Source organism: Engystomops pustulosus, chromosome 8, assembly GCF_040894005.1.
Source record: "Engystomops pustulosus chromosome 8, aEngPut4.maternal, whole genome shotgun sequence".
NCBI classification, from domain to species: Eukaryota; Metazoa; Chordata; class Amphibia; order Anura; family Leptodactylidae; genus Engystomops; species Engystomops pustulosus.
Window position 1 is genome coordinate 18,878,667 of NC_092418.1, and position 135,951 is coordinate 19,014,617.

A 135,951-nucleotide genomic window follows, 5' to 3' on the forward strand; every position below is an offset into this window, starting at 1 on the left:
CTGTGCCCCCTACTCCCTCATGCCTAGGCCCCAGGGTCTGCTGTCTCACTGCCACCCGGCACTTACATTTCTGCATACGCCGGCCCTAGATCTCTTACAGGGCTAATAAAAGCGCAGAGCCATAAATCTCGCCCATCTCCAGGCATGTGCTTACAAGACATTAAGTATTGATGAATAAATAGAGCTTGTGTTCAGATGTGGCCACTGCTGAGCCCAGCAGAAGCTTCTTCCACCTCCGGAAAGTTGAACCTTACGAAACCAAATCGCCAAATTTTAAGATGCTGCAAGTCATTAGGCCAGAGGTGGGGAATAGGCTGCGGAGGAAAATCCAAGAGAACCTTAAAGGGATCCTGTCAGCAGGTGTCACCATGCAGACTGCAGCCAGTGTTATGTATTATCCCTGGAGAGATGTGTAATCACACCTTTGTGTATGTTGTTAGTAGCAGCAGGACAGTGAAATATGGAGTTATATTTCATGATGATAGCTATAGGGGAATGTCCTTACACTGCTGTGCTCTCGCCAGCCAGTGTTAGGTATAAATCATTGAGAGATTTGTAATCAGACCTTTGTGTATGTTTTAATAGCAGCAGGACTGTGATATATGCATATATATTCTAGTATTGTAGTTTACCCAAGTGCTGTTGGGTGTGTCCTCACACAGCTGTGCTTTTTGTAGGTATTGTCCCAGGAGATGTGTAATCATACATTTGTATATGCTATTAGTAGCTGCAGGACTGTGAGATATGAATCTATATACTGTGGTTATAGCTATGAGGGGAATGTCCTCACACTTCTGTGCTCTTTGCAGGCAGTGTTAGGTATTGTCATTGGAGTAATGTGTAATCAGACCTTTGTGTATGTTGTTAGTAGCAGCAGGACTGTGAAATCTGGATTTATTTTCTAGTGCACTGGGGGTATGTCCTCACACTGCTGTGCTCTTACTTTTGTACTACTGCACAGCCCCTCCCTCTGCTCTAAGTAAAAGCTGTGACAGGCTTCTGATTGATTGCATCTGGTTATCCTTACAGACCATAGATTAATCCAGACAAGATATTAGCGAGTCGTATTATGATGGCTCCACGGCTATAATGTCACATTGCAGACAGACATTAGATGTTCCTGCTATCAGTACGTATCCATAATCCACCAAATCCTAATCCGAAAGTTATGAGGCATCTGCTGGGTTTGTCTTTCCTAATCCTGCTGTAAACCTCGGGGGGCTCGTGGCTGTCCGTGGTCCTGAAGTGTCAGTGACGCAGATAGAGGCCAGAGACAAGTCATGGCTGCCCCCGGAGCTCAAGGCCAATATGTGACAACCAGAATGATATGTCCCCTACATGATGCTATTACTCTAGTATCCATCCTGGTTGTCATCCTGCTTTCCACTGACTCTGAATGATATGTCCCCTACATGATGCTATAACTCTAGTATCCATCCTGGTTGTCATCCTGCTTTCCACTGACTCTGAATGGCACAGAAACCTGCATCGATCTATAAATCCAAGCTCTCACATATCTGTATCTTACTGCTTCCCTCTGTCAGTCTTCACTGTTCTCCTCTTATTCTATTTTAGGTACCTGAAATCAGAATTTCTGTCATACACCCTCACATTATACACGAAGCTGCCCACACACAATCCGTGGTCTCTTTACAGTAAATAATGTCACCATACAGTGTGGATGGGTCTTCTACATAAATAATGCCACAATGCAGTATATATTATCCTGCCTTACTGTACACATAAGTAATAGCTATATACAGTATGAATCTTCCTTCCATATTGTGCACATAACATTGTATTTTAACCCCTCCATACTGTACAGATAACACATGCTGCCATACTATAGACAGTTACAGTATAAATCATCCATGCACACTGTCCACATAACTTCTGTACAGAACTAATACCACCATATTGTACAAATAAAAATTATGCCCTTATTTTGTGAATAAACGGCCATTCTGTACACAAAGCTAAACCCTCCATACAGTACACAATACGCTACCATATTGTACAGATAATTATTGCCACCATACAGTGCAGATAAGCTTGTCATTCTGTACCCATAACTAATGCTGCCATGCTATACACAAGACAAATGCTGCCATACTGTACACAGAAGTTATGCTGCAATACTATACACAGAACAAATGCTGCCATACTGTACTCAGAAGTAATGCTGCAATACTATATACAGAACAAATGCTGCCATACTGTACACAGAAATAATACTGCCATGCTATACACAGAACAAATGCTGCCATACATTACACAGGAGAAATGCAGCAATACTATACACAAAACAAATGCTGCCATGCTATTCACAGAAGTAATGCTGCAATACTATACACAGAACAAATGCTGCCATGCTATTCACAGAAGTAATGCTGCAATATTATACACAAAACAAATGCTGTCATACTGTGCACAGAGCAGATGCTTCCATACTATATCCTGAAGAAATGCTGCCATCCTGTACACAGAAGAAATTATGCCTTACTAAAACCAAATTAATGCTGCCATACTGTAACAGTAGAAAAACCCCTTTCATCATATAATTTTTTGCTGCTCACTGCCACCACTAGAGGGAGCTCTCTGCATTTGCATTCACCCATTGAAATCAATTCTCTCCCTGGTGGTGGTTAATAATTCAGAGCATTGAATAATCTGGTATCTACCCCTTTTTAGTATAGCTGGATATTTCTGTATATATTTTAGCCTGCATGTGTATACCAGTGTCATCCGGATTATTTTTAGGCATACCCCCCTCCTGCGCGGCAGTGGACTGCTCTCCAGCTCAGTGCAATGCAGCATTTGTCAGTAGCAGGCGGTGGATAATCTCCCGGGATGCTGAGGATTTATCCGCAGGCGTCTCTCCCAACGTGCTGATCCTCGAAGAGCAGGAAACTTGGAATAAACTCCGGCTACAAGGCTGTGATCTAGTAACACACAGCAGCCGACACATTGTAACGCCACAGCCAATAGAGACAGGAGCAGGGGATGTGCATCTGCAGAGCAATTAGTCTGAGCTTCATCCTCTCGCCATCCAATGGCACTGAGCTCCTGTCTCCTCCGCCAGTATACTGCTTCTCCCTGCAGGACTTAGAGGGGGTGTTATATTTTGGGAGCCAGTCCTCCGGTAGCACCCGCTGTGTGTGAGAGGAGGGCTGCACAGACCCCTGCATTGCCTGTACACTTGGCGCCGTCTGCAGAGATGCTAAGGCTTCCTCACCTGTCTACAGGGGTACAGCCCAGGATCCCCCCAAATTAGGACCATTCCCAGCAGGTAAGTACTTCTGATGCATTGCACTATTCATTATGGGGGTCTTAGAGGGCACCTTCCTATATAAGCCTATCCTATACCCCCTATGCCCCGCTGTATGTCGCAGTCAGGTACCCGGGCACATACCACTGCAGCTGCCTATAGCACACAGCTGGTCACCTGTGCTGGTACTGACCAGATCCAGATCCATACCTGTAGGACGGAGATGGCGACTGATTTGTGTGTTGATATAGAGAGAAAGTTGAGTGTGTGATGTAGCTGTGCTGAGTTTGTCATCTGTGCCCCAGGACTGCAGGTAAATGTAAGATCTCAGTGGCAGTAACTCGTTCAGCTCTGCTACATCCATTGGGATGTGTTGATGCTGAGCTGTGGGCATCTATTCTGCATCACTGCAGCTACAGAGTATGGGATAGGTGCAGGACCAGGGGGCTGGGAGCCCAAAGGGAATCTCAGTCCATTTCTTGAAGATGATCGATAGGATTTATCTTCAATTCGAAGATTGAAAAAATATTGATTGGTGCAGTCACTGAATGATGACACTACATCCTGAGGTTAAAGGGACACTAACCCTAAACTCAGAGGCTCCTAATAGTGCAGCAGGGTTATAGGAGGGGCGGCTGATATCTGGGGGAAGGGATTATATGGGCCTACTGCTTCCTATGGCTGATAACAGAGAACAGAAGATTGTATTACACTGGGACCTACCAATGTTATGTCTGTTTAGTACCCCCAAAAGAAATATGAGAGTTATACAGCTATAAAGCCCAATTAATTATAATACATAGATAGATAGATAGATAGATAGATAGATAGATAGATAGATAGGAGATAGATAGATAGATAGATAGATAGATAGATAGATAGATAGATAGGAGATAGATAGATATATAGATAGATAGATATGACATAGATATGAGATAGATAGATGGATAGATATGAGAGATAGATACATATGAGATAGATAGATAGATAGATAGATAGATAGATAGATAGATAGATCAATATGAAATAGATAGATAGGAGATAGATAGATATGAGATAGATAGGAGATAGATAGATAGATAGATAGGAGATAGATAGATAGATAGATAGATAGATAGATAGATAGATAGATAGATAGATGTGATAGATCATATATATAGTAATAGTATATATATATATATATTACATCCTCCTTCTTGGATGTGAGATCTTAGTCTGCCAGATGTTTGTCTTTCCTTTATCTGGGCTTATTAATCTGTCTGAACCCCCCTGGCTGGGAGAAGCTTTTCCAAGTTCCCCTGGATCCTGTCACTATAAATTAGGTCATTTATATATCTGCAAATCCATGCAACACTATAGACGGGGAGTAACAAAAGACAAACATAAAAAGTATAACTATTGGCAATGTACTGTCTATATATTTCCCTACTACCACTGCTTATCACAGGTTAAACATACCTTCTACATCCAAAAAGAGGGACAATTGTACATAGGGGCAGTATTATAGTAGTTATATCCTTGTACATAGGGGACAGTATTATAGTAGTTATATTCTTGTACATAGGGGGCAGTATTATAGTAGTTATATTCTTGTACATAGGGGGCAGTATTATAGTAGTTATATTCCTGTACATAGGGGGCAGTATTATAGTAGTTATATTCTTGTACATAGGGGGCAGTATTATAGTAGTTATATTCTTGTACATAGGGGGCAGTATTATAGTAGTTATATTCCTGTACATAGGAGGCAGTATTATAGTAGTTATATTCCTGTACATAGGGGCAGTATTATAGTAGTTATATTCTTGTACATAGGGGGCAGTATTATAGTAGTTATATTCTTGTACATAGGGGACAGTATTATAGTAGTTATATTCTTGTACATAGGGGGCAGTATTATAGTAGTTATATTCTTGTACATAAGGGACAGTATTATAGTAGTTATATTCTTGTACATAGGGGGCAGTATTATAGTGGTTATATTCTTGTACCTAGGGGGCAGTATTATAGTAGTTATATTCTTGTACATAGGGGACAGTATTATAGTAGTTATATTCTTGTACATAGGAGGCAGTATTATAGTAGTTATATTCTTGTACATAAGGGACAGTATTATAGTAGTTATATTCTTGTACATAGGGGACAGTATTATAGTAGTTATATTCTTGTACATAGGAGGCAGTATTATAGTAGTTATATTCTTGTGCATAGGGAGCAGTATTATAGTAGTTATATTCCTGTACATAGGGGGCAGTATTATAGTAGTTATATTCTTGTACATAGGGGGCAGTATTATAGTAGTTATATTCTTGTACATAGGGGGCAGTATTATAGTAGTTATATTCCTGTACATAGGGGCAGTATTATAGTAGTTATATTCTTGTACACAGGGGGCAGTATTATAGTAGTTATATTCTTGTACATAGGGGACAGTATTATAGTAATTATATTCTTGTACATAGGAGGCAGTATTATAGTAGTTATATTCTTGTACATAGGAGGCAGTATTATAGTAGTTATATTCTTGTACATAGGGGGCAGTATTATAGTAGTTATATTCTTGTACATAGGGGGCAGCATTATAGTAGTTATATTCTTGTACATAGGGGGCAGTATTATAGGAGTTATATTCCTGTACATAGGGGGCAGTATTATAGTAGTTATATTCTTGTACATAGGGGGCAGTATTATAGTAGTTATATTCTTGTACATAGGGGACAGTATTATAGTAGTTATATTCTTGTACATAGGAGGCAGTATTATAGTAGTTATATTCTTGTACATAGGGGGCAGTATTATAGTAGTTATATTCTTGTACATAGGGGGCAGTAGTATAGTAGTTATATTCTTGTACATAGGGGGCAGTATTATAGTAGTTATATTCCTGTACATAGGGGCAGTATTATAGTAGTTATATTCGTGTACATAGGGGGCAGTATTATAGTAGTTATATTCCTGTACATAGGGAGCAGTATTATAGTAGTTATATTCTTGTACATAGGGGGCAGTATTATAGTAGTTATATTCTTGTACATAGGAGGCAGTATTATAGTAGTTATATTCTTGTACATAGGGGGCAGTATTATAGTAGTTATATTCTTGTACATAGGGGGCAGTAGTATAGTAGTTATATTCTTGTACATAGGGGGCAGTATTATAGTAGTTATATTCCTGTACATAGGGAGCAGTATTATAGTAGTTATATTCTTGTACATAGGGGACAGTATTATAGTAGTTATATTCTTGTACATAGGGGACAGTATTATAGTAGTTATATTCTTGTACATAGGGGGCAGTATTATAGTAGTTATATTCCTGTACATAGGGGCAGTATTATAGTAGTTATATTCGTGTACATAGGGGGCAGTATTATAGTAGTTATATTCCTGTACATAGGGAGCAGTATTATAGTAGTTATATTCTTGTACATAGGGGGCAGTATTATAGTAGTTATATTCTTGTACATAGGAGGCAGTATTATAGTAGTTATATTCTTGTACATAGGGGGCAGTATTATAGTAGTTATATTCTTGTACATAGGGGGCAGTAGTATAGTAGTTATATTCTTGTACATAGGGGGCAGTATTATAGTAGTTATATTCCTGTACATAGGGAGCAGTATTATAGTAGTTATATTCTTGTACATAGGGGACAGTATTATAGTAGTTATATTCTTGTACATAGGGGACAGTATTATAGTAGTTATATTCTTGTACATAGGGGGCAGTATTATAGTAGTTATATTCCTGTACATAGGGGGCAGTATTATAGTAGTTATATTCCTGTACATAGGGGGCAGTATTATAGTAGTTATATTCCTGTACATAGGGGGCAGTATTATAGTAGTTATATTCCTGTACATAGGGGGCAGTATTATAGTAGTTATATTCCTGTACATAGGGGGCAGTATTATAGTAGTTATATTCCTGTACATAGGGGGCAGTATTATAGTAGTTATATTCCTGTACATAGGGGGCAGTATTATAGTAGTTATATTCTTGTACATAGGGGGCAGTATTATAGTAGTTATATTCCTGTACATAGGGGGCAGTATTATAGTAGTTATATTCTTGTACATAGGGGGCAGTATTATAGTAGTTATATTCTTGTACATAGGGAGCAATATTATAGTAGTTATATTCTTGTACCCATATGAACCTGACAGTGGGTCTTAGTCTTGACACTGAATGATCAGGGCAAGACACTAACTACAACCTGCTGACTGACAGATCAGAGAAACAGAACTTTAAAGGGAATAAGAAATGTCACCAGTAGTCAGGAAAAGTCAGTGGGATCCTGTGTGATGTGGATGGAGATGAGCAGGACCTTATCCAGTATTTCTGTTCATCATGTCAGTATCTCTGACTTCAAGCTAGGCAACAATCACACGACCATATAGGTGTTGTATGTACAGCCGCAAGCTATAGACAGCCATAGACGGTGCAGCATACATACAGCACCATACCACTCTGTACATTGGAAAAAGATAGGACATGTCCGATCTTTCTCTTTTTGAACGGCCCATACTCCATACATTTCTACGGAGAGGGGAGGGGTAAATTTTTTAAGTCATATTTACTTATATGACACCATGTTTTCTGATTTTTCCAGATTGACAAGCCATGCAGTGAAGAATGTCTGATTCCGCCAAAGTTAGTCCTGTGCCGTCTGATTCCTCAACACTTGACCATTCTTTAGCATGTCGGAAGCAAGAAATAGTTTCTCAAAAGACCCCACAAGGAATAACCATCCAGTTAACAAAAGTGCATAGTGAAGACAACTGGGAGGACTTGGATGAGAGTGACCTTATCTTCACTTTGGACCAGGATGATGAAGAAGCAATGGCCTCCACCATAGCAGCTAGAGCAGCGTGTCCATTGTATGGGCAATCAAAAGCACAAGATGGGACTGTTATCGATGAGTTAGCCCTGGCTGCCTATGAGTGTGCAGGGGATGTGCTGCTGTCTAATGAGACCCCAAAACATAGCTGCCCCCTCTTGCCAAGTTCACCCACTTCTAAACCTCTCATCAATCTGGTCAAATCTGTCTCCACAGAAATTGACGTCAAAGACCCCACTCTTCATAAACCTCATCCCTTTGTTAACTTGGTCAAGTCCATTTCCACCGAGATCTCTAGACTGGAACCAGAAGTGACACAATCTAAGTCAGACTCTAAACTCAATGTCCATCTTTGGAGGCAAATAACACAACCCAAAGGGAAAAATGGAGACTCTAGGACCGCTCCATCCTCCCCGAGCACATCACCTTCGGAAAGCAAAGGAATGTTCTTCAATGTCCAAGACGTGGAAGCCAAACTAGAAGACACTAAGAGGAGATTGTCTGAAGCTATGCAAGAACCATTGAGCATGCTCAGTAAGATTATAGGAGATGAAACCACAAGCCCGAACCCCAAATACAGAACTATGTCCCCACTGTTCTTGAACCAGGAATTCCCATCCAGTCAATTAAAAGAACAAGGAATTTTTGAATCTAAGAACACGTTTACCAACTGCGGAAGATTAGAAGAAGGAGAAATCATGGACTTTGCTGAGAGAGAGGCACAACAGAACCACTGCAAATATAAGATCTGTTCGTATGGAGACATCATCCAGGTGGTAGAACTTACCAGTGAGGATGCAGAAGATCAAGGACTACCTTCCCCCATGGACGACTGCCAACCTCCATCCCACAACAACGACGTGCCATGCAGTGCCCTGGTCTGTGTAGCTATCCTAGCCTATAACTTCTTCATATGGCCACTTCCTGCTTACATCTCGGGTCTTTTCATGGGCATTGCTAGTGGATTTATTTTAGGATTTTTTCTAGTATTATTGTTGGTGCCCAAGCAGCCCTGCTCCAGGAGACACAGGCGTTACCTGCAAGATTGTGCAACCTTTCCTTTAACCATGCCTAACCTCCAGGAAAGCAATCTGCTGCAGGTAAGACATCCCTACTATGCCACGTGTCATCTAGTGATGTGACCTTATTGTAATAGGGTCTAAACTGGAGGCCTGCAAATGACATTGTTATGGGGGTCCTGCAGCGGAGAATCATATAAGGAGGCTGTGGTTTTCACTGTTCGTGTGAATAGTGTCCTGTAGTTAAGATTGTTATGGAGCTGCTATATCTGTGTAGTTATAGGGATTTTGCAAATACTACTGTTATGGGGGTCCTGTCTGTTGTAATGTGAGATGGGAGCTCTGATTGTTACTGTTCTGACTGTTATGAGGGTCCCTTGGGTGGTCCCTTGCAGTTGAGAATTTTGAGGGGGTTGAGACTGTTGAGGGGGTTGTGCAGTTGTTTGTGATGGTGATGCTGAGGCCTTCGCTGTTATAGGGGTTCTGTTTTTGGCACAGTTATAGGGGTCCTGTGGCTGGAATTGTTGTTTGGATTTAGAGGTCCTTTCCCACTCATAGAGACCAGGACAATATTACATTTATTATACTAAGGGACCTGGTACATGGATGCCACATCCACAGTGCTGATCCTCTACTTCTTTCCTTTGACTACTAGGGGCCACGTACAGATTTTGCATCAGCATCAAGTTATGGTTGGCATTATGGGGGCACTTGGCAGAATTATTGGACCATGTTCACATAACACATGACTGCTTTCTCCATGAATCTCTGTTAGATTCTGTATTGTACATAAAACGCTGTGGATTTCCTCTCATGCACATTGCTCTCCAGCTTTGTCTTGGTGACATATCATGCCAGCCTCTGGGCGCATGAAGGATTCCCTGGCATGGAGTAATTGTCGGCATGACTGCACACTTTCCATCACTTCACACTCTTTCTCAGAAATGTAATTTAGCAATTGATATAATCTGTGTATTAGGCGCATCCGGAGCAGCTGCAGCAGCGGGGGCCATCACTATGGGCACTGCAGATAACATTGATGGGTGACATCCTCAGCGGGCAGCACACATTGCCGATACAGATCCAACATTGTCACATTAGAAGATTTCATAGACTCTGACAAGTATTTGGTTCAAGGCCCAGAGCTGAGGCAACTGTGGAGAAAACATGCACATGAATTAGGCAAAATGACTCAAGATGTGATTTAATGTCATCATAGATCGACACTTGCTGTCTGTGAATGGAAATCCTGTCCTGGCGATGCCGTACAGAGAATATATGAGGCCTAGCAAGACTCGTATGGATAGGACCAGACAGAGGCTTGAGCATAAGGGGGCCAAAAGACCAGAGTAGGCCCCAATCCATCTAGAGGTGGTGTTTGGTAGTTGCTGCAATGTGTCATATAATCTTCGAGATATCCACCGTCTTATTTTTGCTTTTTAGGGCTGGATGAACGAGCTGTTTTCTTACGATCCTGAGATCTATCACCCGGCTCTCACCCACTCCGTGTTTGTGACTCTGGAAGGGACAACTTTAAAACGCTCCTATCCCAAAAACAGCCTTCCCCGGCGGTCTATCTATGGGGAGGAGATACCAGAAACAGGGTTTGTCAGTCATATAACCAACAACTTGGTCAATGCCCAGGTAAGGAAGGGGTAAATTGTCCACCATATGGTAAGCCTACAATGCCAAATTCTTTAGCAATTTGAAGAGTTAACTTTATGGTTCTTGATTGTGTTACAGAGGGGTTAGCATAGTCCATATAGGTCTTCAGAAATGCATTATTGACCCAAGTAACGTGCACATCTAAGCCAAGGCTTGTGGTCCTCTATTGCTACTGATCATAATGGTGGTGATTGTTTTAGGTATTCCTGTATCCCAACGGACTGGCAAACAAGAGACTTTGGAATAAAAAATATCCAATCTGCATCCAGTTATGTGATCCTGAAGATCCTGTTGTTGAGAACGTTGAATCAGCAGACAAGGAAACTGAGAGTGGAGGGTCTCCAAGACGGGATCCAGACAACCCAAGTGCGGAGTGTAAGGCGGGGACATTGTATCTGTTCGGAAGGACGGGAAGAGACAAGGAAGAGTGGTATCAACACCTGGTGAGGGCATCTCAAAGCTCCATGCCTACAAAACAAGATGCCAACAGAAGTGAAAGCAAGACAGGTAAGTCATGGTTGACAATTTAGTGTCTCTTGTTGTTTTTGATACCCACTGACTTCGACTCCATCTTATTTAGGGTCACTACCTAACCCCCTCTCCAGTCCTTCCAGTTGGGGGGGCACAAGTAACAGTAGCGTGGAGAGTATGGAGGACGGATCCAATACCTGTAAATCTAAAGACTTAATAGGGAACATAAGACAAAAAATCCTCTTGGACTATGCCACCTACATGTCCAAGTATATCTCAACAGAAACAGGCAGTCCAACCCTGAGCCCTCAAGAGAGCGCTGCCAGTAGCCCCATCCCACCGAAGAAGGTGAGTTGTTTCCTCTTTGTTCCGCTTTGTTCGTATCTGCCTCTGCATAAGTGACACATCCCTAATTCAATGTCTCTTATTTCACCCAGCACATTATTGAACAGCAGTCCATCTCCAGTAACCCCAATGTGTGCTGGGTCAATGCCTTCATTGGACGTATATTCTGGGATTTCTTGCGGGAAAAGTATTGGGAAGATGTAGTGGCGAATAAAATCCAGAAAAAGTTGACCAAAATCAAGGTAGGATTGTGAGTAAACATGTTTATATGACTTGAAAGCTTTGTAAATAAGGATATTATATTCGGGGCGAGAGGCGGGTACAGAAGGCAGCTGCCTAAGGGCTGTGGTGGGTTCGCAGTATAATCCTTGATAAAAAATGAGGGTCTCCAAGTGTCATCACAAATATGCGGGATTGAGGCAAAGAGGGGGCAGACTATTCTGCTGGGACTGCTGTGAAATTGTTTAATATATGGTATAAAACATCAATGTGGTAGTGTGACACCATGTAATTCACTCTGTGCAATTGTTTCACCCAGCTGCCAAATTTTATGGATGAGCTGACACTAACAGGCTTGGATATGGGAACATCACTTCCCCAGGTTCTCTCCATCTCCTCACCAAGCTTGAATGAAAGAGGTGAGTGTTTTCTAGGTAAGTGCACTGGGGCCATGACCTCACACTGCTGTTCTCTTAGCAGTGTGTTCCTCCACGGCCCCTCCCCTCTGCTCTTTGTAACTTCTGTAGTAGTCAACTAATGCAACATAGTGCAGAAGGGAGGGGTTGTGGAGATGTTTAAAGGGAACCTGTCACCAGGTATGTCATTTTTAGCTGGTGACAGAATAGTCTATGCTGTGTGGATTTTAAAAATGCCCTTGTCAGCATTTTGATTAATTTCAGTAGTTTATATAAGTTTAAATCACATTACCTGGCTCCTTGCCAGCAGCATGTGGTGAGTCCCGGGGCGAAGGGGGGTGAAAGCCTCTGTGTGCCTGTGTCAGTCTCCTGCAGCTCTCTCCCCCCTCCATGGCAGGGAAGGGGGATGGTGTGGTGGACAATTTGTACCCCTTTGCCCATCCCTTTGGCACTACTGCTGCTTAGTAGGAATGTGCCCGATCTCATTAAAATACTGACTAATAAGATGCTGACATCCGAGGCACAAAAAGCAGATCAAGGCATCTATTTATAATGTACGCAGCTCCGCGGCGAGCGCATTACATCCTCATTAGACTCATCATCTACAGAACAATGGAAGAGGAGGCATTTCATGCATCATTAGATGCTGTTCCCCAAAGACAATCCTAAAATATGGGTTATATAGTGCTTTGCTATCCCATAGTATAGCGACGATTTCATTATACAGTTCTAGATATAGATATATCCCATTAGATTCCATAACATCTTGTAATACGGTACACTATATGGCAGTATTTTTGGTTCCTAGTACATCAGAGTTGTGGATATACATGTGGTGTATTTAGCTCCATTATTTAAGGATGAAGGTGGTATTTTTAATCTCTCCCAGTTACTGCCAAGTCGCTGTCACTCCGTCCCCACTGACATCGTCCTATGTACATCATAAAAATGACCGTCCTGGACTGTGATGAAATAAACAGCCCATTCCATCAGATGTCCGCGCTGTTCCCTTCTCCCATTCCAGGGATTAGTCCAGAGCAGCTGTTGCCATTGGCAAGGGATTGGGCCACGTGCTCAATATTAACCACAGCCATTAATCACCATTATGAGAAAACAAGTCGCTTTAAGGAGAGCACCGCTGAGTACAAGAGGAAGACTAAGCTTGGGATTACTGGCGTCTACTGTCAAGCACGCTTAACCCCTGCTTAGAGTTTACATGTCACACATGTCAGGACGGCACATAGAAAGGGGCTATAAAGAAAAACTTTTGAAAAATATGTCCCAATGTAATGTGGTTGGCTAAATAACTGCAGTACCAGTTGTGGCCAGCAGAGAGGATATAGCGCTTTTTCATTCCTTAAAAAGCAGAAATTTGGCTGCTTGTCAGGACATTTTTATGAAATATGTTTCATTTTATCTTCTCAGGGTTATGGGTAGACATGGATGTTACGTACAGCGGATCTTTACAAGTGACATTAGAGACAAAGATGAATCTATCTAGACTGGGAAAGGAGACAACAGAGGAAGAGGGCAGATCGTTTGATAATAGAAGACACAGGTGAGGTGCTAAGATTCTATATCTTGTCTCATAAACCTTTCCTGTATAACCAGAATAAATTGATTAAATTGATTATATCATCTCCAACAATGTGTACCCAATGGGGGTCATTTACTAAGGGCCCAATTCGCGTTTTCCCGACGTGTTACCCGAATATTTCCGATTTGCACCGATTGTACCTGAATAGCCCCGGGTTTTTGGCGCACGCGATCGGAATTTGGCACATCGGCGCCGGTATGCACGCGACGGAAATCGGGGGGCGTGGCCGAACGAAAACCCGACGTATTCGGAAAAACCGCCGCATTTAAAAAAAATTGTGTCGCGAAAATTTCACTCACCTTCATCCTGGATAGGTCGGTGTATTTTGAGGCATTCCAGCGGACTTCAGCGCAGCAGCGCCACCTGGTGGACGTCGGAGGAACTGCTTTGATGAATCCCGGCCGGACCCGAATCCAGTGCAGAGAACGCGCCGCTGGATCGCGAACGGACCGGGTAAGTAAATCTGCCCCATTGTCTTATTCATCACACAATATGGGGCACATTTACTTACTTATTTTATTTTTTTTAAATGCGGCGGTTTTTCCGAATCCGTCGGGTTACCGTTCGGCCACGGCCCCCGATTTCCGTCGCGTGCATGCCAGCGCCGATGCGCCACAAACCGATCCTGTGCGCCAAAATCCCGGGGCAATTCAGGGACAATCGACGCAAATCGGAAATATTCGGTTAACACGTCGGGAAAACGCGAATCGGGCCCTTAGTAAATGACCCCCATTCCCTCTGATACACAGCCCTACAGATACACAGTCCTACAGATACACAGTCCTACAGATACACAGTCCTACAGATACACAGTCCCTCTGATACACAGTCCCTCTGATACACAGTCCTACAGATACACAGTCCTACAGATACACAGTCCTACAGATACACAGTCCCTCTGATACACAGTCCTACAGATACACAGTCCCCCTGATACACAGTCTCTCTGGTACACAGTCCCCCTGGTACACAGTCCCTCTGGTTCACAGTCCCCCTGGTACACAGTCCCTCTGATACACAGTCCCCCTGGTACACAGTCCCCCTGTTACACAGTCCCCCTTGTTACACAGTCCCTCTGGTACACAGTCCCTCTAGTACACAGTCCCTCTGGTACACAGTCCCTCTGGTACACAGTCCCCCTGTTACACAGTCCCTCTGATACACAGTCCCTCTAGTACACAGTCCCTCTAGTACACAGTCTCTCTGGTACACAGTCCCCCTGTTACACAGTCCCCCTGTTACACAGTCCCCCTGTTACACAGTCCCTCTGATACACAGTCCCTCTGGTACACAGTCCCCCTGTTACACAGTCCCTCTGGTACACAGTCCCCCTTGTTACACAGTCCCTCTAGTACACAGTCCCTCTGGTACACAGTCCCTCTAGTACACAGTCCCTCTGGTACACAGTCCCCCTGTTACACAGTCCCTCTGGTACACAGTCCCCCTGTTACACAGTCCCTCTGGTACACAGTGCCTCTAGTACACAGTCTCTCTGGTACACAGTCCCCCTGTTACACAGTCCCTCTGATACAAAGTCCCTCTGGTACACAGTCCCTCTGGTACACAGTCCCCCTGTTACACAGTCCCTCTGGTACACAGTCCCCCTGTTACACAGTCCCCCTGGTACACAGTCCCCCTGGTACACAGTCCCTCTGATACACAGTCTCTCTGGTACACAGTCCCCCTGGTACACAGTCCCTCTGGTACACAGTCCCCCTGATACACAGTCCCCCTGGTACACAGTCCCCCTGTTACACAGTCCCCCTGGTGCACAGTCCCCCTGGTGCACAGTCCCCCTGGTGCACAGTCCCCCTGGTACACAGTCCCCCTGGTAAACAGTCCCCCTGTTACACAGTCCCCCTGGTACACAGTCCCCCTGATACACAGTCCCCCTGGTACACAGTCCCCCTGATACACAGTCCCCCTGGTACACAGTCCCCCTGATACACAGTCCCCCTGATGCACAGTCCCCCTGGTACACAGTCCCCCTGTTACACAGTCCCCCTGGTACACAGTCCCCCTGGTACACAGTCCCCCTGATACACAGTCCCCCTGGTACACAGTCCCCCTGGTACACAGTCCCCCTGGTACACAGTCCCCCTGATACACAGTCCCCCTGGTACACAGTACCCCTGGTACACAGTCCCCCTGATGCACAGTCCCTCTGGTGCACAGTCCCCCTGATACACAGTCCCCCTGGTACACAGTCCCCCTGGTACACAGTCCCTCTGGTACACAGTCCCTCGGGTACACAGTGCTAGTGTTGCGTTGCATTCAGTTTTTCAGATGCAGTTTTTGATGTCCAAACCAGGAGTGGAGTGAAAATAGAGGAGCAGCTTCTCTCGATGATAAGTCCTCCCCCATTATCATCCACACCTGCTTTTGGCTGCAAAAACTGCATATGAAAAACTGAACGTGTGAATGCATCCTAAGAGTTAACCTAGCAGTGAATATGTGTGTGGGGTGTAATGCCCCCCCCTGCTATTAGCATTGTATACTGTGCCAGAGGGTGTTAATTGGGGAGACTGTAAAGACAGGGAAGAGGCAGCGCTGTCAGGGGGAGGACAATGCGCAGAGCCGAGGATCCACCCAATTCTGGTGGAAACGGATAATTAAGAGAAGTGCTGGAACGTGCGTTACCCTGTGACCTTCATACACCTCCGGGAGGGGGTGCGCCTGTCACATGAGGCGACCAAATATAGCAACATGTGCAAAAGAGATTCATGTATAACATCTCCGGCACAGCCCAGAGTGTGCAAATGTAGCAGAGCTGGGTTTGTCATTCAATAATCAGAGCACCCCATTGCGCTAACAGCCCCCCCATGTCCCGCTCATTAGATGCTCTATGTGGGGGCAGGACTGTGAGGAACCGCTAGCACAATGGGGGGAGCGTATAAATTAAAATACAAGTTGCTCTGAGGCTGCGGTCACACGTTACGCTAGCAGTCCGTTCATAACGCGACGCACAGTGCACAGGGGGCGGGCCTCGGCCCGATTGCATATGCAGCTCAATCTTCTCTTTTGAGATTTGCCTCAGGTGAAATCAGGAAGTGGCGGCCATTGCAACCAATATTGGCACCGATATGTCCAGGTTTTGTAGTAACATAGAGACGAGGAAATATCAATTCAAAATTTATGAGAAGCCTCAGGGGAGGGGCTCTGCAGCAGCTCCATGCACAGAGCTAAGAGCACAGCAGTGTGAGGACACACCCCCAAGGAGAATATAAATCCATTTTCACAGTCCTAAAAACTGGAAATGACTTTGCATTACATAAATATGTCAGAAGGAACCCTTTAAGCTTATTAGATTGTAATTAGTATTGGAGTATTATATATATTTATATGAGAAAATTGCGTTACAGTCCTACTGCTCAGTATTAGGCCACTATTCAGTTGGTTAATGAACTAGTTTTTCCCCGAGCACGTTCTGTACAATACAAATAATGGGCCGTGTTATGGATGTCAGTAATCTCATGTTATCGATATTGACCGCAAACTCCACTGCAGAAACAAAATATACATTTCTAGTTAAAAAATTCTTTTGTTTTAGATATAATTTTTAATGGTATAAATATTTACCACTGGCGTCATACAATTTTCAGCCTCTAGGTGGCGATTGAAAGCAAAATTAGGAATTTAATAATAATCTTTATTTATATAGTGCCATCATATTCCCAGCACTTTGAAAATCATAGGGGACATATACATGAGGAAGAAGGGGTGACACAAGAGCTTACAGTCTATGAGGATGAGGGGGTGACACTAGAGCTTACAGTCTATGAGGATGAGGGGTGACACAAGAGCTTACAGTCTATGAGGATGAGGGGGGACACAGGAGCTTACAGTCTATGAGGATGAGGGGGGGGACACAGGAGCTTACAGTCTATGAGGATGAGGGGGTGACACAAGAGCTTACAGTCTATGAGGATGAGGGGGGGACACAGGAGCTTACAGTCTATGAGGATGAGGGGGTGACACAAGAGCTTACAGTCTATGAGGATGAGGGGGTGACACAAGAGCTTACAGTCTATGAGGATGAGGGTGTGACACAAGAGCTTACAGTCTATGAGGATGAGGGGGGACACAAGAGGTATAAGAGCTTGTATAATGGTCCAGCCATTATTTATAATGGAACAGAAGAAAATAATTTAATAAATAAAAATGCTGCTGTGTGAACCAGTCATCAGCCACATCTTATATACAGAGACCAGGATGAATGTGACTGTGGAGAAGCCTGCAGCTTGGGGTCTGGTGTTCGCCGGATAACAGGTGGGAGGAGGACACAGGACGGATTAGTAAAGAGAGAGTTGGGATTTCATGCAGTTAGGGAGTGTTATAGGCTGCCTAAAAAGACAGGTTTTAAGAGATCGTTTGAAGCTTTGGAGGTTGGGTATTAGTCTGAGAGTCCAGGGAGAGTGTAACACCAAAATTCCATTTATGAATATTCCAGAGCGAAAATTCCGAGATGTCGGATCTTTACAGACAGCGACGAGGAGTCCTCTAGTGCCGGATCATCAGAAGATGAGGAAATCACAATCACAGAGACGCTGGGAAACCTGGGAGACAGAGCCAACCTGAACAATGCCGAAAGGTGGGACCTAAAGCTGCTGGGCCCAAGTGCCACAGCTTCTATGTGCAACTTATAACACAGTCTGGATGTGACTGCTACTTCTGTACCCCTTACCCCATAACTACACCCCTAGGCACATAAAAGTATAAAAGGGTCACATCCCATCACACCTATAAACATAAGAGCTTTAGTCGTTCTTCTCAAAATAAATGTAAACTCTATGTTTCTGTTAAAGCTGCTTGCTGCATATCTATACAGACTTGCCTTTCAGGAGTATAGTAATGCTGAATACTACGGTCATATTGGTTGCCCCTCGGCCTTCCAAGAAATAGAACCAAATTTCTGAGCAGTTACACTTCTGTTTTATTGGTGCAAAAGAGAGATTTGTGATCCCTGATTTTCCTGTACAGTTTTTCAGGAGGGAACAGCACCAGTCGGCGGATCCTGCGCTTTGTAGATAAAATCGCCAAATCTCGCTATTTCCAGAGAGCCACAGAGAACGAGTACATCAAGAGAAAGATAGAAGAGGTGTCTAACACCCCCCTGCTGCTGACCGTGGAGCTGCAGGAGCTGGAGGGTACGCTGGCTGTGAACATCCCCCCACCACCAACTGACCGCATATGGTAAATGCTCAATCAATATAAAAATTGGAACTTAAGGGGGTCCTGTCACCAAGTACAAAATGCTGATTGTTGAACCTTACGTGTTAGTCAAGGGGGTGGTAATAATTTATTTCTTATACAGCATTAAGACATGGCCCACAGAAAATAAAAAGTTACCGCCTTCTTGGCTAAGAAGAGAAACAAACAGTAAGTCAATCAGGGGCACAGCGCCAATCACATGAGGTATGCTGACCATCAGTTTGTACTTGGTGACTGCTCCTCTTTAAAGGGAATTTCCTCCTAAAAACCAAATATTCAATCAATTTCTCAACACAGACATATCCTTTTGATATAGCAACATGCAAACTTGGGTAACATGCAAAAGCTGGATTTATTTAATTTTACCAAAAGGATAATGTTTCCTGATGGTTATTTTGGAGGTAACTATGATGACAGTGTGGTTGACCCCGTGTTTTAGGTACAGTTTCCGGGCACCACCACAGGTGGAGATGAAGGTTCGACCAAAGTTGGGAGAGAGGGAAGTGACATTTATACATGTGACGGAGTGGATCGAAAAGAAGCTACAGGATGAGTTTCAGGTACTTGAGTATATAAAATGCCTATGACTACCCACAATCCACCATGTCCCTCTCCATCAGGGTTTACAATGAAACCCTTAAAAACTCAGGCACCTTTTTGGATGAAGATGTCAACTCACCTTTAAAATCTGGAAACAAATCCATGTTACATATTTCCGTGCTGACCTCTCTGCATGGTGTGAAGGAGCACTTAAGCTGCACACATAAGGACATTGCCTTGAAGAGATACAAATACAATAAATATACATTCTCCCACATTCAGTCTTCCCTGTATTCTCTGAAAAGTGAAGCTGCTACAAGTCCTGAAGATGTGGTACTTCATAACTTGTAATGTCTGTCTTAAAGGGGATTTCTAGGAATTACTATTCAGGGCCGATCCTCAGTATAGACCGTTAATAGTAATTCCTGGAAAACCCCTTTAAGAAAAGAGACGCACAGCAGCCATCACTATTTCTCTTAAAGTTCTGTCTGAGAGCCAGATGCAGCCAACAAAAGAGCCATATCTGGCTCTTGAGCCATAGGTTCCCTACCCCTGCTCTAGAGGGGCCTGGATGCCTTTCTGGAGAGCAATAATATCACATCGTATGGAAATAACATTTTTTGGAAATAATTTCTATAGATTTAGGGAGTTATTCTGACCACCATATTAGGTATTAGGGGTTCTTCTTTGGGTCAATTGGCATCAGCCATGCAGAGCTTTCACCTTCCTCTGGATCAACACTGTAAAATGTATAAATAATTTGGACTTGGTGGACTGATGGACCTTATTTACTGTGGTACTATGAATCATAATACTTATCTTTCTTTTTTTTTCACAGAAAATTTTAGTAATGCCAAACATGGACGACTTATTATTTCCAATCATGCAGTCAGGACTTGATGTACCCAGACAGCCACAAAGCGACCAGTCCGTGCCAGTCCCATTGTGAATACATAGGATACAAGAACCTGCATGGTCCTCCGGTCCAATAATACCAACTGGACAGAATTGAAATGCATGACCTACTGTAGGCCCCACACCAGGAGGTCCAATTGTACATAGAACTTTCTCCTCATCGGAGTAGAAAAGATCCTCTTGACCTGATCTGTATGGCGCTGCATTGGACATTGTGTGGCTATGACTGTGTTGGCAGCCATTTTGAGTTCAGATTTCATTGAGGCTATTTCTAGAATAATTGTGTCAGCAATTTCCCTAAATTGTCAATTCCTCCATAGATTGAGCAGTAAGGATCACATTCAGCTATAGAAATAACCATATAATTAGGGCTATGGATCTGTCTGGTTGTTCTGTTTTTATTTTGGTCCTTCTGACATAATGGCTACCTCCTTTGCGCATAATGGTAATACTTCAGGGTTAGCTTGGTTCTGAAAATATGACTAGTAGGGAGCTCAAGCAATAAAATATCATTGTGTCCAATGGGATGAATGTGTCATGTGTAATGCCATAGTAGATGCCATTTTGGTGGGAAACCTCTGGTCACTTTGGAATAAAAACCATAAATTAAGCTTGGGCAAGTTATTATTTTGTCTCTCAGTATCAGTCTGTATGTATGTACTAGATTTAAACAACTATATCTTGGAGGGACAATGCAGATTTACTATACTGTGATTGGGGTAATAGATGATCTATGAGAAATCCTGTTAGAAAAACAGTCCAATTGCCCTGCAGCACCACTACAGGTGAACTGAAGTATTACACCACCCCCATTCATATCAATAGGTTGTCTGTGTAATGCAGGCCAGAGCAGGTCCTCCAGAGTGAGAGACTCTCTTTGTAGCGACTATCCACTTTGGATCCTGCTGATCCTGGACAAAAGACCTCATCTTATAGCTCAAAATTCTCTAATAAAATATGAAAATGTTTTTTTATAACTTGGAAGACCCATTTAAAGGGCTGCAGTCCAAATAAATGGATGGTTACTAGCGGTGCAGGAAATCAGTGTAAAAAGTAAGACAATCCCCGTCTTGGTTTTGATAATTGGATACATTTTGGGCATCAAGGTGTGGAGCTTAATGACCCTACCTGTAAACAACAAACCCGTAAAACACAAAAAGTATGAAGGCATCATAAGAGCATTTTATTCTCCAGTTCTTCACCAATAAAACATATAATGGCACATAACCTAGAGCTCCTCGGCTGTTTCCTGCTTGTCCTTTATCAGATGCTTCTTCTGGGGTCCCTGTAGGGGGCAACAGGAAGGTGATTTGTCAAATGATGACATCATTCATCTGAAACGACTCAGTGCCGTTTCCCTCTAATGACTGAACAAGAACATCCAACTTTCTTCCACATTAACAGTGAATATCTTCCACCTCCTTGGATCATTCATTCGATGGACCCCAAACAATTAAACATATGAAAAAATAAACCTAAAGACCTACCATGAAAGCTCTCTTCTCTTGGTGTGTCTGGAAGCATCCGTGGCCAAACTTCGAAGTTGTGTCAATAAATTTCAAATCAATGGACTCCAAGGCTTTACGGCTTGTGTGAACCAGCAGAGACTGTGAGAGAAAAATCCAGTACTGAATATACAATCTAAGATCTCTACCAAGGACAGTCTGGCATTGAGATGTTGTAGATCTTTAAAATTTACCTCAGATACACAAAATGTTTGTCAATGATCATATTGGTGTGAATGTCAATCTATGTCCATGTTATATTATCTTCTACCACCTTACCTTCCTGAGGGTGAGGACTCGCTTCTTGGTTCCTACAACGCATCCCTTCACCATGACAAAGTCGTTATTTACTTGACCGTAATGTGGGAAACCTCCCTGGTGAACAAATGGCAGTAATTAAAAGAAAAATACTGTTTTCTTGGATTGCCCCCCTTACTGATTTACCTACCAGTGGTGTAATAGACTTGTCAGTGATGTCATACTGCGTGGCTGCATTGTTCTTCACAATCTTTCCATCCTGGAGGTGGATGCCTCTGCCGATACGATAAATCTTTAGGAAAAATACAAACAAGTCTAGTTTATGGACTAGAAATGCGGAACTTGGTGTGGTCCTCATAAGGCAGTAAGGTTTCGATACACTTAATCCAGCAACTTCTCCATATATGGGAATCTTTAGTTCATTATACCCATAAAAAGTCTTCAGACAGGAAATTCCTATATCTATCCCATCCCTTCCATGAAAAAGTATTTTTGCCTTTCGAGTGCCAGCTACCCAGGCATACCTTTTTATTGAGTTCTGTACGATGATTATAGCCCTTCTGCCCAGCTCGGGCTATGGTGTAGGCAACACGAGCAGGGTGCCAGGCTCCAATGCAGGCAACTTTACGTAAACCCTTGTGTGTTTTTCGGGGTAACTTCTTGGTATGCCAACGTGAAGTTACACCTAGAACAAAAAACAATGTATATCAACATCATCCATATTATATCCAAGTTCCTTGGTATCTTGGGGTGATACACATTACCCAGCAGCCTTTTTTTTGGATAAATAGACCCAACAAGGAGATATATTTTAGGGTAACTGGTGGACAAACTATATTAGGTCACCTTTCATTCCCTTTCCCTTGGTGACACCAATGACATCGATCATCTCATCCTGGCCAAAAACAGTGTTCACTGGAACTTGCTTTTCTAGTTTCTCAAGGGCCCAGTCAACCTTCTCAGAGACGGTTCCACCATTAAGCTGGATCTCCATAACATGGGATTTCTTTTGCCTAAAAGGCAGTAGTTTCATCTGTAGAAAAGAAGAGTGAATTTGTCACAATTCTTGGATGCTCCTCATGTTATTGGTCAGGTAGGTGGAACAGTAGGACCGTCATCTCTAGAAATCAACTGAAATCTCTCACCTACTTGACCAAAAACCTGAATTAGAAACCTTTCAGTCTAATACTCTACATCCATGAGTAGCCTTACCTGAGTATGCACAATAACCCGAATGACCTTGCAGTACTTCTTCATGGCATCTAAGTCCTTCTCAAGCTGTTTCTTGCCTAGTTCATCTGTCCATTTCTTACAATACTTAGTGAAAGCCTTTTTCTTGCTCTTACACCTAATGGACAACAATGTTTGTGAAAGATTCTAGATAATTTTACATAACTATCCCCGGAAGTCTTGCCAATCTTTGTAGTGTCTAGAGAATTCTTCTTTGCCATCACTTACCAATTCTTGTAAAAGCGTCTCTTGCACTCGTCACTGATGTGTTCAGCAAATATGGTCTTCAAGCCTCTTAAACCTCGAGGAGTCTCCACATATCCTACTATCCCCACCACAATCATTGGAGGAGTTTCTATGATGGTCACTGCTTCCACTTCCTCTCGTTTAGAGACCTCTAATATAATATAAGATACTGTGAGAATAGATCTTTTTAAGGAAGCATCGGTATAAAGCGAAGTCCTAGGTGAAGACAAGGCTCAATTTTACTCATAGCCCTACTTTTAACTAATTTGCTCTTGGATAAACCTTTTGACAAAGACTAGACTCTAAAATAAGTGTCAGTCCGACTTTTTAATAAGGCTTTGTTGTCTAGTAAAAGGCTCTTCCATACTACTTTTGTGTATGTTTTCTTACTTTTTTCCTACTCTAGAACAAGGCTTAGTCCCACTTAAAATCCTTTCCCAGGGTCTACGAAGGCCATTCCTTCTTTAGGATAAGGCTCTTCTTTATGCTAGGTCAGTGATGGCGAACCTTTTAATGGCAGAGTGCCCACAAAAAAAAACAAAAAAAACCCCTTATTTATCGCAAGGTGCCAACCAAAAATTAAAGCAGTAACTTATTGCTCCCTGTTCTTCAACAACTTTCAATCATATTGGCCTCCTGAGTACAGGAACACAGTAGCAAGATGGAACATTTACACCATTTTAGCTTCTTTCCAGTTTCCCTCTGTACACAGAGAATCGTGGGGCCAACAGGAGGTCCTCCAAAGGTAATTCGGCACTGTCTATACATTCTCCCTCTTCCTACAGTCCCAAGTAGCGAAATATCAAAATATGACTGAAAGCAGCATCTTTTAAGTTGCCTGGAACTGCAGGAAGATTCTTTGAGTCCTGTCTGGGGTGCTGGGGCGGTGGCCTGGGTGCCCACAGAAAGGGCTCTGATTGCCGCCTCTGGCACCCGTGCCATAGGTTCGCCACCACTGTGCTAGGTTATACTTTGCTATAAAGCCAAATCCTACATTTTGAAAGGCTCTTCTCTACACTAAGATAAAGCTCAGTCTTACCTTCAAATGAACTAGATTAAGTTCTACTTTTGGATAAAGCTTAAAGTCATACAAGACTTTGGTATAAGACTCTTCGCTACCCTAGCTAATGACTTAGTTCAACTTCAGAGGTGAAGTCCATTCTTACTTTAGGATAAATCTCTAACCTTGTCTATGAAAAAGATTGGTGCTTCTTGCCTCAGTTTTACATACAGAAAAAACTCTTCTAAGATAGAAATTCAGTCCTAATCTTGAATAAGGCTTTTCCTTAGTCTAGAATAAGGGTTTGTCTTGGACAAGGCTCTTTCATACTCTTGAACAAAATTTAGCCCTACAAGACTTAGTATAAATTATAACAAATATAACAGGGCTGCTTTAAAATAGAACTCAATACGACAAGCTTTGATCCTACTTTAGAGGACTGTTTAAATTTAGGATAAGGGTACTTCCTTTTAAATAAATCTGTGCTCACCTCTGGAAAGTGCAGTCTTACTCTAGGATAAGATTCTTGCTTATTCTAGGATACGGCTAAGTCCTACTTTGAATTAATTCTAAAATAAAGTGCCATCCTCATTTTGGATAAGGCTCATCCTTACATTAAGATCTCATTCATCCATTACAGATATAATAAAGGTCTCTCCTAGCAGCTTTCTTAATTTGTGCAGAAGATAGATGTTGGTTGATAAAGTATCATGTTTTGCTTCACATACTGAGTGCCGTTCTGTGAACTTCTCGCAAGGTGTGAGTCATCCCAGCTTTGTAGCCAAGGAAGGCTGTAAGATGAACAGGTTTGCTTGGGTCATCTTTTGGCCAAGTCTTCACTTTACCCCGATGACGTTTACTACGCTTATGGGGGAGGAACCCAAGATGTCCATGACGGGGAGCTGAGAACTTGCGATGAGACTACAAAGGATAGAAAATTTTGGAATTAAGACCGTGGAGAGCAAAAAAAAGGATGATCTAATAATAATAATATTAAACTTTATTATCCCAGAGGGAATTTAAAGTGTTACATCCGCAATGTACAGACCATAGAAACCAAGACAAATAAAAACAGATACAAAAGTAAAACATACCAATAGGGTAAGACAAACATATATAAAATAGGTACACATTACACATCTAAAGTCCTAAAAAACAGTCCTGACTTGTTCTGCACTTTCTCAGAGCATTTGACATTTCAAGAGCAGCGGGTATGAATGTTTTCTTAAATCTCTCAGACCTACACCGCGATCAATATTATCTATAATTTTATCCAATTTCTTCAATATATTCAATAATGATTTTATCCAACCTTTGACGGTCCCCAATAGACACAATTAACCCGATGATCATGTATTGGAGGATTGGGATATAAGACAAGAAGAGCCCCCATGAACATTGGTAGCTCTTACACAGGCTGAGCAGATTTGTAAAATGATCCATCTGTCCATGGGTGAAGATCATTCTGTAAATATGTCATCGGATATCTAATGACTGCACATACGCGGAGCGGGAAACCCTTGGAATATAATCTCATAATAACTAGTAAAGGAGCCCGGGATAGATAACATTATGTGGAAGTCTCGTCTTTAGAGTTACACTTACTTAATTTATGTTTCTACTTTCCTTCCATCATCTATCTAATCTATTATCTTCTTTTCCCCTACTCTTCCATATTGTCAAAATGCTCCCTCTCCCCTTTCCTCCAAGTACTTAGCAGTTCCAGAAACTTGGACAATAAAAACATTTCCGGACTTATTGACTAGAGTGGGAGAATGTAGTGGGCGTGCTCTGTAAGATAATAATAATAATCTTTATTTATATAGAAAATTCTAATGTGCAGAGATGGCTGTGCAAGGAGAGAGAAGAGAAGCTAAATTCTCTATATTATCCATGCTGTGAGATTATGTTGTCCGCCTTCAGCTTTATAATATCACTTTACATTGTAAAACTTGTATACCCCACCTATATTGGTGGGGGGAGGTCCAACATTCAGACACATTGATCAACTGTGGGGGTCCGACAGTCGACCATGTCCGATACCCACTGTAATCAGTTGTTCCAGCAACCTTCTAGGAAACTGCAGCACAACTCCTAGTCAACAGGGGCATCCAGATCAGCTGATTAGTGTGGTCCTGGGTGTCAGAACCCTACCAATCACATATGAGAGGTCTTCAATATGGAAAACCACATAATGCCAAAGTAATGGTATAAGTGGCTTGGAGGGGACAGAACATTTGTTCATCTTGCTGAAAAAACTTCCCATAGTTGTCCAAAATACAATATTCCCAATCCACCAATTTTAGTTGATTAGTTGTCATTTCAATCAAAATCACTGTAACCTTTCTGAACTGGGTCCTTGTGAGATAATTTCACTTATAGCAGCATTTGATACAAAATAAATTTCAGAAACTATGTAATATAATGGCTCCTTATAGAATCCATATCGAATTTAGCAGTTAGACTTCATGACAACTATTGGAGAGCCCATGTCTACACTATCACCACACATTGCAAAACAGTATATTTTTCACAATGCAAAAAGAATCAAAAAGACAATTCCACACCAGTGAGCTATAAAATATAACAGTCCTGCAATTTCTGAAAAACAATCATGTCACCATATCCTCTGCCAGCCATACCACCTCTAAGCAGATAAGCCCAGGGTTTTACATCCTTGTGTTGACACACACTAGGTGGCCCTTCCGACCCTGACTTACAAATGAGTAGAAATAAATCATAATACAAAATTTCCCCCAAAATAAGTGGCATAGAAAGGCACCAGGCCAAGTAGTTGATCCCACTTAATTCTGCTATCTCTACTTAGGGGTTAATATTAATTAGCCAAGCAGGAATAGAGACATACAGACCATAGGACTTGTCCCGGAGCTGCTGCTTGAGGAAAGAGGCCAGTGCCAAGTGCTGATCCAACCGTGATACTTAAGAAGTTGGTGGCACAAATTTAGCTTCAGGCTTCATAAGCTTCTATATTCATTTCAGAGGCCAGGGGGATGCTGGGAACCCATGATATTAATCTGGAGCGTCCTATGGGGGAAGGTCACTTGTTACAGGAGTGAGATCCCAGGGGAACATTAACCTAGAAAAGTGGCACCATGTGCACAGAGCTCGGTATTGTGAGAGGTCCGCTGGCGTCTCATCGCCTGCTCCCTTATGAATGAACCAGGACATGGACTTTTTTGTACTGAGTAACATGAAAGTTCCTTTTTTGTGATGTAGATAGTAAAATAGACAGTTCAGAAGATGCATAAACAAACCAATACTATGGTACTTCCCTTTCCCATCATATTAAATGGGAAAGGAAAAATGTAATTGTTTGATAACATTATGCAATAAGTGTATTGTCCTGACAGAAAACACTGATCAGTGACTCCAGTCTAGCTGCATTGTATACTGGAGTCTGAAGTATTCATTCTAGCCATAGGGCTCTTTCACATTGGCGTTGAGGTTCAGCTTCAGTTGCGCATACGTTCTGTTCTGTTTCCGTTGAACTGAAGGTTAAACATTGCAGTGAAAACATCACACCTGGTTTTTCTGCCTCATCAGTGAAAAAAGTGGATGTTTCTTCCATAGACTTCTATTGCCTTTCGTGATCCGCATCAATAAAAATATAGGATAATTCATAATTTTTTCAACGGACAGCGGATCAGTGAAAATACAAGCCAATGTGAAAACACCCATAGAAATCAATGGCTTTATGAGGCATCCGTGGAAATCACTGAACCACGGACATGAAAAACAGCGCCAATGTGAAAGAGCCCTGCACTTCAGCTCTACTTGTTAACAATGGCTGCCTGAATAAGTAAAAGCTCATTTGGAAGTTGGTTTGATCATTTTCATGTCATTAAGGGAGACCAGGCTGGACAATGGGTAGCGTCACCTAACTATAGATGTCAAATGCTCATTTCTGCAGCAGCTATTCCCTCCAATACCCCCCGTACATGCATGTTTGGCCAAGCACACATAAGTTCTCAATAAAGAGAAGGGGACTAAATCCCTACAAGACGACTCCCATAGTTGTGTATACCCCTGAAATAGAAAGAATCAGACATGTCTAAGAGTCCCCAGCCCATGTATATGAGCATAGTGTGTACGAGCCCATATACATGAGTATAGGGTGTACCAGCACTGCTGAAAGTGGCGGCTTTGGCCGACAATAATCTAATGTAATGTGTAATGTATGTACAGGCAGTCCGGACAGGGTTACGGACAGGATAGGTTCCATAGGTTTGTATGTAAGTCGAAACTCTATATTTTATAATTGTAGATCCAGACATAATTCTTTTTTGCCCCAGTGACAATTGGAGTTTCACATTTTTTTGCTGTAATGGGAACAAGGATTATCAATAAAGCTTCATTACAGACTCCTCACAGTTGATCATTGCAGTCTGGGGCTATAGTAAAGCATTCTGAGAGCTTCACCAGAGGTCACAGAGGGCAGAGGGGTCCGTCTTTAACTAGGGGTCATCTGTAAGTCAGGTGTCCTTATGTAGGGGGCCACCTGTACATGGAAAATTGGGGAAAATTTATCAAATCCAGAGCAGAGATGAAAAAGCTTCATAACAGCCTATCACAAAGCTGCTTTCATTTTACAACTGTCCTGAGACTTAAAAGTGAAATGTGATTGGTTGCTGTGGCTCTTCCATTAATCTCGGCTCTTATATATCTTAATGTATGGATCTTCAAATAATCAGAGCAGATGATTTCACATGACAGGCAATCACTGCTCTATCATTATATGTATAACACTTAGAGGTCCCCCAGCCGGTGACCAATGACACAACAAACTACAGAGCGGAATTGAGAGGAGAAAGTGAAAGCGAGGCTTGAAACGCAAACCAGGACGTGATTAGTTGTCGGCTGGCACGTGACCTGGATAGCTGCCCGCGGCGCCTGTTCTGTGCATGTGATATTAGTTCTGTACATATGACACCATGTAAGAAGTGGAAGTCACCTCAGCGAGGATTGGGAATTAGCTAAAAATCATTTTCTGTAACCATTGGTTTGTAGTAGAATGAAGTATGACACCGGGCGGCAGGGGCGGGGTCCTGCGGCCGCCATATTCCTTGCGGCAGGGGTCGGGGTGACCTGAGAGATGCCGGAATCCGTGGATAAAGATGTGTACCCGGAGCCTCCGCGCCAGACCCCGGCACCGAACCGGCAGTCCACTGTGCCGGACCCGGTACCGCTAGTGATCGGCCTGTTCAGCTACGTGGTAGATAAACCGGTCACTGCCTTCCATGGTGAGCAGGGGCACGACAGCAGAGGGCATGGGGCACTGCTGGGACGTGTAGTCCGCATTGGATGGGGCTGCAAAACCCCTCAAAGATCTAATCCCTTCTGCAACTGAGAGTTTATTACAGTTATGTCCTGTCCTATGAGATAAAGATGCACATCTTTCCAGAGCTGAAGGTTTGTCACAATGTATCAGTGCAGGTGGCATGTATCACTCTCAAGACTTTCCTCATACCTTCAATAGACTGAATGTCACTGCAGCATAACCTCAGCTCTGAGAAGAATTACATCTGTACAAGTCTTATTCACAGCAAGGGTTTGTTACAGTTGTATCCAGCCTAGACAATAAGCTAAACACATCAGCAATACAAACCTGATACCTTCCCATATTGTTTGTTACCATGTATCAGGCTGGGTGCGTAAGAGATTTGGAGAGTGCATGAAACTGTAACAAACCACAAGCTTTGAGAAGTATTTTATGGATAAAGGCACTGGGATGACAATAATATATGTCCCAGTTCATTGAAAGCAAGCAGAGATCCTTGACCATGGTTTGAAAGTGAAATAACTTCAACCCAACTTCAAAGTTCAATACTACAAAGTGTAAAAGTTGCAGAACTTTTTAATAAACAGTAGAAAGGTTTATTTATATGCAGGTAGGTGTCTCCTCCAGACAGTAGAAGGGGGGTCTCGGTGTGAATGGAGTAGAGGTTTTACACTCATGGATGGCACCCACCCCTAGGGGAAAGTCAGCACATGGTTTTTGTCGGCTTATAAGGGATTCCCCCTGCCCACACTACAGGGGTCATAGATCTGCATGCTGAAGCTCTTACTGTTGGGAGCCACCGAATGGCGCCTGTGAATGTTAATGGAGAGGTGATCACATGTGTTCACCAGGGCTCAATTTATACAAGGCATTTCAGCGCTGGCTGCTCTAGTGATCTATGTCCAACCCTTGAGACTCCAACCTGTTACAAGTCTTGTTTCCTCTAATTGATGGAATAGACGAGCGTGTGTCCTGCCACTCTATTGACCTACAGAACAGAGACCATGTGCTCTCAACAACCGTCCGTAGAAAGCAATGAAGTGACCGGGTGCACTGCACGCTAACCTATTCATTCAGAGGGAACCTTTAATTTGTTAAGGTGGGGGGATAAGTCTTAAGACATCACCTTTAATGGTGACCCCTCAATGTTTTCAGACACTAATGGTTATATAATCTCTTCTAGACTGGATGGAAAGGCAGCGAGCCAAGAGAAGGATTCACTATTATCACCGCGAGTTCAGGCGTGTCCCTGACCTGACCCAATGTATGGAGGATGACGTTTTGTGCCACTATGAAGCAAACATGCAGTGGAAGAGAGATCAGTGAGTACAATGTACTTAGTAGAGCTTAGTCCTACTGGACCAGCGCGACCCATAGGTACATATAAGACCAAGATTGGTTTAGTGCAATGTTTTTGAAGCAGAGACATGCATTCTGTGTTTCTCCGGAAATAAGATGGGGCGAATGTCAAACATAATTTTCACCAGCATTGCACCTAGAAACACTATTTTATTTGTCTTTTTCAAGATAAGAATCTCCCCTTTAAAGCGAAACTGTCACCAGGGACGTCATCCCATTACAGCTGCATTGAGTAGATGACTTTCTGCTTTCTCTAAGCATTTGCATTATAATGTATTAGTGTGTTATAACTTACCGTGCACCCTGACAGAATAGTCTGTGTAGTCCCATGGGTTGGGCTTTGGTTTAGATGCATTTAAAAAAAAAAGTCACTTGTCTGTGCTGCAGACTCCTCAGCTCTCAGCCCCCCACCTGTGTGTTCCTGTATAGTCCTCCTTCCTGCTTGTACCCTGTCATGTACATGTGGGAGAGGGAAGAGCGGTACACAAAGGTGGGGGCCAAGAGCTGAGCATTCTGCAGCACAGACAAATCACATGTTGTTTTTTAGAATGCATCAAAACAAAAGCAAAACCCCTGGGACTACACAGAGGATTCTGTCGGGATGCAAGGTAAGTTATAACACACAATTATATTTGTAATACAAATGCTCAATGCAAGTGGGATGGGCTTCTGTAACGTGTCTATAGTGAAAATAAGGTCCCTGGTGACGGGTTCTTTTTAATATTGCATAAGGAATGTGTTTCTAGGTGCCACACTGAGGTATCCACAATTAAAGTTACAGTTGGGAGTGGGAGCTGTATATGAAAATTACACTAATATTCATAGCGATGGGAAAGGGCAGATGTTCCTCTTTAAAATTACACCAGAACTGTGTTTATAGGTGCCACGGTTCAAAATATACATAATAGCCATTTGTAACATTGGTTTATTTCCAGAAAAGCAATGTAGTTTCCTGTAAAAAAAAAAAAAAAAAACCCTGAGCCATCAATAAGCTTATTTTTAACACTCACTTTTCACAATTCTGGTGCAGAAAACATGCCAAAAACGTTACATTTGATTTGCTAGCCACCAGCATTGGTAGTCATGTGCCACCGCGATGGCTAATAACAGGCTAATCTTGTACATATACAATGTATATAGCCGGACGTCCCTGAGAACTCCCAATGGAACCACGCGGAGCCCTCAGGAGAATATAGGGATTTACCTATTTGATGAAACTTCATATTAGATGACTGGCCAGTGCATTATGGGGAATCTCATTATACACCCCAGCACTATGGCCCTGTATCTCCTTATGACCTCTTCCCTTTCTGTCTTCCAGCCTTGTAGATCAAGAAATTGTGAAAATCATGCGGCAACGTGTTGCAGCCTGCAGGACCAGAGAAGGGGAAAGCGCTGACCAGAACTGTGCACCACTGATAAAACAGTACGCCGAAGTGTGCAAGGCCTTTAAAGCCAGATGTAAGGGTCTCCTCCGCTGCTTATATCTAGTCATATTGAGGTGTATTCACATTGGTCCATTAGCTGAGGGCATTCCCCAGACCACCCACAGCTATGTAAATGATAGGACTCCCTAATGCTACCTTTCCAGTCCTAAATGAGTCCTATCAGTGGTGATGGCTCTGTACTCATCACACAGGCTGTGTACATAGCCCACATCCCATCGTCCTCCATCACTGCACTAATGTGATACTTTTCCTTCTCAGATGAGGACCTCGGATATTATGGTGGAGCCCGGACCTGCCTCATGAAGCAGAAAGAGAGGATGATGGAGGAGAGGAAAGCAGCGGCTGAGGGAAAGGTGGAATAGATCAATCCTGTACATTTCTCATTATCAGTCTTGTGTTTCAAAATGGAACAATTAAAACTAAATACTATAATAAAAGATCTGGAGATGAGTATTGTGGTGTCTGTCCATCAGCTGTGCTCATAGGGGGCTGTTTCTATACAAAATGTGAGCTGGTGACTGGATGGCAGACAGTGAATGAGTCTGTAGCTGCAGGAGCCTTTCATGATCAATGAATTCTGTGTAAGAGGGGAAGTAGTGCTGAATACTGTGTTACCACCCATACCTCATTGTACCATCCATTACAAAGGAGAGAGGTGCTCTACTGATTACTGAAGCTAAATCCTCTGCCCTGTCCCCATCACATCCATAAATAAGGACCATATGACAACCTGCCCCGGACCGCCCTCCTCATTCCACAGGCCGATGGTGACTGCTGAGCATCATGCGGCAGTCACAGCCCCTAATTCTGCCCCTTCATAAATACGCCGGAGCGCTTTGAGAGCGGTGCGGCGTTTCCAGTGTACATCGCAGCAGTGTTTGCCAGCGTTAGCGGAGGTTTCTGATAGGGTGCCAGGTAAGTTATAACCCATGTTACCTATATGTAATGCAAATGCTTAAAAAAAGGCAGAGATATCTGCACTGCAGGTGTGATGGGCTTCTGCAACCTGTCTTTAGCAGCCTTTAAAGGGAACCTACCACCACAAATCTACCTATAAAGGTAGATCGGGTGGTAGGTGGATCAATAGGACGTGAGGATAGCCCTGTTAAGGGCTAATCCTCATGTCCCCGCAATGTTTTGAAAAGTTTTATTGCCCCAATATTCAAATTTCCTTATGCGGCTACTGGGGCGTGGAGTAGCCGCATCTGAAGTTACACGAGGCGGCTACTCCACGCCCCGGTAGCCTCTTTTCTCCTCCTACCGAAAATCTTCGGTGCGCAGCTATGAGGAGCTGCGCGCCCTCGTCCGACGAATCTGCTGTCTGCGCATGCGCAGAACAGCAGGCCCGTGCAACTCCGGCTTCAGAGCAGTGACCGCACAGGCGCAGGCCTGCTGTTCTGCGCATGCGCAGACAGCAGATTCGTCGGATGAGGGCGCGCAGCTACGAGGAAAAAGATTTTCGGTAGGAGGAGAAATTAGGCTACCGGGGCGTGGAGTAGCCGCCCCGTGTAACCTCAGATGCGGCTACTCCACGCCCCAGTAGCCGCATAAGGAAATTTGAATATTGGGGCAATAACTTTTCCAAACATTGCAGGGGCGTGAGGATTAGCCCTTAAAAGGGCTATCCTCACGTCCTATTGATCCACCTACCACCCGATCTACCTTTATAGGTAGATTTGTGGTAGTAGGTTCCCTTTAACACCTATGGAGGCTGGAGCCCCTCAGGCTCATTTGTATACAGTCCTTCATCCTGGTGGTAGAAGCCCTTTAACCCCTTAAGATGCAGCCAGTTTGCACATTAAGGTTCAGCCTGTTCTTTTGAATCTGATCAGTGTATCTTCGTGTTGTAACACTAACTTAACGGATTTTGAGATTTTGCTGATTGGTTGGGTTTTTTGGAGAGTTAAAAATCAACGTTTTAGGAAAACTATAAATATATACAATTTTATAGCTTTCAAATGTTCTATTTTTTTACAAAATCATACCACATTTTTGGTGTAGAACTTTGTTTTTATTTTTTTTTACTATTTAAGGTTTATAGTTTTAGTAGCAAATTCTCAAAATTGTGTGCACCACCTCCACACACAGCATGCTGTACTCCTATCAAGGCACTTACAAGTGCAGTTGGGAGAGGGGGGCCTGACAATAGGGGGCATAGCACAAGGAAAACCAGACAGAGGTAGGAATAACAAGGAAAAAGATGATTGGGGTGGGGGGCCTCGAGGACAACAAAACAGTTAAAAGGACAAATTTGGACTAATGTTGTAGCATCTTGCCATGTTCCCCCTTGACAGGAAGAAAGGTGGGGCCTAGAGGAGCTCTTTAGAAGATTAGATAACCTGTCCCTTTCCACATGTTCTTCCTCTTCCTGCAGTTCCAAGCAATCAAGAATGTGTTGCTTTAAAATAGCACTGAGAGCGGGACTGCAGGGTGATTCTTTGAGTTCTGCAATGAGTGCTATGTTGATAGTTTCGACTAATGGATCCAACATTCTTGGTTTGTGGAATCAGACTAGGAAAGAATCAGTGGGACAGGCTCAGTCTATGGAGATCTAGATTTTGTTTGATTCTTCATTGGAGTGAATGGATTCTACAATATGCTGCAACAGCCAATATGCTATGGATGCTTTGTGTTCCTGGTGCAGTTTATATTGAAGCAACTCCCCCACAACAGATGTGTCATTAATAAACTATGTAAACCAATAAATTGTGAAGCTGTAGGTTTGGAGCTCCTTATCCTGGTTACTTGAAGGGATATAGTCACACTTGTAATAAATCTGCTGTGTGTAGATGTATCCTTATGATTAAGCCAATGGATTAGTTTCCCCACTAGGCCTTACCTATAATTGGTTCAACACACTGTATCCAGAGCATCAAAAACTATTATGCCTCTGCCATATCAATATATCATAGTTTATATGGATGAAGAAAGACACTTGTCCATCAAGTTCAACCAAGGGAGGGAAGGGATTGGATGGGGAAGGGATTTAGGGGAATTCTATATAATAGAACCATCAATGTTATTTAGGTGTAAAAAGGCATCTAGACCCTTCTTGAAGCTCTCTGCTGTCCCTGCTGTGACCAGCGCCTGAGGCAGGCTATTCCACAGATTGACAGTTCTCATAGTAAAAAAAAAAAGCCCTGTCACCTCTGGTGATTAAACCTTGTTTTCTCTAGAGGGAGACCGTGCCCCCTCTGATTTAATCTGAAAAAACTTACCACCATATTTTTTTGTATGGACCATTCATATATTTATATAACTCAATCATGTGCCCTAGTAGTCATCTATTTTCCAGACTAAATAGATCTAGTTTTAATCTTTCCCCATAAACCTTATTTTTGTGGCTCTACATTGAACCCTATCCAGCCCCAGGGCATCCTTTTTATGGACCGGTGCCCAAAACTGGACCACATACTCCAGGTGAGGCCGAACCAATGCCTTGTACAGTGGTAATATTACATCCTTATCGACAGTCAAAACCTTAGATAATATGAAGAGTTTACCCAAATTAATCCACAGTTTTACTCACTTATATTGTGTTCCCTGCATTGGAGGATGTGACCATAGCAGTACCCAGTACATTTGGTCTTGGAAGATTTGAAGGCACCATTGTTATGGAGAATGCCAGCAAGACATTGTAGAAGTAGCAAGATGCACCAATTCTAAATTTCGTACTTATAAAAAGGTGCTGCCTACCCATGATATAATCTATGGTACCATGTTCAGTGCAAACAGGACTTTAAAAGCTGTACCAACCATGCAATGCATGAATTCAATGGTTACAGAGTGACAGGTTCTCCTGTGAATACAGCTTCCCATGCCTGTGACACCACATCCTCTTGTTGCAGCTCCATCTCATGAACACACAAAAGCACTGACCATCTACATTGTACAGCACCTGGTAGACGGGACCCCCTGCTAGGTAGCCTTGTGCCAAACACCAAGATTTGTTTGCATGAAAGTGAACACAAAACAAATTTTTAAATCTGGACATGAACTTTATTTGTTCATTTAGGAGGTGGCGGGCACAGCAGCGGCCTGGGTCCTCTGCACAGATACTCTGGTGTGAGTCTTGGCCAGATGGTCAGTATACTCCTGTGGAGGGGAGAAGAGGTACATGTGAATAAGTCATACATGAACAGTACTTTGTTAGTCAGCAGTCACACACACAAACACTTACCTGGTATGGAGACTTGGTGAAGACTGTCTCCTTCCAGAGGTCAGGGGTCAGATAGCTGTAGGTCTTGGAGATGGCATCAAAAGTGGCTTTAGCTACAGTGGAAAGACAGGTCATGTAAGGGTGGGGAATCAGACAGTTTATAGAGCTGCATACAAGAACAGGACAGCCATAGTAGAGAAGCTACGAAAAACTGATGTAGTTGAGGAGCACAAGGTTGTGCCACTAGTAGCTACTACATTATATTTACAATTTTTGCTTAGGAGGCAACACAGGAGGTCCTTGTGACCCGTTAAAATGTAACTGAGGACGCCATGTTAATGGCGAAACATGTCGGGGGGGCTGCTTGAGCCTAATTTTAATTGATGGCGATTCATTTGGAGACTAATTTAGGACTTAGGGTCGTGCTGCAGAGACCATCAGTCCAGAAATATATGCCCACGTCTACCAATGTATGAATGTGCTGTGTGGATGGTGTGATCTAGCTTAAAATCAAGTACGCTATTGCTTGTGGTGTGCAAATATACTAGTCCCCAGAGGAGAATAGGTATATCCTACAGAGACAATTTGGCACACACCACCGCAGAAAGGTATATAGCTGCTTTCAGCGATCACTTCACAACTGTCCATCCCGATAGTATATCGGTATAGTAGCACTTCTTAGCGAGTCACACTGTTCCACCAGCCTCTCATACCAGTATACTATATCAATTGAGATTCTCTCCACATCCGCCATAATTTTTTAATGTGTCTCTTTATGTCAAGGCTCATATATATGATTATATAGTGATCCTTTTTAAGGAATATCGAAGTAAAAGTTACATTTTAACAGGTCACAAGGACCTCCTGTGTTGCCTCCTAAGCAACAATTGTAAATATAATGAAATCTAAAGGTCCGACCATAAAGTGGTCCTAGGACTATCTAAAACCACAATTTTGACTAGTAGCTACTATACCCAAAGAGACCCCCCCCTACACCAATCTTTTTTTTACTGCACTGTGAGATAGGATACTGGAATGAGATTGAGTTTTATATTAGTCTCTTACAGGTGAATGCACAATACCACTCCACTGACAGATGTATCCAGGGCCTCTATTCTTGGGGTAACTGGGGGTCCTAGCAATCTACAACATTCATTTATATAATATGGAACCTGACAGTAAGCTGCTACCAACCCTTCTATAAGCCAACGCAGTCACTGTCCACAGCTTCCAGACATGTAATGTCACTTACAGCTTAAAGGTCATCAACTTACCAAAGTTACCCAAGGTAGCCGTGCAACCCCTGGCAGAGGTGTAGCAGTCATCAATACCAGCCATCATCAGCAGTTTCTTGGGGACAGGAGCAGACACAATGCCAGTACCTCTGGGGGCAGGGATGAGACGCACCAGTACAGAGCCACAACGTCCAGTTACCTGAAAGATTTAAGTTATTTTTATACCAACTGTCACAGTAGATTACTATGGGCAAACTGATGCCTTACTATACATGCCCTAACAAGAATTGAACAGTAAGACTAGTATGAAGAGCACATGGGGACATTGGCATAGCTGTTAAGTCTTGGAGTCACGATCAGTCATTAATATCTTGTCACTAGGGTTAAAACTCTGAAGCCACCAAAATTGCACAGCCCCATACACTGTAGCAGCAGGCCCAGCACCTAATCTCAGGCTGATACAATATGTCTAGTCCCACTGTTTCTCAATAGTCTCAGCACCCAGGATCTCTCACCTTGCAGGGTACAGTGTGGGGTTTGCCGATCTTGTTACCCCAGTATCCTCTACGCACGGGTACAATGGACAGCTTAGCCAGGATGATGGCACCACGGATGGCAGTGGCAACTTCTTTGGAGCATTTCACGCCCAGACCAACATGGCCGTTGAAGTCTCCAATAGCCACAAAAGCCTAAAAGTGAAGAGGAAATGGTCACATCTCCATCTTTATGATCAGCCAGATGAAGGGAAGGGAGCACTGGGAACAGAAACCAACCTTAAACCTGGTGCGCTGTCCGGCACGGGTCTGCTTCTGCACAGGCATGATCTTCAGGACCTCGTCTTTCAGAGAGGAGCCCAAGAAGAAGTCAATGATCTCAGACTCCTATGAGAAAACAAGGGGTTAACGATGGGAAAGAGAAAAGGGGGTTGTGGACCTCATAGGTTTCACTTACCTTGATTGGCAGGGAAAACAGATAAATTTCTTCCAAAGACTGGATCTTCATGTCTTTAACCAAGCGGCCAAGTTTGGTGACAGGAACCCACTGCAATAAGATATGAAATTTAACACCTAGAAATATAGGAGGGGAATCCCAACAGCACCAGAACCCACTGGACTGTCCCCATCCTCAGGTCCTAATGAGTTACAATCAGTGTAATCACTCACTTCCTTGTCATCAGCTTTGCCTCCACGGGCCCCACGTCCTCTGCCGCGGCCCCTGCCTCTTCCACGACCACGGCCCCGGCCACCGCTGCCGAAGCCTCCGCGGAAACCTCCTCTGTTTGCACCGGCGTCGTCCGCCATTTGCTGAAAGGAAAGTAAATGGTTAAATACCAAGTTATTAGTAGATCTGTCCTACTATGGAGGGTGACAAACTCTGCTACGTGTCAATGTGTAGAAACCACCAAGAGAAAGCAGAAGCTATACACCTGTCAGAGTGACATGAAGCCGCGATTGGCCGAGTGTTCATGTATTTTGGAGAAAAGGTGGGAGTCGCTGTCAGATGTCACATCACGTACAAATCAATAGGATAAAGCACATCAAATCTAACGTGTAACCCTACAAGGAGGAAGTGACCCCCGATGTACATGACGGTCACCTCAGCGCAGCCAATAAGAAGTCAGGTCTTCTTTTATAGACAAACCTCTGCCAGTGTGAATGGGGCCCTATACACGGGCTGAGTACTGGTCACAGAACAGCCTGGACAGACAAAGCAGAAGCCTCCATATCACCCAATACAAGACTAAATCACTGGAAATGTGAACAGGGACATAATCATAGATAAACAAGAATTCTCTGAGCTGAAGATCTGCTACAGAATGTTCTAAACAGGACAAGTACATGGAAAGAGCACAGACAGGATCTGGCTGAAACTGTAACGAAGCCTCTGCTGTGAGAAGTCTCTGGGAAACAGCGTTTATTAGACGGGAGATCGGTACCCAGCCTCGGAGACACTACAAGTCCCAGCATGCCCTCCACCTCAGGAAGCAGCAGGCCGCACTAGAACCTATAGAGATCCTCCACACAATAACATTAAATATGCCCACGATAATATCACCCCTCTCCCGCTATCACACCTGAGGTAACTATCCGCCGTGTCGAGGCTCGGATGCCCCCGGATCCCCACAGATTCCCTCCCGAGCCCTCTCCCCTCATCCGCCATCACTTACGTGATTTCAATGAACTAGAAGGCCGGAAGAGGGCGGGAGAGGCTTCTTATAGAAGCCTCTTCTCGCGAGAGCCGAAGACCGGGAACGAGCATGCGCAAAGGGAAGTATTCTGGTCACAGGGCTACGGCCGCCGTGTAAGGGGCAGGTATAAAAGGAGTCTCCCGGGTGTGAGGCGGTCTTTCTTCTGCCTCATGCTGCGGGAGCACGGTGAGTATAGAGGGACATGTGCGGCCTGTCCGGTGCTATCCCTTGTATGTATAGTCAGGGGCTTGTCCTGCTGCTGGGGTCTTCGGGTGTGTTTATTTGGGTGGGGGCAATGTGAAAGCCTTGCAGTGCACTGCTGATTCTCTAAAATTATTTTGGGTCACTTAAAATCCATATAACTGCATCCTTATAACATAAAGCAATGTTATGTGTGAGGGCACAGGTCTGATGCTCCGGGGTTTTCCTGCTATTAGGAGGATCCACATGGTGCAGGATAACCTCAGTCTCGTGGATCCAGTGCTCCTTCCCCTGTATGTGGAGATCTCTTCTGGCCTGGGGGCTGCTACATCTAGTGGGGGATAGAATATAACTATAGTGTCAGTGTTCACTGAAATTTGTATTATGGGAGATAATTAATGTGTTATTTTGTATATACTGTTTTTTTTGCTGGCACAAACTGAAAATTACTTCAGGCCTCCTCAGTAGCCTCCAGTAAGATCTCTGTGCCTACATGATCAGGAGTATTAAGCTCATTACCCATAACTTAATATGAGTGTCATTGAGACCCGTACTCCAACATCTCCCTGGTTGGCCTGCAGGGGGCGCTGGCAGCTAGGGGTAAGTGAGAGGTTTGTACACCTGACTAACTTGTGTTATCTCTTTCAGGTCCTGAACATGCAGCAATTTTCACCCATCGGATCCAAGTCACTAACATCTGACAGGACACTTGAGGGTCACTGTATGAGATGGGCAAGAAATGGAAAAGGAAGCTGATATATGGGCAAGTGTAAGGATCTGAACCACCTGACCGGTCACGGTTTGATGGCTAAATGACTTGGACAGTGAATCTCAAAGATGACAGGTTTGTGCGCTGTTATGGTTTTCTGTGGAGTGGCAAGGAAGGAGTATCAGTGACTGGGTCATGGCTGTCCTGGGCTTGATTAGTATGGGAAGCTGGTTCATCTGGTCCACGCAAAGGTCATTGATGTTAGTGATGGGTCACAGCAAAATGCTTGGCTGTGGTGATCACCCTGCACCTCACTAACCGTACTACAAATTATAGCAGGTCCTATTCCTTACACAACTTGTGACATTCACTTGGCTCTTATGCAGCCCACCATCTCTAGCTCAAAAGGGCTGCAAATTTTTGCAGCCTGGTAAAGGAATCTATCTAGAAGGTAGACCTGATGGTAGATTCTATCAATGGCCTAAATTGGAAAACTTTCTAACCTGATTTACAGTAACTTTGAGGCTAACTTTACACAAAGGTTATTTGCGTGTGGAGGTACCTCTGGGGATTGAGGGCAAAGGCAACTCCAAACCCCAGTACCCCCTCCCCACCTGCGCACTGCCAGGGAGGTAGAGGTGCTCCAGATTTGACATGGCTGTGTGCAGGAGGGACTACTGGGGTTTAGAGTAGCCTTTGCCCTCAGTCCCCAGAGGAACCTCCACATGCAAATAGCCTTTGTGTAAAGTTGGCCTCGGTGATTCTGGTTGATCCCCCATGTATTTACATTTTGAGTGATGCATTAAGACTTTACAATTTATTGTATTAAACTAAGGAAATGGTGGGAGACTTTCTGAATTACTACTTGGCGTTTGATAAGATTTTAATGTTGTACGATTTTAATAAAGATGAATTGTTGCATATTATAATGGACTCCTTTTTTTTTTTTTTTGAGTTGGTAATTAAAATATTTTACAGGTTCCATTGTATAATAAGAAATTACTTTAGTGACCGTTGGGTCTTTTTGGTTGCTAAATTGTTTGGCTTGTGCACTCCTACTCCAGGCCCTGTGATCCTTCCTGTTCAGGGTAGCGTGGAGGGAGCTACAATGGTAATCCAAATTTTTTCTTTACTCTATTGGTATCCTCAGGAGGCTGATATGTTTGAAACCTGTGATGGAACAGGTTTCACACTTCTACAAATCACTGTACAGACTTAGGTAATTGTACACAGAAAAAAGGCTAAATAACCTTGAGTGGCAAGTACAGGGAGCTCTTCAAAATGTTTGTACCCAGGCTGTGATGAGGGGGCATCCTCTACATGTAGAGGGGTTCTATCACCATAGAAAGAGGGCATCATCTACACCTAGAGGAGAGGTGGCTCTACCATCACCATAGACAGGGGGCATCCTCTACACCTAGAGGAGAGGAGGCTCTACCATCACCATAGACAGGGGGCATCCTCTACACCTAGAAGAGAGGAGGGTCTACCATCAGCATAGACAGGGGACATCCTCTACACCTGGTAGACCCTCCTCTCTTCTAGGTGTAGAGGATGTCCCCTGTCTATGCTGATGGTAGACCCTCCTCTCTTCTATCAGCATAGACAGGGGGCATCCTCTACACCTAGAGGAGAGGCGGTTCTACCATCACCATAGACAGGGGGCATCCTCTACACCTAGAGGAGAGGAGGTTCTACCATCACCATAGACAGGGGACATCCTCTACACCTAGAGGAGAGGAGGTTCTACCATCTCCATAGACAGGGGGCATCCTCTACACCTAGAGGAGAGGAGGTTCTACCATCTCCATAGACAGGGGGCATCCTCTACTCCTAGAGGAGAGGAGGTTCTACTATCACCATAGACAGGGGGTATCCTCTACACCTAGAGGAGAGGCGGTTCTACCATCACCATAGACAGATGGCATCCTCTACACCTAGAGGAGAGGAGGTTCTACCATCACCATAGACAGGGGACATCCTCTACACCTAGAGGAGAGGAGGTTCTACCATCTCCATAGACAGGGGGCATCCTCTGCACCTAGAGGAGAGGCGGTTCTACCATCTCCATAGACAGGGGGCATCCTCTGCACCTAGAGGAGAGGCGGTTCTACCATCTCCATAGACAGGGGGCATCCTCTACACCTAGAGGAGAGGCGGTTCTACCATCTCCATAGACAGGGGGCATCCTCTGCACCAGTGATGGGCAACCTTTTGAGCTTGGTGTGTCAAAATTCGCCAAAAACGAGCATAACTCGGGTGGTGTGTCACCTTGACAAAAAAAACATAATTTTGTGATATTTATAGTTTAAATAACAAATATTTATACTATTTAACTTCTAGGGTACTTTAACCCTAGGTTGTCTTATTGATCCTACCATGTACTGCCATACTACAGCATGGCAGTATATGGGGATTTTCTCAATTATCTATTACTATGTAACTGATCTATTACAATGTGTGATTTGCACAATCAGACAGGTGTGGAAATGCTTAGTAACCCGTGAACTTTCTGTCATGAAAGTTCACAGGTTATAGCAAGGGCGCAGGCGCCGATGTCTGCTTCTCCCTCATGCCCTCTTGGCATGGAGAAGGAGCAAAATAATCGCAATGTCTGGAGATTTGCAAGGCGTTGCGATTATTTCAGGGCTTGTACACAAAACTTCTATCATACAGTGCACTGACCTTACTTACTATATGATGAGTGGTTGTCCCTTGCCCCTGCTGTGGAGATGGTCAGTGTAGAGGTGGCAGCTGCTGGGACATCACACAAGGCAGCAGCGATGTGACCTCAGTTGTGGTGGGGGGAAGATGGCATCACAGTCAATCAGGAGCTGCAGAGGAGCCTGAGTGTATGGCCGGGTCACCTCTCCTGCTGTGCCCCATGCTGATACCTGTGCTGACCGGAGACACTAGGCACAGCTCACACATGGGGAGGGGCTGGCAGCTCAGCGCAATCTCTCAGCATCCCGGTTACTGCACCTGGTCATGTAGGATGAAGCTTAACTCTCAGGCAGCCGTGTGTCAGTGAAAATGGCTACGTGTGTCAGCACTGACACGCGTGTCATAGGTTAGCCATCACTGCTCTACACCTAGAGGAGAGGCGGTTCTACCATCACCATAGACGGGTATTTACAGAAAGCAGTGAGACTGCTGCAGTAGGTTATGGCAGATACTTTATACATGTACAAGAGGCCTGGATGCCTTAAGAATAAAAATTGTGGGCTATGGGAAAAAAAATTGGACTTGATGAATCTGGATCTCCCAGCCTTATGTACTAGATACTTGGCTGAAGAGATAGCACACATTAGATTTCTGCCTATGCATTGTACAGAACCTGTTCCCCTTCATGGCACAGATTCCCAAGTAACTGTTTTCCCTGGTGACTTGTATTCTTTGAGCTGTTCCTGGAAGGAGTAGGAGGTAATGACAGACCTAAATCCATAATGGACTATTAACAGGAGTGAAGGATCTGCTGCCATATACCACAGGACTCCAAAGCTCTAGTGTAGTCTGTGCCTTCATGGACTCAAATTCTCTACAATTCTTTATACTGCAAAGGAAAACCAGTTCTTCCAGAAGTCTCGTCCTGATCTTTTAGATTGCATTTATGTGGCTGATGGAAATATGCACATGTTTTTATGCATATATTTGAATGTCCTGTTCTTAAAATCCCCAATAAAGTTGCATTTGTTCAGAGAACTTTGTGTGGTTTATAACTATTGTTTCAAAATGTTGCACCTCTGTTTTACATAGCAATGGAATGAATACAATAACTCCACTAGTGAACTGTGAGCCCATTGATGTGTGCAGCCAATCGCTAAGCTTGTAGGGAATAGCTGCTGATGGCTGGAAGAGTGTGGAACAGGGGTGGGGGTTGTGATGGGGTCTGCGGAGCACTGGCTGCACATGATCGCTGCACTGAATGGGACATGGTTCTGGAAAGAGCTGCCAGGTGGATGTCTGCGGTAGGACCAGCCATGGTGGTAAGTGTTGTGTGACTGATGCCTGGAGGAGCTGGAGTGTACATGTACTCAGAGATGGTATGTTGGGACTGAAGTACTATGTACAGAGGCCTGGAGGATTGTAGGTATCCCACCAAATTGCAGAGTCCTCTGCTATATTCTGATCAAGGTTTGCTGCAATGTAACTAAACAGATTAAAGGGCATGTCTATTACAAAGAAGGAAAATTACTTGCCTTTGCATTGAAGATGGGATACTGTAAGTGTTAAGGGATATCATTAATTTGACATTCATGGAGGGGGGGGGGGACTTTAGCTGCTTTGGCTAATGAATTTATGGGGCCTAACAATTACAATGAGGGAGATGTATTAATGTGTCAGTCATTAGGCCAGTGCAGAGTAGCAGTAGACTAATTTATCCCCAGTGTCTGATGCGCCCCCCCCCCAATGTCTTATCTTGTGCTTCATGTAAACACAATGATTGCATGTTATTACATTGTTACTTGTAATTATTAAAATTATTCCATATACAGTGTTTAAACTTATGGGGCAACCCCTTTAGTTACAAGTCTACCTAGAAGACCATCCCTGGTCATGAAGATGTGACAAACATGTTTCTATAAGTGAAGACACATGGAGGTATAGATCGTTAGCTGTCAGCAGTGCCCCTTTCCTCTCAAACCACCAGCCTTTCATAGAGGGAATGTCCCACCATATGTAACCACAGTATAAAGGGGATCACAGGTTCAGAGTACTAGGGGTGAGAAATCTCTCTGATCTTTGGTTGTATAAAGATGTTATATACTTTTAGGGAGGTGGATACGATCTTGAAATATTTACAGAAAATCCAGATGAGGATCTCCTGTGCTCCATCTGCCATGGTGTACTGCGTTGCCCTGTCATGATCTCCTGTGGGCACAACTTCTGCCGAAAATGCATACTACAGTGGCTTAAAAGGTGATGCGGGGGAGGGTACATGTATCTGGGCTATGTGAGGGTTGGGGGAAAATATCCATTACCATTAGAATCAGTAGTGCTGGATAAACACTCACCTGCCACTTTATTAGGTACACCTGTCCAACTGCCAATCACAGGGCGGCAACTCAGTGCATTTAGGCATGTAGACATGGTCAAGACAATCTCCTGCAGTTCAAACCGAGCATCAGTATGGGGAAGAAAGGTGATTTGAGGCCTTTGAACGTGGCATGGTAGTTGGTGCCAGAAGGGCTGGTCTGAGTATTTCAGAAACTGCTGATCTACTGGGATTTTCACGCACAACCATCTCTAGGGTTTACAGAGAATGGTCCGAAAAAGAAAAAACATCCAGTGAGCGGCAGTTCTGTGGGCGGAAATGCCTTGTTGATGTCAGAGGAGAATGGGCAGACTGGTTCGAGCTGATAGAAAGGCAACAGTGACTCAAATCGCCACCCGTTACAACCAAGGTAGGCAGAAGAGCATCTCTGAATGCACAGTACGTCGAACTTTGAGGCAGATGGGCTACAGCAGCAGAAGACCACACCGGGTGCCACTCCTTTCAGCTAAGAACAGGAAACAGGCTACAATTTGCACAAGCTCATCGAAATTGGACAGTAGAAGATTGGAAAAACGTTGCCTGGTCTGATGAGTCTCGATTTCTGCTGCGTCATTCGGATGGTAGGGTCAGAATTTGGCGTCAACAACATGAAAGCTTGGATCCATCCTGCCTTGTATCAGCGGGTCAGGCTGGTGGTGGTGGTGTCATGGATCCATCCTGCCTTGTATCAGCGGGTCAGGCTGGTGGTGGTGGTGTCATGGATCCATCCTGCCTTGTATCAGCGGGTCAGGCTGCTGGTGGTGGTGTCATGGATCCATCCTGCCTTGTATCAGCGGCTCAGGCTGGTGGTGGTGGTGTCATGGATCCATCCTGCCTTGTATCAGCGGGTCAGGCTGGTGGTGGTGGTGTCATGGTGTGGGGAATATTTTCTTGGCACTCTTTGGGCCCCTTGGTACAACGCCACAGCCTACCTGAGTATTGTTGCTGACCATGTCCATCCCTTTATGAGCACAATGTACCCTGTAACATCTGATGGCTACTTTCAGCAGGATAATGCGCCATGTCATAAAGCTGGAAGCATCTCAGACTGGTTTCTTGAACATGACAATGAGGTCACTGGACACAAATGGCCTCCACAGTCACCAGATCTCAATCCAATAGAGCATCTTTGGGATGTGGTGGAACGGGAGATTCGCATCATGGATGTGCAGCTGACAAATCTGCGGCAACTGTGTGATGCCATCATGTCAATATGGACCAAAATCTCTGAGGAGCTTCCAGCACCTTGTTGTATCTATGCCATGAAGAATTGAGGCAGTTCCGAAGGCAAAAGGGGGTCCAACCCGTTACTAGCATGGTGTACCTAATAAAGTGGCCGGTGAGTGTATATTATATATATATAATCTGCCATCAAAATCCATCATTATAAACCAGGGACATTACTCATAGATCCAAGCACCCCGACTGTGGTAATCTTATTTGTTATCCATGGCCTCCTTCTAAAATTGTGCTAATGAGCATGTGGTGCTACCCCAGTCCCACTGTGATTTTTGTGTTTGGTGCACCCATTTTCTTTCCAAACTGCCTTTTTATGTTGAATATAAATCATTATAATAAAAGGTGTTGTACTGGCTTGAGTATAAGAAAAGCAGGATCACCAGCAGACATGGCTCTGCCCATGGTGCAACAAAAAGTTTTAAATATGGCTAATCCCTGAATTCTCTCTAGAAAATTGGGGCTACAAAATGTCATCCATTCCAATGAAGTCTAGTAAGCCACTCACTTACCTTTTCCAGACAGCAGACCTGTCCGTGCTGTAGAACTGAAGTGAGGGGAAAGCTCTATGTCCAGATGCACAAACTGAAGAGGAAAATCAACCGACTGCAGGTCAAGGTAAATCAGATTGGTGTTAGAAGGGTTTCAGTATCCTTAATTCTTTACCTGCCCACCAGAAATTGCTGAAAGCCCCTGAACAGAACCAAGAGTGCATGTGTCGGAAGGAGCCGGGGGGAGAAGTTGCCTCCACATAATAGTGAAAGGATCACTATTAACTAAATGCCATGCTGCTTTGAGCTAAAAATCGCTTCCGTCACATCCACATAAAATCAACTTTGTTATCTTACCTGGTATACAGCCAGATCGAGTAGCAAGTCAGAGGTGACATGTCCTGCTTGGTCAAGTCCAGCAGTTCTTCCTCGTGCCACATTCCTCCTCACCATTCAGCACTTCATGTCATGAAACCCGGGTGCTGTCATCTAAGGTCCTTTTACCTGCAAACATTTGCTAAATCTACCCCATGCTTGTATCTGATCACATGCAATCACAGCAGCCTCCATGGACTTCTAGTTGTCCCATCCTCCATGGAGGCTGCAGTGATTCATGTGATCAGATACATACATGGGGTAGATTTTCCAAATGTTAGTGGGTAAAGGACCTTCGATGAAATCTCTCTGGTCACATGACATGAAGTACTGAATGGTAAGAAGGTGTGCAAGCTCTCTATGACACGCTACTTCCAATGCACTCTAGGTCGCCCAATTCACTAGGAACGATGGCTCTGCCAATCAGTAGTCTGGGCAGATCTGATAGTTACAACCACTGATTGCTCAAGTCAAGCGTTAACTATGTAGCCCAATGCCAGCTACCGCTACTTTAATAGGGTCGTCAGGGATTAAAAAACATGACTGCTGTACTGCAGAAACGGTTGTATTGAATAGGACTGAGCTGCAATACCTCACACAGCCTGTGGATTAACATGGCGCTGCTTTATCACTCTGTACAACCCCTTTGACCTGTCTTTCTGATTATTAGTGTCCTAATGAGGAAAATGGCTGCCCGGCCCTTTTCCCTCTGCTGAGAAGCGAGGAGCATGCAGAAACGTGCGCTTATGGATTGGTGACCTGCGACAATGAAGGATGCCCGGCCGAGGTGTTGAGGAAAGACGCGGCTGAGCACGGGCAGAGCTGTGGCTACTGGAGCGAGATGTGTCATATGGGATGTGGGACGCTGCTGACCCCCGAAAACCGCGACCAGCACAACTGCTACATGGAACTGAAAGAGACCTACAACAAACAGCTCCATAAACTGCGAGTGAAGGCGCGGAGGCTGGAGAGTCTCTCCACACAGATGTGCCGCCAGATACAGCTGCTCAGCGAGGGGCTGGAGGGGGCGCAGGCCTCCGCCAATGCACAATAAACACATAACCGCCCTTCTATGCGGACATGGCGTTTACATTATTTCAATCATCAAAGTTGTGAGGTCGCTCCAGAATCACTTCAACCAACCCTGTGGTCTCCTTGGACTTGGCAACCATTTAGTAGCCAAAGCAGCTCCCACCACACATCTCTCATTGCAGTCAGTGAATGGAAGTAAGATCACCTCTGCTTGAGCATATTTCTATTATCCCGATGTGTTTATTCACTGACTGCAAACAGAGATCAGTTTGGCTAAACATGTAAAAATTTGATGTGAAAAGGAAAACTTACTAGAACTGCTGTGTTTTGAGGGTTTGTATTATAGTATTAGAATATGTTTGTAGTATGTATATCATACCCACCTTTATAATAAATGCAAGATTCCAAATTTTTTTTTTTTTTAGTTTGTGTAGAGTGGATTTTGATTGTGGACCACAATACAAAACCAGTGCAAAAGCTAAATTGGCTGCTGCTAGGCAAAAGTCCCGTTTCTTTATCCACTCCTGGGTATACCGTCTCACAGTCTATGATAAATCCTTACTTCTCTCCCAAGGAGGACAGACTGATGTACCAAATCCTCCACCACCGCCATATCCACCCCCATCTACCTCCTGACTGCAGGAGCTGCACTGTCTGGTCATGTGATCACGGGTCCTTCACATCTGCATGTTACTTTACCATCTTAACATTGTAGAGTTTAGTTTCTAGGCATCTTCTTGCATTGAGGAATTTCAGGGTCCCAAGCGCTTGCAGCTTAGATAATAAAGCAGCAGAACCAGGTCTGGGCCCTCATCAGAGAAGTGATACCACCCCCACATCCATCACACATTTATGATATCCAATGCCCTCTCATGAAGATCAATCATTGAAAACTGGGATTTTGGTATTGATTTGGTGATGTGCAGACCAGTACCAGTGTGATATTGTACACTCACCACTACATATACTCTGGGGGAGCTTTACAAGGGAATCTTCCACCAAAGATACTTATCACATTATAGGGCTTAAGGGTCTGAGAGCCTGGGTCCAAGCGATGGGACCTGACCTTGGTAATATCATACTGAACCATAAAACTGAATGCAACTGCAGGCCATGTATGTGCACTACTCCTTCATTCATGGGGTGCCCAATCTGTCAGATTGATGGAGGTTCCAGCAGACAATCATTCATGAGACTTGTACCTTATCCTGTGAATAAGTAATTAGTGGTAAACCCCTTTAAGGCTTCAAACATCTGCTCCATTGCATTATTACTTGTGCCCAGAGATGTTCTGGCAGATTTCTCAAGCTATAAGAACTAGATTCTACAACATGAGACTGATAAAACCAGCAATGTCTGTATTATATTCTCTGTATATATCCAAAAACACATCCATCTGCTGCACGTCCCAATTGTAAAAGGCAGACAAGGGATCATCAAGAGTCCTGGTATCTGATCCAAATTCCAATATGAAGCCTACAGGTCCGGAGAGATGGGGTAACCCCCTATACAAGTCATAAATAACTGGAGAACAGTCTTCAAGCCTTGCTAGTCTCCCGCTGTGTAATGCCAGTATTAGGGCCAGGCGCGGTGTTCTCCTCCATAGGCAGGTCAGTCAGTTTCATGTGCTGCCACATGAAGTCCACAAACATGGATGCCTGCAGTAACCGCCCCATCCTCTGCATGTGGCGCTCTGAGGGAAAGGAAGAAAACAGATCATGATGAGAGGCTGTAAGCAGCCCTCCCTGCCTGTTTCTGAGCACGGTGCCTGCATTCTCACCTGTGTATGGTATGAGCGCCTCCACGCTGCCCCTGATGCCACTGAACTGCAGCAAGTCCTCGGGTGGCTCGTTTGTCAGCAGGGTGTTCAGGACGCACTGCGCTTCGTGACAATTGCGGGAGTTGGTGTTCCAGATGCTGCAGTATCGCAGGACGGACTCTGGACAGCGAGGGACACAGTTATCACATAATGAACCATCAATGCTTCTCCAATCCTGTAGCGCAGTAACTAGTAACTCAATGATTTCAGAGGCTCACAGAATTATATAGGATGTGTGTGGTTCTGTGTCTCAGCCCCATTCACTTAGACAGAATGAAGCTACAATTCCAGACACAACCTGTAGCCAGTGGTGATACCACAGGAGACACTTTGTAGAGAGCAAGTCCTGAATACAGATCACACCTCTACATAACAGACCTATGCAAACACTGATTGAACCGAGCATCACATCATCGACAGCTCACATTTACCTTTTTGGTCTTTTCGTAATCTCAGAATATTTTTCTCCAGGTCATCCTTTCCTTGGGGTTCCTGCAGGATGACTGGAAGCAAAAAAAAAAAAAGAAAGAAAATTATGTAGAGAAACCTAGTAATAGAGTAACCTGTGCTGCAGTTTCTTAAAGAGGTTTGTTTCGGAGTTAATATTTTTCAGCTGGAATCCGTATTGTATAGTTTCTGTGACAGGGGTGGCACTGTTTCACCTGATGCAGCAATTAAGTGAACCTGGAATAGGGTGCAGCATGATAACAACTCTGAGCGCCCAATTATTAAAATCTGTGCAGGTCCGAAAGATCAGACCCCCAATAAGTAAAGAGCAGCATAATAAAAATGATTAAAAAACAGTGTGACTACCAACCTTTTATAACTTTGAGAACTGTGTGAGGTTGGTCCAAAGAGATTGCGAGGCCCAGAGCCTTGAGGAACCTCTTCTCATGAAGGAGATTTGACAATTCTTGCTGTCTGAGATAAAGAAGTACACATAGGTTTCAGCTGCAATGAAGCCAAATTTTATATTAGGCACAATATATAATACTCACTGCAAGATTTCAGTCTCCTTCTTTGCTCGTTCCTCTGCCAACTCCACCTCTGTGACGTCCTATAGAGAAACAAAATGTTAAGAGACCACCCAAGACCATTATACTCAACCATTAAAGGCGTCCTCAAGGCAATCGGCAGGGGTAACTGGTGCTGGACCCCCTCCAATCACTTATCCTAATGAAGGTGGTCAATTTTTAGAAACTGGAGATCCCCTTTAAAGCAATGAGTAGACCCTGACCTTCCAGAGTATAATGCTGGAATCTGCAGATGCCGTGATCACAGCGCTGTCCTGCCTGTTGGCATGAAGCCCCCAAACTTTGTCTTCGTGACCATCCAGGGTCTTGTCGCACTCATTGGTCTTAATGGTCCAAAGTTTCAGCAGACCATCGGAACCACTGTATGTGAAAAGGACAGCAATTGGTTACACAAAAGAAGCTGCAAAGTATGATAGGGGGCGAGACGGGTCAGAGGTTACCTTGTCATTAGCTGGGTGCCGTGACTCACAAATATAACCTTCAGGACAGAGGCGTCGTGACCCTCAAATGTCTGTGGGAAAGGATATAAGAGATGAGGCCATGTATAGGTCTGAAGTCATGCTGGGTGTTGTAGTGCCTCATGAACTATTCTTATGCTTATATCCTGAGATACACAATTACCTTTAAGCAACTGAAGTCCTTAAGACCCCACAGCTTAACAGTTCCATCAGCAGACGACGTGGCAACAACTTGGTCCACAGGTGAGAACTGCACACACCATATGCCCCGACTGTGCCCCCTAAAGACGCCCAGCAGAGAGAGGTCAGATGATGACCAGAGCTTAGCTGTTTTGTCCTGAGACCCCGAGACGATCAGCTTATCATTGGGAGATACTGCAACGCTGTTAATATCCTGTGTACAATGAGGTGAAGAAGATGGTTAGTAGCTGGTTGTATATAGTGGTATGGAGAAAGCTGCTATAACCTGGGGATGTCCTGTATATAATGATATATGTACAGCCGGTATAACCTGGGGATGTCCTGTATATAATGATATATGTACAGCCGGTATAACCTGGGGATCTCCTGTATATAATGATATATGTACAGCCGGTATAACCTGGGGATCTCCTGTATATAATGATATATGTACAGCTGGTATAACCTAGGGATCTCCTGTATATAATGATATATGTACAGCTGGTATAACCTGGGGATCTCCTGTATATAATGATATATGTACAGCTGGTATAACCTGGGGCTCTCCTGTATATAATGGTATAAGTACAGCTGGTATAACCTGGGGATCTCCTGTATATAATGATATATGTACAGCCGGTATAACCTGGGGATCTCCTGTATATAATGATATATGTACAGCCGGTATAACCTGGGGATCTCCTGTATATAATGATATATGTACAGCTGGTATAACCTGGGGATCTCCTGTATATATTGATATATGTACAGCTGGTATAACCTGGGGCTCTCCTGTATATAATGGTATAAGTACAGCTGGTATAACCTGGGGATCTCCTGTATATAATGATATATGTACAGTCGGTATAACCTGGGGATCTCCTGTATATAATGATATATGTACAGCTGGTATAACCTAGGGATCTCCTGTATATAATGATATATGTACAGCTTGTATAACCTAGGGATCTCCTGTATATAATGATATATGTACAGCTTGTATAAGTAATACATATTGAATAAAGTGACATGGAGCATGTCAGTACACCCTTGGTATAAGCTGGTACAGTATATAATAAAAATGTACATTACACTGTAAAATTGTCTTCGCCTGTTACCTTATCATGTCCCTTTTCGGTCACGCTAGCGTATAAACTTTCAACCACAGATGTGGGTTTTGTTGGTGCACTGGAGATGGACTCGGGAAGTTTCCAGATCTTTAATGTCAAATCTTGGCTTCCGCTCACAATAAAGGACTTGTGTAATCTAAAATTAACAGAAAATAACAAGCCTGGTTTGTCTTTCACCACTTCTCCTGAGACATACAAGCACAATGGCTGCGCAATGGTGTATAGGAGAAGTCTAATAATCCGTCATGTTTCATACCTTGAACATGCTATCGTCCCCACATCTCTGGCATGTCCTCCACCCATGGCTATACAGTCCACCTTCCCAGTGTCTTTATTCATCCTCCATATACGGATTGTGTGATCCTAGAAGAAAGCGCAGCGGAAAAACATGGATAACATGGAGAACAAAGTGCATGATGGTAAATACTGGCGAGGGAAACGTGAGACAGATCATTTCACAGGATATACCTTGGAGCAGCTGGCAAACATAAGGCCTTTCTTAAAGACGTCCAGGGCAAGTACGATTTCTAAAAAGGAGAGAGAGAGAGAGAGAGAGAGAGAGAGAGATCAGAAATGTTAAAGGGGTTTCCTAAATTGGTTTGTTATGCCCAGTCCTAAACACATTAGACTCCACATACCACTATGGCCGTGCAGGATCTGACAGTTCAGCGTCGCCAGCTCAAAGACCTTCAGCTGTGTACTGTTTGTAGCTACAACAATATGGGAATCAGACGGACCCAGGAACTTCACATCCAGAACCTCTTCATTATATCCTACAAACTGAGGAGGTGAATGTATTTAGAAGACAAGGGAGGGTGAGCACAATACAGGAGCTGGAATGGAGTGTAAGGGGGTCACCTGTTTCTTCAGATCCAGATTGTGGAGATCATATATGATAATGCTGTGTTCTGCATTCACTGTGACAACTTCCTCTTGATTAGGAAGAAGCAGACAGTGGGTCAGGTTGTTCTCATCTACACCGTCTTCTGAGGACTTCTGTTTGGTGTGAGGCAATTTCTGTGTATATAAACACTTTGCTGTGGCCGAATCCCAAACCCTCAGTATGCCTGGGAAAAAGAAGGAAATGCTATTATAACAATGAACATACATTACTTACCGTGTACTTATCCGGAGTTACATCCTGTATTATACCCCAGAGCTGCACTCACTATTCTGCAGGTGGTGGAATCATTTAAATATAATCTCCTAGGACTGCCAGAAAAATATTTTATAAACTTTGTGAGCCTTTTTGGGCTAGAGCATAGTCTCACCTTTACTTCCAGCTGTAATAAAGAGAAGAGAGTCTGTATCTTTATCTCTGCCAATCAGATTAGGTGAATTAGGAAGAAGAACAGCAACCTCCACACTCTGTCAAAATGGAAAAATGTACATGTATAGCCCCAGAACATCTACTGGTTACAATTGTGGCACTAAGCTTGAGAACTACCAACCTCATAGACCGGAATGGTCCTCTTCACAGATTTGGTTTCCAAATCCCACACAGCACAGATCTTATCCCGACCAGAGCTGCAGAGAAGAAGGAACATCAATGCATCAAATTTCAACTTTTTACTAGTCCAATACCAGTTTTTATATTGCACATGGGAATCCTGCCAGTCACAATCACAAAAACAGGTATAATCAAGCAAGTTAAATCAGGCATGAATGTGTGTTGATAGGTAGGAGTCTATTCATATAATCACAAGACCCTTACCAATCCCTTTAACGTGACAGCGGCCACTTACCTGATCATGGTGTTCCTATCAGGGGAGAAGCTCAAAGAGGTGACAGCACTGAAATGAGTCTCGAGGATGCTCACACACTTGCTGGTTTGCAGATCCCAGATGCGGATCTTATAATCCATGGAGGAGGAGAATAACTGCAGTAGGGACATGTCAGGATGGAACTCCACCAGACTAGCGGGGGAGAAGAAGGATAGTAACCTCAAATGGCAAGTACAAGAAGACAAATAGTTAAACTGGCTCATAGAACTTACTGGACCACGCCAAAAGATCCCTTCAGGTTATGGGTACAGTACCGCTTGTGCATATCCCAGATCTTGATTGTGTTGTCACAGCCTCCTATAAGAAGAGAAGCAGAACACATGTACTGTTATACAGTGCCAATAAATCACCCGCAGAGAAGGTATTAATACGTAATGTTAATAAAATGGACAAAACCTTTTGGACAACAAGTAAGCTTCATTTCAAGAGCTCACCTGTAGCCAGCAAGGTAGAGGTAGGGTCAAATGTCATGCTGGAGACTGGTGCGGTGTGGATGGCCTTCCATGATCGAATGCATGTGCCCTCTTGCCACTGCCATTGTTTCAGTAGCAGGGCACGGCTGCCTGTTACCAGCATCTGTAGGGAACACAATCACAGGAAAAGTTATAGGGAATCTCCACTAAATGTAATTCATTGCTCCAACACATCCAAAATACAGGAAAAGCTCTTGTAGATTCTATTAATCTTCAACTGTTTTAGGACTACAGTCCCTATGCAATTTTTAAGTCTCCGATAATATAGTCTGATCCTGTAACCATACTGCAATCAACCTTTATATAGGCAGAAAAAAAAATTGCGACCAGTCAACACAGAATTTGTGGCGCCTATGTCTAAAATTATAAACCAGAGCATCTACATCCAAGAAGACTCTACTCCATATAAAAAATATTTATACACAGCCAGAAGAAACATTACCCAATGACAAGGTAACAAACAGCCAATCCGATAACAGCAATAGATTAACCCTTTGAATGCAGTCAGAAAAGTCTATACTTCATGTACAGACATTCATGTTATGTCATAAAATATTAACAAACTTAAATCCAGCCAAGCTGCAAAGTGGTTATGGTATTGTGCCACAGTGGAGCAACGCTAGCGTCAGAGCCGATAGCACAAGCGCAAATTATGGGGTGGGTGCCAAAGGCATCGGAGTTATTTAAAAAAAATAAATATTATTTAAGATACAAATAAGGAAAATTAATTAACTCGTCTTTGATAGAAACTACACTTAATATTGATCGGTAGGGGGTCCGGAATATTAGGGACTTACCTCATCATCAGGGCTGAGTACGAAGCAAGTGATGTCCTCCTGATCCTCCTACAAGAAAAACCATGTGTGTTCAGGATTTACATTCTGTTCTTAGATACATTACAATCATTCTGTTTTTAGGTAAATGTGTATATAATTTAGTAAAATAGCTACATTAGAGGACAGAAGCATGGAGAACCAAACCCAATGCTACCCCCTTGGCACCTACCAGAGGAGCAGGGTAGGGTAGGGCAGGCAACTAGTATATCACTGTACAGCAGAAGTGCAAGACAGTCAAGGAGGTTTTCCAAACATATAACTAGAAAACAAATCATCACCTATACCATATGTGGGTCCAATTAATGGTGGACCAACTACCAATCCCAAGAAGCCAGGTATAATGTTCTCTATTCTATATGAATGAAGTAGTAGTTTGTGCATTTCTTTTTCTTCTTTATTAACTCCTATGGAACTGCTAAAGAACATTGGACATATGGAACCAACAGGCTCTTACGTGATCAGCGATGGTCCAAGCGGTAACACTGGTGGGTAAGGAGTTGAGAATTCAGCTTACCTGTTCTATGGATCGGACCACGGTGCCGGTCGTGATCTCTACAATATTCAGCTTATTCTGACATATGCAGAGTAGATGAGTCCCCTCCTTATTGATCTGTCAGGGAATAAAAACCATCAGCAGCAGATCGCAGCAGCAGGATCCAAGGTGATAGAAGAAGAAAGCCTGATAAATACCTGAACCTTTCCTCCTTTGTAGAATGGTTCAATTTTTTTCTCCACAAGATAACTAGAAAATAAAAGGAACAGGTTATAGTTTACCCATCGTTCAATGTCTGTCTGGCTTTTGTCTGTTATTGTCACTAATGTAATGTGGTCTTGTAAAATTGTACTGTCCTGTAACGGTTTGTTATGTAACTGTAATGTTTAGCCATATCTGTGCGTAACAACTGCCGATACACTATGTACAGAACAATTTCCCACCCAGCGGATCGATAAAGTTGTACTGTACGGTACACTGTGCGCGCCCAGCTCTTTCGTATGTAATCACAGAGGGCAGCGATCAGCTTTGCTGTTACTCACACAAAGGACTTAAGTACTACTGTAATAAAGGACTATAACCACCATCATGGATTTAGGGCTGTGAACATATATGTCTCACTTATTTGTCAGAAATCTGGATAGAAAGGTCCAGTGAGCGCAAGCGCAGTTTATTTGGATTCGCCGTGTATGTGCAGGATATTAGACATCTTCAGCGTGACACAAGATGCCCCCAACACAGCCGCACTAGGCGTAATGTGCATGCGCCACAGTGCACCCATAGGTCCGGTACACCCAGATTTCTCCACAAAGAACAGTGAAAGGGGCAGAGATGAGCTATATATGTTTGGGACCCTAAACTCCAGCGCTATAAATACTTGCTCACAAATAGGGGGGGGGGGCAACTACCAGACAGGTTCCCTTCAATGAACTTCCCATATAATAGGCAGGCGTGTGCTATATGACTTCACTAAAGACAACTACACATCCCCAATCTTACTTGGTCTTGAATTGCACCGAATGGGGCGCCATGTTAAGCGTCTAGCCGTTCCTCCCGCTGATCAGCACCGTTCAGCCGTCATACACGCGATACACATGTGTCGCATACAGTAACACAGACTTCCGGCGCCACACAGGAATTACTGCGGCCGCCATCTTGCTACACCAAAGTAATAGCAGCATGGCGCCGCATGTACACGTCACCACCAATCAAACGATAGTAAGTGCTTTGTACAGGATGATGGTCGTGATTGGTCAGTTATTGCAAAAAGTGTCACTTTTCTTTTCGCGCTCTCTGCGTGAGGTAAATCCGAGGAGCAACAGCGCCCATTGTGTGTAATGTGGTGGAATTTCTGTATCAGGTTATGTCAGCAATTCATTTTTTTCTGCACAAGTCTTAAAGGGGTTTTCCCACGAATTCTAGCTAGGCCCTTTCCACAGGATAGGGCATTACTTGCTCAGTGATGAGACCCCCCACAGATCACGAAAACGAGGGGTCTGATGGCATACCAGGTACCTCCGTCAGACCCCTCAGATGGCCGCACTTGACCCCCCTGCTCCATTAGGCCGCGGTCACACGTACCGCTAGGCGTCCGTTGCAGGGAAACGCATGCGTTCCTCTGGAAACGCGTGTGCGTTAGGACTGAGGACCACCCCTGTGCACTAGCGTCGCATTATGAACGGACGCCCAGCGGTACGTGTGACCGCGGCCTTAATCTCTATGGATCTGGTGTAGATCGACGAGCGCAGTGCTCTGCAATTTCCGTCGGCTCCATTGAAATGTATGGAGCAGAACGTTCATGCTTACGTTTTACTAATTTTGTACAATAAAACCTAATGTGGGGGAAAAAAATCTACAATTTTTGCATCACCATTTTCTAAGTAGCAGAACTCTTTTCGTTTTTGGTGTATATAGCTGGATGAGCGCTTTTTGTTTGCTGGATATGTTGTGCTTTACAGCGGTACCATTTTTGTATTAATACTTTTTTTTGATCCATTTTTATTGTATTTTATTTGGGACAAAATAGGTAAAAATCATAATTTTTGGTGGCTTTTAAAAAAAAATCTTTATGGCGTTCATGGTGTGAGTACTAGTACGGTGCTGAGTGCAAACAGCGGGAGCCTGGGCTGTACTAGTGCGGCGCAGGGTGGGAAGTTGTTAATGCACATTGCTCAGACCAAGGACCTTAGCGAGTTATGCCTGTTTACCACTAAATATGTATAAGTAAAATATCAGTTACTGTTTGCATTTTATTGAAAATGTTATTTATTTTTCATTGATACAATGTAACTTTGTCATATTTCATAGAATGAGGAGCAAAATGTTTAAAACAAATGAAGGGATGAGGTGTACTACCAGAAACAAACTATAGATGGCACTGTAAAAAAAGAATCTTTCTTCTCATCCCAGACAAACCCCCAAGATCCAGAAAACTGATAATATTATAATTGAACTTTTACATTTGACAATGATACATACAAGACACAGTTAATAAATATATGCAATAATTAAAAAATAGATTTAATTTAAAGTAACCAAAGAAAAAAATATTTGGAGTCTTTAGCCGTACATGAGAGCACCTTCCCTTTTCTTGAAGGCCATCCTTGTTGCTGATGTGCACTTGTTAAGAATTTCATGCTTTTTTGGCCGCTGAGGAACCTGTGGTGTATTGCTGGAGGCAGGATGAGAGTTGGAGAGGCCTCTGGCATCTTTAGGGTTGCTTTGCATGACCAGTGCTTCTACACTTATCTTCCTTGGTAGTGGTACGGGCATGGGTTGTGGTTGTTCTTTGGAAGCTGGAGGTGGATCTCTGATGGCTTGTTTCTTAGGAAGCAAAGGCCTCATCCCTGCACCTGAGCTCGGGACCACCACCCTGACTTTTTCCTGTGGTGGTAATGGATTAGGAGGGTGTTGGAACCCGTATTGTGTCATCACTGGTAACCCACTTAAGGACCTGGATTTTCGGCGGTCCAGTTTATTTTCAGCAGCCTTTTGTGCATCATTATGGGTTGGATGTAAGTCGACTTTTCTCCACGATTCTTCTGGTCTACTCAGATCCAGGGTGCTGGAGGCTTTGAAGAGGTTTACCATAGAGGGGAAGTTTCCTTGGTTCATTATGGCTTCAAGCTGGTGACAATTCCGGTAGGGTTTCAAGTACATCGCTGGGACAAATCCAGTTTTTCCATTGTACCTGTTGATAAATGAGAATAACTTTATTATCGTCCATAGTGATGACTTCTGGTTTCCTTTAATCTAATTTAACTTGACATCTAGTGAGAAACTTCCCTACAGTGCCTCCACAGGACAAATAAAGCATTACATAGAGGCCATTAAAATAATCTGCACCGGGTCCTCCACTGCTCTTAAAATTCCTACAGATTTTATTTTAGCCTTTATTACACTTACAATCTAGATCGAATTTATTATTTTCCAAAAATAGAATTCAGTTTTCTTACCTGATTAACCACCATCCATGGTTTGACTTCTCTACGACTTCCACTAGGACCCCTCTGGAGATGGACAATTCATCCTGGCTCATGGCTTCATAAGATGTGGTTGTATAGTATCGGGCCCCTGGATAAAGAAAGAATAATACATTGTATGTGTATGAATGAGTGATAACACTCCAGCATCACAAAGCCCCTGTATCATATTTCCTTGCAGTACCATGCCAGACCAATTGGAGCGTCATTCAGTCAAAATGTCTGAACTCTAAAACCCCATTGTTGTCTGTGAATTGGTGGCCATTGGCCTTCCTTTGCCACCCGTTGATGTGGAGAGTAAACATAAAAGCAGAACTTACCTTCTTCTTCAGATTCTGTTTCTGAATCTGTTTCTACTTTTTCTTCTGCAGTTCTAAGGAAAGGAGCTGGGAACCAGGCTACGCATTTCTCCTCATTCTCCACCAACCACCACCCTAAAATGAGAGAAAAGTTAATACACCATGCAAAAAATGTCCCTATATCTACTGGTAAGTATCAGGTAACCTCTCACCTGAGCTTTCCTTGATCAATACCCCCAGCTTTTCATTACTTTTGACTTTAAAGGGGCGGTTCTTGGTGTCCTTGGTCTCGTAATCTTCAACACACATGTACATTTGGGATATGATGGGTTCGGAGGCTGGAGGTTTGGGTAGTTGATTTGGCTGCTCTCTTTTCTGTGGTTCTCTTACCTCGGATGGCATTATCACTATGCTGTAACCAAAGAGACACATTTTATTTACACTTCATTTTATGTCTTCAAACTTCACAACTTTCCTTTAAGACAATCTACCACCACAATCATTGATGGTAGGCCGCTTTCACTTAGACCTCATACAAACTAACATGTGCTAGGCCCTGGCCGGGACCTGGGGCGTAGCATACAGCCGGCTGGGTAAGGGGAGGGTGACTGCTTCTTATCCTTCCCTGTCCGTAGGGAGCCGTGCAGCTGGGCAGTACTTACGGCACAAGATAGCACTTCTATGGCGGCTGTATTCTAGCTGCCGTTCCTAGGACTAGCATACGGCTGCCCTATGCGTTTCTGTAAATGGGACCTTACATGTGCATCTCTTCTTCATGTGTCTGGAACACTGTTTTGTTTATCCTTGGATCCCATGTATTTACTTAAAAAAATAGCTTTTAAAAATATGCAAACAAACCTGAGGGGCTCATTGCTAAGTCATCTAAACCACTCTCACCTCAGCTGTGCTTTAATTATTTCTGAATAACGTTACACTGAGCCCCACTGGATCATTTGAATATTTTTAAAAGCTATTTTTTAGAAAATACAGTGGACCCAAGCATATATAATTATGATATCTTATTTGTAACAAGGTCCCTGTTGGATAATAGAACTCTCCTCCCCCAGGTGAAATCGATATCAAACTCCCTGTGGCTAGAAAGTTCCCGTCAGTTTTTAGTTCCACTCTTCATAAGAAGCAGATGTGTCTGTGAGTGCTATCCAGACACACAACATCTTCCTCTTTCTTGCAATCTACCTGGACACCTGCACGTTCCACCTGGACCAAGCAATCGTGACCCAGTCAAGCGCTAGGCCGCGCCCCAGCCACTCAGGTACCAGGGGAATCCAGCTTCCCGCAGGGGGATGTTGCACATGGTGAACTTTGAAATCATAAATACCAAGTCCTCCACAATTACAGACTCTAGTTATAACATCACTAAAGCTAATAGATGTGGGTCCTAAATAGTTTCCGAAATATGAAATTTCAGTCATTATGATGAGGCGTTGTACAGACCTGTTTTCGGGGAAGGTCACGTTGAGATCACTGTTGGTAGGAGTAAAAAATGTCACCACCAAGTTGCACTGTGAGATCTTGTTGTCGGTTTTCATCAGCTCCTGTGAAAATCTCTCCAGTAAGCGCAACCTCTCCATGAAGCGACTGCTGCTCCTGTTCTTCCTGAAGATTGGCACGTCTGTAAGGAGGGGGAGGAAACATGTGAGTCTTACAAAAGACTACAAAGGGAATAACCCTATTCTTAATTATAGTTATAGGGAGCGTATCTGTCAACGCTGGGTAAAAAAACCTATTGCTTAATGACAGATAATTATCTGAACATGTGACATATGGTTGCATTCATGCATTGCATATAATAATACATCACAACTGCAATGTGGGAATGGGACGTCACTCAGAAGTCCTACGGGTTTGGTCCCATCACCTTTGCTATTGGTTGGCCAGAATTTGGGCAGAACTCAATAATCAAACAGGTCCTAACGTCCCCCACCCTCCCCGATTCCACTTTGCTACAGGGCCCATTCTCTTCTATATAAGCCATTGCATAGAACTCGGAGGCAGATTCGTCATGGGGTCCTTACCTCTTAGTTTGGGGATCATTGTCTCAGATTTTCGGAGTAATCCGGATTCCAGAGGGAATTTTTTTCTTAATTCTCTCTATAAGCAAAATATGAAATGATTAGCAATCAGTATGTACGTTCTCTCATGTTTTGCCAGGTTATTAAGGCTAGGACTATATAGCAGGAACACAAGATCTTCGTATAGTGACATGTTAGTTTCAGCTAATAAAAGTGAACACCGTTTGAGGGGCAATAGTCCCAATAGTATTTTTACAAATTAAAAAAATAAAATGTTCCCAGATTTTCATAATATAGTGACTAATATATAAGGATTGACACATGACTAAGGCATTGCACGGGACACATGACTTAATTGTGGCGCCAACATGTGACCTCCAAGCCCCACCTAAACGTAAAAAAACATTTTCATTGTGCAACAGTGTCATAAATGTCTGTGTAAACAATGGTATAGAAATATTTGCATTGAGCAGAACATACACTGTCATAGACTTCATGATCTATGAAGATCAACGAAGATCAACGCAGATTTTTTTCTCCAAAAAAGTTCTCAATACTTACGTGCATCTTTTTGAACTCTTCAAAGGAACGGTAGATGACAATTTCATTGCGGTCAGACCAAAGGATTGAAAATATATTGATCTGCCAAGATGAATATTTTAAAACGTTAACATAGATGCAATCTTTTTAACCACTGGGAATTGGTCAAAAACTACAATTCCCAACATGCTCTGGTGGACAAGGGCTCAACCATGGCCAAATGGATTCACCAATAGTAGGGGCATAGCTATAGGACAGGAGTCCGTAATCTGTAGCTCGTGATTACAGGGTTAATGAACCAAAATATTATCAAATATAGAGATAACATTGCAAAAACAGGGGTGAGTCCTGTTGTGTGTCCAACATACCCCAATCAAAATAAATCCTTCGATCTATTACTACAAATAATAGTTTCAGCACAATATCTAACCCTTTACCCCTAAACTAAAAGCCCCTCTTTAATATTTGTGACCAGCAGATGTCAGAGCGATTGGTTACAGCCTAAAGTGTAGTCATAGGCAGGGATATAGCTGGGGGAGGGGAAATGTACCCCAAATGGTAGGGATGGGGTGCCGATAAACCAATATGTTAATGATGATTTATTGTAGGGGATTTATTGTTTGCCTGGGGTTTTAAAAACATAGCTGACAGCTTCACCCCCAACCCTGGGTAGGGCACGGTAATACAACCTAGCTCCAGCTGAGCTGCAATACAGCACAATCCATGTTGGGGGGGGGGGGGGAGGGGGGTGCTGTTTTTCCAAGAAAGCAGCCATGTTTTTTAAACTCCCAAAAGACAGCGCCATCCAGGTATACAGGTTATTTGTGGAACTGCAGTTCAGTCATGTTCTCTTCAATGAAGCATGAATGCAATACCAGGTCAGAATCCATACAAGGTTTTCTGGTTCACCTAAAGTTACATAGTATAGCAGAAGATGTAGTTTCGGTTGTTGTATCCTACCTTCTGTTTCCCACTCTGTAGAACACCGACAGCTTTGGCTTCCAATGGATGGCGCCCAACAACATTATCCGGCTGAGGCATCTTGTAAAGAAGTTTATGTTATGTCTGTGCCTAGAGAGTGATAGCCGCTCTTTATAATCTTCTTATGATACCAATTATTAATAATCCGCCAATCATAAGTCAGTAGCTACATGAAGAAACTCCCCTCCCTGGAGGAAGTAAGAGATTCAACCATCAGGTAATTGGGCAATTCCTTTACTTCTTCATCATGTAATTCCCTCAAGAGAGAAGAAGACTGCAAAAACCGGTCTTCATGGATGCAATGTATCAAGTGATCTCATAAGAAGGCAATGTAAGGCAGGGTGACCTTATAACTATCCCAAATAACATCATCTATGCCCCTTAACACTGTAATGACTAAGCCAGTTTGGGGCTTAATGACGCACAAAATGTTGTTGTTTTTCTCTTTTCACATTTTAGCAGCTTCACCTCAGTGATATTTAGTTCACTGAACCGGTCGAAAGAGGACTAGTTATTTTTTGGTGGGGCTGGGAAAACATGAATTGCTATGTAGTTTATATATTGTTTATGGTGATTATTGAATAAGAAACCGAGTGAACACGAGAAGGGAGGTCAAGAAGTCACTTGAAATGACCCCATTCTCGTTATCACTGGGGGGGTCTTAGTAGACGGCATCTAGTGATTAGGTGCTAATCCCCTATACCAGTGATGGAGAACCTTTTAGAGAACGAGTGCCCAAACTTCAATCAAAACCCACTTATCTATCACAAAGGGCCAACATGGCAATTTAAGCAGCAACTTATTGTCCCCTGATCAATCACATCAGCATCCTGAGGACACCAATACAGTACAAAGAAGGAGGACAAGTTCAATGTCCCCTGAACACAAAGAATTTTTGGGCCTGGAGCAGGAGCTCCTCCTGTAGTCCCAGGCAGGGCCGTTACTTTAAAATACCACTGAGGGCAACAAGTCCTAGTCTGCCTGGGACTGCTTGTATATACCTTGAGTTCTCTCTGGTGATGGCCTGGGTGCCCACAGAGAGAGGGCTCTGAGTGCCACCTCTGGCACAGTGCCATAGTTTCACCATGTTTGCTCTGTACTGTGAACGGGGAATGAAAAGTGTGTTATTCTTTTTTTATTCTTCTTCACCCCATCAACTTGTAAATTACAATTTTTACCAATTTTTTAAGGAATAAATGCAGCATCCACAGTTAAAAGAAGTAATCAAGACCAGGGCAGGTAGCTCATGGCATAGTGGTCTTTTTTTCCACATTTGTTCTTTAATTCCTCTTCTGTTAATTGTTAGTTATAATTATCTAGTTATTATAATTAGTTATAATTCAACCATAATCTGCACAGGATATTTTTACTTTTACAGACTTGACCTCCAGCTAGGCTCCTTGCACATGGTTGTGATAGCAGACTGCTAGTGCAGTGTTGCTGATGCAGCTCATCCAAACAGACTCCAAAGGGAAAACTGTTGCCAGCCTGTTATAGGCTGCTATTTGGACGGTTTGCCAATAAAGAAGCTGCCACCTTCTTCCACCTTTCAGGGATTGGCCATCTATATGCACCAGGAGTGCTCCATGGGGACTATCTACCATATTATGGCCTCCTCTTTCTTTTCTTGCTTCTATTGTGCTGGCCCAGACAAGGCCTAGTTTAGGACCAAGTCACCGTGACACTGGCCACAAGACCACTACCAAGCCACTTAATTACCTTCTTCCACTGTCAGACCCCTATGTGGTATGTTGCATGCCTACGTATAATTGTGGGGTATAGGATTTATGATCTTATATTTTGGGCTTATTCTAAGTATAGGTCATCAATATTAAAATTACAGGAACCCCTTAAGTAATACGTGAGGCTTAGCTGCAACAGTCATTGCTAGATATCTATAGTGTGAATAGGTCCGTGCTGTATCACAGGCAGATGAATAGTGTGAAGCTGCTGGGACTAAATAGGGAGAGACGCCTTATTGACCCCCTGGGCTGGACTTTCAGCACTTCCAAAAGTAGAGCTTATGGTCGCAGGGATTAAAGCTGTTAATGTAATATGTGTAGTAATGTGTCAGGTTCACACTAAATTTAGCTCATGAATAATACATGTTTATTACATTTATGTTACTCTAACTTCCTCATTGCCAGGGCAAGGAAATAATTACAATACTATTCAATGATTCATCAGAAATAAATTACTAGCAGTGAAGTGCAAGTTACTATAGGTTTACTAAAAGCTGATGTTCTTACTGTAAACTAGGCTTCAGTGCAAACAGAATCAGTCACCCTTTATACAAAAAATTAGGGGCACAAGCCCCAAGATTTAGTTTCCCTCCTATGACCCATTCAGACCCCCTACAGCTCAGTTCAGTGTTTGTTAGATAACTCTATACTGGCAGCTTTATGCATGTAACTCTGTAACTGTTCTGTCCTATGTATGGTAGATATGTATACAAAGGCAGCTTAGATACAGGCAGGTCCACCACCAGGGCAGTACTGGCAATATATTGCAATTAGGGTCCCGGTCTGAAAAAGTCTTAAGAAAGTAGCATTGAGTTTTTTTGGGACTTTTCACTGCTAAAACGTCACACAGGACTATTACCACCACTTCACTATTCTGGTATAAACATAGAACTGCTGTGCAAAGCTAGATTCATGACATCGCCATCGTCTCTCCACTCCCCTGCTGCCGTAGGTTCATTTTGTGACTTTTTAAAAAATAAATCCAAGACCGCAAGTAGAGAATAAGAACATTTATTAAACACCAAAGCCACTTTAATGCATATTAAAGATTATCGTGGGAAAATGGTACATCCCTTCCAAATCTGATTCCATGTGGTATTTATCCATCGAGAAATACAATTATGTGTGTTTCCTCATTCCTTCTCACAAATCTGAAAGTCAGTAGAGCCTCCTATAATAACCATGGGACAGGAGGTGTGAGCACTTCTACACCGCCTTACATGTGTTTATCTATGACCACACCTGAATGGCATCAGGAGAACAAAAAATCCCAAGGCATAGTGAGGACATGAGAACTCACCATCATATATTACTAGAATAGGGACCATAGATAGGGACCATGCATTGTTATGGGGGGCCATGCGCCTAAAGCTTCCATGTGAATCTGCCAGTGCATATAGCTCCATATATGTCTCCTTGGGTGCAATACCAGCTGCACATAGTGATTGCTCTGAGCAGCCCTCGTGGTCGACATTAGTAGCCATAATTGGAGTGAGAATATGAGAAATCATAAAATTGGTAGGTGTTGTAGTTTCATATTTATAAATGTGGATATATATATATATATTTTTTTATTTATTTTTTTTTATTATTATTATTATTATTTTTTTTTTATTTTTATTATTATTATTTTTTTTTTATTTTTTTAAATAAAAATTACAGTGAAGCTTAGTCAGCCTTCAATCGTTACTTTCCGATCATCTGTCAGCAGGTATTACCGTATAAAACAGCTAGTGTTGGGTATTAACCCTGGAGAGATGTGTAATTAGATCTCTGTCTTTGTTGTTAGTGGCAGCAGGACTGTGATATGTAGAGTTATTCTCCAGGATTATATTGGGTGGTGTCCTCACACTGCTGTGCTTGTTTAATTGAACTGTTCCACTGCATATACCTGCTGCTCTATATGTGTTGCAGCAGTGGCGTAACTAGAAGCTGATGGGCCCCAGTGCAAAGTCTGTGCCAGGCCCCCGACTATTATGTATGTTTTATAGTAATAGTCTTCTCATATGGGAAAGTGACACCATAAGGGCCCCCTAAACCTCTTGGGCCCAGGTGCGATCGCAACCTCTGCACCCCCTAAAGTTACACCCCTGTGTTGCAGTATCCAGCCAGAATCCTGCTACAGCTCAGCAGTGTAATGATATATCCCTAAGCAAAGGGGAGGGTCTGTGAAGCAGCTATGCACAGAGCACAGCAGTGTGAGGATCCAGCCCAGTGCTACACTTCTGGAATATAAATCCATATGTCACAATCCTGCTGCTACTAACAACATACAGAAAGGTCTGATTACACATATCCCCAGGGACACTATATATTACTTGCTGTACATTTTCAGGGTCAGCATTGCGGACACACTCTCCTTACATTGTATGTTGTAATTAGATTCAATGAATTAATTCAGTGCAGTATGAAAGCTCTACCAGCAGGTGACCCAGAAGAGGTGAGTAAGAAGTAGTCATTCTATACTTGTCATGAATAGGAATCCTCTGCCGGGAAATGAGTCTTGTGTAAGAGCCATGTGCCCTGTGTATAATGTCCGTGCCTATGACGCTAACCTTCAATTATAGAATTCCCTCACCTCAGTGGGCAGCAGGTATCTATGACCTGATATTTCTCACTTCTCTGTTTGTGTATGTAAGTTCTCTCTGACCCCGTTATTAATCCACTTACGGATCAGAGAAATCCTCAGAGGGTTCACATGACATGGCGGTAAAGGGGGAGACAGTGACCTGTGTACCCCCTATAGCTTTACATGACCTGCTTTATTTTTAGGTAGACTATGGCTGTCATGTTTGTATGGATGCTGTAGGCGTTATATTTACTTAGGCATTGCCATTATGGCACATTCGCATAGTTATGTAGGGCGTCACTCTTGTAGAGGTTTTTCTGTCCTTGAACAGTCTTCTTTCAAGGTATCGTCATGTGTACATAATCAGACCCTTCCCTGCTGAACGGCCTTCTTGGTTATGGTGGTGCATCTAGCCTGGATCTCCTGCAATGTCGGTCTTTGTGGCACAGGCGGTGGTATGTAGTCGCCATCATCTAAGGAAACCAATGTTTTTGGTGACAGATGCTCCTCAAATCCAGAATCTTTTCTTAGTTTTTCTTCCACATGATCACTTTTCCCCACGCAATCATGGTGGTAGACCTCCACCTGGACTACTGTTTGGTTCCCAGTCATGGAAGCAGACGTGGGGTCCTTGGCATCTTGTGTTTCCCAATTCACATAGAAATTTCTTTGTCGGCTTGTCTTCACAAATGTCTGCTCAGATGCGTCTGATAAGTTGTTTATACCATTCATTGATATTGATTTTATCCTTTCTAGTCTACCTTTATGCACTCTAACTCTATTCGTGGTCTCGTGGGGGTTGGAGCCTGTATCTAAATTGCTGTCGAGCTTGGAGAGGTTGGGGGAAGAGCCAGATAACGTATGGTCCAAGGTGGTCTGCAGCTTCTGGTGTGGGTTTTTATATGGCTTGAGGAACATGGCCGGGACATATCCAAATCTTCCATTGTAGCTGGAAAAGAAATGAACCAGAAGATCATTATGAGTGAAGTTGGTGACCTTGGCATGCCTGGCTAGGCCAGAAGTTTCAGGTGTGGGAAGTAACATGAAAATGTCCCCTCCTCTGACCACTGTGACCACCTTTCAACAAAACGTCCAGCCACGTCCCAATCCTTGGCAAAAAATGAGGGCTGGAGAGAGGGAAGTATTATTACTTTTCAAGCCCAGTGTTTCTAAAGTTATACTGGAAAATCCCTTACAGTAACCTCACCAGTTACAGAAGAAAAGTCAAGCATTTACCAGATTAACCACCATCCAGTTTCAGATCTCTCGATCACCTCGACCACAACGCCCATTGTGAGTGATATTTCATCAGCTTGCTGAGCCTCGTAGCCTTTCTCTGCATAGTAATATGTTCCTGGAAAATGGAAGGGAGTAAACTGTATTATTAAATATAATATTTGCATGAATACATTTGAAGGGTGGAGGGAATATTATTTATGAGACCAGAGGTATGAAATACTAACCTCTTTATCCAGCATCCTGAAATAATCCGCACACTGCCCTATATTACAAAGGATCCTGAAATAACCCCCCCCCACACACACACACACACACCACCCTACCTTACTAAGGTTACTGATATAACCCCCCCCCAGACTGCCCTGCCTACTAAGGTTACTAATATAACCCCCAGACTGCTCTACCTTACAAAGGATCCTGATATAATCCCCTTCACCACCCTACCTTACTAAGGTTACTAATATAACCCCCCCAGACTGCCCTGCCTACTAAGGATCCTGATATAACCCCCCCACACACACACACACCACCCTACCTTACAAAGGATCCTGATATAATCCCCTACACTGCCCTACCTTACTAAGATTACTAATATAACCCCCCCAGACTGCTCTACTTTACAAAGGATCCTGACATAATCCCCTACACTGCCCTACCTTACTAAGGTTACTGATATAATCCCCCTACACCACCCTACCTTACTAAGGTTACTGATATAATCCCCCTACACCACCCTACCTTACTAAGATTACTGATATAACCCCCCAGACTGCTCTACCTTACAAAGGATCCTGATGTAATCCCCTACACTGCCCTAACTACGAAGGATCCCGACATAAACCCCAGATCCGGTTCTAAGCCTTTTCACTATACTAGGCCTTACATTTACAATGCCCTAGATCACCAGGGATATTGACAAATAACTCATAGACCACACAAGATACATAAAATAACACATTGTTGCCCCACTAGGGATACAGACAATAACCCTTCACAGTCCTAGACCACCAGGTGTACAGATAATAATTCTTTCACTGTTCTGGACCACCATAGATGCTGACACCTTTTACTTTGATTGCACATAATCATGAGGGCTGCAGATGGTATCCTCTTCAGATAGTGCCATGTAATTGCCCCGGTTGACGCCGTTAAGATAGAACCATAGGGTTCCATTATGTCCATGACCAACCTTTATAGAACGATTTCCTCCTTGAGTTATCGTTTAAGTTATCTGCTTTTCTCAGATAAGGAGCTGGAAACCAGGCCACACATCTCTCCTCATTTTCCACCAACCACCAGCCTTGAAGAAAGCACCACAAGCATAAACTTATGTACTACCATTACATTTTCATCCTTTATCATCATTCCCTGTATGATCTAGAACCTACCAGAAGGATCTTTGATCAGGACACCAATGCTTTGATTCTTCTGGACCTTGAATGACTTGTTCTTGGTGTCTTTGGTCTCAAACTCATCAATGCAGATGTAGGTCTCAGATATGATGGGCTGTGTAGTGGTGGGCTGTGGTGACCTGGGTGGATCCGTGATGTCTTTTTGCTTCTGGTCATTTTCTGATGGCGTTATCACAATACTGTCAAGAAGAGAAAGTCATGACTTGGTTTCAGCCATGTGTGAGGGATCGGTGGAGGAAGAAATATCTCAAAGATCGTTGGGCCTATACGTTATCTTATAGACGGAGCCCAAGGCTATACACACCTGTTGTCAGGGAAGGAGGGGTTAAGGTCCTGCTTGTCTGGAGAGAAAAACTGTATAACCTCTTGACATTGGGAGATTTTCGAGTCAATTTGCAGAAGTTCTTTGGAATAAGCTTCTAGTAGACGGAGCCTTTCCAAGTAGCGATTGGAAAATTTACTGCGGAACAACAATGGAGCATCTGGAAGAGGAAAGAACAGTAAAATAAGGGTCAATGTTGAACAAGTTAAAGTGATGGTCTCTACAACACAGTGGGGGGTATTTATCAAACTGTTGGTGACAGAATTATGGTGTAATTTGCACCAAAAAGACCCCCCAAATTCCCATCTGTAACCCTACATATATGAAGTAAACATAACAGACAATAAAAGCAATGGAAGAAGTGGTGAAATGGCCATCCAGCATCAGGATACACAAAGACTATTGATGCCCAAAAAAGATATAGTACCATTAAAACCTTAAAAGTAATTGCTGGCTAGGATAAAAAGCTGTCAGGACACAAGACATGGCAGCTTGCTGTGTGTGGGGGAAAGGGAGGATTAAGACTGCCACGGGCCCAGCGCTGTATGAATTTTATAACCCCTACAAAGTATGGAATCAATTCCTACATATGGTTCTAGAAGCTTCTTTGGGAATGAAGGATGCTCCCTTCTGCCTGCTTTCAATTTGCAGTTTCAGGACCTTCAAATTTCTTCAAAAGGTTCTTGTGTACTTGTAAAATTTGGTGGGTGGTTTTGTGGCCCAGGGCCCCCCTGAAGCCTTGGGGCCGAACCGCCTATATTATAATCCAATGGGCGGGGGTGTAGTCACAGATGGGTCAGAACGCCCATGCTGACCCCTGACCACTGCTGGCTATGATAGAAAGGTGTCTGGACACACAGGACATGGCAGCTCGCTGTGTATGGGGGGTGTAGTCACAGAGGGGTCAAAGCACCCATGCTGACCCCTGGCCACTGCTGGCTATGATAGAAAGGTGTCAGGGCACAGGACATGGCAGCTCGCTGTGTATGGGAGGTGTAGTCACAGAGGGGTCAGAGCGCCCATGCTGACCCCTGACCACTGCTGGCTATGATAGAAATGTGTCAGGACACACAGGACATGGCAGCTCGCTGTGTATGGGGGGGGGTGTAGTCACAGAGGGATCAGAGCGCCCATGCTGACCCCTGACCACTGCTGGCTATGATAGAGAGGTGTCAGGACACACAGGACATGGCAGCTTGCTGTGTATGGGGGGTGTAGTCACAGAGGGGTCAAAGCACCCATGCTGACCCCTGACCACTGCTGGCTATGATAGAAAGGTGTCAGGACACACGGGACATGGCAGCTCGCTGTGTATGGGGGATGTAGTCAGAGGGGTAGGAGCGCCCATGCTGACCCCTGACCACTGCTGGCTATGATAGAAAGGTGTCAGGACACACAGGACATGGCAGCTCGCTGTGTATGGGGGGGTGTAGTCACAGAGGGATCAGAGCGCCCATGCTGACCCCTGACCACTGCTGGCTATGATAGAGAGGTGTCAGGACACACAGGACATGGCAGCTTGCTGTGTATGGGGGGTGTAGTCACAGAGGGGTCAAAGCACCCATGCTGACCCCTGACCACTGCTGGCTATGATAGAAAGGTGTCAGGACACAGGACATGGCAGCTCGCTGTGTATGGGGGTGTAGTCACAGATGGGTCAGAACGCCCATGCTGACCACTGCTGGCTATGATAGAAAGGTGTCAGGACACACAGTACATGGCAGCTCGCTGTGCATGGGGGGTGTAGTCACAGAGAGGTCAGAGCGCCCATGCTGCCCCCTGACCACTGCTGGCTATGATAGAAAGGTATCAGGACACACAGGACATGACAGCTCGCTGTGTATGGGGAGTGTAGTCACAGAGGGGTCAGAGCGCCCATGCTGACCCCTGACCACTGCTGGCTATGATAGAAAGGTGTCAGGACAAACAGGACATGGCAGCTCGCTGTGTATGGGGGGTGTAATCACAGAAGGGTCAGAGCACCCATGCTGACCCCTGACCACTGCTGGCTATGATAGAAAGGTGTCAGGACACACAGGACATGGCAGCTCGCTGTGTATGGGGGGTGTAGTCACAGAGGGGTCAGAGCACCCATGCTGACCCCTGACCACTGCTGGCTATGATAGAAAGGTGTCAGGACACAGGACATGGCAGCTCGCTGTGTATGGGGGGTGTAGTAACAGAGGGGTCAGAGCGCCCATGCTGACCCCTGACCACTGCCGGCTATTATAGAGAGGTGTCAGGACACACAGGACATGGCAGCTCCCTGTGTATGGGGGGTGTAGTCACAGAGGGGTCAGTGCACCCATGCTGACCCCTGACCACTGCTGGCTATTATAGAAAGGTGTCAGGACACACAGGACATGGCAGCTCCCTGTGTATGGGGAGTGTAGTCACAGAGGGGTCAGAGTGCCCATGCTGACCCCTGACCACTGCTGGCTATGATAGAAAGGTATCAGGACACACAGGACATGGCAGCTCCCTGTGTATGGGGGGTGTAGTCACAGAGGGGTCAGAGTGCCCATGCTGACCCCTGACCACTGCTGGCTATGATAGAAAGGTGTCAGGACACACAGGACATGGCAGCTCCCTGTGTATGGGGGGTGTAGTCATAGAGGGGTCAGAGTGCCAATGCGAACCCCTCTCCAGCACAGAAGTGCCTTCAATAGGCACCCTAGTATCATAACTGGACCACGGGGTGAAGATGAAGTAAAGTGATGTGGTCTGAAGGATCACATTTTCTGTTATATATATTACCGTATAATGACCCCGGTTGTGTGTGTGCTTTACATGGGGAAGTGATGGCACTATGGGCAGAAGGCACTGGCAATGTTACTCTTTTTTCGGTAGTGAGTGTTCTGTCTTAAGTCTTGGCATCTTTAAGATTTAATAGAGCAGATACACACCTTCTTGGTAACTATTACACATACACAGGTCTTTTAATTTATAACTTTTGCTTATCAGTTTTGGGACTAATGGACAAAGCTTGGCTCATAAACTCCTAAGATCCTGTTACATTGTTGCATCACATCCATTATCAGACGGAATAAATTCCACACATTAAACAGTTACTATTATTTATCTGACATTTCCTGTACCTCGTAAAAGCCAAAAGCCAGGAATTAAAAAATCACATGCCCATGCTTTCAAGTCGGATCGGAAGAAGTTACTCCCATTGTCCAACTGAAGAGCTCAGGGATTGCCACTTTGGTCACGTACATCAATCGCATTGTCCTATTCAAGCAGGTGGGACTGAGCTGCAATACCAGGCACAGCCACTATACAATGTACAGCTCATTGGGGGTCATTTACTAATGGCCCGATTCGCGTTTTCCCGACGTGTTACCCGAATATTTCCGATTTGCGCCGATTTCCCCGGGATTTTGGTGCACGCGATCGGATTGTGGCGCATCGGCGCCGGCATGCGCGCGACGGAAATCGGGGGGCGTGGCCGAACGAAAACCCGACGTATTCGGAAAAACCGCCGCATTTAAAAACCGAAAATGTGTCGCTTGGGACGCGCTTACCTTCACTATTCCGGCGCGTTCAGATGCTTTTCAGCGCAGCAGCGCCACCTGGTGGACGGCGGAGGAACTACCTTCATAAATCCTGGCCGGACCCGAATCCAGCGCAGAGAACGCGCCGCTGGATCGCGAATGGGCCGGGTAAGTAAATCTGCCCCATTGTTTGGTAACAAGTTGAGAAGCTGCACCAGGGCGTAGGGTGTCGTACCCCTTCTAATAACATATTCATCACTTATCCTAACAAAAGTTGACCAATAAAAATATTTTGGAGAACCCCTTGAACCCAATTTCTATCTGCACTTTGCTGCTTGCAATTCCCACATATAAGAAGATTAATGTCTGTCAAGAGATTGACTTCCCTGCAGTTTCTCTACCTACAGTGATAGGGCTACAAACCATTAGATCCAGGGATGTCTTCTGGTAATCCATAACTATGAGAAGCATCTCCCCGCAGCACACAATCCCCAGATAAACAATTCATGAATATTATGGGCACTATGTACCAAAGACTTGTTGGACCTGTTGAACAATGTTTCTTTTTGCAGAGGTGTAATTATACCTAGTGTCAGGGGTACACCACTTTATGGTTTGTGGTTATACCACCTTTTATATCATGATATATAGTCTGTGATGATCTAACATGCAGGTGAATCCAAGCTGGATTCACCTGCATGTATTATATAAGATTCTACACAGCACATGAGGGCTGTACCTCCATCAGTTCTATGTGCTTCAAATTATACTTTGTGTCTTAAAGGGCTTTTTCAAGCTGAGGACCATTTCTGTTACTGACCATTTCTATCCCCTGCATAGGTTATGAGTATCAGATCACCCCATACCAGTAAGTTCTTCTTCTGGCTTTATATAATTTTAGGTAAGAGGCTGCTTGGGATGCTAGCTGGTCAGTGCTGAGTACAGGTGTTGGACCCTTACCAATTCAGAACTGATGACATATCCTATCAATAGGTTATCAGTATTGAAAATGGTCCCTAACTCAGAAAACCCCTTTAACCCCGTTAATTCTTCATTAATTCCAGCAAAATCTTTGCCAGCTGTAAGTGGAAACATTCTTGATGATACAGTTTAGCTGCACCGATACATTGTAACAGACTACATCTGTATGCGTAGCAGAGTTATGGCAAAACTGTATATTTGTAACAAAACGCATAAGCTTTTCCAACAAAATGCATGTGTTTCTTTGGAGAGTTTTCTCCCACTTGTGTTTTGGATGCATTTAAAAACGTGACAAAATCGCCATGTGGGAATGTGCCCTAAGAGACTTCCTACATCTCCTCTACCGAAAGAGATCAGGAGAAATAGGGATTGGCAGAATAAGATGTATGGCCGGTATAAGGATATTTCCATTTAACATCAGCAAGGAGAGGTGCTAAGATTTTTACATTATACTTGCATATAAGATACAAGAATCAGTCTGACCCTAGTAATCTCTCACATAATCCGTCATACATGGTACATATGTCACATACCCTTTAGTATGGGAAGGATCCTCTCCGCTTTGTTGACCACACCTGCCTCCAATGGAAACTTCCTTGCAAGTAATTTCTAGGTGAACAAAGCAGAGGATGGGGGTTGTAGTTATTACAGTAATTACTGAGATAAGATCACATCTCGCCAGACATAATGGTATGTTGTGTTATAGGGAGCACAGAGAACCCATAGACCCATTGAATGCTCCACAGATCTGTAATAAATGCCTTATGGATCACCTGCACATTACTAAGACATCTATAGACACCTTCCATGACTCCTCAGCACTATGAGGGGAGACTCACAGCTGAGGAGGGGGGGGGGGTCCCACAATCAGAAGATGAAGAATTGGTAGCACTGATAACATTGCCATAAACATGTCTCTTTGTAAACTTGAAAGACAAAAGTATGGAATAATATGGGGGAATTCATCATTACTATTTGTCTTTGCCTTGGTTGTCTATGTTTAATTCCATTTTTGTTTTATCTGAATTCATTAAGTGAGTCTATATATGTTGTTGTATTTGTTTTTTTTTGCTTTGTCTCATAATATTGACTTTTTTTTTGCTTTTTTTGGATGTTCCTTTAAAGGGCACCTACCACCACAAATCTACCTATAAAGGTAGATTGGGTGGTAGGTGGATCAATGGGACGTGAGGATAGCCCTTTTAAGGGCTAATCCTCACATCCCTGCACTTTTTTAATAACTTTTATTAGGTATTTATTCAAATTTACTTATGCGGCTACTGGGGCGTGGAGTAGCCGCATATGAGATTACACGAGGCGGCTACTCCACGCCCCGGTAGCCACTTTACCCCTCCTACTCACCCATCTTCTGAACAAACTACTAGGTCAGTGTCATGTACCAAAAACCAATCACTAATGAAGATAAAACATAGAAATATTTATTGGTATACTCTAAAAACACCTAAAAGGCACTCCCAAAATGTGCCATCCTATCTCTGTAAAAATAAGACAGAGTAATCCTCCTCACTAATGCCTATGTCTGGCAAACACATGGACAAAGTGCAGATAGTATAGGTCAATAATACAACAATGGAAGATAAACATACTAGCTGAATGGAAATGTGAATATTATAAATAAATGTCACCCAAGTCCATGTGTGTAAGGAGGAGAAAACGTCCCCACGCGTATCGCCGCGCTCCTGCGGCACCCATCTTCGGCGCGCAGCTCCGCGCCCTCGTCCGGCGATCCTGCCGTCTGCGCATGCGCAGAAGAGCAGGCCCGCGCCTGTTTCGGAGTAGTGACCGCGCAGGCGCGGGCCTGCTCTTCTGCGCATGCGCAGACGGCAGGATCGCCGGACGAGGGCGCGCAGCTACGCGGAGCTGCGCGCCGAAGATGGGTGAGTAGGAGGGGTAAAGTGGCTACCGGGGCGTGGAGTAGCCGCCTCGTGTAATCTCATATGCGGCTACTCCACGCCCCAGTAGCCGCATAAGTAAATTTGAATAAATACCTAATAAAAGTTATTAAAAAAGTGCAGGGACGTGAGGATTAGCCCTTAAAAGGGCTATCCTCACGTCCCATTGATCCACCTACCACCCAATCTACCTTTATAGGTAGATTTGTGGTGGTAGGTTCCCTTTAAGAAGCACAATTTGGCTGTGGTTTTTGTCCTATTTCTATTCCAGGGGGTGACTGGAGTCATTTTGCACCAAATCGCAAATCATGAATTTAATTCAGTATTTTGAAAACTAGCCTAAGCAAGTTATGAATTTGGCACAAGCAGGGTCTATTTTAAAGTGACTTTGCACTGTCCTATATTCAATTGACGCAATGAAAAGTCGCAAAACAGCATTTGTGCCAAAACAGTTACCAAACATAGACAAAATACCCAATGATAAATCCCCCCCTGTATCTTGGGGGCACTGTGGATATTATCATTATTTATTTTTAGAGCACCATTACTTCCATGGTCCTGGGCATTCAGTAAGATGTGAAACAAGTGGATGGAGGACCCTGTCCATGAGGACTCACAATCTACAAGGGAGGGAAGAAGGAGACACAAGGTGAGGCAGCAGAGCAGTGCAGTTATTGGGCCCCACTTATCAGAAGTAGTGGAACTGGGGCCCGGTCTTCATGATTCTGGCTCCCCCTGCACCGCTCAGGAAGTGTCACCATTGTTTTTGGTGCTCTGTGTTCATACTGCAGAATTGCAGCCCATGTCAGTAATAAATGTGGTATAAAGTCGGACTAAGCAGTAACTCGCCCCTTTAGGCGCGCATTTTTTCTGTTTTGTCAGACACAGAGAAGCCGCCACACAAAACTGGCACAGACATATAAATACATGGACAAGGAGGTTGCATGTTCTTTTCAGTGCAAAGTCAGGTATAAAACTGGCCCAAATGCTTTAATAAATGTGGGCCACTGTGTGTGGCTGTTTTTATGAGGGCACTGTAGTTTTTATTATGGGGAATTGTGGCTGTTATTGTGGGGGCACTCTGGCTGCTTTTGCAGGTACAAGTGGCTTTTTATTTAGGGTATTTAGGGCCTTTTTTAATATATTTCCGTCTCCTGTACATCTATAAATGCTATATAACACAACACAACATATCTTACATAGTGAATAAAACAAAATCAGATAAACTTACTGCGACATCCTTGAAGCTGTCATAGGTCCGATATATAAGAATGTTATTACAGTCCGACCAGAGAATGGAGAACATGTAAAGCTGCAGGAAAAACATAAGGACATAGATGTCAAACATTAGCATCACTACTACGTGTCACCCAAGATCCCCATCTGGAGGACCCAACATCCATAAGTGCTACAGTTGCTCCCTTTATCCTGTGGAGGCGCTGCAGGGAAATCAGACACCTGCTAGTGGGGTTCAAACATGTTATAGTCCATTACTAGGGCTCTGATAATATACTGCTGTATCCTGTATTGTGGGAAATCATGAATGGCTGATCTTCAGAGTGATGAGAGGATGTTACAGGAATGGCCACTTACCTTCTGCTTGTCATTCTGGACCAGACCTACAGCGCTGGCCTCTACAGGGTAACGACTCATATTATCCGTCTGCTATCACCTGCAGAGAAACTGAACGTCTCACCTCTGCAACCTGGAGTTCATATACAGCAGAGGAGGGCTGGATTACCATGAAACAGCCCTAAATACTAACACCCCTTTTGTCTTTTGTCCTTTTCCTCACCTTCCAGCTTCTGGTAACATTCCTCAAAATTGATCCGTAACACCGCCCCCCCCCCCCCCCCCCCCCTCCCAGGAGGAGGCAAATACTTAATCAATATAAAACACCATAAAACATTTACAACTCCTAGCAGAACATGCGATCTTTAGTATGCTGCTTGTTTTTCTTTTATTTAACTGTTTATTGAATAAACAAGACGTCACATCACGTTGCAGACATTGACCAACAGACTGTACAGGGTTATGCACATGGGAGAGTAACACACAACGTATTCCAGGTACCAGGCCTGTACAAAGTGAACTGACTTAACCAAACTACTATAGACTCTGCCTTTTTTTCAGATAGTTGCAGTATCTCACAGACTTTAATAATAATAATTCCTTTATTTATATAGCGCACACAGATTATGTAGCGCTGCACAGATGTTGCCTAATCGGTCCCTGTCCCCAATGGGGCTCACAATTTAATAAACCTACCAGTATGTTTTGGAGTGTGGGAGGAAAGCAGAGAACCCAGAGGAAACCCACGCAAACACGGAGAGAATATACAAACTCTTTGCTGATGTTGACCTGGGTGGGACTAGAACCCAGGTCCCCAGCGCTGCAAGGCTGTAATGCTAACCACTGAGCCACCGTGCTGCCCTATTCTTTGAAGAAGAATCCACTATATGTAGATATAGATTTTGTGGAGCATATTTATCAGGACTTCTGCACCATTTTTGCCCTTTCCTCGGCGGCCGGCCGAGCGGAGAGCACACTCATTGCTGATGGCGACTTTTCATATGTGATAAGTCGCCGGCTGCTTTTTTTTCTACACCAGGCTGGCTGCCCCAATACATCAATTGCATCAAGTGCCTCTTGATGTATGCAGCACGAGCACTCGCGTATGATAAATATGCCCCTGTGTCTGTGACAATAGGCAGGACAGCGAGTATCTATGAGGGGAGTAATTGGTACAGTTGAAGTCGTTCCACACTCCCCAAATACCATTGAATTTATCAGGGCTATTTCTGTGCCTAAATATCAAAGATTCATAGGGGAGCATCTGATTAATATTAGATTTCCACATACTCAGTGTGGGGATATTGGGAGCATTGGGATCATACAATCGCAAGTTCTTAAGTGATTCCTGTAGGAAAAATTATATTTAATCGGGCAAGGTTTCTTCATTTACAGTAGTAGCCCAAGTAGGCGTCCCACCATTTCCAGAAGTGTTCAGTGGAGGGACACACCCAGTACATGCCCCAAAAATCGCCTTCAAGAGAGCCACATAGTGGATGAGCAGGGTGTCCATCCTATTCTGTATAGATGTATTGTAGTGAGATATGCCCGATGTACCATATATACAGTTGCATCACCCTTCCGCATCCTGTCCTCATTCAACTCATCCGGAAGAGTGGGGACGAGTTCCCTCCACTTGCCCAACGCCCTCAGGGGGAATGCTCAACCCTTTGCAATATTAAATGCAATATGAGACCTCTTGAGTTCCCCCATATAAATCTGCCTGTGCAGGAATGTCATTCTTAGAATTTTTTAGGGATAGGAACCGCAGAATGTTGCAGCAGGTGGAGACATTTGGTAAGATTATCATTTTAACTACATTTATTCAGCAGAGATTCCCAAGCCTTATATTTTATCCTAACAAAAGTAAGTAGTGAGTCAGTGATATGTTCTAGTAAGTGTTAGTGTAGTTTAGATATGATTATACCCAGATACTTAAAGGAAGTAACTACCTGTCCTGACATACGGGATGGCCCCTGCCATGGTGTAGCACCAAGGGGCATATAAACTGACTTTTGTCCAGTTCATTTGAAGACCCAAGTAGGAGCCAAATCTATTGATAATGTTGATGGCTCTGGAAGAAGACGGATTGGATAGAAACAGTATCATATCGTCTGCGTATAAGCCCATTCTCTCCTCTCTGGAGCCTATGGACATACCTGTGTATGCAGGATCACTACAGAGTTTAAGTGCTAAGTCTCAGTCAGTGGTGATAGAGGGTAACCCTGCTGGGTACCTCTCTTTAAGGGAAATTCCGGGGAGACTTCCCCATTAATCAGTAAGTTGATTTACAATAGAGGGGAAAATTTAAATTTCTGTTGACAGTCCATGAGGAAAGGTCTCTCAACTTAGTTGAAGGCCTTTACTATATCGAGGGAGGCCAAAGCCCAGTCCTCCTTGTACTGTTGGCGACTTGTGTAACTACATGAACCCGTCTAGTGTTGCCTGTGGTGGAGCTAACAGGCATAAATCCTGATTGATCTGAATGTATGAGTGAAAGTATAACTTTACTCAGCGGCTTATACCTGGTATAGACCTCTTGAGGTAGTGGGGTTTTATTATTGTTTAAGGTTGACATTAGCCTCTTCTATCTCTTCTATGATTATGGGGACCTCTAGACCCTCTACCTGCTCTGCTGCTATATAGTGAGAATCTGGATGTTGCTGATGTTTTTTTCATTAAATCTCAGGTGTTAGATGCGACTTAAAGCTCAAAGCAAAATATCCCATCATTAGTTGTTTAGCAATATTACTTTAAAGGGAATCTGTCAGCACAATTTACCTACCCACAATATCTGCTATGTTATGCAGGGCTATGCCCACAGAGTCCAACAATGCTATGGAGCCAGAGCCCTAAGGTGCCATGATGCTCCCCTTCCCCAAAGCACTTCAGCCTCATTTACATTTTTCTAAAGTTAACTTTGAACCATAAAAACAAAGATGTGTGGGCATAGCACTACATAACTAAGTACTTTAGTACGTTCGGGTCGGTAAATCATGGTAATCAATTTAGTAGGGTCCTTATGGTACAAATCGCCCATTAGTTTTCCCTCTGCCCATTGTAGACTTATCTCAGTCCGGAACTCCTGGCGCCTGCACAGTGATACTATGAAGTCGGCTTATTAAAACCCGGCTGCACTGCGCATGTGCCAAGGGTACGGTTCTTGCACAGTGAAGTTGATGTACTACTCTGGTTTCATTGAATTACTGTGCAGGTGTCAGGAGCACAGAGATGGGTCTGATGCAGCTTATCTATAGGAAAGTATAAAGATTACATTTTTTTCTATAGCGGGTATAGAAACAGTATTCCCAGGCCAATTTGGAACACCCCAATTTTAAAACCCTGTTTGGATCCTGGTTCATTTACCAGCACTGGTCCTGGGTGTTTAAATGTTGCTGGCAAAATTGCAAGCAACATGTAAATTAGTGCGCTGGCGCTAACATACCGGCAGTGCTGCATGCTTCCATTTTGAGGAGGATCGTTGCTCTGTCATGATCCTCCCCAAAATCTCAGGGCAATGCGCCACCAGCAAGCTAGTGCTTTAGAGGGTCTCGCCACTTAAATGCAGCTGGCACTTAGCAACATGTCAAAAGTTAATGCCCGCTGGGGGAGGTCGGGGTTTGGGCTGTATCTGGTGGACTCAAACCTGCAAAATTTGGTACAAACCTGAACTCTGCGGTTTAGGTCCGCTGATCACTAGTGGTTGTTTTATTTTCCTAACCTGACAGGTTCTCTGTAAGGGAAACTGTCATCAGACGTGACTGTATATACTTAGAAAAGTCCTGCCAGGTTCAATTTGGGACCCTAAACCAACTACAGGACCTTCTGGACCTAGGTGGTTTAGGGTCCCAAATAGAACAGTATGAGGGCTGTATGTGGGGCACATCGGACTTACATCTTCAGAATCTATGTCATTGCCTCATCTCGCAATACGGCAAGTGAAGAGAGGATCCCGGCCTCGCTCTGCATGCGCCATACCTTTACTTGCCGCAACACGCAGGGACTGTGGGAACTAGTTTGAGGAAAGTGTAAAGGTTTTTTTGTAAGACGATCGCTGTGTGAGGACACACCCCAGGTACAATCCATGAATATAAATCCATATATCACAGTCCTGTTGCTACTAACAGATCTCTCCAGGGACAATACCTAACATTGTGTGCCATATACAAATGCATGTTCACACCTGCCGACACCCTTTATACATTACTTAGCGCTCTGTGGAGAAGTTCAATGCACAGAATTAAGAGCACAGCAGTGTGAGGACCCCAGTGCACTTGAAGAAGATGCAGTACTGGAATATAAATATAAATGTTGTACACACAGGCATGATTACACACCTCCTCATGCCCCTGCAACAACCAGTGATGTCACAGAGGAATTCAGCATGGAGACATTTCTGAGCACCAGTTATTCAGATAAACTGGATTTTCATGTTGGATTTGGAGAGGGGTGCATCTGTCCTAAAATAATAAAAGCTTTTTTTCCACGAATTTGACTTTTAGCTTTAGTAAATATTTTACCACTAGAGACGTATTTGGATCAGAATTATGCTACAATTTTACATTTTCTCTTTTCTTATGAAGGTCACTTTTATCGCATCATAGGAACTTGATGGAACTAAACTTCTATTTACTATCAGATCTTGTTTTATAGAAAAAATGCAAATCCCCATGGGGCTCACAATCTAATCCTACCAGTATGGTTTTTGGAGTGTGGGAGGAAACCCACGCAAACACAGAGAGAACATACAAACTCTTTGCAGAAGTTGACCTGGATGGGACTTAAACCCAGGACCCCAGCGCTGCAAGGCTGTAATGCTAACCACTGAGCCATCATTCAGTGACGAAGGAAAGCAAACGGCATTCACCGGTATCGGGGACAAAAATCGCTTTATTGCAGAGAAGAGCAGGCCTTTTTGCGCAGTATGCGCTTTCTCAAACCTCTACTGAGCCACCATGCTGCCCTAAGCATGACCTTCAGGAAAACTTATTTGCATATTTTCCCAGAATCCCTACTGGAGCGTCAATGGCTATAAGTCTCCACACACCTTAATAGGCAGTTTGTGTAAGAAAAACTCTTACTTCCCGACCCCATCTTGTTTTTGATAATGAAGTTCCAAGAATAGACTCATACGCTCACTGTATCAGGGGGTTGATACATGATCCAACTTTGGAGTGGAGTGGGGCAGGATCCATTGGCACTTACTCATAGATCCAGGCACCGTGATTATGGTAATCTTCTTACATGTGTTATTCTTGGCCTCCTTCCTTCTAAAACCAATGTTTAAAATTATGCTAAAGAGCAGAGGCCTCTCTCTAACTTCATAGGCTGCTACATTGTCTCCCCCTCTGCTCCCTCAGCATTTCCCCTCGCCCACTGTGTGCTGCTGCTGTCATGAGAATACAGCAGGAAGGGGGAAGTGAGACAGTTAAACAGCCTATGAAGACAGCATAATTTAGAAGGAGGCCATGGTTAACAAATATAAGATTATCACAGTCACGGTGCCTGGATCAATGAGTAAGTGTCCCTGGTTTTTCATGGTGGATTTTGATGGTAGATTTAAACCCTTTAAAGGGATTGCCCCTTGTCCCTGCTGGCCTCCACTTCCTGCCTGATAGTGTCACCTGGAAAGCTAAATGCTGTCACTAGGAAGCCCAATGACGCAGATTGAAATTGGTGCAATGTGCCTTGTTTTAGTTTGCACTTGCTTTGTGCAAGTTGCGCCACATTATTTAATAGTGTCGCACGCTCTTAGTTGATCCGGTCAGTTTTCAGGATGTGACACAGTTGCACCTATTTTTCCTTGGTGCACTTTGCTTGAGTAATAAATGTGGCGCAAACTAGGGGCACACACCAACACCCCCCAGTAGGGGCGGTTTTAAAAAGCATTGGACAAAATTAAACCGTGCACGAACATAAGAAAACAAGCCCTCATGTACAGTAAGCGCACGCACAAAATAATGTGCTTCTGGTAAGGCAGTTAGTGAAAAACAATAATAAAAATTGTCTGCAACTTCAAAAAGTTAAAGCAAACTGAGGCTTTCACATCACAAAGGACTTACCTGCCGCTTGGATGTAGGAGAATCTGCGTTATTTTGGTGAGAAGCTAAGGATTTACAAAGATAACACTTTGTAAGACAAATTCATCAAAAATTTTGAAACAAGGATGAGCAACTATTGTACTTGTGGGGCAGCTCCTCTGCAGTTCTATGTGTCACCATGGCTACAGACTGCAAAAACATCTTGTGTAGTCTGATCTTATAAACACCAATTTTTCTCAAAAACCATAGTTTTTGCCATAGTGACTGACCATGCTGCTGCTATAGGGGGTCACTGTTGTTAGCATAGAGCCTACACCTTGGGTCCCCTCGTTCCCAGCATCATTAATCTGACACATGATAGGAGTCAATAATAGACAAAGTGTAAAATTCCATCATCCTTTATTAAAAATATATAAAATCAAATTCCATTGTATCAAAGACAGAAGAGAATACGTACACACACCATTCAGAACGCTCTACATTAACCATTTCCACCCAGAGCAGGGCGCTCCAATGTAGAGCCCCCAATCCCTGCAAAACTACAACTCCCATTGTGCTGCTCATATAGAAAGGCTGCTCATTGAAATTGATGAGTAGGACCTCGAAAGCTAAAATGAATCAATCCCAGAACATCCTGAGTCGATCCAGATCTAACAATCCCAGATATGTGATTGGGATCTAAAATATTCCCTACTATATACATAAATCTATTGTTTTTGGTAGATAAAATTCTACTACATCTATAGCCTTACCGCTAGTTGTATCTGTGTCCCCACCAACGGTGGATAGATGGGACTATAATGTCAGTGTGACAGTCAATAATGACTCCCATCATCCACGTCCCATCATTATGATGACCTAGAGCTGGGTGATGGAGTCTTCTAGTGTCTCCACATTCAAGGGTGACCTCTGCAGTTTCTTCTTGGTGACGGTGCAGCACTTCTGTAATATCTCATCTGGTTTGGGTCTGGATGGGATTTTGGGAAATGATGGGGTCACAGTCAGTGAGGAGTTGGAGGTGCTGAGTGAAGAGGTCCCACTATTGGAGGAGCTCAGTCTACTGCTGCTTCCTGTTACACTATCCATATCTGAGTCAGATCTGGCTTCAGACCCCAGTGATGTGGCCCCCATGGACTGACTTCTTCTTCTATCACTCTGCATCGGATCGACTAGTGATGGCTGGAAGCCCAGGAAGGAATACGTGTCCCCATACAACTTATCATCCTGCAGATTGGGAGTGGAGATGTATCGCTCTCTGCTGACGATATGCTGGAGCTTCTCACATGGGTTCATGTATGGCTTTAGGTACAGAGATGGGATGAAGCCGGTTCTTCTGTTGTATCTATGGGAAACATGAACATACATTTACATTAATCACGTTACTGTCAACAGTAATATCCATCTCGTAGGGACCCACACATTTTCTGGAGAAATGTGTAATCAGACCTTAACGCATGTTATTAGTAGCAGCAGGACTGTGAAAAATAGATTCATATTCCAGTATTGTACTGGGCGTCTGTCCTCACACTGCTGTGCTCTATGCAGCCAGTGGAGAAATGTGATATCATATATTTGTGTATGTTGGACTGTTAAATATAAATATATATTCCAAGATTGTATTGGGGGGCGTTTCCTCACACTGATGTGCTCTGAGTTCTGTGCATTGAACATCTTCATAACCCCTCACCGCTGACTTATTTAGTTTCCAAGCAGACACGCATAACATTTTTTACTTTCTTAGGAGATGTAGATTAGGCTGGGTTCACACTACATTTTTGGTATAACCTCTGACATATACGCCGAGTGTACTCATTGATATATAAATGCAGATTGAGGCCATCTGCCGAAAAAAGCAGGATGGGAAGACTTGAAGCTACATCTTTCCATCCTGCTCGTATACGCTCGTGTACAACGTATACGCTCAGCTGAGGCAATAGGCTCCTATGGGGAGCGGATGCAACGTATTGAATTCCTCCTCCAGCCTCCCTGAGCAAATATGTCAGCAGGAGGGGGAACCCAGTGATGTCACTGTCCATATAAGGACAGTCACATCACTGGAGAAACACCAGGGGGGCCCCTGGGCACGTATATCGCTGTATCACTGTATAAGCATACAGTGGGATACGTCTATGCCATATGTTGTAAGGAAACTTTGGGAATCCACCCAACGTGTCCTACAATGTATGGCACAAAACCTAGTGTGAATCCAGACTTGACCTTTGTTTTTCTACAGATTGAATGGACAATATCTGCTTTGGGAATGTAGTCATTGTCCATTTATCAAGTCGCTAAGTGTCATGTGTCACCATCTTATTTGGACAGTCTTACCCCTTCACCTGCTCTGGTGCTGCATTTATCTACTTTTGGTAAATTGACGCTCAACCCAAATAATTTGCCAGAATTTTTCTTCCATCCTCTGACATTTTCTTCTCTGCGGCAGTCGGGGCTCTGTCTTCCATTGACATGACTGAGTCTTGGCCCTGAATGGTTTCTGTTCCACTTTACTACTCCAAGTATAGCTAGGAGTGCGATAGCTTCTACCCCTCACCGCGACTCTCAGTCACATGGCCTGCAGCTCTGACCCAGTCATTCAAATAAAACTAAGTGGCAATAACAAGACGGCTACTGCATTATGTATGGCGCTGTGCTTAGTAGTCAGTGAAGAGAATAGTTGGCAGGACTAGCACCGATCAGATCCTTATCAACTATTCTGTGGGCCGATCACTATAATCCTTCGTACAACCAGTGTTTTTGGAAATTGATTGCAAAATTTTACCCAGTTGTCCAACTTAGATATAGAACATATACACACAAAAAGTCCTCACCTGATCAGCCACCATCCAGCATCGGATTTTCTCAAAACTTCCACCACAACACCGATCCCCACTGAGAGTTCATCAAAGTTCTGAGCCTGGTAATTCTTCACCACCACACACAGGGTACCTGCTCCGCAATACAGAGAGTCCATGACTACTCAGTGCCACCGCTAACGCCAGAGGCCAGACACAGACCCCCAAATATCCTGCATGGACAGAATGAAAGGGCTTGTGCTCTACAGAACCTCCATTTGTGATTACTTGCCCATATTTGTGGAACAGATGTGTAATTTATTTAATAAAACACATTGCCCCATTTGAGAGCAGCCTGTAGCTGTAGTCAGGCTAACCACTCAAAGGGAACCTATAGAGACCTATTAACTAACTGACAGCCTTCTTATAGCTAACAATTGTTTCCCTGACATCCACATAAATCCACTTTAAATTATATTCCCTGGCATAAGAGGGTACTGCTCAGCGAGCCCCTCCCATCTACTCCTCCCCTTGTCCCATGCCTCAGCATGTCATGTGATCTTGACTGACATCATCACAGGTCCTTTAGCCTTATAACATTAGCAAACTGTACACTATGCATACATCAGATCACATGAAATCACAGAAGTCTCCACGGACTTCTACTCCTCTCCATCCTCCATGCAGGCTGCTGTGATTTCACGTGATCAAATACATACATGGATTCGATGTTGCAGATGTAACAGGACCTTTGATGATGTCATCCCAACTGCCGAATAATGTAGCAGATCTCTCCATACAGCAGAATAACATAGCCTGTAAAATAGGAACAAGGAGGTGGGGCAATGGAAGTAACTATGAATATGCAGGGCTTCATTGGACTCAAGTAATGTCCCTCGACTCACCTCAGATGAGTTGAATATAAGTTTACAAACTGATTTTTTTTTTAACATTGCAGCCATGGAAAGGAACCCTTAAGGGATAAGGGCAATGCTTTTTAACCATAGTTTTTAAGTATTTATTTTGGGTTGGTTAATTTGCATGATGGGTTCTCTTTAAATGCATACATTTCTCTAAGCCAACAGGTGGAGCTCAGTGTATACAGGCCAAAAGTACTAAAATAACACTGTATGCAATGAGCTCCTGAGCTCCCTCTAGTGGTGCTGATAAACTTATATGAAGATTCTGTTCAGCGTCTTTTCAGCCGCATCAGAAGAGAACATTTCTGATTTAAAATTATTTTTAGATGGATACTATGATCATAAACAACATCATACCTTCTCCTTCACATTCCTTGGCAATGTCATACTCTTCTGTATTCCTCTGATCCCGCAGATACGGTGCTGGAAACCAGGCTAATTGTCGATCCTCGTTTTCCACCAGCCACCAGCCTGCCATACAGTAAAAAATTATCTATTAGATCATTTCTATTTAATAATACATGTTTTTGTAGTTCGCCTACATGACCACCAGGACCTATATGCACATGGTGATACAATTACAGATAATTCAGATAACATTACTGATAACAGCACCACTCCTGACCAGCTGTGGCTGGTATTTACTAGAATGTGGATGAGCTGCAATAGCACTGGCAGCCTATTGATGAGAGTGGCGCTATTCTCAATATAAAATCTCAATAGGTAACATACCGGTGCTGTCTTTTAGCAGAACATCAAGAAATTCATATTGCTTCACTGTAAAAGGCCTGTTCTTCAGATCCACTGTCTCATAGTCAGCTGTGCACATATATTTAGGGAATATAAGAGGAGCAGAGATATCGGGGGTGTGGGATGAGATTACTGGGGTCTCCTCATTTTTCTCAGATGGCATGATAACCAGGCTAGAAGAGAAGATGAAAAACTAAGATTAACTGCAAGGTAACTTAAAGGGGATGTCCAGGCTGCTTTCTTTTAGAAACAGCGCCACACCTGTCCGTGGCTAGGTATTGCAACTTAGCTTTATAAACCTCAAGACATTGGTGTTGGCATTTTTAAATATGTTTCTAAGAATGAATCATCTTGGACAACGCCTTTAATAATTTAATTTTTTTCAGGCTAATTAATCAATCACTGAATCTCAAATCCACAATATAAGAACGGAATCTCACCTGTCATCAGGGAATGATGGATTCAGGTCGCGGGGTTGAAGCGTAAAAAACTGGACCAAAAAATCACTCTGCGAAATCTTGGCGTCCAGCTTCAGCAAGGAGTGTGAATAGGCCTCCAGGAGGCGCAGTCTTTCTAAGGACCTCTTGGAGGCGCTCCGCTTCCCCACCATCCTGGGAGCATCTGAAAAGAATCAGATCTGTGGTATAAGATAGTGGTAGCGTAACCGAGGTTACATTCTAGATGTATGTCACCGCCTGCTGGTGATATTCAGGTATTGCAGGGACACCTAGCAAGGAATCTTCTGCATTTATAACTATTTAAGAAATCTTTCAAAATAATTAACATACATTTCATAAAATTATTTCCAATAACATTGCTGTCATTATCAGGAGTTCATAGAAAAAGATCTCCTGCTTCTACCTGGAAACTACTCTGTGTTGTACTGTACTCTGTTATTCCTCCTACAAATTTAGAAGAAAAGCAACACCTGGGTGTTAGCATTCTCCCCCAACCGGTAACTCCAAGCCGACAACTTTCTGCAAGGAATAACAGAGGAACAGAGGTCTTCCATAATTGTGAACTATTTTGGGTACAGTATTTTGTGTGTTTCTGGTTGACATTCCTGTCACTATGGATCTGGCCTGGAGCCACAAATTACTCATTGCAGATGATAAGGATGTTGTCTGGCAGCCATAAATGTATTAGCTGCCGGTAAGTCTCATTGGATTGTCATTTATCATTAGCATTTATTATGATTTATGTATTAACTGATGTTATTACTACGTGGCTCAGAGACTACGGATGCAGCTACACTAGGGGTGGGAATGACCCCCACATAGATATTTGTATTTGGTCTTAAAGGAACACTACATCAACACTGAGAGGCAACCATGGGCCCTCAAAAGTGACAAGCCAATCACAGCTCAGCTTTCATCTTTTAGAATGCTTTGGATAAATGAAAGCAGAGCTCTGATTGGTTTCCTGGATCAGCATCCGGTAACAGCTGACCCCACCATAACCTGTCCTTATCTTTCAGCATCTCCCCCTATCGAGACAAAAGATTGGGCATACTGAAATCCAACATGCCCAATCTTTCTTATAGCTAATATAAGTCACAAGGGGAGACTCAAGTTACCATCATGTACGTCAGATTGTCAGCAAGTCCCAACAAAATCAAGGCATTTGGCCTACATTTATAATTGCTCCTGTCAGTCAGCGGCACCAAAATATTTAGTGATTGGGTAAGGGCTAAGCTTCTCACACACCCCAGGCTATGTTCACACACAGATTATTTTAAATTAATTTTTAAGAGCTCTTGGGTAAAAATCCACATTAAATAATTTTCACCGGTTCCAGACCTGTGTAGTTAAAGGGGTTGCCTAACTTGGTTGTCCAACTTGAGGTTGGACAACCCCTTTTACTTTTGCCATCAGGAAAACTTGTGTCAATATAAAGTTATCTAAAGTTCCACCACCTGATATACTGCTCCATTCACTTTTATGGGGCTGCACAAGTTTACAGTCCAAAAACTCACAGAAGTGAATAGAGCAACATTCACACATGCACAATGGCGCTTCATTCACAGTGGGAAACTTTTAACATATCCCTTAGTTGGAGTAATTTACCTTCCCTTTTCCTCTCTATCAAGCCCAGACCCCCATGATAGCTCCTTCCAGCCACAACTCACCTCTGTAAAGAATTTGTCCTATAGTGAAAGTAATACAGCACCCGGGGGAATGAATGGGAGTGTAAGGGGTGACATGTGCATGCTTCAGTCCAATAACTAGCTATTTATGAAAGGGGCAAGATGGTTGACCATATATAAGGGATCATATCCAGCCTCTTAGAAGGGCTCCGGAGAGGTGACTGAGATGCTATTTGCATATAAAAAGTGTTTCTCGCCTAATTTAAGGACATAAAGTAGAGCAACCCTAACTACTATGGAGATATCTTAGCTACATATAGAAGTCATTTCCCAGTCATGCAATGTAGTACAGGCAGTCCCCGGGTTACGTACAAGATAGGGTCCGGAGGTTTGTTCTTAAGTTGAATTTGTATGCAAGTCGAAACTGTATATTTTATAATTGTAGATCCAGACAAAAAAAATTTTGGCCCCAGTTACAATTGGAGTTTAAACATTTTTGGGTGTGATGGGACCAAGGATTATCCATAAAGCTTCATTACAGACACCTTACAGCTGATTATTGCAGTCTGGGACTATAGTAAAGCATTCAGAAAGCTTCACCAGAGGTTAGAGGGGTCTGTCTGTAACTATGGGTTGTCTGTAAGTCAGGTGTCCTTAAGTAGGGGACCGTCTGTATAGTGATGGGTTGTTCGCTAACGAGCCGGCACAAAGATCTGGCTCATTTGCATGAACGATGTGAGCCTACGGCTCACTAAACCCCGCCCCAAAACGGCTCAACCTGATAAACTCGTGTTAAAAGTGGGGTGGTGTGGGGTGACTGACTGGCCTGCGGCTCTCTATGATATACTTAACAGGAAGCCGCCGTTCACGAGCCAGAAGAGCCGGCTCTTATTAGTGAGTGGAGTCTAATGAGCCAGAACACTAAGAAGAGCCGGCATTCCCATCACTAATGTAATAACTCTCTCCTATGAGCAGAGGGTGTGGACTTGTCATACTATATTTAGTCTGGGCGGAGTAACCTGATCTGGACCTCTGCCTATACTTAGGTTTCACTTTCCTTGAAAAACTTGGACAACACAGACAGGAGATCTGAGTAAATACAACTATGTGATTAGTATAAATGAGGTTTCCTCTTCCTTATAATACACACGGCATTGATTTTCTAATGTAACAAAATATTCTCTGAGATCAATAAAAAGTCCAGGTTGTTCATCCTGTAACACCTTTGTGTGTGTTGTTAGTAGCAGCAGGACTGTGAAGCATGGATTTATTTTCCAGGATTGTAGATTCTTCAAGTGCACTGGGGGCGTGTCTTCAAACTGATTTGCTCTCAACTCTATGGATTACACTACTACACAGCCCCTCCCTCTTAGTGACTGCTGTACTATCCAACCTGAAGCCTGCTAAAGCTTCTGCTCAAAGCAGAATATAGGTTGTGGAACAGCCACGGAACAACCACCACATGTACTTAGTTTGTATTTTCCTTCTGGCACAATTAAGGACCCCTGTGAACATGCAATGGTCTCATTATTTCTGTGGGTGCTAGTTCTTCTTACCTTTTAGTTTGGGCAGTGTTCTTTCTGCCTTATTCAAGGCTCCAGCTTCCAGTGGGAATTTCTTTTTAAGGTCTCTCTGAGTATACAAGACATATTGTTTTATTTATTGCGAATGCAGATTTTAAAGTATTATTACATAGATCCACTATCCATTCTTTTATTATGGAACGTTAAACCCTCTGCTTAGGCCATTTATTAATTGATAAAATAATGACTAGCCACAGCCACCACTAGAGGGAGCTTAAGAGCTTACTGCATAATTTGTTATGATAGAGAACGTTTAATTTAAAGGTATTTATTTATCTCTGATCTGATATTATTAATGTTTACGGCTCATCTTTAGTTCTTTCGTGGTTTACACCGTCTTCGGTACTCTCCATCCTCCCTGTATACTCCTTCTTCTTTTAACTTCAATATGTATTCCAGACTATATAACTTGGTCTGGTCAAGTTTTTCTTTTTCAGCAGCTGACTTGTCAACAATTGCCTCGTTTTCCTCTTCCTCTTCTGCTTCCTCTTCCTGAGCCACAGCAATGAAATTTATAGCTGTAGGTTTTTTTTAGCTGTAGTGCCTCTCCCCTCTACATCACACTGAATGAATACTAGCACTAACAAGAAAAACACTTTGGCATCCATTATTCTTCAGATCCAGAGTCGCACTATAGTGTAAGCTTCTGAGCTCCCCCTAGTGGTGACTGCAGGATTTTATAATTTAACTTTGCAACTGTGCAGGAGATATGGAGCTCTGTGCTAGGGATCTAAAGCTTCAGTCTATATAGATCTGAAATAAATTAATGTATTTATGGATTTATGAGGCACAATTATGATAAAAAAAGGTATAATGAATGATGACCTGATTATCCCATATAATGACAGCTTCACTTTACAAGGATGACAATTCATGCTGGGACACACCCCATTGACAAGGGAATGGTAACACCAGGGGGAATAAAAGAAGACTACACAGAGTTATGGGAACCCTAACCCCTTTAAATGAAGAAGCAGGCAGGCATATTGCATGCAACAGCTGACTTGTCAACAATTGCCTCCTTTTCCTCTTCCTTTTCCGCTTCCTCTTCTGCTTCCTCTTCCTGAGCCACAGCAATGAAATTTATAGCTGACTTGTCAACAATTGCCTCCTTTTCCACTTCCTTTTCCACTTCCTTTTCCTCTTCCTTTTCCTCTTCCTTTTCCGCTTCCTCTTCTGCTTCCTCTTCCTGAGCCACAGCAATGAAATTTATAGCTGACTTGTCAACAATTGCCTCCTTTTCCACTTCCTTTTCCTCTTCCTTTTCCTCTTCCTTTTCCGCTTCCTCTTCTGCTTCCTCTTCCTGAGCCACAGCAATGAAATTTATAGCTGACTTGTCAACAATTGCCTCCTTTTCCTCTTCCTTTTCCTCTTCTGCTTCCTCTTCCTGAGCCACAGCAATGAAATTTATAGCTGACTTGTCAACAATTGCCTCCTTTTCCACTTCCTTTTCCTCTTTCTTTTCCGCTTCCTCTTCCTGAGCCACAGCAATGAAATTTATAGCTGTGGGTTTTTTAGCTGTAGTGCCTCTCCCCTCTACATCACACTGAATGAATACTAGCACTAACAAGAAAAACACTTTGGCATCCATTATTCTTCAGATCCAGAGTCGCACTATAGTGTAAGCTTCTGAGCTCCCCCTAGTGGTGACTGCAGGATTTTATAATTTAACTTTGCAACTGTGCAGGAGATATGGAGCTCTGTGCTAGGGATCTAAAGCTTCAGTCTATATAGATCTGAAATAAATTAATGTATTTATGGATTTATGAGGCACAATTATGATAAAAAAGGTATAATGAATGATGACCTGATTATCCCATATAATGACAGCTTCACTTTACAAGGATGACAATTCATGCTGGGACACACCCCATTGACAAGGGAATGGTAACACCAGGGGGAATAAAAGAAGACTACACAGAGTTATGGGAACCCTAACCCCTTTAAATGAAGAAGCAGGCATATTGCATGCAACAGCTGACTTGTCAACAATTGCCTCCTTTTCCTCTTCCTTTTCCGCTTCCTCTTCCTGAGCCACAGCAATGAAATTTATAGCTGACTTGTCAACAATTGCCTCCTTTTCCACTTCCTTTTCCTCTTTCTTTTCCGCTTCCTCTTCCTGAGCCACAGCAATGAAATTTATAGCTGTGGGTTTTTTAGCTGTAGTGCCTCTCCCCTCTACATCACACTGAATGAATACTAGCACTAACAAGAAAAACACTTTGGCATCCATTATTCTTCAGATCCAGAGTCGCACTATAGTGTAAGCTTCTGAGCTCCCCCTAGTGGTGACTGCAGGATTTTATAATTTAACTTTGCAACTGTGCAGGAGATATGGAGCTCTGTGCTAGGGATCTAAAGCTGCAGTCTATATAGATCTGAAATAAATTAATGTATTTATGGATTTATGAGGCACAATTATGATAAAAAAAGGTATAATGAATGATGACCTGATTATCCCATATAATGACAGCTTCACTTTACAAGGATGACAATTCATGCTGGGACACACCCCATTTACAAGGGAATGGTAACACCAGGTGGAATAAAAGAAGACTACACAGAGTTATGGGAACCCTAACCCCTTTAAATGAAGAAGCAGGCAGGCATATTGCATGCAACAGCTGACTTGTCAACAATTGCCTCCTTTTCCTCTTCCTTTTCCGCTTCCTCTTCTGCTTCCTCTTCCTGAGCCACAGCAATGAAATTTATAGCTGACTTGTCAACAATTGCCTCCTTTTCCACTTCCTTTTCCTCTTTCTTTTCCGCTTCCTCTTCCTGAGCCACAGCAATGAAATTTATAGCTGTGGGTTTTTTAGCTGTAGTGCCTCTCCCCTCTACATCACACTGAATGAATACTAGCACTAACAAGAAAAACACTTTGGCATCCATTATTCTTCAGATCCAGAGTCGCACTATAGTGTAAGCTTCTGAGCTCCCCCTAGTGGTGACTGCAGGATTTTATAATTTAACTTTGCAACTGTGCAGGAGATATGGAGCTCTGTGCTAGGGATCTAAAGCTTCAGTCTATATAGATCTGAAATAAATTAATGTATTTATGGATTTATGAGGCACAATTATGATAAAAAAAGGTATAATGAATGATGACCTGATTATCCCATATAATGACAGCTTCACTTTACAAGGATGACAATTCATGCTGGGACACACCCCATTGACAAGGGAATGGTAACACCAGGGGGAATAAAAGAAGACTACACAGAGTTATGGGAACCCTAACCCCTTTAAATGAAGAAGCAGGCAGGCATATTGCATGCAACAGCTGACTTGTCAACAATTGCCTCCTTTTCCTCTTCCTTTTCCGCTTCCTCTTCTGCTTCCTCTTCCTGAGCCACAGCAATGAAATTTATAGCTGACTTGTCAACAATTGCCTCCTTTTCCACTTCCTTTTCCACTTCCTTTTCCTCTTCCTTTTCCTCTTCCTTTTCCGCTTCCTCTTCTGCTTCCTCTTCCTGAGCCACAGCAATGAAATTTATAGCTGACTTGTCAACAATTGCCTCCTTTTCCACTTCCTTTTCCTCTTCCTTTTCCTCTTCCTTTTCCGCTTCCTCTTCTGCTTCCTCTTCCTGAGCCACAGCAATGAAATTTATAGCTGACTTGTCAACAATTGCCTCCTTTTCCTCTTCCTTTTCCTCTTCTGCTTCCTCTTCCTGAGCCACAGCAATGAAATTTATAGCTGACTTGTCAACAATTGCCTCCTTTTCCACTTCCTTTTCCACTTCCTTTTCTGCTTCCTCTTCTGCTTCCTCTTCCTGAGCCACAGCAATGAAATTTATAGCTGTGGGTTTTTTAGCTGTAGTGCCTCTCCCCTCTACATCACACTGAATGAATACTAGCACTAACAAGAAAAACACTTTGGCATCCATTATTCTTCAGATCCAGAGTCGCACTATAGTGTAAGCTTCTGAGCTCCCCCTAGTGGTGACTGCAGGATTTTATAATTTAACTTTGCAACTGTGCAGGAGATATGGAGCTCTGTGCTAGGGATCTAAAGCTTCAGTCTATATAGATCTGAAATAAATTAATGTATTTATGGATTTATGAGGCACAATTATGATAAAAAAAGGTATAATGAATGATGACCTGATTATCCCATATAATGACAGCTTCACTTTACAAGGATGACAATTCATGCTGGGACACACCCCATTGACAAGGGAATGGTAACACCAGGGGGAATAAAAGAAGACTACACAGAGTTATGGGAACCCTAACCCCTTTAAATGAAGAAGCAGGCAGGCATATTGCATGCAACAGCTGACTTGTCAACAATTGCCTCCTTTTCCTCTTCCTTTTCCGCTTCCTCTTCCTGAGCCACAGCAATGAAATTTATAGCTGACTTGTCAACAATTGCCTCCTTTTCCACTTCCTTTTCCTCTTTCTTTTCCGCTTCCTCTTCCTGAGCCACAGCAATGAAATTTATAGCTGTGGGTTTTTTAGCTGTAGTGCCTCTCCCCTCTACATCACACTGAATGAATACTAGCACTAACAAGAAAAACACTTTGGCATCCATTATTCTTCAGATCCAGAGTCGCACTATAGTGTAAGCTTCTGAGCTCCCCCTAGTGGTGACTGCAGGATTTTATAATTTAACTTTGCAACTGTGCAGGAGATATGGAGCTCTGTGCTAGGGATCTAAAGCTGCAGTCTATATAGATCTGAAATAAATTAATGTATTTATGGATTTATGAGGCACAATTATGATAAAAAAAGGTATAATGAATGATGACCTGATTATCCCATATAATGACAGCTTCACTTTACAAGGATGACAATTCATGCTGGGACACACCCCATTTACAAGGGAATGGTAACACCAGGTGGAATAAAAGAAGACTACACAGAGTTATGGGAACCCTAACCCCTTTAAATGAAGAAGCAGGCAGGCATATTGCATGCAACAGCTGACTTGTCAACAATTGCCTCCTTTTCCTCTTCCTTTTCCGCTTCCTCTTCTGCTTCCTCTTCCTGAGCCACAGCAATGAAATTTATAGCTGACTTGTCAACAATTGCCTCCTTTTCCACTTCCTTTTCCTCTTTCTTTTCCGCTTCCTCTTCCTGAGCCACAGCAATGAAATTTATAGCTGTGGGTTTTTTAGCTGTAGTGCCTCTCCCCTCTACATCACACTGAATGAATACTAGCACTAACAAGAAAAACACTTTGGCATCCATTATTCTTCAGATCCAGAGTCGCACTATAGTGTAAGCTTCTGAGCTCCCCCTAGTGGTGACTGCAGGATTTTATAATTTAACTTTGCAACTGTGCAGGAGATATGGAGCTCTGTGCTAGGGATCTAAAGCTTCAGTCTATATAGATCTGAAATAAATTAATGTATTTATGGATTTATGAGGCACAATTATGATAAAAAAAGGTATAATGAATGATGACCTGATTATCCCATATAATGACAGCTTCACTTTACAAGGATGACAATTCATGCTGGGACACACCCCATTGACAAGGGAATGGTAACACCAGGGGGAATAAAAGAAGACTACACAGAGTTATGGGAACCCTAACCCCTTTAAATGAAGAAGCAGGCAGGCATATTGCATGCAACAGCTGACTTGTCAACAATTGCCTCCTTTTCCTCTTCCTTTTCCGCTTCCTCTTCTGCTTCCTCTTCCTGAGCCACAGCAATGAAATTTATAGCTGACTTGTCAACAATTGCCTCCTTTTCTACTTCCTTTTCCACTTCCTTTTCCTCTTCCTTTTCCGCTTCCTCTTCCGCTTCCTCTTCTGCTTCCTCTTCCTGAGCCACAGCAATGAAATTTATAGCTGACTTGTCAACAATTGCCTCCTTTTCCACTTCCTTTTCCTCTTCCTTTTCCTCTTCCTTTTCCGCTTCCTCTTCTGCTTCCTCTTCCTGAGCCACAGCAATGAAATTTATAGCTGACTTGTCAACAATTGCCTCCTTTTCCTCTTCCTTTTCCTCTTCTGCTTCCTCTTCCTGAGCCACAGCAATGAAATTTATAGCTGACTTGTCAACAATTGCCTCCTTTTCCACTTCCTTTTCCACTTCCTTTTCTGCTTCCTCTTCTGCTTCCTCTTCCTGAGCCACAGCAATGAAATTTATAGCTGTGGGTTTTTTAGCTGTAGTGCCTCTCCCCTCTACATCACACTGAATGAATACTAGCACTAACAAGAAAAACACTTTGGCATCCATTATTCTTCAGATCCAGAGTCGCACTATAGTGTAAGCTTCTGAGCTCCCCCTAGTGGTGACTGCAGGATTTTATAATTTAACTTTGCAACTGTGCAGGAGATATGGAGCTCTGTGCTAGGGATCTAAAGCTTCAGTCTATATAGATCTGAAATAAATTAATGTATTTATGGATTTATGAGGCACAATTATGATAAAAAAAGGTATAATGAATGATGACCTGATTATCCCATATAATGACAGCTTCACTTTACAAGGATGACAATTCATGCTGGGACACACCCCATTGACAAGGGAATGGTAACACCAGGGGGAATAAAAGAAGACTACACAGAGTTATGGGAACCCTAACCCCTTTAAATGAAGAAGCAGGCAGGCATATTGCATGCAACAGCTGACTTGTCAACAATTGCCTCCTTTTCCTCTTCCTTTTCCGCTTCCTCTTCCTGAGCCACAGCAATGAAATTTATAGCTGACTTGTCAACAATTGCCTCCTTTTCCACTTCCTTTTCCTCTTTCTTTTCCGCTTCCTCTTCCTGAGCCACAGCAATGAAATTTATAGCTGTGGGTTTTTTAGCTGTAGTGCCTCTCCCCTCTACATCACACTGAATGAATACTAGCACTAACAAGAAAAACACTTTGGCATCCATTATTCTTCAGATCCAGAGTCGCACTATAGTGTAAGCTTCTGAGCTCCCCCTAGTGGTGACTGCAGGATTTTATAATTTAACTTTGCAACTGTGCAGGAGATATGGAGCTCTGTGCTAGGGATCTAAAGCTGCAGTCTATATAGATCTGAAATAAATTAATGTATTTATGGATTTATGAGGCACAATTATGATAAAAAAAGGTATAATGAATGATGACCTGATTATCCCATATAATGACAGCTTCACTTTACAAGGATGACAATTCATGCTGGGACACACCCCATTTACAAGGGAATGGTAACACCAGGTGGAATAAAAGAAGACTACACAGAGTTATGGGAACCCTAACCCCTTTAAATGAAGAAGCAGGCAGGCATATTGCATGCAACAGCTGACTTGTCAACAATTGCCTCCTTTTCCTCTTCCTTTTCCGCTTCCTCTTCTGCTTCCTCTTCCTGAGCCACAGCAATGAAATTTATAGCTGACTTGTCAACAATTGCCTCCTTTTCCACTTCCTTTTCCTCTTTCTTTTCCGCTTCCTCTTCCTGAGCCACAGCAATGAAATTTATAGCTGTGGGTTTTTTAGCTGTAGTGCCTCTCCCCTCTACATCACACTGAATGAATACTAGCACTAACAAGAAAAACACTTTGGCATCCATTATTCTTCAGATCCAGAGTCGCACTATAGTGTAAGCTTCTGAGCTCCCCCTAGTGGTGACTGCAGGATTTTATAATTTAACTTTGCAACTGTGCAGGAGATATGGAGCTCTGTGCTAGGGATCTAAAGCTGCAGTCTATATAGATCTGAAATAAATTAATGTATTTATGGATTTATGAGGCACAATTATGATAAAAAAAAGGTATAATGAATGATGACCTGATTATCCCATATAATGACAGCTTCACTTTACAAGGATGACAATTCAAACTGGGACACACCCCATTGACAAGGGAATGGTAACACCAGGGGGAATAAAAGAAGACTACACAGAGTTATGGGAACCCTAACCCCTTTAAATGAAGAAGCAGGCAGGCATATTGCATGCAACAGCTGACTTGTCAACAATTGCCTCCTTTTCCGCTTCCTCTTCTGCTTCCTCTTCCTGAGCCACAGCAATGAAATTTATTGCTGACTTGTCAACAATTGCCTCCTTTTCCACTTCCTTTTCCTCTTTCTTTTCCGCTTCCTCTTCCTGAGCCACAGCAATGAAATTTATAGCTGTGGGTTTTTTAGCTGTAGTGCCTCTCCCCTCTACATCACACTGAATGAATACTAGCACTAACAAGAAAAACACTTTGGCATCCATTATTCTTCAGATCCAGAGTCGCACTATAGTGTAAGCTTCTGAGCTCCCCCTAGTGGTGACTGCAGGATTTTATAATTTAACTTTGCAACTGTGCAGGAGATATGGAGCTCTGTGCTAGGGATCTAAAGCTGCAGTCTATATAGATCTGAAATAAATTAATGTATTTATGGATTTATGAGGCACAATTATGATAAAAAAAAGGTATAATGAATGATGACATGATTATCCCATATAATGACAGCTTCACTTTACAAGGATGACAATTCATGCTGGGACACACCCCATTGACAAGGGAATGGTAACACCAGGGGGAATAAAAGAAGACTACACAGAGTTATGGGAACCCTAACCCCTTTAAATGAAGAAGCAGGCAGGCATATTGCATGCAACAGCTGACTTGTCAACAATTGCCTCCTTTTCCTCTTCCTTTTCCGCTTCCTCTTCTGCTTCCTCTTCCTGAGCCACAGCAATGAAATTTATAGCTGACTTGTCAACAATTGCCTCCTTTTCCACTTCCTTTTCCTCTTTCTTTTCCGCTTCCTCTTCCTGAGCCACAGCAATGAAATTTATAGCTGTGGGTTTTTTAGCTGTAGTGCCTCTCCCCTCTACATCACACTGAATGAATACTAGCACTAACAAGAAAAACACTTTGGCATCCATTATTCTTCAGATCCAGAGTCGCACTATAGTGTAAGCTTCTGAGCTCCCCCTAGTGGTGACTGCAGGATTTTATAATTTAACTTTGCAACTGTGCAGGAGATATGGAGCTCTGTGCTAGGGATCTAAAGCTGCAGTCTATATAGATCTGAAATAAATTAATGTATTTATGGATTTATGAGGCACAATTATGATAAAAAAAAGGTATAATGAATGATGACATGATTATCCCATATAATGACAGCTTCACTTTACAAGGATGACAATTCATGCTGGGACACACCCCATTGACAAGGGAATGGTAACACCAGGGGGAATAAAAGAAGACTACACAGAGTTATGGGAACCCTAACCCCTTTAAATGAAGAAGCAGGCATATTGCATGCATAGTGACTTTCTGCTTACCTGGAACTTTTTAAAGTCTCCAAATGTTCTGTAAATCAGGACCTTGTTGTGGTCAGACCATAGCACTGAAAACATGTATGTCTGGAAGAATAAGGGAGTAACTGGTTATACTGGATATATTCAGTGGTCCGTATCATCCATGCTTGTTGACCATCAGAAGGGGTAAAAATAGGAGGGGCCGGAGGCAGAGAATACAATGGCTGATCGGGTCTATGATAGGATTTCATGTAGATACAGAAATATCAACAGCTGACCTGTAGCTATTTCCCCAGATGTTTGGAACAACCTCCCTGCCGAGTTCATTAAAAAAAATTGATGCAAAATTTCTCTTTAATTTATTCACTTTACATTTTATCCATTTTTCTAAACATAAACTATTAAAACGTAAACTTTGCTGCGTATTCTACACACCTGCCCCTAACTTTGTCAGCTATTTTTTTTATATCTACCCTGTTTCCCCGAAAATAAGACAGTGTCTTATATTAATTTTTGCTTCTAAAGAGGCACTAGGTCCTATTTTCAGGGGATGTCTTATTTTTCCATGAACAAGAATTTACATTTATCGTTGAACAAAAAATCAACTTCTCTAACTTCTTTATGACTCTCCAAACTCTGAATTTCATGCTGTATGTCTTGTGACTCGATTTTTATTAGAATCATTGGCCCCAATCTCTCATGTTTAGTAAAAGAACTTTCCATAAATGACCCTTCTTATCCGGGTAGCTGCTGGTATCACGTTTGCAGCACAACAACCAGTGATTTACTTCCATGAATTCTTCTCCATGTCACATCCTTCTGCAGCATCTAAAAGATTTACTAGTACTAATGTATGGCGCGGGGGGAGCTGCTGCTATGGCGGCCGCTAGGTCTTATTTTCAGGGGAGGCCTTATATTTCTAAGCCTGAACAAAATTGTACTAGGTCTTACTTTCGGGGGATGTCTTATTTTAGGGGAAACAGGGTAATATCTATGTATGTCTGTCTGTTTAAAACAAGCAGCATCCATCTATATAGTTGCAGAAATATCAAAGTAAAAATTTACAAAAAAAGGTAAATAATTTATCTAAATAATAACTAAAAACTTTGGAATATTCCAACCTTGCATAAGAGGTCATAAAAATAATCTTTATTTATATAGTGCCATGAAATTCTGCGGAACATTGACAAATAAAATAAGACATTCCAGAGTTATATGAAACAATAGGAGTGAGGCCACAGCCATAAATCCCCCTCTTACCTTCTGATTTCCATGCTGCATTAATCCAATGGCTTCCACATTGATGGGATGCCGGCTGCTGCTCTCCATCATCTTTGCAGGATGCTGCACTACAGTCTGCTCATAGATGGAGTTAGTACCGGTGTAGCCTCCTAGATAACAGGTAGGGCAGGAGGGGAGGGTGCAGGTGCAGCTCCTCCGGCCAATCAGGAGGGCGAGTCTGATTACTTTTACTGATGACTTACAACATCACTTCTTACTTCTTTCTAGAAAGTAAAAAAAAAAGTTTTTGGACTCTGTCCTTCCTGTCTGCCAGGTGTCAGGTGTCCAGAGCTGATATTAGGACAGCACGGACATTCCTGGCATAGCAGAGCCAGTTATTTTCATAGCTAATAGTCAAAAAGGAACCAAAAAAACACCATGTGACCGCACCCTAAATCTGCAGAGATGTTAAACCACCATTGTTGTTACAAGAAAACGTTTATCTTATGTATCTATGGCTATTAAATATACCTTCCCATTCCAAGTATTTGACACAAAACATTAGGGCTGCATTCACACGTTGCGTTTCAGCATTTTAAACATGGCGTTATAAACGTGCAACACACAAGAGCCCACGTGTATTAAAGCGTTTGCACTAGTTTACTGTCTGACGTTGCACTGAAAAGAACGCGTACACCGCTTGCACATGTATTTATTAAGTGTTTGAGCTAGTTCTGTATGGTGGTTGCTCTGTGTCCGACAAGACAGAAAAAAACGTGCACCTAAAGGGGCTGTTACTGCTTAGTCGGAGTTTGCGCCACATATATTACCGATTTTGCGCCACAATTCTGCAGCATGAACATAGTGCACCAAAACATGGAGACAATGTACATGAAGTCCAGACGCCAGTTTTGATTAATCTGTGCTCATTACAGGACACATGCTTTTCTGGGTGTGAATATGCCCCTAACCATTGCAGCCATCTTAGTGAAGATCGTTGCTCCCCATGACGTCAGTGGGGGGCGGCGATCAGTTGCCAGGACATCCTTGGGTCTTCCGAAGACCCGAGGCTGTCTCGTTTTAACCCATACAATGGGGCTCATTTACTTACCCGGTCCAGTCGCGATCCTGCGGTGCGTTCTCCGACGAGGATTCGGGTTCTGCTGGGATTCACTAAGGTTCGTGCACCCGATATCGACCAGGTGTCGCTGCTGCGCCAAGGTCCGCCGGAGTTCACCTTCTTCTCCTCAGTGCATGTAAGTGCTGATCTTGCAACACAATTTTATTTTTAAATTCCGCGGGTTTTCCCCCTGATTTTACAATCCGATCGCGTTTGCCAAAAACGCAATTCAGGGACGAACGGCGCAAAACGGTGATATTCGGGAAACCCGGCGTTTCGGCCTCTTAGTAAATGAGCCCCAATGTGCACACATTGTAATGAATGAGGAAAATCCCCATAGTATGTAGTTCCCTATAGTATGGCAGTATATGGTAGGATTGATCAGACAACCTAGGGTTAAAGTACTCTACGGCGTCTGAAAAATAGTAAAAATTAAAATAGTTTTTAAAAAATTATATTAAAAAAACCCCTAAAAATACAGATCATCCCCCTTTCACTAGAAGTCATATAAATATAAATAAACAGTAAAAATCATAAATACATTAGGCATCGCCGTGTCCAAAAATGCCCGATCTATCAAAATATAATAACGGTTTTTCACTGTGTTTAATCCCTAAATGGAAAATTGGGCCCACTTTTTTTGCCATTTTGAAAAAAATTAAAAATTCAATAAAAAGTGATCATAAGGTCGAATAATCCTAAAAATGGTAGCATTGAAAACGTCATTAAAAGTCACAAAAAATGACACCACCCACAGCTCTGTACACCAAAGTATGAAAAAGTTATTAGTGCCTATTACTCTGTAGGTGGTATATACCTGATACACTAAATAACAAATATCTACAATCTGGGGGCAGTATGTGGATACATGTATTGTGTGTTATAACATTTGTACTATAAATTTAGTATTTAATTTTCAGCTGAGGGCTCGTTTTTTGCAGCACAAGTTGAAATTTTTATATAGTTTCACTACTTTTAAACACTTATTTGTTGGAAATAAAGTAATACTGTAATTTGAAGGGGTGTAGTTTTAATGTGGGTCACCGTCTGGTGAAAATAATGTTTATTTCTTCTGCTGGTCATTAAAAATATGACAACCAAATGCATAGAATTTGACCTCTGTTTTCCTGCAAAAAACCCAGTGTTATAATGGTGAGTGATACCAGATAAGGATCTGTACATGATTGGGGATGAATCACGGGGTGAGCGGCTGCTTGTACTTGTATATACAGCTAATATTTATACAGGAAATAAAGTAAGAAAATAGAATATTGTGCTGGGAATATCCCATAAAACAAGACCAGCGCTGAGTAACTGCGGGTAAGCAAGCGTAGCCAAAATGTAATCCTCCTTCTGATAAATAAAATACCACAAAGACAAATAAGATATGATGCTGCTCTTCTGGTCAATAGGCAAAGTCATTGTAATACCAGTGGAGGGCATCAAACATTTGTCTTGGTTGTTAGGGTATCCAGACGTCATATTGGTACACGATGAATCAGTGGGCAAGCAACCGCCTTCGGTGCACCGAGAAGCTCATTTACATAAACATGATGATCTAAGAAATAGGAAAGCTATGTCTTGAGGGCTAATACGAAGCTCCATATAATTCTAGATTTACTTGTGGGAGGTGGTGAAATCCATGTAGTACAAGTAGGGTAACAACAAGACGCGACAGAAAACTTATGTCCAAAACAATAAGCCAAGCCCCCCCCCCCCCCCTCTTCAAAATATCATACCCACACTCTTATGTGGGCCACGAGATGTAATTGGGCCTTCATCTTCCTTGAACTCCTGCCCCTTCCCCCAATGTCTTTATTGACTATGCGCATGTCTATAAATCACTGATGTAATAAACCTCATTGACTCTTTAGTACATGGCTGGTTTTATTGCCACTTAATGTATCTTACAGCAAACATGAAGTTTTCCCTCTCACCAGTATTTCCTCATACAGGACGGATAAGACGTGCAAGTAGATCTTTGATAAACGTAAGATCACAGCCAAGATTGAACCATGGCCGGTGTCCTTAAAATCCATGCAACTTCTAAAGAAAACCCTGTCTGCCCCTTGAACCTGTTGAGAGGACACTGATAACATGATAACAACTAAATTTTGTGGTGCCTGAAGTTTTTACCCGATTCTGGCTATTTTATAAGCTGCAATTACTATTCTGCTGCTGGTGCAGTCACTGTGTATATACATCAAGTAAGGAAGTGGATTTCTGCTGCACACTAGATAAGTTAGAATATCCAGGTGCTCTGGAGAGGGTCCCAATCCCGTATTGTATAGGAAAATTTGAACTCCAGTCACTCCACAGAGCGGCTGCGACCGCCATTTCTACCCAACGGTGCCTCCAGTGCTATATGCAATACCACAAGCCCTATTGCTCTCTACAAACTGAGTCTGATGAAGGTCTATTTTTTGACCGAAACGTCACGTTTGAAGTTTGTATAATAATTAAAAAAAACTAATTTGCAACTTGAACAGTGTGACTGGAGTTCAAATTTTCCTATACTGTGTATATACATGACATTACTTATCCTGTACTGATCCTGAGTTACATCCTGTAGATCTTTTATTTTATATAAAAGTAAAAAACATAACGCAAACCAAACATAATATACAATATATACAAAATATATACAATATCTTACCTGCTGGTCCAGCCCCATTCACAACTAGCAAAAAAAATAACTTAAAATACACCGAAATGAATAAACACCAAATACCACAACCCCCACCCAACCGATTATCACAACCTAAACCAAACCAATAAACAATGACAAGCCACACCCACAAATAAACATAAATGACCATAAATATACATAAACCCACCCCACACCCTCTAATAACAAACCACCCCACAAAGATCACATCCCACACCCGGTTTCTTTTTTTTTTTTTTTAATATAATAACAAACACAGAATACACATAACACTACACTAAACTAAATCCCTCGCCCCCGCACCCTCCCCTTCCCCCCAGACACTGGTCTAACGTCCAAAGTTTGCGTTGAGTAGTCCAGACCCGTGTCCAAGGTCAGTTCATAAGTCCCACCACCATCACCCCCCTCCCAACCTAACGCTATGTCCCAAACCCAACTATATACAATATATACAGTATTTACAACATAACAAAGAAAACAGAATACAAATAAAGTCTAAACAACATCAATACAAACCACATAAAGCCCAGGTTCGGCGCCTGCAAGCCCCTACATCACTACATGCTCAGAACACAAAACAAAAATCTACAGTGCAGCATCAGCCCAACACCAGGAGAGGAGATGACAGACTAAGGGACACTAAAGGAGAACCCCCTCCAAAGGAGAGAGGCCCTCCCCGTGCCCAGCCTCTCATACTCCAGAGAGCGCACCTTCACCAGGTCACCCAGAATGTTCCTAACCACCTCATCCACCGGGAGGATTTTACGCTGCGGCGATACTAAACACTGTGCGTTCCACGTGTGGTACCTGACCACTAGACTGACTAGAAATAACGTGCAGCGGTCCCGGCCACCCAGGCCTCTGAATACTCCATAGGCCCACTCCGCATAGGAGAGACCGGCCAACCCGGGCCAATGGATGGAAGCGCCCACCCGGTTGTACACCTTTGTGTTGAAGGGACAATGAAGCAGGAAGTGGTCCATGCTCTCCAGCAGGCCACCGCACTCCTCCCGGGGACAACCCCTTTCCTCAGAGCTCCTACACTTCAGATTGTCCCTCACACACAGCTTTCCATGGAAGCAGCGCCAAGTCACGTCCCAAAACTTCAAGGGGATCCTGATAGAATTCAACAAACTCAAACCCACCCCCAGATCCCGACTTGGGCAATCCCTGAGGGCCAGAGGCTTCTGGAAATGGGTCAACAGAACCCTCTTGTCAAGGATTTTCCTCAACATGGTCCTGATCTCCCACATTCCCAGACCCCACCGACGAATCACCTTCAGAACCGGGGTAGCGTAAGCCGGAAGATGCCCATGCGGCGTGCGAAGATCCTTCACTTGTCCTCCTGTCTCCCATTCCTGGAAGAAAGGCCGAAACCATCCCCTACAGGAGTATACCCACGGAGGAGCCCTCTCTTTCCAGAGGTTTGCTACATTGATCTTAAGAAAGGTATTCACTAGGAACACCACAGGGTTGACCATACACAACCCTCCTTGTCTCCTCGTGCGGTAAGTAACCTCCCGCTTGATAAGATTCAGCCTATTCCCCCATAACAGCTGGAAGAACAGACTGTAGACCAGAGTCCAGAGGGGCTCCGGCAACATGCACACACTGCCCAGATAAATCGGTAACGGGAGCAGGTAGGTTTTGATCAGATTAACCCTTTCTCTGAGGGTCAAAGACCAACCCTTCCACTGGTCCACCCTCTGAGCGGCGATCTTAAGCCTGCCGTCCCAGTTTTGCATGGGGTAATCCCCCTGGCCAAATTCGATGCCGAGAACTTTGGCAGAGTCCGGGGGCCCTGGAAGAGTGTCCGGGAGATCAAAGCCTGGACCTCCCTCTCCCAGCCAGAGACTCTCACACTTATCCCGGTTGATCTTGGACCCAGAAGCCTCTGAGTAGCGGTCAACCTCTGACATCACCCATTGCGCCTCCCCTCCCGAGGACACGAAAACGGTGACATCATCGGCATACGCTACCACTCTAAGAGCGGCTTCCGGTGCTGCCCGATCCATCCCGACTCCCACCAACGGCCCACGATCAACCCTCCTAAGGAATGGGTCGATCTCGAACACATACAGTAGTGGGCTCAGAGGACAACCCTGGCGAACACCAGACCCGACCTCAAAAGAGCAGCCAATCCAACCGTTCACAAGCGGGAAACTCTCTGCCCCTGCGTACAAAACTTTCAGCCAATTGACAAACCCACCCGGCAGGCCATACCTCAGAAGGATAGACCAGAGGTACTCGTGGTTAACCAGATCAAACGATTTTGCCTGATCCAAGGACAGCAAGTACCCCTTCCAGTTACCAGCCCTGCCCTGCTCCACTGCCTCCCGAACACAAAGCACAGCACTAAATGTACTGCTTCCTGGAACAGAGCAGTGCTGGGTCCCCGAAAGGAGCCGGGGCCAGTTCTCAACACGAGATCGGTCCTTACCCGATCAGGGCTGACCTCCTCATTGACTTCGGCAGAGCGCCTGAGGAAAGACACTCATTGAATACCTCAGTCAAGAGGGGAACCAAGGCATCCTTAAAGGTATTATAAAACTCAGATGTAAAGCCATCCGGACCTGGAGATTTCTTGAGGGCGAGCCCTTCAATCGCCCGGCTGACTTCCTCTTCCCTGATCATCTCCGTCAAAACATCAAGAGAGGGGTCTACTCTTGGCTCAGGGACAGTTTCAGATCCTTCCTGCCCAAGAGGTGTGAGTAGAAGGATCTGACGACCTCCAGGATCCCTGATCTGGACCTTTTCAGGGATCCCGTACTGTCAACTAGTCCCGTGACAACTTTACCATTCACTGACATCTTGCAGTTTCTGTAAGGGTCGGGTGAGCGGTATTTCCCGTAATCCCTCTCAAAAACCAAAGATGCGTGTCTATCGTACTGACACCTCTTCAGCAAGGATTTCACTCTGGAGATGTCCTCACGACTACCTCCTTTCGAGACGAGATGCTCGAGTTTCCTCCTCAGGCCCTGATACAGACGGTACCTGTCCAGGCTCCTGAGGCTCGAGAGCTGGCGGAAGAATCTTGCCGCCCTTTTCTTGAGCATCTCCCACCACTCTGACTTACTGCTACAAAGGCCCAGCAATGGTACCTGGCTCTGAAGAAAGTCCTCAAAGGATTGACTGATCTCCGCTTCTTCCAGGAGAGACGAATTGAGCTTCCAGTAGCCTCTTCCCATCCAGGGGGTCTCTTAGATAGGCCGCGTTTTTTCTTTTTCTGCTTGCGCTAATTTTCTAGCCAAATCCTGTTATCCTCATCCATACTCTCATAATGGGAGGACGTGGAGGATATGGCACCTTTCTCGCGCTCCATCCTCCTGACCTCCTCATCCAACTCATCATCCCTCAGGGCCTCAGTAGCAGGACCAGCCTCTGAGGAAGGACCAAGGGTCACCCCGGCAACCTGAGGCTTCCCCAGTTCTCTCCCTTTTTGTCTGGCTTCAAGCCGCCTCAACTGAGAAGGTGACTTATTCTTGATTTTCTTCACAGGCCCCTCAGCTCCTCCACCTCTGCTGGTACCTTCCCCAGCAGAAGCAACCTCATGGCTCTCCTCCACTGGTGTCACAACCGCATTGGCAAAGGAGCGAGGACAACGGCTGAAAGGGTGACCGAGCTCACCACACAGGTTACACCTAATGTCCTTACAGGATGCAGCGAGATGACCTAGCCCACCACACAAAGCGCACTTCTGCACTTGGCAGCTGGCGCTAAAGTGTGTGGGGTCACCGCACCTGAGACAGACCTTAGGCTGCCCCCGGTAGAAAATCAGGATTCTGTCCCGGCCAAGAAAGGCTGAAGAAGGAATGTGGGCGACTGTGCCACCTGAACACTTCAACTTAATCATGAAGTTCCAGGCCCCAGACCAAATGCCAAATTCATCACGGTTTTTCTGAGGTACCTGAACTACTTCGCCATAACGACTGAGCCACGTCATGATGTCCATACAAGAAAGCGACTCGTTACGTGTCAAAACGGTCACTTTCTTGACTGCGTTTTGGCGAGACGCTGCTTGCACAGCAAAGTCTCACCATGCGGGCTCGTTCTTTGCCAGCTCATAATTCGACCAGAAGAGCTTTAAGCCCTCCGGCCGAACAAAGCTGACATCGAACTCCAGAGTACCATAAGGATGTATCAGGGCAAAGATGTCACTAGCCCTGAAGTTCATCTTCAGGAGGAGCTCCACCACCCTTGACCTGGGTGGGCATGCATCACTGCCCCTTGTGAGACACTGAAGGGGTTAACTGTGGATGGGCGGTATGTTTCCCCTAGGTTTTCCTATTATGCAAGGCCTTAGTGCTGAGGTTGTGTTGTCCAGCACCTTGGACACGGGTAGGATTTTGTTTGTTTAATGCCTGAATGCAAAGGCTGTTTTATTTTGCTGCTGCAATAAACGCAGGCGAGACCTGTTTTGGACTGTACCTTGGTGTCACTGTCTTGAACTGCATCCCAACACCCCGCTACCTCAGACTCTACTGGGCCAAATCTCCCACACCCTCCAGCGAAGATGAACCACATTCCTACGGGCAGCTCCGGCCCAGTTGTGGGTAAAGACCATACAGTCTCTCCCCCCTTTTCTCTTGGAAGGCTGCCAGGCCATGCCTGTCTGTCCAGAAGGACAGATCAACCTCTCTCCCCTCTACATTTGATTGATTTTTCCCCTCTCCTGAGAGCCTCCAGAAGACGCCTTTGCAAAACGCTATTCCCAGAGCCAGGAGACAAGGAGTTAACCCCACTTGCCCCAGCGGTGACACTCGCATAGCTCCTTATGGGAGCGGCCACCACTGGGGGTTGAAGATGGTCCAGCACTCATACCAGGATCACTCCCCTCAGTACCATTCACCACCCCCACACTCACCACACTATGTGCATTACTGCCTCGCTTCCTTGCATCAGTCACACCAGCTGGGCCAGGAGGACCTGGGGTTGCCTCAGCGTCACTGGACACTGGGGGTAGAGCCACCTCCATAGCTGATACAGCCTGAGAAGAGGCAGCTCCAACCCCGTTCTTACTTGTGCCCTCTGCCTCATTGGCATTAACCCCTTGTTGTCCAGCTTTTCTTTTTAATGTTTGTGCATCGCTGCTCGCTGGATGCAAGAAGTCTTCATATCTTTATTAACTCCGGACAGTCTCTTATTGCCATCTCCAGGGTGAGATGCACCAATACAAAATAATATTTTTCCTGTGCCCTTTCCCGCAGGCTGCACAGGACGTTTTGGGAGGCGCTGCACCACAAGCCCCAGCAGCCCCACCACACTGCCGCTGCTCACCGGAGCAAGCAACAGCCACAGCGCTAGGGGCCACAGGAGCCACCGCCCCTGGCACCACTGGGGGGCAGCGCAAAGTACCAGGACCTGCCGGATCGCCCTCACTGTCCGGCCTATTGGCCATAATGCCTTCCCTGCACCATCCTTGCTACTACCAACAAGGCTGGTGCTCTGCGCCATGATGGAACGTGGCTTTGCAATCTCCCCGCACCCTGGCACCGAGTCCACTGCAGTATTCGTGCTGGGCTGGGCAACGGGGCCTACGTGACAGGCTGACACTGCTGCCCGCCAGGAGGAAACGGAGGGGATGAAACGCCAAGCTCACCTCCTGAGACGCCTTGGTCTTCTTGGGTCTCTTCTTCCTCCCTTGTTCGTCATCTGGGATATCATCACCAAAGGAGAAGTTCTGGAGGTGAACTGGGGACTCGAGCTGTCGGATCTGAGCCATTAGCGCCCCTCCCTGGCCACTGCCATCACTTTCCTCCTCCAGGTTGGCAGAGCCGCAGCCTGATGGTAATGGCGCTTGCTCTGCAGGCAGCCTGTCGTGCGAGGCCTGCTGGTGTTAGTGCAGGCCACCAGACGGACACGTCTGATCTTCCTCATCCTCCTCATCATCGCCATCGCCTTCATCTGCCTGGATCTGAAGCCCCTTCTGCTTTCTTAGCTTCTCCTGGCGCATCTCCTCAAATCTGGCGTCATTTTCCAGCTTTTCTCGGAAGGGCCCGCTGTGCTCACGGATTAAACGTCGCTTTTCCTGCAGAGCGGTGACCTCGGCTTTAAGTTTGTCGATGGTGGTAAGAAGATTTGATTTTCTCTTCTTCTGTGTAGCCACCCCCGCTAGGGCCATGGTCTCCCTTATCTCCTCCTGGAGCCTCCTCAGCTCTTTTCCAGCTTCCTCGTACTCACGGAGGTGCTCAGCAATCCGGGAGCCATAGATGTAAGCAGACTCCCGGGCCTTAAGATATCCCCATGCCTTTTCCACACCTCTGTGAGCACCCAGCTTTCCAGGAGCAGTCTAGCTGATGTCACTTGCCTTGGCTTTCTTTGTTCCGGAGACCTTGTGGCTTCCCTGGGTCTTGGGGGTGGCAGCCGAGGTCACATCTCTGCGGCCTTGACTCCGGGAAGATCTTCTCAGCCCCTCCGCTTAGGCCGGTAACTGGCTTCTCCTGCCTCCCGCCGGCCTGGTCCGGGAGACAGGAGCCTGGGACTTTCCTGCCTCAGACATCCCAAAAACCCACTCCCTCCCTGGGGAGGAGAGAGCTGGCCTGGGTGGGTTGATATTGCTCCAGGTGGTTCAGGAGCTCAGCAGAACACAACCACACCCTCCAACAGCTCAGCACACAATGAGATGCACCCACTATTCTGCTGCTGGTGCAGTCACTGTGTACATACATGACATTACTTATCCTGTACTGATCCTGAGTTACATCCTGTATTATACCCCAGAGGTGCACTCACTATTCTGCTGCTGGTGCAGTCACTGTGTACATACATGACATTACTTATCCTGTACTGATCCTGAGTTACATCCTGTATTATACCCCAGAGGTGCACTCACTATTCTGCTGCTGGTGCAGTCACTGTGTACATACATGACATTACTTATCCTGTACTGATCCTGAGTTACATCCTGTATTATACCCCAGAGCTGCACTCACTATTCTGCTGCTGGTGCAGTCACTGTGTACATACATGACATTACTTATCCTGTACTGATCCTGAGTTACATCCTGTATTATACTCCAGAGCTGCACTCACTATTCTGCTGCTGGTGCAGTCACTGTGTACATACATGACATTACTTATCCTGTACTGATCCTGAGTTACATCCTGTATTATACCCCAGAGCTGCACTCACTATTCTGCTGCTGGTGCAGTCACTGTGTACATACATGACATTACTTATCCTGTACTGATCCTGAGTTACATCCTGTATTATACCCCAGAGCTGCACTCACTAAATGTACTAGATTTCTGACACATACTGAAAGGCGCAGATGCACATCACATTTTCTCTCTGTCCACGTGAATATTAATGTTAATAATAATTCCTGCAATCATTAGTTGTCAGAAGGGGATTAGGACTGATGCGCTGTAGTATTTGCATAGAGTAAACCTATTAAACCATTCATGAGTGTAAGATGTATTGTTGGTCACATCATTGTTTTATTTGCTTTTCGTGCTGTCACATTGTGTAGGGGTGCGGCTACACGCGGCACTTGCATTGCGTCTTCAGCTATTTTAAATGTTGTCGTCAGTAATAATTGGTAACATTGGAGCTGACACTTACTTCTCTGTTCACAGCAAGAAGCCCAGGAAACTCGGGTAATTCTTATACCATCCCTGACATTAATGCCCTGACATACGGTCACTGCAGCCTCAGTTTACAGATATGCACTGGAAGAGTACCTTAAAATTCCCTGATCCCGGACTTATTTCCCCCAGAATCAGTTTCTCTGGAGGGCCTCAGGGACCCCATTACAGGCTTGGGGGTATGTGTATGGGGGCTACAATATAAGGGATAGATAAGTGGGGCCACAATATGAGGAGCTGAGAGACCTTAATGTGAGGGGTAGATAAGGGGCCACATTATGAGGAGAAGGTGAGAGGGGCCACAATACGAGGGGATATGAGAGGGGCCACAATACAAGATGGAGGCAAGGGGGGGCCACAATACAAGGGGGAGATGAGAGGGGCCATAATACGAGGAGGAGATGAGAAGGGCCACACTATGAGGGGGAGATGAGAGACCACCATATGAGAGGGAGATGAGAGACCACAATATGAGAGGGAGATGAGAGACCACAATATGAGGGGTAGATGAGAGGGGCCACAATATGAGGGGGAGATGAATTGCCTCAATATCAGGGGGAGATGAGAGGCCACAATATGACCAGGAGTTATGGGTCTACTATATGAGGAGTAGATGAGTGTCCACAGTATGACAGGAGGTGAGGGGCCACAACAGGGGCTGGCAGAGGCACTGATTGCTTTTAATTAGTCCTACCTAATGCTGGACCTTACATCCATGTTCACAAGATTGAATTTTAGGTGCATCTGGAGAATCTCCTCCTTGAATGAAGATTCCTTCCAAAGTGCTGACGTGTTATTACTTACCGAACACAAGCATTTAGAGCTGCAAACGCATGGGAAAAATGCTACTCAAAATACATCGGTGTTTTTCCTATAATTAATACTTTTTGGGGTGCATTTTGCCTGATGCATTTGTTGTGACTTTCAGACGCAATGAAAATGCATTCTGTAAATGCGGCCTAAGAATATACATGTAATATTTCCATGTAGCGGTAGTTGGCCCCCAGAATCTATTTCACTGGTGGTCACCTGCCCCCCAGTCCCACTCTGCCCCAGTACGACCCTGCGGATCTGTGGATCGTCAGCCATAATTGCCATTTGAAGCTTCTGACAGGGTCTGGGCTCTCTGTCATCAGTCACATAGGCTCCTACCCCATTGCACTTAGGCTCAGCTAAATCTAGCAAACACAGAATGGACATAAACTGACAGATTGACAGAAAGGTGAGTTTTCTATTAATAAACATAATACGGGTCTATTGTCTGCACAGTCAGGAATCCACAATATTTCACAACAGTGCAGCATGGGTGGGGTGCAAAAAACATTGGGACATATTTTAGGAGAACATACACACACAATCAATGACCCAAACTGCGCACAAAGCCCTTGTCATCTGTATAGATAAGACACCGCAGGGCAGTAGCCCTGGACTTTACTCATACATTACTCATACACTAAACAAGTACATTGGGTTGTATCTGGATCTGCAGCTAAGCTCCATTATAGTCAACCTGTAATACCTCACACAACCTGTATGAATGGGGGTGCTATTTTACAAAGAAAGACATTTTTGCCCAATCCTGTGCACCCCCTTTTAGGGAGACATAAAACCCCTTCACCTTTCCTCCCTATAATGTGTGTAGTGAAGTCAGTGCATGTATTTCAGCTCCTAGAATGAATCCTGCAGGTGCCAGGTGGGAAGTATAAAGACCCTCATTCATGGGATACAATGGCCGCTTTATGATCCTTTTCTTGTGTTATCGGCAGGAAGAATACCTCCAGAGATGCCACGATGAGTCACGGTTATTACAGTCACATTGACTTCTCAAGACAGGGTGATAAAGTCATTGACGTCTTGAAGATTGTTTCATTTTATTAGACTGGGTCACAAATGGATAATAATGTAAATTAGAGTCTAGGCCATGTTCACACGGATCTTAATGTAACAGAACTGTAGTCATCAAAACTATCTAAGCCATCACTTTCCAGGCTAGAAGCCCAGCAGACTCCCCTAGGCACACGCACACTCGGCTCAGCCAAGCAGTAGGGGGAATGGGATTGGGAAGAAAGCTACTGGTTGTGGCTTATCTATTGAGAATCTCACAATAGGGACTTTTTGCAGCAATCTTGTAGCTTACTTCAGTATGTGGAGGAGACTGATATCTCCAACACCTGAGCACTTGTAATTGTCTTCTGGAACCCTCCAAGCTCTCTGTATCATCCCATACACTCCGGAGTGTAGGATGGATCACATGGAGGATACCAGCTGCCATAATACTCACCATTTTAACAGCCCAAGAAACTAAACATCATCCCAAGGTGAGAACAATACCTACCTTGCTTTTAACCATTCTTACCCATACTACACTATGGTCTACACATTTTTCCTCTTGTCTTCCCTCTTGCAGCCCTGGGACCCAAAGGTCTGTTTCTGCTCAAGAACCAACACTATCTCTTTCCCAGGTCTCACACTGATATCAGATGGGCTATCTTACCATCAGATGGTGCTACCCTCGCCTCACTTTGGGCTTTACTTACAGCTTTTGGGCTATCCTAGATTTTTTGATAGCCCACTTCAGTCCAGCTGCAGTGAGTTCCTAATCTATACATTCACTCATGAAGATATCTGTGGCAGCGTGAGCCCATCTGGTCCGATGACCATGTGCTTCTGGCTATACACTCTAGATACATACCAGTTCTTCTGGACAGTCCTGACAAACCTGACTGATAATGACATCATAGAGCTGGTATGCAGAGGTAGAAGAGGGGATTCATCACATATACAAAGACCTCATCTACATGTGTAACACAATCACCAGTTTATACCAGTTACATTTTCTCTAATGACACAATCCCCCATGTCCCCCGCGGCCGGGTGTGCACTCAATACGGACACATTCCACTCGGCCTCATATAAAGGAAATCTTCCCAGCGGGGAGCGTTTCCTTGTACCAGGACAAGCATTTGTCAATGTGTTTATTTCACAATGTGAAGTTACATCCTTCCAACAACCTGGACTTTACACTCAGAGAGAGCTGACACTGAGCAGTCACGTACATGTAAAGGGGCCACACCCCAACCCTACAATTGTGAGGACGTAACAAAGCCTGCAATAACGTCACCCATCACCAGGAAGCTATTGCCTCCTGCCAGCATTTAATCATTTACCACACTTTTACAAAATGTGTAAATTGTCATAAAAGACCCATAACCAAAATAACACAGAGCAGTAGAGGGGCCCTGGGTACCAAACCTCTGGACACTGGGAAACTAAATCTCTGTGCACCAGCGCTTTAGAAAGTAAAGTTCAGAAACTATGGATTAGGGAACCAACTATTGTATACCAGTGTTAAGGAGATCGCACTGGTTTCGGACGCCATCTTGACTACTGTCCGCCATCTTAGATACAGCGGCCATGTTCCCTGACCATTGTCAAGTTAATGTCATGATTCAAACTTCATTTTATGTAACATGTTTGCTCGCCAGTCAGCTAATACCCTTTGACATTTAATGAGAAGCCAGTCTGTCCTCGAAGCTGCATGATATTAGGATTCTGGAGCCACTTATCAACTTCTCAGGAAATTAGTATAAACAATACCATTACCCATGCTCGTGAAAAGATTGAAGGACTGTCCAGGGAACTCAAGAGAAACTCTGGGGTGGACACTTTGTCCTTCACTTTGTGGGTGGGGGATTGGAAGGGTTTCCTTTAAGTGGGGGTGATATTGGGGATTGTGATTTTGCTCTTGTCACTTATGATGCCTGTTGGAAAACCAGTCTGTTTACAAACCTATGGACTATAGAAACTCAGTGATGTGATTTGAGTGTGCAGGCCTGTAACCCCTGAGTGACTGGCCTCCAGGGGATCTGGTGAAGAGTTAATAAGTCCAGCAGGTACGGGCTTAGCCTACCTGTGGGTACCTGGAGCTTGAGGAGGTCGCTCAGGATGGAGTTACAGGCCAGCAAAGCTCAAAGGGGGGAATTGTTAAGGAGGTCGCACTGGTTTCGGACGCCATCTTGACTACTGTCCGCCATCTTAGATACAGCGGCCATGTTCCCTGACCATTGTCAAGTTAATGTCATCATTCAAACTTCATTTTATGTAACCTGTTTGCTCGCCTGTCAGCTAATACCCTTTGACATTTAATGAGAAGCCAGTCTGTCCTTGATGCTGCATGATATTAGGATTCTGGAGCCACTTATCACCTTCTGGCAGAGGAAATTAGTATAAACAATATCTGTGTACAAGGTCTCTGAGAACTGAGCACAATTAATTAATTGTTTTTTCCCAGAATGTGCTGATGTCCAATAGTTTTACAGTATACTATTCACGCCTACTCTTCTGTCTGTGATATTATGCATTTTGAGATATTAAACGGGAGAAGATCTTGACTAAGAGATTGACGTGTGTCTTGGTCTTTATGTTCAATCATGAAAGGGTTAATTAGGACTCACCTTACAAAAGTCAAGAGGGCTGTTGGGGCCCTGCATAAAAAATCCCTATCAGTATTGGCGTCCTTTTTCTGGGTGGACTTAGGAGTGAGGAACAACAACACCGAGACAGCCTCTGTGAAGGGTCCCCGCCGGCATGGTGAACAGAACTGACCAGAGAGCTCTCAGGGTAAGCTGTTTTTTTTGTCTACCTTGATATGTCACTTCTGGTTCACTGGTTGGACGGACCGGGTAAGACTGTCTCTGTGTTATGTATTTGCCACTATTGTTCACTGTAACCTAAGCTCATAGTTTTTGGCAAAGAACCTCTTTGTAAGGTGATTGACAGAGCCTGGACAGTGACGGATGGTCAGACAGTCTGTGGTGTTAGCTGAAGCAGTGAGACGGGAAGTAGTAACCCTTAGATGTCTGCAATGCTAGAGTGGGAGAGTGGGAGATATTCTGTTGTGATTATCATAGTGTCTATAGTACTGTTTGACTGGTGCCAATAGGGTTACCCATAGAGGTATAGAGCTCAATTTGTGCACGTGCAGCGGAGACCCGCCCTGATCAAGTGCGTGTTTAGCTTTCTTTTTTTTTTTGGGAGTCTGAACGGCCTCGTGGGACTGTAAGAACTGGTAGTGACTTAGTAAAGAGTCGGTAAGAGAGTGGACTTGGTGTAGAGTCGGTGAAAGAGTAGTGACAGGTCAGAGTTGACTTGGTGTAGAGTCCTCTGTGGAAGTCTGGTATCTAGTTTTCTTTGGGGCCAGTAAATCGAGGTGTTGGCATTCGCTGTGTCTGTGGGGACAAGTTTGGCAGTGTTGCAGTAGTAGGTATTTATGATGAGTTGTGAATTGGAATTGAGCCAAGTGCATTGCAGACAAAGGGATAAGGGAGATTGTTTTTCACATGAAGGGGAAAGATGCACAGAGACAGAAGGTTGTTGAGTTAAGTAGGACTGATGGAAAAGTGCAAGTTGACATGATCGGATATAAGGGCTGGTAGTTTTGTGTTGAAATGAAAAGTAATATTGAAGGTTTGAAGGTTTTGGGATGTGTCAGATGATCTGATGATTGTACAAGTGAGAAAACTTTGCAAACAGACACTTAGAGCCTCTGACGGACGGACGGACCAGGACAGAGTGACAGAAATCCTTCAGAGTGCCCATTGAAGAAAGAGACAGGCGATGTGGAAAGAATTTGAGAAAAAGAGATTCTATTATATTTTTAGGGAGAGAAAAATGGCCCCTGTAGTGCAGACTCCACCCCTGTATCTGGTGGTTAGAGAAGATGACACGCCCTACCATTCTTCAGTGGCGGCCATCTTAATTCAGTTTATTTTTCAGTGGCGGCCATCTTAAGTTATATTCCCTTCAAGTCCCTGAAAGTTGATTGCTGAACCCCCCCCCCCCCCCCTCGGGATTCTGAGCAGACGTTTGAAAAAAATGCCGGCTGGTGATATTTCACCGTTTGGGGCATCTGCTAGGGGTTATGGAGTGAGGGATGTTGTTTGTTTGAGTATTATTAAAATTTATTTGATCCCCGACAATTAGAGAAAAATTACTATAAAAAGTGTTGCAATGTGTCTGGTACCTGCATTCTGGCGTTTAAGAGGTTAACGAGAGAGAGAGATCTTGGGGGCTGTGTAGCTGCGTTTTGCTGTGTATAGAACTGACATGAAAGTGGCCTTCAAGTATACATAACACAGGATTTCTCCCTATTGAGACGTTGGAGTCTGGCCAGAACTTTATAGAGAGAACAGAACACTGGACTGGAGATGTTGAAGGGAGAATCCTATATGTCTGGATGAGAAAAAGCACACGGTAATGGAAGAGTTCCATGGGAACGGTTTGCAGCTTTGGGACACATGGGGGATGACCTGAGAATGTAGTGTACATCTGTTTTGTAATGGGTTGTTACCAAATGTGTTAATGGACTGGAGACATCTCTGCCAGACTCGCGTATACAGGAACTGATAAGATTGTGACTGAAAGCCAGAGGGAAACAGAGACCAGTTTCACAGACCACAGCAAAGGGAGACTTACAACATTTCCCGGAAGTCTCAACCGACCGACCCAAGTGGGCGTTGCGGGGAGGCGACATTACTGTAGTGAGTGGCGGAGACGGCCCCAACAGGGCAGAACAAAGGGTGGTTACGGACAAGGATGTCAGCGAGAACAGTCCCCCTTCTGAACAGCCCCCCCCCCAAACAGAGTTATCGCCTTGCATTTTAGAACTGATGTGTGACTCTCCCCTGCTAGCCTGATGATGATTTTTAGCCCATTCCCGGTCAAGAAAAGACCCAGAAAGAACAGCTGGATACATGTAGCATGGTCCATGAGTTGCCAATGAGTGTACTGAAGCCCAGTGGTCCCTATCCCAAACTGGCAGCAGTCCCTGAGAGTGACATATTATTCACTGTTATTGATTTGGCAAATGTTTTCCTCCCACTATTAGGCCCGGTTAGACTCAGTCGTGAGGGGAGCCCCTTATGTATCAGTAGCTGCAGGCAGCAATCTGCTCAGCAAGGCCAGTGAGCTGATCCTAGATCACTCAGTTATTGTGAAAACCCCACATGACTTGCACAGTGTCCTCACCCAAGTACATCCCAAGCATCTGAGCAAAGGCCAGACAGCTCAGACTCCAGTGTGCACTCCTGATGCCCCAGGATACACTGATAAGGTGCACAGCTCTGAATCCTTCGTTCTATCGCCAGTCTTCCAGGATTCAGAGGGGGGGGGAGAAGGGTGATTAACCCAGATGTTGAGTTTTTTCTCATAGATGGCTCCAGGTCTGCAGGAGAAGACAGACGGTTGAACACTGGATATACAGTGGTCAGTGGCGCACATGAGGTAGTACAAGCAGAACCACTCCCTCCACACAGGTCAGCGCAGGAGGTGAAGTGATGGCACTCAGGGAAGCACTACAGCTGGTGGAAGGTAAAAGGGCAAATATCTATACTCAAGGTATAGTTCTGGGGTCTAAACACGACTATGAACCCATATGGAAGGCTAGAGATTTCCTCACCTCTGCAGGGACCCCCTCTAAGCATGGCACAGTGGTTAAAGAGCTCATGGATGCTCTCTTACTTCCACAAGAGGTGGGGATAGTAAAAGTAAAAGCACACACAATTTGGTAACTCCACAAGCCAAGGGCAGGTATGTGGCTGACGGGATGGCGGAGGCAGCTGCACAGATGGAGCCCGGAGACTGTCCTGAAGTCTCAGCCGTGAGTTCTGAGCTAAAAGTTTGATCCACAGGTGTTCCAGTCCCTGGTGGCCCGAGAGTCATCAGAAGTGAAGGAAGTGTGGAGGAAAGCTGGAGCCCAGATGCTGATGGGACCTGGATGCTGGGAGAGAGGGTGTGCCTGCCAGGAGCCCTGCACCCGACAGTAAGTCAAGTAGGCCACGGACACACACACATATCCAAAATGGCCATGCTAGTGCACACAAACCACCAGTGGTTTGCCTCGGGCATTACTACCCCTGTCACTAGACTAGTGAAAGCCTGTATAGTCTGTGCCCTCCACAACCCGGGTAAGGTGGTAAAGACCCCACAGAAGGTGACACTCAAGCCGCTGTATCCCTTCCAAAGACTGCAGATGGATTTTATCCAGCTACCAAAAAGTGGTACGCAGGAATACGTGCTTGTGTGCATTGATCTCTTTCCAGGGTGGCCAGAAGCTTCTCCCATGACCAAGGCTACTGCCATAGCTGCAGCCATGAAGTTGGTGAGTGAGATTTTTTTCTGCAGGTTTGGACTTCTAGAGACCATAGAGTCCGGTCACAGAACCCACTTCACTGGACAGGTAACGAATGAAACCTTGTCCCTCCTGGGTGTAGAACAGACCCTGCACACTCCTTGCCTTTCCCAAGTTGGTGGTGCGTTTGAGATACTTTAAATGGCACTCTTCAGTTAGAGATCCAGGAGGCCATGGAAGTAACAGGGAAACCATGGAGCGAGTGCATTCCTGCTGCTCACCATTCAGTTAGGACCACCCCCAACAGAAAGATGGGATTGCCCCCCTTAGAAGTATTTTTTGGCTGTGCACCCAGACTAAGCCCCTACTTCCCACAGACTCTATAGATCAGTGATGGCGAACCTTTTAGCGGCCGAGTGCCCAAAAGCAACCCAAAGCCCCCCTTATTTATCGCGAGGTGCCAACCAAAAATTAAAGCAGTAACTTATTGCTTGCTGTTCTTTAACAACTTTGAAAAATATTGGCCTCCTGAGGACACCAACACAGTATAAAGATGGAAAATTTACATTATTTTAGCTTCTTTCCAGTGTCCCTCTGTACACAGAGAATTGTGGGGCCAGCAGGAGGTCTTCCAAAGGTAATTCAGCCCTGTCTACTCATTCTCCCTCTTCCCACAGTCCCAAGTAGCGAAGGAGGTATCAAAATATGACTGAAAGCCGCATCTTTTAAGTTGCTTGGAACTGCACGAAGATTCTTTGAGTCCTGTCTGGTGTGCTGGCCCAGGTGCCAACAGAAAGGGCTCTGAGTGCCGCCTCTGGCACCCGTGCCATAGGTTCGCCATCACTGCTATAGATGATGGGAGGAAACCAGGTGGAACATGCCACACAGTTGAGCCAGGCCTTGGAAAAGGTCTGCAAAAGTGTTTCTGATTCCTTTTTCAGATCCAAACAGAGACCTCAGGACGCATAACCGGAAGCCTGGAGACTACGTGGTGGTAAAGAGACACCAGGGAGAGAGTCTGGAGCCTCGCTACGACGGTCCTTTCCAAGTCCTGCTGACCAGTGCCACATCTGTGCAGCTAGAGGGAAGTCAGCACGCTTCCATGCTTTCTATTGCAGATTTACTTATTCTTCTTGTTAGCTGGTCTCTTCTGACTGACTGTATGCTCAGGGACACCCCAACCATGACTATCACTGTATCTATAGGGGTGACCAGGATGCCCCCAGGGTAGGAGACTTTACCTACGGTTGGTGCAACACGACAATGACCTTCTTTAACACTGACAGCACAGGTAACCCTGTCTTAGCAGTGTCTGATGTGTACTGGATTTGTGGGGATAGGAGAGTCAGGTCAGGCCTAGAGGCTGGGAAGGTGAGTGTACTGCAATAAAATTTGTGTATTCCTTCCTCGTGATCCCCAGGGATAAGGTTGATCAGACACATAAAGAAAAGGCAGAGAATCCCAAAGGATTCTGGAGGTCTGAGAGAAGCACCTAGATGACAACGTTTATATAGATACAGTGGGAGCACCAAGGGGGGGTTCCAGATGAGTACAAGGCCCACAATCAGATATGGGCAGGTCTAGAGTCCATTATTCCCCAGAGAGCTATGAGCAAAGATGTTGGTTGGGTTAACTTTTTTATTGTAATCAACAGAGATTTGTGAATTATACCGGAGATGCTTTCCAGACCCGCATGGCTTTGGACATGACCCTTGCTGAGAAGGGAGGAGTCTGTAAGATGGTGGGAGTGGCTTGTCGCAAATACATCCCAGATGACATCACCCCCTATGGATCCATTACCCATGCTCGTGAAAAGATTGAAGGACTGTCCAGGGAACTCAAGAGAAACTCTGGGGTGGACACTTTGTCCTTCACTTTGTGGGTGGGGGATTGGAAGGGTTTCCTTTAAGTGGGGGTGATATTGGGGATTGTGATTTTGCTCTTGTCACTTATTGCGCATTGTGTGGCTCCCCTCATCAAGTCCACCATGTCCCAGATGGCCGTCAGGAGAAGTGCCCGGAGCGGAGGCTGATGATGCCTGTTGGAAAACCAGCCTGTTTACAAACCTATGGACTATAGAAACTCAGTGATGTGATTTGAGTGTGCGGGCCTGTAACCCCTGAGTGACTGGCCTCCAGGGGATCTGGTGAAGAGTTAACAAGTCCAGCAGGTACGGGCTTAGCCTACCTGTGGGTACCTGGAGCTTGAGGAGGTCGCTCAGGATGGAGTTACAGGCCAGCAAAGCTCAAAGGGGGGAATTGTTAAGGAGGTCGCACTGGTTTCGGACGCCATCTTGACTACTGTCCGGCATCTTAGATACAGCTGCCATGTTCCCTGACCATTGTTAAGTTAATGTCATGATTATAACTTCATTTTATGTAACATGTTTGCTCGCCTGTCAGCTAATACCCTTTGACATGTAATGAGAAGCCAGTCTGTCCTCGATGCTGCATGATATTAGGATTCTGGAGCCACTTATCACCTTCTGGCAGAGGAAATTAGTATAAACAATATATGTGTACAAGGTCTCTGAGAACTGAGCACAATTAATTAATTGTTTTTTCCCAGAATGTGCTGATGACCAATAGTTTTACAGTATACTATTCACGCCTACTCTTCTGTCTGTGATATTATGCATTTTGAGATATTAAACGGGAGAAGATCTTGACTAAGAGATTGACGTGTGTCTTGGTCTTTATGTTCAATCATGAAAGGGTTAATTAGGACTCACCTTACAAAAGTCAAGAGGGCTGTTGGGGCCCTGCATAAAAAATTCCTATCAACCAGAGATCGAGAAACCAAATCTTCAGACACTAGGGATTGAGGACATTGGGGTAGAAAAGGAACCAGAATATTGACATCAAAGTCTGAGGAACCGAGCTTTGGATACCAGGGGCTCAAGAACAAAACTCTCAACACCAAGGCTGGGGATACAAACCATTGCACATTAGGGACTAGAAAGCCATACCACTGAACATTAGGGACTAGTTGGTAGTACCTGAACATTAGTAACTTGTAAAGCAAACATCTGGACACCAAGGACTGGGGAACTAACTCTGTGGACACCAGGGAATGTGGAAACAACCTTTAGATACAATGGACTGGAGAACCAAACCTCTGGACACCAGGCACTGGGGAAAGAACCATTAGATACCATGGAATTGGACTGAGAAACCAAGTTTAGGAAACCAGAGGCTAGAGAACCAAAGCTTCCGAACACCAGGGGCCAGGCAACAAAACCACTAAATCAGTGTGACTGGGTTTCCTTGGCGCAACCCAGATATAATTATTTTCGATCCCCACCCTTTACCAATCCTTTGGAAAAATATTCTACACTCCTCCCAACTTGGTTGTCACCTGCTGTATTTCTGGCATCCAGTATCGTGTTAGAGCTAGGGCCCACAGAGGATCTTATTGTGGGTCAATAGAACAGTGCACTAGACACCAAGGACTGGGGAACAAATCTTTAAAAACCTTAATATAGGGAACCAAACTTCTGAATGCCCAGGGCCAGGGAAATAAACCAGCAGAATAATGTTGGACCAGAGGTCCTTGGCCCCAACTAGATATGATTATTCTTTGAACTCACCCTTTACTATCACTTGGAAAATAGATCATCCAAGCCTCCAAATTAGGTTTTCTTCTGCTGTTTTTGGGTTACAGTCTAGAGGACTCCTCTGGTGGCTATATCCAAGCATGAATTCGATTCCAGGCATTGGGGAACCAAACCTCTGGACACAAGGGACAGGGGAGCAAATTATCTGGAAACTAGGGGCAGGATAAACAAGCCTCTGGGCACCGGGGATAGGGGTATCATACTTCTAGTCACAGGGAGAAACAAAGTTCTAGATATGAGCGACAGGGAAACCAAAACTGTTGACATCAGGGACTGGGGAACCAAACCTTTGGACATCAGAGATTGGGGATCCAGATCTATGGACATTGGGCACTGGGGAACCAAACCTATGGACATCAGGCTCCTGGAGAACCAAACCTATGGACATCAGGGATTGGCAACCCAAACCTATGGACAACATGCACTGGAGAATCAAACCTAAGGACATCATGGACTGGAGTAACTAAATATCTTCACACCATTCAGGGACCACCACTCTGGGCACCAGACATTGGAAAGCCAAAGCCCTGGAGACCAAAAAACTGGGAAACCAAACTATTAGACATCAGAGTCCATGGTATCAAACCACAAGGCCTATGGAATTGAGCAACAAGCCATCAATTATTAAACCACTGAACAACCACATATTGACCCCAGACAGCAAGAGTGGGGCACCAAACCACAATATGGAACCGACACCTTTTCTTATTTAGGATGGTAACATATGCATATGTAATTTTTTATGAAAGTAATAGCTTTGTGTAAATATCTCATTTTTAGCTTTGCGAGCAACAAAAGGCTGAGCTCCCGTCTCGGGTCACTAATAAAAACCCCCAAACTTTTGCAGTAGAAGACTGACTGTTGTTTGCCTCCCTCATATCTTACAACAATGATCCTATTGTTACTCCACGCTAACATGATCTTCTAGTATTTTCCACCGATCGCCTGTGATTTTTCCCATTTTTTATTATTTCCTTATTCAAAGCAGACCAAGACGTGTTTGACAAAGCCATAAAACATGTGACTGCCACTTCCTTGTCTGATATACAATTCAGACATCTAACATTGACTGATCGGTAACTGACCTGGGCCACTGGAGGCTTTGATATGATCTTCCTGGTCTCCATGCCAAAATATTTGTCAACCACTTTTCAACTTTACATTTACCCATATCTTATCCATGGTGGAAAGTGGTGATAAAGAGTGTCTCTTACCATGGAGGACCTGTCCTGTCCTGTGTTACATAGAGAGTCCATGGGCACAGTGTAATACTTCATTTCCCCAGTGGTGGCGCTGCAGGAACATTGAGCACCTGCTTCCAAGTTTGTTCAGATCACGGCTGATTCCTGGAGATTCAGGCAAATTAAAGGGTGACAGTGCCTATTTTAGAGGTGGGACCACATGGTCCTTACACCATTTGAAGCCGGGCTTAAACACCAGCCAATTTTATCAACAAAAATGTTAGAACCCCTGTAGGAAGATAGAAGGGAGTGTACCACCAAGTTCCTGGACCTGAACCATAACAAAGAAATGAGGGGCAATTATTTCTTATCTGCTGTAATTCAGAATTTATACTCCAACACAATATAATCTGTGGATTATACTTTCTTCAGTAACTTTATAACAGTAATAAACTATAAGATCCTGATTAATGTCTTCGTATTATCGGGATCGCTTCCTGTAACATACTGATATGTAATATGATACAAATAGAACGGGTGAAGACATGTATGACAAATCCCCCGCAGTCACCATATAGGTTGAATGTACCAGCATTGTGACCAGGCAGACTGCAGCCAGGGTTATATATTGTCCCTGGAGAGATGTGTAACCAGACCTTTGTGTTTGTAGTTAGTAGCAGCAGGACTGTGAAGATTGTAGCTTCTGGGGGGGGGGGGGTCCTCAAACTTCTGCGCTCTGTGCTCTCTTCATTGAACTGCTCCTCAGCCCCTCCTCTCTAAGTAAAAACTATATCAGACTTATTTTTTTTTTAATCAAATCATTTTTATTAAGTTTTCTGCATATAAACAAAACAATAAACATGTATAAGTAGCACATCATTACCCTTTACAGTACAAAGCAACATACATTACACACAATAAACCTACAAAAAATGAAAACCCCAGGACCCCACCTCCCCAAGAGTCAGATACCCAGGGTAGGACCCTCCATTGTAGCAGGCTTCTAGTTACACACTACAGCTGAAACAGAGGGAAGAGTCAATTCAGTGCATAGCACAGAGCACAGCAGTCCGGGGATACACTCCCAGCGCACTTGAAAAAGATACAATCCTGGAATATAAATCCATATTTCACAGCCCTGCTGCTACTAACACCATACACAAAGGTCTGATTACACATCTCTCCCTGGCTGCAGTACTGGCTTACATATGTTCCTCCTCTTGACTTACAACCTGACAGACCATGTCAGGGAGAAGAGGAACTAGGTATGTTGAATTTCAGTATGTCCAATCCTTCCCATTCAGACCACACGTATAACTGGCCAAACTGAATATGAGTGGGATGACAGATCAAGGTGTACGTCCACCATTACTCCACAGGTTACCGTAAAGACATGTAGGTGGCGGCGGTTGCTCCATGTTTAACTAGGAGGTGTTATCTGGGACATCGGATCTGATATTTACATTCTAACATTCAGTTTGGTGGCAAATGTTTGTGCTGGTTTTTGCAGCAGAAATTTTTGTTTGTGCCACTATCGTTTTTAAGATATTAATAAAAGTTTCCACAGGTCATCAGAGGTCAGCCAGCCCCCCCCATACACACACATATTACCCAAATCAAACAAAGCTAGTGCCAATCAAGTGTGCTACGATTGTACTGCTCAAATTATTGTTTGTGCTGCTTTTGTTTTGAAGATATTAATGAAACTGTAAAGGTAAAAAGGTCAGCCCCCCACATCAACCGAATCAAACAAAACTGGTGTCAAACGTTTGTGCTACGTCTGTGCAGCACAAATTTTCGTTTGTGTTCTATCATTTTTAAAGAAATACTTTTTTCCAGCGGTCAGCAGAGTTTTTTCCTTCCAAAGTACAATGGGGGTCATTTACTTACCCGGCCCTGTCGCCATCCAGCGGCGCGTTCTCCGACGAGGATTCGGGTCTTCCGGCGATTCACTAAGGTTGTGCGCCCGATGCTCACCAGGTATCGCTGCTGCGCCAAGCTCCGCCGGAGTTCACCAACCTATTCCTGGTGCATGTGAGTGATTGATTTTGCGACACAATTCGTTTTTTAAATTCCACGGTTTTTCCGAATCCGTCGGGTTTTCCGACGGCCACGCCCCCTGATTTCTGACGCATGAAAGCCGGCGGACTTCAACGCAAAACGGAAAAAGTCGGGAAACCTGATGAAAGTGCGGCGGCGGAGCCCTTAATAAATGAGCCCCATTGTGTTTGCTAGCTCCCCCTGGTGATCAAACCATAGAAAGATCACTAGGTTTGTTTTTTTACCAGTTCATCCTAAACACCTTCACCTATCTAAACACCTAAACATACCTTAAAAATGATAGCAACCCAAATGAAAATGTTTGCAGCACAAACGTTTGACAACAGTTTTGTTTAACAGGGTAGTGGGGGCTTGCCTGACCTTTTGACCTTTACAATTTTGTTAATATCTTCAAAGCAAAAAAAGCACAAACTAAATTTTGAGCAGCACAAACCAGCACAAATGTAGCCCAATTGATTGGCACCAGTTTTGTTTGATTTGGGTCCTGGGGGGGGGGGGGGGCTGGTTGACCTCTGATGAACTCTGGAACTCTTAAAAATGATAGTGGCACAAACAAAAATTCCTGCTGCACAAACCAGCACAAACGTAGACCAAACATTTGACACCAATTTTTTACATTTGAAGAAGGTGGGGGGTCACTCATTGAGTTGAGCTTGGAGGAGCTGTATGGAGGTCAGACAGTGTTAACCAATAAAATTGGTAACTAAATAATCAAATGGCTATTCCTCTCCACTGCTCCATGTATGTGCTCAAGCGTTGTGTTCTTAATGGAAAATTAGTGGCGGAGTTTCTCCAGTGAGAACCAAAGGATTGGGCAATAATGGAGGGACAGAAGTGTCAGCCATTGTTACCCCCTGCAGTAAAGAGACTAGATAAAGGAAAGTCACACATTTCACATTGGTGTCTCTGCTTACATCACATCATCCACTGAATAAATCAACCTGAAGGGTGAATTTTATAAATAGATTCTGTGCAATAGTATGAGCGGGTGATCCGTTCAACTTCAGTGCCCTATGACAACACTTCCTGCTCAGTCAGCCTTCTAATAGGTAAATTCCAACTTACTGGTACCTCTCAAAGTCTCCTTCTTCTCAAAGGTTATTGTAGCCTCCAATTTCTGGTGAATTGGCTCCCAGCATGCAAATGCTGGACTCCAGCAAATAACTATAGGCAATCTACCAGAGGTTTTCACCATGTACAGCTGCGGCCAGCATTAGGTATTGCCAATCAGGGCAGGATTAAGGTTGGTGAGGGCCCCTGGGCACAAAATATGGTGGGGGCCCCCATTGAATGTAGTCCAGGCAGGGAACAGCAATCGCTATATACTGCTCTCCAGCAATAACTATATACAGCATCCCCAGTAATCACTATATACAGCCCCCAGACATCGCTATATACAGTTCCCAGCAACCACTATATACAGCTCCACAGCAACCACTATATATAGCCCCCAGCAGTCACTGTATACAGCTCCTCCAGCAATAACTATATACAGCGTCCCCAGTAATCACTATATACAGCTCCCCCAGCAATCACTATATACAGCTTTGCCAGCAATCACTATATACAGCTCCCCCAGCAATCACTATATACAGCTTCGCCAGCAATCACTGTATACAGCTCCCCCAGTAATCACTATACACAGCTCCCCCAACAATCTCTGTATACAGCCCCCAGTAATCACTATATACATCTCCCCCAGCAATTACTATATACAGCTCCCACAGAAAACACTATGTACAGCCCCCAGTAATAAATATATACAGCTCCCCAGCAATCACTATATACAGCCCCCCAGTAATCACTATATACAGCTCCCCAGTAATCACTATATATAGCCCCCAGCAATAACTATATACATCCACCCAACAAAACCTATATACAGTCCCACAACATTAACTTTATACAGCTCCCTCTAATAACTATATAAAGCCTCCCTATAATAATTATAAACTATCCCCCTATAACTATATACACCCCCCTATAATAATATATAGTCCCCCTATTATAACTATATACAGGCCCATATTATAAATATAAACAGCCCCCCCTATTATAAATACAGTTCCCTATAATAACTATATACAGTTCCCTATAATAACTGTAGACAGTCCCCCTATAATAACTATATAAAGTCCCCCTATTATAACTATAAGCAGTGCCCCTATTATAACTATAAGCAGAGCCCCTATTATAACTATATATAGTCCTCCTATAACTATATACAGTCCCCATACAATAACTATATATAGTCCTCCTATAATAACTATATACACCCCCTATAATAACTGTATACAGTTCCCTATAAGAACTATATAAAGTCCCCCTATTATAACTATATGCAGTGCCCCTATTATAACTATATACAGTCTTCCTATAACTATATACAGTTCCCCTACAATAACTATATACAGTCCTCCTATAATAACTGTATAAAGTCCCCCTATAATAACGACATACAGCCCCCTATAACTATATACAGCCCCCTATAATAACTATATACAACCCATATAAAAACTATATGCAGTCCCCTATAATAACTATGTACAGCCCCCACAATATAACTATGTACAGTCTGCATATTATAACTATATACAGCCCCCCTATTATAACTATATACAGCCCCTTATAACTATATACAGTCCCCCTATAATAACTATATACAGCTTCTTATAACTATATACACCCCCTGTAATTATATACAGCCCCTATATACAGCCCCCTATAACTATATACAGCCCCCTACAACTATATACATCCCCCCACAATAACTATATACATACAGTCCTCATATAATAACTATATACACCCCTTATAACTGTATGCAGTCCCCCTATAATAACTATATACAGCACTGCCACTGCTGTGCTCTTAGCTCTCTACAGCTAATGTTAGGCATTGTCCCTGGAGAAATGTGTAAGCAGACCTTTGTGTGTGTTGTTAGTTGCTTGATTGATTATTGATTGATTGATTTATTTTCCAGGATTGTAGCTTTTGGCATGTGTCCACACACTGCTGTGCTCTTAGCTCTCTGCAGGCAGTGTTAGATATTGGCCCAGGAGATCTCTGTAATCATACCGCAGTGTATGTTGTTAATATCAGCATGACTGTGAAATATGGGTTTATTTTCCAGGAGTATAGACTGGGGACATGTCCTTACACTGCTGTGCTCTGTGCTCTCTGCAGACAGTGTATTATCCTTGGAGAGATGTGTAGTCATACTGCTGTGTATGTTGTTAGTGATAAATGAATTCATTCCTCACCCTGCTGTGTTCTTAGCTCTCTGCTCTGTTTTTTTTTGCTTGCATTTGTTTAAAATTATCATGAATATAGTAACAATTAAAAACATTTGGTCACTTGAAAGTGGTTTTCTAGTTGATAGCTATGGAACAAGTTTTGTAAAAAGAATGATATTAAGTCCCTATGGCGTCCATGTTTATGGTGGTAACGCCCCTTTAAGTCTTGTCTTCACAATCTCATGTTAGAATTTGACGTCTCTTCTTCTTACAAACACTTAGGAACTAAGAACTGTAATTTGTCAAATGTGTTTCATTATCACATTTTTCGGATGTTGTAGATGTTATTTCTCGGCTGCTCGTCCCCTTGTGAACCCTGACACAACAACACAGTGACGTGAGGTTCACAGCCCTGAGTCATCTTCTACCTGGCACCGACTAAGAGCGTCTACGTGTAATGACTCGTCGCTGTATGCAAACTGGCAGCCAAGTGGTTAAACATGGGAGAAAAATCCTTGATCCCTTCCTGCCTTGTTACATAACATATGGCACAAGGTGTAGATACATAGGTCTGCATGAGAGCTGCGTACACAAAACGGGATTGTGGGGGTCCTGGTAATGGTGTAGACTTCACTCACATGGAGGAGTTAGAAGGACTTCATGCAAGGGTGCACCAGCCATCGGGCGAGTCACCTGCTACAAACCAGGACCTGAATCTTAAAATTAGTGTCTCTTCACACCGGATGCCAGTGTGGGTGGGAGACAGCATGGAGAACCCACTTACTATCCTGGTATATTACAGGATGGGGCAGAGGGGGCGCTGTTCTATAGCTTGCCTCAGGCAGCAGAGAGTATAGGTTCACCCCAGACTTCTTGTCCCCCATTCTGAATACTGGGACCCCCAGCGAGCTGAGGTCTATCCTATAGACAGGGGGTACGTATCTATAGTTTGTTTATGCTGAAAATCCCTTTAAGGGTACATAATACTGTCTCCAATATAATCCTCTGATCAGGAGCTCCCCTAGAAGGTTCAAATTTTGTGGGCCCCCTACAGAATGGTCATCCACCCCTGTGTACACAATGAGTTCCCTGCACCTGGAAAGGGAGGAAGGTTTTCTGTGACTTAAGGACCCTTCTCCTCCTTGGGGCCCCCTGAATACAGTCACACCTAACCCCCCCGATGGCGTCCCTGCCTCTGATACATCTGCATAAGTCTAACACCAGCAGTATCAGCGCTGCCATCAACATGTAAATCTCCACTTACCAGGTTCCTGCACCCTCTGTGCCCCCAGAGACTACACACCTTCTGCTGATGATGGGACTGGTGGAAATCCGGGACTGTCCCACTCAATCCAGGAGTCACTTCTTCAGGGATTCCCCATTCTCCTCATCTCTGGAGTCCCAGCACTCAGATCCCAGTAAGTCCTGTGAATAGGGAATAAAACCCCCAAATTCAGTGTAACAGTCCTGGTTTTTGGGTACTG

The 135,951-nt window shown here is 44.0% G+C and overlaps 9 protein-coding genes, 1 long non-coding RNA gene and 1 other non-coding gene across 15 annotated transcripts; 5 read left to right on the top strand and 6 right to left on the bottom strand.

The window, feature by feature from the left end:
• Positions 1 to 256: 256 nt before the first annotated feature.
• On the top strand, positions 257 to 21,115 carry LOC140074797 (testis-expressed protein 2-like). 2 transcript variants are annotated; one of them, XM_072119977.1, is made up of 12 exons: positions 257 to 360; positions 7,880 to 9,207; positions 10,570 to 10,770; positions 10,992 to 11,298; positions 11,372 to 11,610; positions 11,700 to 11,849; positions 12,146 to 12,245; positions 13,668 to 13,800; positions 18,290 to 18,430; positions 18,820 to 19,032; positions 19,490 to 19,610; positions 20,429 to 21,115. In XM_072119977.1, exons 2-12 carry the CDS (start codon positions 7,903 to 7,905, stop codon positions 20,537 to 20,539), a joined length of 3,021 nt encoding a protein of 1,006 aa, XP_071976078.1. In that variant the 5' UTR covers positions 257 to 360; positions 7,880 to 7,902; the 3' UTR covers positions 20,540 to 21,115. The 2 variants fall into 2 exon arrangements, with proteins under 2 accessions (XP_071976078.1, XP_071976077.1); XM_072119976.1 differs by lacking the exon at positions 257 to 360 and adding an exon at positions 2,800 to 3,289.
• A 550-nt stretch (positions 21,116 to 21,665) lies between these two features.
• On the bottom strand, positions 21,666 to 27,762 carry RPL3L (ribosomal protein L3 like). Its single transcript, XM_072119978.1, has 10 exons — positions 27,615 to 27,762; positions 25,473 to 25,665; positions 23,727 to 23,895; positions 23,481 to 23,616; positions 23,115 to 23,301; positions 22,793 to 22,953; positions 22,459 to 22,560; positions 22,290 to 22,385; positions 21,993 to 22,112; positions 21,666 to 21,790 (listed from the first exon to the last, which is right to left on the bottom strand). Exons 1-10 carry the CDS (start codon positions 27,615 to 27,617, stop codon positions 21,734 to 21,736), a joined length of 1,224 nt encoding a protein of 407 aa, XP_071976079.1. The 5' UTR covers positions 27,618 to 27,762; the 3' UTR covers positions 21,666 to 21,733.
• Positions 27,763 to 29,802: 2,040 nt separating this feature from the next.
• NDUFB10 (NADH:ubiquinone oxidoreductase subunit B10) lies at positions 29,803 to 33,303 on the top strand. Its single transcript, XM_072119980.1, has 4 exons — positions 29,803 to 30,005; positions 31,227 to 31,365; positions 32,724 to 32,863; positions 33,109 to 33,303. Exons 1-4 carry the CDS (start codon positions 29,858 to 29,860, stop codon positions 33,210 to 33,212), a joined length of 531 nt encoding a protein of 176 aa, XP_071976081.1. The 5' UTR covers positions 29,803 to 29,857; the 3' UTR covers positions 33,213 to 33,303.
• A 3,524-nt stretch (positions 33,304 to 36,827) lies between these two features.
• On the bottom strand, positions 36,828 to 89,828 carry RPS2 (ribosomal protein S2). 2 transcript variants are annotated; one of them, XM_072119988.1, is made up of 8 exons: positions 89,824 to 89,828; positions 39,408 to 39,548; positions 39,196 to 39,285; positions 39,018 to 39,125; positions 38,760 to 38,933; positions 38,284 to 38,443; positions 37,031 to 37,122; positions 36,828 to 36,945 (listed from the first exon to the last, which is right to left on the bottom strand). In XM_072119988.1, exons 2-8 carry the CDS (start codon positions 39,543 to 39,545, stop codon positions 36,862 to 36,864), a joined length of 846 nt encoding a protein of 281 aa, XP_071976089.1. In that variant the 5' UTR covers positions 39,546 to 39,548; positions 89,824 to 89,828; the 3' UTR covers positions 36,828 to 36,861. The 2 variants fall into 2 exon arrangements, with proteins under 2 accessions (XP_071976089.1, XP_071976088.1); XM_072119987.1 differs by lacking the exon at positions 89,824 to 89,828 and adding an exon at positions 40,412 to 40,509.
• On the top strand, positions 41,068 to 41,197 carry LOC140076354 (small nucleolar RNA ACA64). Its single transcript, XR_011849575.1, has one exon. It is a non-coding gene; the product is annotated as a small nucleolar RNA ACA64 (small nucleolar RNA).
• On the top strand, positions 45,212 to 49,913 carry RNF151 (ring finger protein 151). 2 transcript variants are annotated; one of them, XM_072119984.1, is made up of 4 exons: positions 45,212 to 45,328; positions 46,117 to 46,262; positions 48,135 to 48,231; positions 49,150 to 49,913. In XM_072119984.1, exons 1-4 carry the CDS (start codon positions 45,275 to 45,277, stop codon positions 49,531 to 49,533), a joined length of 681 nt encoding a protein of 226 aa, XP_071976085.1. In that variant the 5' UTR covers positions 45,212 to 45,274; the 3' UTR covers positions 49,534 to 49,913. The 2 variants fall into 2 exon arrangements, with proteins under 2 accessions (XP_071976085.1, XP_071976086.1); XM_072119985.1 differs by lacking the exon at positions 45,212 to 45,328 and adding an exon at positions 45,347 to 45,385.
• On the bottom strand, positions 50,847 to 58,899 carry TBL3 (transducin beta like 3). The gene is made up of 22 exons (XM_072119981.1): positions 58,718 to 58,899; positions 57,916 to 57,967; positions 57,740 to 57,835; positions 57,187 to 57,234; positions 56,351 to 56,492; positions 56,129 to 56,213; positions 55,878 to 56,048; positions 55,584 to 55,659; positions 55,404 to 55,500; positions 54,991 to 55,199; positions 54,771 to 54,912; positions 54,601 to 54,659; positions 54,389 to 54,495; positions 54,121 to 54,268; positions 52,986 to 53,216; positions 52,805 to 52,875; positions 52,568 to 52,724; positions 52,329 to 52,387; positions 52,148 to 52,251; positions 51,762 to 51,833; positions 51,292 to 51,450; positions 50,847 to 51,204 (listed from the first exon to the last, which is right to left on the bottom strand). The coding sequence occupies exons 1-22, from the start codon at positions 58,747 to 58,749 to the stop codon at positions 51,050 to 51,052; spliced, it is 2,472 nt and encodes an 823-aa protein (XP_071976082.1). The 5' UTR covers positions 58,750 to 58,899; the 3' UTR covers positions 50,847 to 51,049.
• On the top strand, positions 58,995 to 62,961 carry LOC140074807 (uncharacterized). Its single transcript, XR_011849281.1, has 3 exons — positions 58,995 to 59,078; positions 61,572 to 61,688; positions 62,567 to 62,961. It is a non-coding gene; the product is annotated as an uncharacterized lncRNA (long non-coding RNA).
• LOC140074804 (NADPH oxidase organizer 1-like) lies at positions 60,022 to 65,204 on the bottom strand. 2 transcript variants are annotated; one of them, XM_072119982.1, is made up of 8 exons: positions 65,033 to 65,202; positions 64,094 to 64,174; positions 63,536 to 63,611; positions 62,955 to 63,132; positions 61,712 to 61,911; positions 61,521 to 61,634; positions 61,174 to 61,291; positions 60,022 to 60,908 (listed from the first exon to the last, which is right to left on the bottom strand). In XM_072119982.1, the coding sequence occupies exons 1-8, from the start codon at positions 65,111 to 65,113 to the stop codon at positions 60,278 to 60,280; spliced, it is 1,479 nt and encodes a 492-aa protein (XP_071976083.1). In that variant the 5' UTR covers positions 65,114 to 65,202; the 3' UTR covers positions 60,022 to 60,277. The 2 variants fall into 2 exon arrangements, with proteins under 2 accessions (XP_071976083.1, XP_071976084.1); XM_072119983.1 differs by lacking the exon at positions 64,094 to 64,174 and having other exon boundaries at positions 65,033 to 65,204.
• On the bottom strand, positions 68,480 to 80,513 carry LOC140076033 (NADPH oxidase organizer 1-like). Its single transcript, XM_072122561.1, has 8 exons — positions 80,322 to 80,513; positions 79,960 to 80,040; positions 77,349 to 77,424; positions 72,320 to 72,497; positions 71,992 to 72,194; positions 71,793 to 71,903; positions 70,601 to 70,718; positions 68,480 to 70,313 (listed from the first exon to the last, which is right to left on the bottom strand). Exons 1-8 carry the CDS (start codon positions 80,379 to 80,381, stop codon positions 69,728 to 69,730), a joined length of 1,413 nt encoding a protein of 470 aa, XP_071978662.1. The 5' UTR covers positions 80,382 to 80,513; the 3' UTR covers positions 68,480 to 69,727.
• On the bottom strand, positions 86,775 to 105,150 carry NOXO1 (NADPH oxidase organizer 1). Its single transcript, XM_072119986.1, has 8 exons — positions 104,910 to 105,150; positions 103,674 to 103,754; positions 94,443 to 94,518; positions 91,241 to 91,421; positions 90,783 to 90,973; positions 90,408 to 90,521; positions 89,167 to 89,284; positions 86,775 to 87,683 (listed from the first exon to the last, which is right to left on the bottom strand). The coding sequence occupies exons 1-8, from the start codon at positions 104,979 to 104,981 to the stop codon at positions 87,200 to 87,202; spliced, it is 1,317 nt and encodes a 438-aa protein (XP_071976087.1). The 5' UTR covers positions 104,982 to 105,150; the 3' UTR covers positions 86,775 to 87,199.
• Positions 105,151 to 135,951: the final 30,801 nt, after the last annotated feature.

Bases quoted from the DNA above. Each gene is read 5' to 3' on its own strand.
- RPS2 (XM_072119988.1), bottom strand. From the start codon at position 39,545: ATGGCGGACGACGCCGGTGCAAACAGAGGAGGTTTCCGCGGAGGCTTC. The intron at 38,934-39,017 runs GTTGGTTTCTGT...CTTCACTTTTAG, and splicing joins GACAGCGCACCAGGTTTAAG to GCTTTTGTGGCTATTGGAGA. The intron at 36,946-37,030 runs GTAAGTGTTTGT...TCCCCTCCACAG, and splicing joins TCACCAAGTCTCCATACCAG to GAGTATACTGACCATCTGGC.
- NDUFB10 (XM_072119980.1), top strand. From the start codon at position 29,858: ATGCCGGAATCCGTGGATAAAGATGTGTACCCGGAGCCTCCGCGCCAG. The intron at 30,006-31,226 runs GTGAGCAGGGGC...AATCTCTTCTAG, and splicing joins ACCGGTCACTGCCTTCCATG to ACTGGATGGAAAGGCAGCGA. The intron at 32,864-33,108 runs GTAAGGGTCTCC...TTTCCTTCTCAG, and splicing joins CAAGGCCTTTAAAGCCAGAT to ATGAGGACCTCGGATATTAT.
- RPL3L (XM_072119978.1), bottom strand. The intron at 23,896-25,472 runs GTATGTGAAGCA...ATATTATATTAG, and splicing joins AGTTCACAGAACGGCACTCA to AGGTCTCTAAACGAGAGGAA. The intron at 23,617-23,726 runs GTAAGTGATGGC...GTTGTCCATTAG, and splicing joins AGACGCTTTTACAAGAATTG to GTGTAAGAGCAAGAAAAAGG.
- NOXO1 (XM_072119986.1), bottom strand. From the start codon at position 104,981: ATGATGGAGAGCAGCAGCCGGCATCCCATCAATGTGGAAGCCATTGGA. The intron at 94,519-103,673 runs GTAAGCAGAAAG...TTGTATACTCAG, and splicing joins GAGACTTTAAAAAGTTCCAG to AGAGACCTTAAAAAGAAATT. The intron at 91,422-94,442 runs GTAAGAAGAACT...GATTCTTTTCAG, and splicing joins AACACTGCCCAAACTAAAAG to ATGCTCCCAGGATGGTGGGG.
- LOC140074797 (XM_072119977.1), top strand. From the start codon at position 7,903: ATGTCTGATTCCGCCAAAGTTAGTCCTGTGCCGTCTGATTCCTCAACA. The intron at 11,611-11,699 runs GTGAGTTGTTTC...TATTTCACCCAG, and splicing joins GCCCCATCCCACCGAAGAAG to CACATTATTGAACAGCAGTC. The intron at 18,431-18,819 runs GTGGGACCTAAA...TTTCCTGTACAG, and splicing joins AACCTGAACAATGCCGAAAG to TTTTTCAGGAGGGAACAGCA.
- TBL3 (XM_072119981.1), bottom strand. From the start codon at position 58,749: ATGGCGCCCCATTCGGTGCAATTCAAGACCAA. The intron at 57,836-57,915 runs GTATTTATCAGG...ATTCCCTGACAG, and splicing joins ACAAAGGAGGAAAGGTTCAG to ATCAATAAGGAGGGGACTCA. The intron at 52,725-52,804 runs GTAACCTCTGAC...TTTCACATACAG, and splicing joins GGCACCCAGCTAATGACAAG to TGGTTCCGATGGTCTGCTGA.
- LOC140074804 (XM_072119982.1), bottom strand. From the start codon at position 65,113: ATGCCTCAGCCGGATAATGTTGTTGGGCGCCATCCATTGGAAGCCAAA. The intron at 61,912-62,954 runs GTCTGTACAACG...CTTTGGTTACAG, and splicing joins GTGACCTTCCCCGAAAACAG to CATAGTGATAATGCCATCCG. The intron at 61,292-61,520 runs GTAAGTTCTGCT...TTCTTTATCCAG, and splicing joins AACAGAATCTGAAGAAGAAG to GGGCCCGATACTATACAACC.
- RNF151 (XM_072119984.1), top strand. From the start codon at position 45,275: ATGGTTCTGGAAAGAGCTGCCAGGTGGATGTCTGCGGTAGGACCAGCC. The intron at 45,329-46,116 runs GTAAGTGTTGTG...ATATACTTTTAG, and splicing joins CGGTAGGACCAGCCATGGTG to GGAGGTGGATACGATCTTGA. The intron at 46,263-48,134 runs GTGATGCGGGGG...TACCTTTTCCAG, and splicing joins ATACTACAGTGGCTTAAAAG to ACAGCAGACCTGTCCGTGCT.
- LOC140076033 (XM_072122561.1), bottom strand. From the start codon at position 80,381: ATGAGTCGTTACCCTGTAGAGGCCAGCGCTGTAGGTCTGGTCCAGAAT. The intron at 80,041-80,321 runs GTAAGTGGCCAT...TTTTTCCTGCAG, and splicing joins TCCAGAATGACAAGCAGAAG to CTTTACATGTTCTCCATTCT. The intron at 77,425-79,959 runs GTAAGTTTATCT...TTGTTCACCTAG, and splicing joins ACAGCTTCAAGGATGTCGCA to AAATTACTTGCAAGGAAGTT.